This window comes from Prinia subflava, chromosome Z (genome assembly GCF_021018805.1).
Source record: "Prinia subflava isolate CZ2003 ecotype Zambia chromosome Z, Cam_Psub_1.2, whole genome shotgun sequence".
Classification (NCBI taxonomy): Eukaryota; Metazoa; Chordata; class Aves; order Passeriformes; family Cisticolidae; genus Prinia; species Prinia subflava.
This window is the reverse complement of record NC_086283.1, coordinates 27,741,832-27,886,010: the sequence shown is the minus strand read 5'-3', so window position 1 is coordinate 27,886,010 and position 144,179 is coordinate 27,741,832. Positions and strand designations below refer to the sequence as shown.

Below are 144,179 nucleotides of genomic sequence, written 5' to 3'. Positions count from 1 at the left end.
GTGTACTCCCCTGGAGGATTCCAGCAGACAGAAAACATTTTAAGAGGCAACATTATTGAGCTATTTCATAGCAGGAGCACCTTGCCAAGGATATAACTTCTCCACAGTTCTCTTGCCTGCCAAAGTGCTCAGTTGTCTGAAAATCTCTAGCTTCTCATCTGAAATATGCCACAATTGTATTATTTATGTGTTACTTACACATACTTCTTCACCATCTCACTGTCATAGCTTGAAGCTCTATGTGAAGTGGTCTGAATTTAGTCTGAAAATTAATTTGTAAAATTAGTTAACAGCAAAAAGTATCTACAAAACAACTTCCTGTCATATGTGACACAGTAATCTCATAGCTGTGAGAAAAAGGTGATTTATTTTCCAACTGAAACTGATATTATTTCCAAATACTTTTCATGTCTAAGTCTTGGTGCATTCCTTGTGATCTAAATAATGACCTCTGGACCATTTTTAAGTTCAGGCAGCCACAATTACCCCTCAGACTCAGACCATGTAATTGTGCAGTGGCATCTATTGCACACAATATTTCACCACACCAATTTCAAGTGGTTAACACACATTTTCTCCTATTGTTTTACCTCTTCCTCTTCTCTCTTTATACTCTTTCCACACACACACACCCACCTGCCCTCATGTTCTTCCTTTTTTTTTGCACAAAAATGGAAAGCATGGAGGGCAGAGGGCATAGAAGGTGAGACTGTTTCTTTTAATCACCGGTTAGTCAGGGGAAAAGAAGCAACGTCTTTTTCCCATTAAAAAAATACAGTTATTTGATTACTGACTGAAATCTCATAACTTTTGTGCTGTGAGGCATGAAACTCATCCTGTCAAAAGAACAGCACCTTTAGTGCAGAGTTACTAAATATTTATTTCAGTGGCAATGTTCTGTAAAGCTTCGACAGCTTAGATTGAGTCCAACTCCCAGGCTCTTTCCCTTTTTATTGATCACATTAACACTTTTAACGCTCTGCCTTCATAAATGGTCACCAGAGAGCATTCACTCACCCTTTTTGCAAGGAGCAGCATTATGTTTGCAGGTGTATAAATCAGATTAATTGCCTTTATCCACCTGGGGTCACAGAGTGTTCAGCTCACATGCTTGGTACCAGTCAGACCCTTGAATGAACTCTCAGGCTTTTTCTGCCTTTCCTAGATATATTTTGAAAGCTTCCCAAGACCTGCTGGATCCCTTATCCTAGGCCCACCAAAAAATTAAAAGCAAGGATGTACATTCCACCTCTAGAGGGAAAAGGTTGCAGCTCCATGCCAGGAAATAAATCCTTTCTGAAAGACAAAATAATTTTGTCAGAAGCAGATGAAATTTTTTCAACACAAGGAAGTTTTCAACTCAACAAAGTTATTTCACAAACATATGAGTAAGCAAGAAAAAGTTAGTGAGATGGAAAACCTCCTGAATCTGCCTTAGGATGTGACTTTCTTCATTTAGCATGAATTGTGAGGAAAAATTCCTCATGAATCGCAGCCAAGCCTAGAGCCTCGGCTCTCCCACATGTGTGACCTTTGTCCTGAGTGGGCATGCACCCACTCATAGCAATTTTGAATAAATGTCACCAACAGTGTAGTTGTCCATAAAAAACAGGCTTTTGAACCTGGTATTTTGGGGTGGGGTTTTTTTGGGGTTTTTTTGATGGGGTTTTTTGGGGTGTTTTTGGTTTGTTTTTTGTTTTGTTGTTGTTGTTTTTGTTGTGTTTTTGTTTGTTTGTTTGTTTTTTAACAAAAGCTTTGGCAAGAGGTTGCACTGTTACATCCCTGTGGCTGCCCTGGATCACCTGGGGGTCCACAGGATGACACTGTGCCACAGGGGATGCAGCCATCCTGAAGATGCTAAAATGAATATTGGGTGGCACAGTATAGACTCACCACAGCATTACAGCTCCTCTTTGTAAAGAAGAAAACTCCCAGAGAAGAGAATTTTCTTGAGTGATAATGCTTTTCTCTTACTTTTGGGGTTAATACATATTGAGTGCAATAATTTTTGGTACCTTGTGTGATAAAAAATGTTGTTGAATATCACAGCCCACTTTTTATCCATTTTTCTTGGCAAGCAATATTTAAACCAATACAAGAAGAACTTAAGGGGATGAGAGAAATACATACACAAAATTTCTTTAAAAGTCACAAAACAAAGTTTTTTTGCAACCTGTTCAGATAAATCAGGCCTGGTGATAGGAGTGAGCTTAGAACCCTCCTTGAGAAAATCCTCATGAGTCAAATATGTCCATATAATAATCTCTCACAAATGTACTACTGCTTCCATGAAGACAACACACTCCAGGAAATGCTAGTGATGCTACTGTTCCGTATGTGTTTTCATGCCTGGCCTACATCAAGGCTGTTCCCCTTGAAACTTATGGAGCAGGTTCTTCTTTGTTTTGCAGACCATTCATAAGGGTCATTTGAAACAAAATTCAAGTCACTTCTAGTCAAAAATAAGGTCAATTTAGTTGAGCCTGTAGAGAGGATTTCTAGGAGGATAACAGTAGAGTGTAACTATCCTTGTGGGGATAACAGAAGTGCATTTGAAGCCTAGAAAGAGAGTTAAAGAGAATATTATTAATCCCTGACTACTTCCAGAAAATAGATATAAACTGAGAACAAATATTGTAACCAAAACCTTGTTGCTTTGAGCTTTTTCTATTGACCTGTCTTTATGTCAGCCCTAAATTTTTCTCACTTTTGCTTTCCCAGATCTCTTCCCAGCAAGTGTCTTTGAGGAGCTGAGTCGCCTTTCAGGATTAAGCCACAACAAACAGAAAAGAAATGCAAAAAATTGAATAGAGATCTTAAAAAGGAGATTTGAGACCAGGAAACCTACACTTTGGCAAAATGGTTTAATATATTCATTTACTGAAGTGACAGCAGTAAAGACATTCTATGCATTTAAACATAGTCATAATATTACTCATAAGGTATTCACCATTAAATGTTCTGGTTTTCAAGCTTCTGACACCTGACTTTAGGATTATGGAACAATTTCCCCTTTCCACCCACAAATTCTAGTTATTTTTCACTGCCAATACCCCAGGCTTTGGGTATATCTTTTGCTGGGCTGTTTCAAATTTCCAGCTTGGAAAACTATTCTTGCCCCTCACAGCTGTGCACTCAGGATCATTTCCTGATATTAGAATAAACCATTTTGATGTTTGTTGGTCCTTCTCTTTGCTTCCTCTCTGTCTCCCTCCTTGCACTGCCTTAAAATTTTTGAGACCATCGGGCTTCTTAAATTGTTGAGTTTATACAGCATGGTGGTTTGAGGATATTTGTGGCAGAAAGGATGTTCTTTAAAAATAATGAAATTTTATTTTTTTACTTTATTACCAATGAGTTATATCCTGGACTAGTGAAGGCCAGTGACTTGGTGCCTTTTCATTAAATTCCTCTTGAGAAAAGACCATAATTGAATACAACTTTTCCATGGCACCAATATCCCCTTCCAGTTGCCACCTTCATTTCCTAGAACACCACTTCCCACCACACATAATCAAGATGCTACTAAACAAGCCCCAAATAAAAAATGCAGCCTGTAAAATGTTTTATCATTAACTACTGTTCATCTGTGAATATCTGCAAAAATGTGAATACAGTTACAGTTTACTTGATATCTTCCAGCCATAAATGTGTAGGAGAACATTTCTCTTCCACTCAACAAATTCACCTTCAAAACACACCTGCATTCCACTTTGGCATGCAGAGCTTTCAAAGAAATACCCCAAAATGAAATTTCCACAGATAGAAATGCAAAAGTCCAGATCATGTCTGTGTGGAGGGTTATCAGGTCATTTCCAGACACCTCATGTCTTTGGTAAAGAGAATTCTTTATGCAGAAGAACAATAATCTCTCTCCCATTAACCTGAATCCAAAGTTGATGTTGCTTACTGAGGCCTTAATTAATTAATTTAGTGAATATTTATGGACAAAGAGGTTAAATGAATTACAAATGAAAAGCAAACTACAACAACAACAAAAAAAAAAAAAACCCAAACAACTGAATTTCATAATTTTTTTAACTTTTGGGGATCTTTTCAACTTCATCCATCTCTGGATGAAGATCCATCTCTGTGTGTTTTCCTTTCTTCACCACCTCAAAGAGATCTCCTCTTTTTCCCCCCTTTCCTTTATTCTATTAAGCAAAAATTGCAAGTCTTTACACTTAATAAGACCCCATGAAATAGAATACAGTCACATTTCCTTTATGGTTGGTTGGTTGGCTGAGTTTTTTCTAAAGTGCTTTCAGGGTGGGTTCCTCATAATTTTCCACAGTTTTCCAGTCTTCAGTCCCCACCTTGTTTGTTCTCAGCTTTTCCTTCCATTGAGCTTTTTGTCCCAAATTTTAAAGCTGTGAGCATCAGATTATACTTTAACGTCTTTGTCATGGGATAACCCACGAAAAATGGGTTTCTGTTGACTCTTTGACTTCTTTTCCAAAATCAAATTGCATCTGCAGGGCCTTGCCTTTGTCACAGCATGAACCACACCCCTGTTAACACTGTCTCATAATTCTTCACCCCCTATCTCCCATCCACAGAGACCAGGCTTGAAGGGAAATTATCCTTCTTTGTGCTGCTGATTAAATGGGAGGGGTAAGAAAACAAAGAATGTAGTACATCATCTCTTTATATGAGTAAAATTGAGGTGATAAATACTGAACAGTACCATTTAGGTTATTCCCAGAATACCCATGTTTCCTGTTATTTTCTCACGGCAATCTCAGTGCTCCTCCTTCCCTCTGCAGTGGGATAACAGCCTTGGTTGTTACAGCTCTGTAAAACAAGAAACAGGAAAGCAAGAGAAATAGACCTCCACAAAGCATAAATTAACTATTTTCATTCTATTTCCACTGATGTTTCAATTATCATAAAATAAGTGATAACTATAAATGCATAGAAATCTAAAGTCCATCACATGAGGCAGGATTTACTTACACTCCCTGTGAAAATAGCCCAATTGTTACATAAGAATCTAATCAAGATTATATCCCTGATTACAGAGCTAGCTGAGTCACACTCAGAATTTTGTCATGGCCACGAACAGGAATTCAGTTATATGGAAAATCAAGAATTTAGTATCAGGATAACTAAAACCATAACAGCCTAATCAAAGAGCTCTTATTTGAAGGAAAAGAACAAAAAGTGTTGCCAAAAACAAACAAACAAAACAAACAAACAAACAAAACAAAAACAAAAACTAAAACTAAAAACTAACCAAAAACCTCCAAAAATAAACAAGTAAACAAACAGGAATAAAAATAGACAAATACCCAGAAACACCAAATCCAAATTCCTCAATAATCACAGTATTATTAATACTGTAAACACACTTCTAGATTCTAACAACTTCCCCAGCTGTTTGCTTGTATTTTCACCACAGCAGGTTGTCAGTATCCCAAGTTTTTCACTTGGAGCAGCTTGATGAGGATGGGAGTTTCTCCTTCTTTACTCCAGGATCTGCTTGTGGGTTATTTTATGTTTATTAATGTTCTTTACACTTTGATCTTTCTTATCTCTCTGTAAGTCAAATTCCATCCAAAGTCACCATATACACAGGGACCCTCTCATACAATATACTTGTTCTTCATTCTCTTTTTTACCCAAAAAAGCTGACTTTACCCAGTTTTCACTTATTTAACTGATTAATGATGAATTGTCTATAGGCATAAGGTCTCCTGTGTTGCCTCTGTTTTATCACCCCATGGCTGCTCCTCTTCTTCACATCCCACACCTCCATTTCTCAAGGACTCCATTCCTCTACGTCATGCCACCATCTCACTCAAAAATATTTACTTTACAGAAGAATAATGCCTTGTAACACTTATCTACACAAAAACCCCTGGTTGTATCCCTCAAAGACAAGAAAAAGTAAAATAAATTAGATATAGCCATCTGGTCTTTAGAAAAATTACTGATGTGGTTACACCATGAAAAAACAGAGCTCCAGGCAGTCCAGGAGAGGTTGAGGAAAAATTAGCCTGAGAAAACTCAGTCTTGAGGCTTTGCAGGGGTTGAAACTCTTCATTTTTCAGGGCTGACAGCCTTGCATTGCCTCCAGCACTGCATCAGCTCCTCTGCAAAATCAGCACACCATTGTGAAATTTGTGAATGCTAAATAAGGACAGTTTATCTTGTGAATTTTTGCTATTTGTAGGGAAAATATATACTGAAAGAAGCAACGTTTACTTGGGAAAAGTACTTCGTTTATTATACTGCAGAGAAACACATTTTGACTGGGGGTGTAAACAGGGGGCAAGGCACAGTCACAATCAAGAATTAATGAATTACACCTTCCAGAGCCCAAAAAGCATTTGGACACACTCAGGCACATGGAGGGATTCTGGGGACTGTCCTGTGCAGGGCCAGGAGTTGAACTCAATAATTTTTTTAGGTCCCTTCCAGCTCAGGATATTTTCTGATTCCACGAGACATAAATGTGCTGCAAGCAGGAGTCTTGGTATATTTGAGGTTCCTTATCAAAGTAAGAATCTTTCAGTAAACCTGGTCCTAGCTCTTTTGTATGAAAACTCCACATATCACCAGGCACTGAGACAAAAGTAAAGGCAAAAGAAAACTCCCACTTATTCCAAGTCTGAAATGCAGTAATGAGAGATTCCCTGTTGCCCTGGGCAAGATTGACACAAATGACACCAAAACAAAATTAGTTCAGAATTTGAGCTCTAAATCCTGAAAACAGAGCTAATCTCTCTCCTGGAAAAACTTAATTTTGGTCACACTGGACATCATTAAGATGCAGCAGACAATTAGCCTTAATTAGGTTGCAGATGCTGAGCACCTTTTTCAGTCTTACCTGTCACTCAGAGCAATGTGTCCTCCCAGGTCTGATGCAAGATAAAACCCTTCCAATGAAAAGGACTTTCCCAATGCAATCAAGATGAATTTTAACATCAAAGTCACCTGGAAGAGGTCAGCATAACAATGAAATAAAACAATGTGCATTGGCCAGGAAACTCAAATTGGCAAACCAAAACTCCTACACTTAATGATTTTGAACTTCCCGAAACTTTGCAATCAACATTTTTTATAAAATTCACCATTCATGGTTTTTCATTTTGAAACTACTGTTTTTACTGAAAATTGACAAAAACGTGGGCTGAATTAAAAGGTTATATAACCCAAAAAGAAAACTACATGCATTTTTCTGTTCAAGAAAGAATTTCAGCTGACTTTTTGTTGCATTTTTTTTGGTACTTATTCCACAAAAAACTGAAAAATGTCTGCTTCACTTTTCCAATATGAAGGATGTCTAATGTGTTTAATCAATTCACAAAATCTGAACAACTTATCATTTGCTTTTTGATATTTTCTCAGTAAAAAAAAAAAACAAAAAACATATTATTCTTTCTGTTTCCCTTTGTTCTCCAGTATTTTGCCTATAATTTCAGTTGTCCCTGAAGATACATGGTTATAAATAAATATGATGTGATAGCAGAGCTAATTCCTTAAATCCCTACAACCTCAGTTGATTCCACGTACATTCACCAACCATGCATTGAGAGCAGCATTTATGTGGAATTTATATGGTATTAATGCATCATCTGCTGATGAAGAGAGTGACAACACTGTCGGCGCAACCCAGTATGGAATTTTATTTTGGAAACATGTCTGTGTATCAGCTGATACTGCATCATACAGATTTACTTCAGAAAACAGCTCATAGATTCGAACAATAATCAAATTAACCATCAAGATCAGAGGTTATTGACAATTCCCTTGTGGTGTGTTTACACTTAGCAGAAGCCTTGGTGAGCAAAGTAGTTCATTAAAAACAGACTCTGTCCTAAGCAGGAGGCTCCAATGAGGGACAGATGAAACCAGTGGATGTGGTTCATTATGAGAGCTTGGTCCTAGCCCTAACAAGCTTGAATCCATCCCGTCAGCCCTCGAACAAACAAGCAGAGTGGAGGCAGGAACCGCAGCCAAGTGCAGCTGGCTAATAAGGCATTGTAATTGCCTTCTTTCTTTGCGTTCTCTATCCAAATCTAGCAACGACGTTGTTGACTTTGCCCTTTAGTAGCTTAACATTAATTTTGTTTCACATCAAATATCTCATGTTTAGTTTCAGGGTGACAGAACTGATGGCAAAACACAGTCCCAAGGCTGTGTGCTTTCAGCAGGCTCTGGCACCTGGGGTCAGGGCATCTCTCTACCAGCTCCGAGCACCTGATACAAGGTATTGCCCACAAGTCTTCCACAGCACAGAGGAAACCCTCTGTGTGAAATATGTGGCCTGCAGCACTGCAGCAGCAGTGAATGATGAGTTTTCATGTCCAAAATCAGACTACAGCACTCACCCAGTGTCCTGTGTTCTGAGAGTCACCCATTCCACAGACCAACAGAAGGGTTTGGATTGGAAGTAACCTTCAAGATCACCTTGGTAGTGCTGTGTTTGGGCTGGGATAGAGTTAATTTTTGTTATGAAAGCTGTTTGGGGACTGTTTTGGATTTATGGTGGAAATGGTATTGATAGCACAGGGATGTTTTTGGTTTTGTTGGGCAGTGCCTACACTGAGTCAGGGGCTGCTCTGCTCCTCACCCACCCCAGCAGCAAGTGGGTTGTGGGTGCACAGTGAGGGACACAGCCAGGACAGCTGACCCCAGCTAACCACAGGGATATTGCATGTAGTGTCCCACTCAGCCTGTAGAGCTGGGCAAGTTGTAGGAATGGGAGAGGGCTGTTTGGACTGATGGTGTTTGTCTTCCCAAGTCACTGCTACATGTGACAGAATCTGGATTTCCTGGGGGGGGCGTTGAACACCTGCCTGCCCATGGGAAGTGGAGAATGGATTCCTTCTTTTGCTTGCCTGTTAGCACAGCTTTTGATTTGCCTGTTAAACTCAGTTAACCTCTATCTTAGCCCATGAGTTTTATCAGTTTTACCCTTCCAAATCTCTCCAACACCTGACAGAGTGAGCAAGCAGCAGTGACATGCTTGCTTGCCTTCTGGGTTAAAAAACTACATAGTCCCAACCTCACTGCCATGGGCAGGGATGTTTCTTCTCAAGCACATCTGGTTAAGGAGAGGATGTGGTGGTGCATTTACCTCCTCCTTTAGGCTCTTGAGCTGCACTATGATCTCAGAACTTCTCATTAGACTTCACCTTTGATGAGCAGCACCTGGGCTGAACCCCTCTTGAGCTCATTAGAAACACCTTCTGCTCCCAGGAACTTTTGCTGTCTAACAAGCTCCTGCTTTTTAACCAACAGCCTTGGAAATTTATTTTTCTTGCCTGAATCCAAGTGAAATAATGTTTTTGTTATCAAACTTTCAAAGAAAGTTACTGACCTTAATTATGGCCCGCGTGAAAAATTATTATGATTAAACCATCTTCTTGCTACCCTATAAACAGCAGTCAAAAGACTTTTGACCTCTCTTGGACAGCAGCAGGCTGGCTACAAGTAGCATTTTAATGGGAGTAGGGCACTTCTTAGAGCCAGTGGACTCTCCAGTTTGATCTACCTGGAGCTCTGGCAAACAGCGACAGTGGATCCTGAGCTGATTCCCACACTCCTCAACCTTAGTTCAGTACGAAGATACAAAGGTTTCTGCGTGAGTCTGTCACTGAATTCAAGGGCACTTTTTCACATATATAGACCTTGTATGGACTCTTTAGGTCTGTGGGGGGGGTATAAAAAAGCCACAGCAAACACACCAGGAACGTCCCTCTCCTAGATCTGTAAGTAACTTAGATTTGTAAGTTGGGCCCGAAAATGAATTACTGTTGCACTGTAGTGTATAATCTTTTAACTTCAGCTTAACATAGTTTAATTAATCAATTAAGTACTGTTAAGTTTAAATTACATTAAACCATTAGGCCTAAAGTGTTGTTCGAGTCCTGAGCTCAGTTCAACCTGAGGGTCCACTCTGAACCTTGTGACTCAGTAGAAGGAGTTTCCTTTTTTTATTTTGATCCTTGCTCTTTCTTACCTGTTGGAGTCCATGTTTCCATGGATCCTCCGCAGAGAGTGAAATGTGAAGGGATTGAATTAAAACCTTTAGAAAAATTAGAATACATAAAGCGATATATGCCTAAAGTAGAAATCTAAGCCTCAGTTTTAAGTTTTCACATGCCCTAAGTGCTTAGTTGTTAGTGTAGAAGTACAGAGCTTCAGGCCTAGTGATAGAATTTAGACACAACAAAAATAGAGTACTGTTTATAATTTTTGGTATGAATTTTGTGCAAATAAGATAAAGTTTTTTACGCACAATAAGATAGAACTTTTACGCTAGCAAGATAGAGTTTTTATGCACAATAAGATAGAACTTTTACACTAGCAAGATAGAGTTTTTGCACCAATAGATATGCTATATGCGTAGGTTTTTGATGCTGCTTTTCGTAGTTTTTCCTAGTTTTACGAACTTAGAAAATTGCACCTAGATTGGTGTAGATAAAGATATGAATATGCATTTGTAACTTACGGATAAAAAGCCTCTGGGTTGGAAATGAAGGTGTTGATTGATCAGCCCGATCTATCAATCCAACCTCCACCTTCTGCAGCCTGAGGAAGGAGCCCTGCTAGGGAGCCAAATGGGATTCTAAAGGTACCATCTATTGTAGTTTTTGTTGCTGGGATCTGGGCCCTGGGGTCCTGTCCCTTCCCTTCCCTTTGCCCCTGCAGTGCTTGCCCCAGAACTCTGTTTGGGGCTGCTGGGGACTCTGTGAGGGTTCGGGACCCTGGGACCCCTTCTTGCCTCTGCGACCCTGGGACCCCCTTCCTGTTCCTGTGATCCCTGTGGCTAAGAACTCTGCGTGAGCTCGGGACCTTGGGACCCCCTTCCTGTCACTGTGGCCCTGTGTCTGGGAACTCTGACGGGTTTGGGATCCCTCACTGCCATGGCGACCCTGCAGCTGGGGACTCTGTGTGGGTACTGAATCTCAGGGCCTTTTCTGTCACTGCGATCCCCGCGATCGGGACCCCTGTCTGGGATTTGTGATTTCGTGATCCCTCTCTGTTATTGTGACTCCACGGCTGGAAACCCTGCTTGGGGTCAGGAGATTGGAGGTTGATTTACCTGGAGGCTGTGATGTCAAATTCTATGCTTTGATTATTGCTTTACTAGAATTTTGCTTGTTAAGAATTCTATGCTTTGCTTTGCTTATTGTTTTACTGGGATTTTGCTTGCTAAGACTTATGTTTATAACCGATTATGAGATTGTAAGACTGCTCATTTAGAACTCTTTTACCTTCAGACTTATGTTTTCATACAATAAACCACTCTGTTTAGACCTTAAAATGTTCTTAGACTTTTAAGACCATAACCCGTAAAACGGCCTTGGCACTTACCCTTTTGTCCTCCTTGCCTACCACCCAGCTATAGCAGTCCAGCTCACTGCAACTCCAGGTCCAGACCAGCCAGGCAAGCATGGCGAAATAGAGGGGCAGGATCGATGGAGTTGCCCAAAAAAGGAAGAACTTTAATAGCGAAAATAACAAACTGCAGAAACCCCGCAATCCAAGGGACAACTTCAAAGGATACGGGACTGGGGCTAACTTAACAATATATAAGGTTACCTGAGGGCAGGTGTCTAATCCCAAAAGCAGGATAGGGACATGACCTTATATGTCAAAAGTCCCAAACCAATGGGGAATCAGAACCAGAGACATAGCCTATTTTGAAATGAAGCCATTAGCATCTTAATTTCCATCCTTTGAGTATCCCACCTCCCACAGTCTCAGATTTATGGTTTCTGCATAAGCTACCTGGGCTAAGCCCCTGCTCATCCCAGCCAGTTGGGCTGCCACACCCAGCCTCCACACAGATATTTTTTAGGATGATTTTGGGACTAGATTGATTAATTTTAGAGTTTTGTTTGCTTTTTCTCTGTGTGCTTTAACCGTCTAGTCAGTAGCAGAGTGAACCTTGCCAGCGAATTTTGCCATGCTTTCACTTTTGTATTAAACCTGCTTTTGCACTAAACCTGCTTTTGCCGACACTTTTCTTTCAGCCACCTTAAAACTCTCACTGGCAGCAACCTTTCTGCTCAGCACTGAAGGAGAGGACCTGATGAAGACGGGCTGTGCCGAACTCTACCTGATGATCTCACTCTGAATAGTGCCAAAATCCGAGGAAGGGCAAGGTTTCAGGTCTGACCTGGCTCCATGCTGCCTTGGTTATCTCCACCCAGCTCCTGGCTCAGCAGCCTAACTAGCTTGAATTCTCTCCTGACATGCTCCCATGAAGTGCCTCAATCACTGGGATTTCCCTCTGAGCAGAATTGTAGAATCCTAGCATAGTTTGTATTGGAAGAAACCCCAAAGATCACCTAATTCCCACTCCTCGGCTGTGGGAAGAAGCCACCTAAAATTACACATGGCAACACCCAACAACTGAATAATTTCTTTGCAATATTTTTTATAAAATTTAATGTGTGATATCTCCCTTTCTCAGAAACAGAGAAGTGAAGGTAGGCACTGCTAGGAATTAAATTTTCATTGTGTTTTGGAAGCAAAGGGACACCAAACATTATTGCCTTGGCAGAACAGGAGGGGTAGAAGAACACACGTGCACATCCAACCTGGCTTGATCTTTTCCTCAAAGAACAATATTCTTCTTTAGTTCCAGTTGCACATCAGACTAAAAAGGAAAAGCTAAGAGAAATTCTTCTCCCTTCAAGTTTTACTCTCAAACTACAGCAGTTGTTCCTCTTTGCACTTTTCATAGTCCCAGCTAGACTTTCCTAAGCACACTGAAGAAAAATCTTTCCTTCACTCTTCATCCAGTCACTCCACCAAAATTAAGCCTTGTTAACTGAGCATAGCAGGTTCAAGCTGGTGTTGAATTATTGCAATTTAAATTTTATATTGCACTGAAAAAACTATTTAATGCAGAAACTGTTTCAGACACAGTCAAGTTAAAAATAATTATGGGAAGATCTGAGAGAAAAACTAATTCCTAGAAACAGAGTATATATTATTGTAACCTTTGCACTGATAAACATGAATCTGATAATCTTATAATTAAAATGTACTGAGACAGACCCTGGTAAAATAAGCTGAAATAGATTTAAAGAAAATGTAGATGTAGAAAAATGTAAAAGAGGTTTTTCTCAAATAAGTGCCCCATTAGAACACAAAAATGAACGCACTGTCACCCGCAGTTTACAGGAAATAACTTTGGCCGCTGTGTCCTGATTTATATAACTGCTGTGATTCTCCATTTTTTTCTTCTACTTTCTTTATATCTATTTTTTTTTATTCCTCTGAAAGTAGGAAGAGAAACACTCACACAGCTTCAACTAAGCTATTTCAGAGTAACATTAAAGCTCTGACTTAGGCTGACAAATGACCTCCCCATAGGGATCTCTTTCTCTGCACTAAACTGGCCATTGAAAAATATTGTAATCAGACATGGTGGTGATTTTATTGGAATAAGCTTATTCATTCCTGTTGGCTGTCAAGCAAGTTTCTGCATGAACCATTTATCAAAAAATCAATGGGAGGCTTTTGAACATCATTTTTCTTGAAAACGCACAGAAATACCTAAGCTTCATAAATGTATTGATGTGTATCCCTCTGTGTGTGGGTGAGTGAAATGAAACTGTGTCTGGACAATGAAAAACGATAAGGAGCTCTAAAGGTCTCTTAGATGAGGTCCCAGAGCAATGAAGAAATTCCAGAAAAAACTTTCTGTCAAGGAGGGTCACTGTGTAGATTTCCCAGAGCAATGATAACAAATAAATGAGCAAAATGACTTCATGAAATGTGAAATGCAAGATAACTGTAGTGATGAAAAATGAATAAAAAATGGTCCAGGAGAGTTTCTAAAATTCAAATTACATCCAGCAAAAAAGGGGAATATTCATACTCTCCTATTCCTTCTCCTATTGGATTCTCTGACTTGAAAAGATGCTACAGACCAGTGTCAAGAAAAGGAGTATGTGATAGGCAAACCATTGTTCCAATGGTTATTATCATGTTTTATGCATGAAAGTAAAGGAGAAATTTGATAATTTAAATATATGTTAACAAAGTCTAATTTTGCAGACAGAAATAAGCAAAAAATGACATTCCCAGTACATGCATGTAGATAAATTTGCCCAGTAGACACTTAGATTTTCAAAACCGCATTTGAACCAAGAGTTCCCATCATTATATGTAAGTACCCTCACCCTTAGGCAGCACGGAGCTGCCATTTCAGAGATCACAGGAATCTGTGCTGATTCCTATAGCTCAGTCCGGCAATCATGACAGGTTTTAAATCCCAGGCCATTGAAGGATTTCAGCCACTAGATTTTTTTTGAAAACACTTATTTTTTATTATTATCCAGGCTTACCAAAACATGGTTTTGGTAAAAACATGTGGAAGTACGCTCAAAAAATACACTTAGATGGGCAGTGGTGCCACTTTCAAACCGCAAAAAAAATCATTATTTTTAATCAAATATGCAAAATAGATAGCATAGGAGTGGAAAGGAGGAGAAGACAAGGGAGACAGGGAGACAAGGACAGCAGGACGGCAGGAAGGCAGGAAGAAAGGCAGGAAAGAAGGCAAGAAGGCAGGCAGGCAGGAAGGAAGGCAGGAAGGCGGGAAGGCAGAAAGGCAGAAAGGCAGGAAAGAAGGTGCGGAAGGCATGGAAGGAAAGCGCAGAACGAAGAAGCGGAAGAAAGGTGTGGAATGTGAAGGAGGTGCAGAGGAAAGGAAGGTGCAGAAGGAAGGTGCGGAAGGTGCGGAAGGAATGAAGGAAGGTGTGGAAGGAAGGTGCAGAAGGAATGAAGGAAGCTGCGGAAGGAAGGTGCAGAAGGAATGAAGGAAGCTGCGGAAGGAAGGTGCAGAAGGAATGAAGGAAGCTGCGGAAGGTGCGGAAGGAAGGAAGGTGTGGAAGGAAGGAAAGAAGGAAGGAAGGTGCGGAAGGAAGGTGTGGAAGGTGCGGAAGGAAGGAAGGAAGGAAGGTGCGGAAGGTGCGGAAGGAAGGTGCGGAAGGAAGGTGCGGAAGGAAGGAAGGTGCGGAAGGAAGGAAGGAAGGAAGGAAGGAAGGAAGGAAGGAAGGAAGGAAGGTGCGGAAGGAAGGAAGGAAGGAAGGAAGGAAGGAAGGAAGGAAGGAAGGAAGGAAGGAAGGAAGGAAGGTGTGGAAGGAAGGAAAGAAGGAAGGAAGGTGCGGAAGGAAGGTGTGGAAGGTGCGGAAGGAAGGAAGGAAGGTGCGGAAGGTGCGGAAGGAAGGTGCGGAAGGAAGGTGCGGAAGGAAGGAAGGTGCGGAAGGAAGGTGAGGAAGGAAGGGCGGAAGGAAGGGCGGAAGGAAGGGCGGAAGGAAGGGCGGAAGGAAGGAAGGAAGGAAGGAAGGAAGGAAGGAAGGAAGGAAGGAAGGAAGGAAGGAAGGAAGGAAGGAAGGAAGGAAGGAAGGAAGGAAGGAAGGAAGGAAGGAAGGAAGGAAGGAAGGAAGGAAGGGCGGAAGGAAGGAAGGAACGAAGGAAGGGCGGAAGGAAGGAAGGAAGGGCGGAAGGAAGGAAGGAAGGGCGGAAGGAAGGGCGGAAGGAAGGGCGGAAGGAAGGAAGGAAGGGCGGAAGGAAGGAAGGAAGGAAGGGCGGAAGGAAGGAAGGAAGGAAGGAAGGAAGGAAGGAAGGAAGGAAGGAAGGAAGGAAGGAAGGAAGGAAGGAAGGAAGGAAGGAAGGAAGGAAGGAAGGAAGGAAGGAAGGAAGGAAGGAAGGAAGGAAGGAAGGAAGGAAGGAAGGAAGGAAGGAAGGAAGGAAGGAAGGAAGGAAGGAAGGAAGGAAGGAAGGAAGGAAGAGAAAACAGAGCATGTGGGAGGACAGAAAGAGAGAGATACAGAGATAGGTCAGAACGAAAACTTCATCCCTCTGTGCATGTCAATGCTGTCCTGTTGACACTCTCCATCAGGTCTCCTTGGTGCTGAGGGTGCCTCGAGAACACCAAGGTCACTGCATTGACAGACACTTGGGCCAGGGGGAACACCCAGGTACCTGCCCTGGCTGGGAGAAGGTTGATGCAGTCTCGTGCAGCAGATTCTGCTGCTGTTGCATGGCTTTGCATCCCGTGCAGTGCTGTGCTGCAAGACCTCAGCAATGAGCCAGTGGAGCGCTTTGGGGCTTTCAGAGGGATTATGACTTGTCCTCACTGCCTCTGCTTCTCATTCTTGGTCTTCTTGTTACACTTCTTCTTCTCCTTCTTCCTCTTCTTCTTCTTCTTCTTCTTCTTCTTCTTCTTCTTCTTCTTCTTCTTCTTCTTCTTCTTCTTCTTCTTCTTCTACTTCTTGTACCTCTTCCTCTTCTACTTGTTCTTGTTTTCCTGCTTGTTCTTGTTCTTGTTCTTATCCTTTTTCTTCTTCTTTCCTCCTTCTTTCTGTTCTTATTCTTACTCTTATTCTTAATCCCTTTCTTACTAATATTCTTACACTTACTCTTGTTCCTGTTCTTATTCTTCTTATTTTTTTTTAGTACTACTGCTTCTCCATCTGCTTCATATTATTATTATTATTGTTACCTCTATTGTTTTCCTTTTTGTATGGGGGGGGCGGGTTGTGTGTGTGTGTTTTTGTTTTGGTTTGGTTTTTGTTGTTGTTGTTTTGGTTTTGGTTTCTGTTTTTTGTTGCAGGAGCAGGGGTTGTGCTTTTTTGAGTGTGGATTTTTTGTTGTTGTTTTGTTTTGTTTTACTACTACTATTTCTCTCTTTGTTAAACCCAGCTTTCGTTTGTTTTGTAAGAGTCATGTGTCACAGTCCAGCAATGTGCAGTCGTTCTGGGAGCAACACCTCCTGTCTGTGGCTATTCCTCATAGACAAGATGCCAAAGGATCATTATGATGAGTACGATGACAGGATGAGAAGAAACGGCCTTAGATTCCAGCAGGAGAGGTGTCGATTCAATATAGGAAGCAACAGAAATATAGAAAGCACAGGGCAGGGTGGTCAGACCTTGAAGAAGTTCCAGCAGGGAGGTGCTGGAGTCAGTGTTGCTGGAAGTGGGCAAGAGTGGTGTGGATGTGGCCCCTGGGGACACGGTTCGGGGTGATGATGGTGGTGCCAGGCTGACAGTGGGACTGGATGACTTTCAAGGTCCCTCCCCAGCTGGGATGCAGCGCTGAGCCCCTGGCACCAAGTGTCCCCCACGACTGCCGCTTTGGGGCTGGCCACATGGCTGCCGCTTGCTCTTGGGGAGAGCACTGGGGGTGCTCCAAAGCAGCCGGACAGGGCTCAGCCCACAGGGCCACCTGCAGGCCCAGGCAGCCCGTGCGGCTCCCTCAGGGCGCGGGGCAGGCCGCGGGCCGGCCGCCATCTCCAGGCCTGCTGCTGCGGGCAGCGGGCGCTAATCCTGCGGCTGTGCTGCCAGGCAGCAGCACAGCCTCTGCATCATCCGCATGAAGAATGAGGGATGTTCATCGCAGGGAACTAGCTGCCCTTCCAGGGCCTGGCCTCCCTGCAGGCTGCCTGAGAACTGAGTGGAGTCCAGCTGCTGGCCAGAGCCCTGTGCCTTGAGCACGGACTTGTTCACGGGCTCACAGCTGCTGCGGCTCCATGAGCCCAGCAGGGCCTGGCTGCCACCTGGGGGTCTCTGTGGCGCAGAGACAAAGCTCTGGAGCTCTGCCCATGCCACCTCCTGGACAAGGACAGGAGAACCCGGTGCCTTTTCCCCCTCAGCAGCCAGAGGCTCGCAGGGCTCCCTACTCACATCTGTTTCCCACTGGGGCAGCTCTTGGATTCTGGTGCCTTTTCCTTGAGGTAGATCCTGGTAGCTCTCGACTCCCACCTGACCCAACTCGATGTCTCTCTTGACCTCTTCCCATTGGTCTTGCAAATCTTCATCCAAAGGAGACAGTTCCTGATATCCCTGCCCTTCCCATGGGCCTGTCATCTCCTTTTCCCACAGGGACAACTGTTGGCTTCTGTCATTCTCATTGTCATCCCATTGGTACAGCTCCTGTGGTACCTGCACTGTCACATTTTCTGGCCATGGGGACCGCTCTTGACCTACCACTTCTTCCCACAGGGACAACTCTTGGCATCTGTCATCCTCATCTTTGTTCCATCGGTCTGGCCCCTGCACTGTCACACACTCTCCCCACTGGGACAGCTCTTGCTGTCTCTCATCTGCCCTCTGCATGTTCAGACCTACCTGCCAGCGCTGCAGCTCCTGGTGTTGCACAGCTCTGCAGGGGGAGACTTCCTGGAATGTCACTTCTTCCAACTGGTGAAACTCTCGTGCTGTCACTTCTTCCCACAGACAAAGCTCTCAACCGGTGACTTCTGCCTGTGAGGAAAGCTTTTTTTCCACAGTGCATTCCCACTCCTGCTCCATGGTGACAAAGGCCCCCTCCTCCTCTTCCTCAGTCTCTGACAGGGGCAGGACTGACCCGCCCACTGCCAACTAAGCTCCTGTCCTTTCGGTCAGTTGGGCAAAGGTCTGGGGGTGTGGGAGTTGGAGTTTTCTCTTTCCTTCTCCCTGTGGGATTTCCTCTGGCACAGACAGGTCAGGGGTCACTGCCACTCTCCTGGAACTGGCCAGCGCAGGCCCTGCTGTGTCCCTTGTATACCCTCAGCGGGGCGGGGCTCTGGGATGTCACAAGGGGCTTTGGGCCCCGCAGTGTCCCACGTCACAGAGGGCGCTGCCACAAGGGGCCTGTGTCACCAAGGGCCCCCCGGCGGCCCTTGCACGGCCGATGGCGCTGGCAGGGGCCTGCAGCAGCCGCCGGCCTCGGGAGCTGGCAGCCCCTTGTGCTGAGCCGCTTCTTGAAATGATCAGGAACGGCTGTGGCCCAGCAAAGGTGCAAGAGAGAGCACACGGCAAAGAAAATTGTGTGGGGGTTATTGAAGTGTGTCAGAGACAATGGGAGTGAGAAAGAGGGAGAGAGAAAATAAAGTGAGAATAAGAGAAAGTGAGAGAGAAAGAGACAAAGAAAGAAAAGAAAGAAGGGAAGAAAGAAAGGAAAGGAAATTCTGGGAAGGGAAGTTCCGGGAAGGGAAGTTCTGGGAAGGGAAGTTCCAGGAAAGGGAAGGGAAGTTCCAGGAAAGGGAAGGGAAGTTCCAGAGAAGGGAAGGGAAGTTCCGGGAATGGAAGTTCCGGGAAGGGTGCGGGAAGGGAAGGGTGCGGGAAGGGTGCGGGAAGGGAAGGGTGCGGGAAGGGTGCGGGAAGGGTGCGGGAAGGGAAGGGTGCGGGAAGAGTGCGGGAAGGGTGTGGGAAGGGAAGGGTGCGGGAAGGGTGCGGGAAGGGAAGGGTGCGGGAAGGGAAGGGTGCGGGAAGGGTGCGGGAAGGGTGCGGGAAGGGTGCGGGAAGGGAAGGGTGCGGGAAGGGTGCGGGAAGGGAAGGGTGCGGGAAGGGAAGGGTGCGGGAAGGGAAGGGAAGGGAAGGGAAGGGAAGGGAAGGGAAGGGAAGGGAAGGGAAGGGAAGGGAAGGGAAGGGAAGGGAAGGGAAGGGAAGGGAAGGGAAGGGAAGGGAAGGGAAGGGAAGGGAAGGGAAGGGAAGGGAAGGGAAGGGAAGGGAAGGGAAGGGAAGGGAAGGGAAGGGAAGGGAAGGGAAGGGAAGGGAAGGGAAGGGAAGGGCGCGGGAAGGGAAGGGAAGGGAAGGGAAGGGAAGGGTGCGGGAAGGGAAGGGTGCGGGAAGGGAAGGGAAGGGAAGGGAAGGGAAGGGAAGGGAAGGGAAGGGAAGGGAAGGGAAGGGAAGGGAAGGGAAGGGAAGGGAAGGGAAGGGAAGGGAAGGGAAGGGAAGGGAAGGGAAGGGAAGGGAAGGGAAGGGAAGGGAAGGGAAGGGAAGGGAAGGGAAGGGAAGGGAAGGGAAGGGAAGGGAAGGGAAGGGAAGGGAAGGGAAGTGTTACATCCCCCTGGGGAAATGGTTTCTTCTCCCTCAGGGACCCCTGGAACTCTTGTCATGTAGTTTGACCCTTCCTTCCCCTTCTGACCCCATTGGCTGTCTGCCAACTCGCCCCTCCCTCAGAAACCCTGAGAAAAGACCCCTGTCCCCCGGGATCCCTCTCTCTCTCTCCTGGGACACCATCCTGGAATAAAGGACTGCAGCTAAAAGGGTGAGAGCCTCTTTTGAATCCTTATCCTGTCTTTCTTGATATAATCCTCCTAGGCCTGAGAAGGGCTGAGCTAGCTGAGACCCTTGAGGGGAATAAGGAGGGAGGAAATATCAATTGGCCCCCAACCTGGGTTTAAATATAGAAACCCATGCGGAGCTGGAGACCTTTCAGGGTCTCATAAGCTTTTTGGGAAGTTCAATTACCCTAGCCACTTTGGCCACATGTTGTTGCTATAGGTGGGTAGGGATAAGCTCGTAGCTTGTGGTTGCCCAGCCACGAGTGAGCTAAAAGACAGGACCTTCAGTTGCTTCTTACTCAGCATATGATACCACGGACCAGGTAAAGACCTCCGTTTGATCAGTACCGCAAACTGGGAGGGCGTAATTTTACCTCTGCAATTATAGCAAGTGGGTGGGATTTAGGACCCAGTGGCTGGGATTTTTTTTCTTTTTTTTCTTTCATTTCTGATTGCCGCAGCCCGCGGGCCCGTGGAGCGGCTCCGCATAGGAAGCCCTGCTTTTCGGGGAAACCCCGGCCCGGGCACGTATCCCATCGGCCAAGCAAGGCTGCGGGGACCCCCCGGTGCCACCGGGGCTGGAGAAACGGCGCGAATACGCGACCGCAGCCCCCGAGTTTTCCCCGCCTTTTCTCTCTGGTTATAGGAGACACAGGAGTTACATACAGCTGACTGTAGCAGCTGGAGGCTGGATTTTGAGCAAATAGCTTTCAATAATATCGAATCATGGGCATACAGCTATCGGCTCCTCAAAAGAGTGTATTAAAACAACTCCAGGACCTTTTAATTAACGTTAAAATTTCCAAAAGGCTGCAAAAACGTTTTGTTCGCTGGTTAGAACGTGAATTTACTGAAGCTGAATTGTTACAGATAGATACTGTTCCCTTTTGGGACCACATGGGTACTGTGATCACAGATAAAGTCCAAAATAATGATCACGCCGCTTCTGTATTTATCCCAATATTTTTGCAAGCTCGTAAACATCTTTTAGAGTTAAGCAAACCCAGACAGGAGCAAAAACTTACCCCATGTAATCCTCCCTCTGATCCACCTTTATATCCGGGTTTACCTTTGTCCCGGGATCCTTTTAACAAAGCCAGTTTCTCTCCGCATGATCTCGGTGGGGGGGGCAGCGGCGGCCCGGGGCCCCTGCCAGGCTGCAGAGCCCCTGGGGGAATCCCTCCATGTGGCAGATAACAATGGCGGCTGCCATGTGCCCCGACCTCCCCCCCACGACCCCTTCCCCCCCCCTACCCCCTCCCCCTGCCCCCGCCCCCACCCCATACCCCTGTGCCAACCCCTGCTGGCCTCCGGCAGCCCCACCCCACCCCTCCTCCCCCTGCCTCCTTCCCGGCTGTTGCGGCGGCTCAGAGGGGGCCGGCCCCTCCTCCCCCTGCCTCCCTCCCGGCTCCCCCGACAGCAGGGAGAGGGCCGGGCCACCCCCCCCGCACAGCTACGGCGGGGGGTATGATTGCCACACGGCGGGGGGAGGGGGACAGCCTGGGCTGCCCAGCCAGCACGGAGAGAGCACTCCCTCCCTTCCCAACACACAAGGGACTGCCAACGCAGTAACTTCAGTGTCCCCGGGTACAGGGATATCAGCAGCAGTTTCCAGACCCTTGGCAAATGCAGATGAACACATTTTCTCTGTTGCTCCTGTTACATATGTAGGTAGAAGGCAAGGTTCTAGGCAATACCAGCCACTCTCCTAACAAGACAAGAAAGAACTATGCAAAGTACAACGTGAGTTTGGGAGGGACACTCCCATCTTTAAAGGGATGTTTAGAGCCACATTTGATTCTAATGAAATGGTTCCTAATGATATTAAAGACTTATTCAGATGTCTGTTATCTCCCTCAGAGTATGATCTGTGGGACAATATGTGGAAAAGAGCTTTAAGAACACTTTTACAGGAGATTCAGCAAAACCCTAATATGGCTAAGGACACTGAAAATAATGATATTACATTTGAACATCTGTGTGGTGAAGGTGCCTGGGCTTGCCCCGAAAAACAAACCCGAGTATTATCCAAACCAATTTTACTTAGGATTAGCAATGTTGTAGAGAAAATGTTTTATCAGCTACCATCAAGGGAAGGGAAAGGAAGTTATGTCAATGTTAAACAATTTGCTACGGAGAATTTCTTACAGTTTGTTGATCGTCTGAGGACACAGGTGGAACACCAAATACCAGATCCCGTGGTGCAGGCAGAGCTGATCAAAGAGATGGCTCAAAGAAATGCTAATGAGACCTGTCGTAGAATTATCCTCACTCTCCCCTTGGACCCTCCACCTACTCTGTCCCAGATGATAGAAGCTTGTTCCAGACGGGTAGAAATGTTCTGCACATCTGAAAGACATCCTGGAACAACATACCCACAGCATACAGCCCCTGCTGGACCACACTCCAGCAGGCAACAGATGCCACCAGACCAGCTGCAGCGCATCATCTGCCTCCGCTGCAGGAAACCAGGACACTTCGCCAGATCCTGCCCCCAGACGCAGAAGCAGAAGAAATCCCACAAACAAAAAAACTGAATTTACAGCGCGTGCCCCCTGTTGATACTACAACGCGCAAAGATATAAATGTAGCAGGACTCACATTGGCAAAAGCTTCTCTCTTAAAGAAAAAGGGGGGGGAGGGCAGGTCACGGGGTGGGGAGGTGCAGAAAAATGTAAATGTTAAATGCTCAACTAACAAGGTTTGGCAGCCACTTGGCCGTTTTAGACTTGTAACTACCAAAGGTTTCCATTTCAGATCTACTGAGTGGATGGTTATAACAGTTGACCTGTCTAACATCTCACAGGACCTGACGGTTTACCACATGGGATTGGACAGTGAGTATTTTGTTATTGGGGACACGGCACACACACCCTTGGAAATTGAGATAGCTCTCATGACCATAAAGGGAAAAATAATAGGCCTCATGTTGTTGGCTCGTTGTATGCACCCACCCTTTTATCTGGTAGCGGGGCAAATTCTTGCCCAAGCCATACCGGTTCCAGCAGAGATCACAGCAGACGGTAAATCACCAGAGGTCTACTGGACAGAGGTGGTGGGGGAACCTAAACCCTCTATGATGTGCAACATTATTTGTGGAAAAGAGCGCCTCCTAGTGGCAGGAGTGCTCGACACAGGCGCTGACATTACCGTACTGCCACAAAGCATGTGGCCTTCGAACTGGGAATTACAGCCGGTGGCAGGCAAACTTCAGGGCATAGGAGGAATCACAATGGCAAGGATTTCGAAAAACGTGGTGCAAATTGAGGGACCTGATGGAAAGGTGGCGAATGTCCGTCCTTTCGTAGCAGATTATAAGGCCCCACTGTGGGGGAGGGACACCATGTCTCAGTGGGGAGTCCAATTGGTCATTCCTAAAACACCCCAGGATTTTTGCAAGTAGCCACTGTGGAGCGCCCTACCCAGAAGTTAAAGTGGTTGGAAAACACCCCCAGATGGGTAGCACAGTGGCCTTTGAGTAAAGAAAAGCTCAAGGCGCTGGAAAAACTCGTGGAAGAGCAATTGGCTCAGGGACATATTGTGGAGACAACAAGCCCCTGGAATTTCCCGATCTTTGTGATAAAGAAACCGGGAAAGGACAAGTGGAGGTTGCTCCATGATCTAAGAGAAATTAATAAAATAGTAGAAGACATGGGACCCCTCCAACCAGGGATGCCCACTCCAACAATGCTCCCCCGAGATTGGAAATTGGCTGTCTTAGACATCAAGGACTGTTTTTTCCAAATTCCATTGCACCCTGAAGATGCCCCTAGGTTTGCCTCTCAGTTCCCACTGTCAATAGACAGGCCCCAATGAAGCGTTATCACTGGAGGGTCCTTCCCCAGGATCTCAAATCGAGTCCTTTCATATGCCAATAATATGTAGCCTCATTACTGTCTCCAATACGCGCACAGAGAAAAGAAGCCATCATCCTTCACTACATGGATGATGTGCTAGTGTGTGGCCCCAATGACTCTATACTCCAACACACGCTTGACCTAGTGGTTAAAGTTTTAACCTCTGCTGGATTTCAATTACAGGAGGACAAGGTTCAAAGGATGCCACCTTGGAAATACCTGGGCTTGCAAATCAGTGCAAGGACTGTTGTTCCACAGAGCTTAGAAATTGGTTGCAATCCAAAAACTCTAGCAGATCTCCACTCCCTGTGTGGGTCTTTGAATTGGGTAAGACCCTGGCTAGGCCTCACAAATCAAAATCTAGAACCCCTCTTCAATTTATTGAAGGGGGAGAAGGAGCTGACGTCTCCCAGGGAGCTGACCCCAGAGGCGAAGACAGCAATCGAAAAGGTACAAAAAGCCTTGTCAGAGAGACAGGCTCACCGGTGTGAGCCAAAGGTGCCTTTCCAGTTCATTGTTCTAGGAAAACTGCCACACCTGCATGGTTTGATCTTTCAATGGATCGAGGAAGAGAAAGATTCACTGTTGATAATAGAGTGGGTTTTCCTCTCCCACCAAAGATCCAAGACCATCACAGAGCCACAGGAGCTGATAGCGCAGCTGATTCGGAAGGCCAGGGTAAGACTGTGTGAATTGGCAGGTTGTGACTTTGCATGCATTCACCTCCCGGTCAGACTTTCAGAGGAGGGAAAGAACTCTCCTGAGAGATTGACCAAAGAGATGTTTGAGCATTTGCTGCAGAGTAATGCCAGTCTCCAATTATCTCTGGACAGCTACAGGGGACAAATATCAGTCCATGCCCCGTCCCACAAGTTGTTCAATGAGGAATTCCACCTCATTCCTCATGAGCAAAGGAGTCGGAGACCACTCAAAGCTCTCACAGTCTTCACAGATGCATCGGGGGCTTCAAACAAGTCGGTGATGACTTGGAGGAACCCACAGACTCAGCATTGGGAAGCTGATGTCGAGTTTGTGGAGGGATCCCCCCAAGTGGCTGAACTGGCCGCAGTGGTAAGAGCTTTTGAGAAGTTCTCAGAACCAATCAATTTGGTAACTGACTCTGCCTATGTGGCGGGAGTAGTGTCCAGAGCGGAGCAGGCTGTGCTCAAAGAAATAGAGAATGAACATCTCTTCAGGTTGCTTTCAAAGCTAATCTATTTGGTTTCTCATCGACAGCACCCGTTTTACGTGATGCATGTGAGGTCACACACTGATTTGCCAGGTGAGATCGCAGAGGGGAATAGCCAGGCAGACTCCCTTGCTGCACCAGTTGAAAAGGCACATCTCCCTGATGTCTTCCAGCAGGCAAAACTGAGTCACCAACATTACCATCAAAATGTGCCAGCCCTGATCCGACAATTCCAGCTAACACGGAGCCAGGCTCGAGCCATTGTAGGTACCTGTCCGAACTGCCAGCTCCAGGTCATGCCATCGATGGGCATGGGGGTTAACCCCAGAGGCCTGGGCAGCTGTGAGGTATGGCAAACAGACATCACACACATTCCTAGTTTTGGTCGCCTCAAATATGTTCATGTGAGCATTGACACATATTCAGGTGCAATGTATGCCTCTGCCCACGCAGGAGAAAAATCCATACATGCCAAGCAGCACCTAGTGCAAGCCTTTGCAGTGTTGGGAATTCCAAAAACAATCAAAACTGATAACGGCCCAGGGTATGTGTCCAAGGAGTTCCTAGAATTTGTCCAGCAGTGGGGAGTGGAGCATAAAACTGGCATCCCTCACTCCCCCACAGGTCAAGCTGTGATTGAGCGTGCACACCAGACGCTCAAACAGGTTCTGGCTAGGCAGAACGCCTCAGTTTCGTGGATGACACCACAACAGAAGCTCTGCAAAGCCATGTTCACCATCAATTTTCTGAACTGTTCATTTGAAAACATGAGTCCACCTGTGGTACGTCATTTTAACAGTGGTAATCAGTTTAAATTGTCTCAGCGTCCACCGGTTTTGATTAGGGATCCTGAAACTTGGGAAACCAGAGGTCCCTATGAGCTGGTGACCTGGGGTCGTGGCTATGCATGTGTGGCTACTCCCTCAGGCCCTCGGTGGATTCCCCAGAAGTGGGTGAAACCTTTTGTCCCCAAAAATCCAGCTCCAGCAGAAGGGGACGAGAAGCAAGTGACTGATGCTTCGAAGAGAAGACGCCGCCGGATGGAAGAGAAAGAACCTCCTTAGAGGTGGATTCCTTCTGGCAGAAACAGGAACCTTTTTAACATGTTTTAAAAAATGTTTATTTTTCCCTTCCAGAGAAAACCTACCTCCCACTCAACCCTATGATGAACCCCATCCAAGTTGTCATCCTGCTAATGCTGAACAGTCTGGCAGCTGCATGGATCATCCCTCAACCATGTCAGAACGTCTGGGTAACCCTGGCACAGACACTTCAGCAAGAAAACATATGTTTGTCCACTGCAGCAGCTAAGAATCCTATGTCTACCTGTCTGGTAGGAATTCCTTTGCAGGCTGGAGAATTTCCAGCAGGCTTGGACAAATACAAGTCCAACGGAATTCCAGAGGCACACACCCCACAACCACACAAAGATCATCAAAAGCAAGGTGTGTTCGCCATGAACCCCTTAGCGGAATGGGTGCAGGGTTTGCCCAGGGTAGCTCATGAACCCCAGGAGTTAGAACTATTGGGTTCCTCCCCTGCCACATACTGCATCCAGTTCTCTATCATCCCAATACCCCGTAACACTGACGAGTACCACCTTATAAGGCAGTTCCGGGGAGAATTTACTGCAAAGAGGTGGTGTCATAATATAAGCCACATTGCACCAGACAACCCATCTGACTCCAAACCCAGAAGCCTCCCTAGAGGATTGTTCTTGGTTTGTGGGGATCGGGCATGGGCAGGAATTCCATCCCGGCTTTTTGGAGGGCCATGTACCATAGGGCGATTGTCCGTGTTGACACCCAACCAAACTTTAATTCGTGAATGGACACACAAAAACAAATCGGCTGACAAAATTCAAAAAAGGAGTGCTGACAATTTGGACCCAAATTGTAATTCAGACATTTTTCATTGGGCAAAGTCAAAAAGAGTTGCTGTATCCCTGTTTCTTCCGTGGGTAGCAGCAGCCAAAGCTCCAGGTGAATTGGGCCACCTAGAGTGCTGGGTGGTCAAGCAAGCTAATTTAACATCCATCGCCATCAGCTCCCTCCTAGAAGACGAGGAGATTACCAGACAGGCCACGATCCAGAACCGTGCCGCGATCGATTATCTTTTGCTATTGCATGGACATGAATGCCAGGAATTTGAAGGACTCTGTTGCATGAATTTGTCCTCAAAGGCTCCAAACATCCATGCTGCCCTCCGAAGCATGAACAACATGATCGGACAAGTGAAGCAAGAATCAGAAGATTGGATCAAGGAACTGTTCAAGGGCTGGGGATTCACTGGGTGGTGGACTTCTGTAGTCAAAACAATTTTGTTACTTTTTGTTATCCTTTTCCTTGTAACCATAGCATTCGGGATCCTACGCTGTTTGATTTTCAAGGCTATTAATGGCCTCATATCTTCTACCTCAGAAGTCAACCATATAGAGCTGGCAAACCTAAAGCGATCTGGGCTCCCTACCAACCATAAGTGGTGGGAAAACCCACACTCCGTGTCAAACAGAATTTGAGAGTTTCTCTCTGTATCTTTTTAAACAAAAAAAGGAGGAGATGTTACATCCCCCTGGGGAAATGGTTTCTTCTCCCTCAGGGACCCCTGGAACTCCTGTCATGTAGTTTGACCCTTCCTTCCCCTTCTGACCCCATTGGCTGTCTGCCAACTCGCCCCTCCCTCAGAAACCCTGAGAAAAGACCCCTGTCCCCCGGGATCCCTCTCTCTCTCTCCTGGGACACCATCCTGGAATAAAGGACTGCAGCTAAAAGGGTGAGAGCCTCTTTTGAATCCTTATCCTGTCTTTCTTGATATAATCCTCCTAGGCCTGAGAAGGGCTGAGCTAGCTGAGACCCTTGAGGGGAATAAGGAGGGAGGAAATATCAGGGCAGGGCAGGGCAGGGCAGGGCAGGGCAGGGCAGGGCAGGGCAGGGCAGGGCAGGGCAGGGCAGGGAAGGGTGCGGGAAGGGAAGGGAAGGGAAGGGAAGGGAAGGGAAGGGAAGGGAAGGGAAGGGAAGGGAAGGGAAGGGAAGGGAAGGGAAGGGAAGGGAAGGGAAGGGAAGGGAAGGGAAGGGAAGGGAAGGGAAGGGAAGGGAAGGGAAGGGAAGGGAAGGGAAGGGAAGGGAAGGGAAGGGAAGGGAAGGGAAGGGAAGGGAAGGGAAGGGTGCGGGAAGGGAAGGGTGCGGGAAGGGAAGGGAAGGGTGCGGGAAGGGAAGGGAAGGGAAGGGTGCGGGAAGGGAAGGGTGCGGGAAGGGAAGGGTGCGGGAAGGGAAGGGAAGGGAAGGGAAGGGAAGGGAAGGGAAGGGAAGGGAAGGGAAGGGAAGGGAAGGGAAGGGAAGGGAAGGGAAGGGAAGGGAAGGGAAGGGAAGGGAAGGGAAGGGAAGGGAAGGGAAGGGAAGGGAAGGGAAGGGAAGGGAAGGGAAGGGAAGGGAAGGGAAGGGAAGGGAAGGGAAGGGAAGGGAAGGGAAGGGAAGGGAAGGGAAGGGAAGGGAAGGGAAGGGAAGGGAAGGGAAGGGAAGGGAAGGGAAGGGAAGGGAAGGGAAGGGAAGGGTGCGGGAAGGGAAGGGAAGGGAAGGGTGCGGGAAGGGAAGGGTGCGGGAAGGGAAGGGTGCGGGAAGGGAAGGGTGCGGGAAGGGAAGGGAAGGGAAGGGAAGGGAAGGGAAGGGAAGGGAAGGGAAGGGAAGGGAAGGGAAGGGAAGGGAAGGGAAGGGAAGGGAAGGGAAGGGAAGGGAAGGGAAGGGAAGGGAAGGGAAGGGAAGGGAAGGGAAGGGAAGGGAAGGGAAGGGAAGGGAAGGGAAGGGAAGGGAAGGGAAGGGAAGGGAAGGGAAGGGAAGGGAAGGGAAGGGAAGGGAAGGGAAGGGAAGGGAAGGGAAGGGAAGGGAAGGGAAGGGAAGGGAAGGGAAACTCATCAAAATGCCTTCTAATGATTCAAGGGAGGAAGGGAATTTCTGCCCATTTCCATGCACCTGGAAATGTGTTCAGCTCACCAAACCTTCACAGGAGACATTACCTTAGAAATGTGCATTTTGCCTCAGTTTGAAGCCCTGTCATCTTCTTAAAGTGTGCAAAGTGTTCTCACCATGCATGCTGCTTTCTTTCCCATCCGTGGATGATAAATGACCACCAAAATTTCATTTGGTTTTCTGGCCAAGGACCATGAAACGTGGAGTGTCAATAAGTGAGAGATGATTTTTGAAATGAAACAGATTTACATCTGCTTAAATCACAGTAACTTTTTTATTTTTCAAGTTCTGACTACAATATATGAATGTGGTTGGGATGGAAAGATGGAGAAAAGGACTACTGTGCTCCCTAAGTAAAATTATCAAAGATAAAAGTAGGTTAAAACAGCATAAATTTATGATGTTTGGAAGAAAGAGGGGTGAAAAAAACAGTACTATGATGTAACTGTGGTAGAGAATGTCAGAATAAAGGCATTTGCTTCAGTGTGACTGATAAAAAACAAGGGAACACACATGCAAATTAAGAACAAAGTTCATAGAGGCTTAAGGAAATACTTTTCATGAAGGGAATCCTAATCATCCACGTCTGCATGCACAAGCAAATTGTAACACAAAAGCTGTGTGATAATTCAAGAAGGAGATATGTAAAATCTCATGCTGTTATTCTGATTGCTGGCTAGACTTACAATATGAACTTCACAAATTACAGTATACAGAGTGGAGAGCCAGATTAAATATTTTTTCTAAATCTTAATCAATTTCTACGTGGAAAATCTATAAGGTGATTATTCAGAAACCAAAAGAGTAAACCACAAAAGCATTAATGTCTTGTTTTCTACTTTTGGAGAGGAGTATGGGGGGAAGTATAAGCATAATAAGAGGAAATTGCCGTATGCAAATCCACCCGAGACCACGAAGCATAGTATTAGCAGAGCAAATTACACTCATACTCAAGGTGCCAAAAGCAATTTAAGCTGTATACGGAAACAAAATCACAAGATTAAATGTATGTGTTTCCCCCAAGTTTGTGGGGAAGGGATAATTGATTAGAATAGCAGGTCACACCCGTACTAATGCACCATTCAGTAGCTGACATCATCTCTGCATCTTTGAAATGAACACCAGCTCATAACATTCACTTAGTTACCTTTTAATTACTCTGCTCTGCAGCCAGAAAATGGAAGGCTAACTCATTAACCTTCTTTGCCTTTCTGGAAGGTGGGGGTTTTTTTTCTCTTAATGTTTATGCTTGTTTGGACCTGCAGTTATTCCCATAGGTTGCAGAAGTATCCATTAGCAAACCTGGTCCAGCTAGAAGTTCTCTTTCACTGCTTAATATATTCAGCAATCTGTCCTTCATGATTCAAACCCACATTCCAGCCTTATCAGTAAATAGAAACTCCATAGATTATTTTTCCTATTTGTGGGCATGAAGCAGTTTTTGCAAGTGCTAAAACTGTTCTTTGTTGATGGCAGGGGATTAAGGAAGGAACTTACAAACAATGATATAAAACACTGATTTAAAACTGAGGCAATCCAATTGTAACAACTATTTCTCTTACTTATGAGTAATGACTTCTTTTTCATGCATTGTTAATGCCTTCCTAAAGCACAAGGATCAACATGTCAGGAAGAAAAGAGAAATAGATTTCCTGGATCATTGTACGATTTTTCAAAGTCTGGACTACCGAACTAGATAAAGACAAAGAAACCCAAATTAGAGAGGAATCAACAGAAAGCAATAATTCTGTTATGCTGAGTTAGTTTACTTTCCTTTAAAATGACATAGAAAAAGAAGACAACCATACAAATTTCTCCAGAAAACTAAGATAACTTTACGCTTATTCACAGAACGAAGATGCAGTAAGAGTAGTTGCACCATCAGTGTGAAAAATATAGAGATAATCAGAATTTGTGTCATACTGTCCCATTCACGAAAAGAAAACTGCATAGTCATTTAAAGGCGGCCACAGAGGAGCGCGACTGCATCCAGTTTTGGCAAGAAGCCAGGATAAGCACAAGGGAACAATTCTGCACTTCAAAGGAAGCTTTAAGTGATAATAAGTTAAACTTTCCTTTGTCTAATCAGTTATTTAAATACTACTAATTACCTGGGCTATTGCCTAGCTCAACACCTATAATTTGAGGGTCTTAAATCTTATAAAGTACAAAGGGTCATTTCATACTCAGATCAGCAATTTTTATGTGCTTGCAAGTCACATAAATGGACCCCAAGGAAAGCTCACAAGTTTACAACTTTTACAATTTAAGAAGGGGCTGCACACTGAATATATAAACTGTATGTTTATAAAGTTACAATTTTATACTTTAAGGAAGCTGCAAGCCAGGGGAAAACAGCCTGAAGACAGGAATGCAGCAATTAAGGTGTGCAGCAGTAATGTTAATTGAAAGCTCTTTCAATGCAGGAGGGCAGAAGGAAGGGCCCTAATACTGTTGTCGTTTCATTCCAGTGTGGAGGAAACAGCTGGAGGCTGACTGCACCAGCACCAGTAACCACCTTTAATAAAGGCAGCAGGAAGATTTGCGTTGGGAACTGAGATTATTTGAGAGCCCTGGGGCTGTTTGCAGGAGCAGCCGCTCTTACAAGACAGGTGAGGCTGTGGAGCCACGGAGAAAAAACTTAAGGCTAGTAATTGTCTCTGTTGTTTTGGAATCAGGAACACACTTCTATTTTTGTCAGAGCCTCTTTACAGGAAATTCAGAAAGGCAAAGACTGGCAATTCCTACAGCTGAGACTTCCATGGAAGCCACAGTGTTTTAGGGGATAATCCACCAGTGATGACAAAGGCCTGAGAATAAAGAGGTAACAAAAGCTGCCAGGATAAGATTCAAAGACAAATTCCCAAACATCTGGCAATCTTACTGTTCCCACGTGATTCTGTTATCATCACAAAGGCTTATGGTGATGTAACCCCAAAGACCCTTACAAGGATGCAGGAGTGAATCAATCTTCTATCCTGAGCTCATAAAAATGGATGTGCCCAATTCCCTGCAGTTTAGAGTTGATATTCTGTTCTTGCTAAGAGAAAGTTTCCCATTGTTCCTCATTCTGGCACCATATGCAATCAAATATTCCTGACTAAAATACACTGCTGTTTGCAGCAGGTAGCAATACCTATAACAATGCCAGTGGCAGTAAAAATGAACCATGATATTTTCAGGGCAAAAATACAATTCAGATCATATAAAATAGAAGAAAGCCCAGGGAAATATACTCCTTTGTATCCATACAGTATGTGAAAATCAGATAGCTTTGTGATGTAACCTTTGGTTGATGAGCTTTGGTTCAATTAGTTGTCTGCAGCTTGTACCTAAGGACCTTCCTATAGCAGCCTGTAATGAATTTCCAGTCACTGCAATCACCGCTATAGCTTTACTCCTACTCACAAAAGAAATTCACACACTGTAATGCCTCTTTGAAACAGAGTTACAATTTTAAGGTTTTGACTCCTACAGGGAGGGTTAAAAAGGTAGCACTGCCTAATGAATCCCACTAGCACTTATTTATAAAGGATGTACCATGTGTCACCCCCTTGATTATTTCTAGATTTAAATTTGCTCAAAACCTTTGACAAGGGTTTTTTTCATGGGGATATTATATTGGCTTCTCTGCTTGTGTTCTAAAAGGGTTTTTTTCCTTCTATATGCATGTGGGAGTGTCATCTCTCCTCTCATAGGTGCATGTGCCTACGCCTGTGTTCTGGCTCTGCTTTCTACTTTGACAATCACCAAGGAACAATATAATCAATTACCCAGCTGACCTGCTCAAAATTTTTCCTCTTGATTGTGATTGTGCACCTGATTATCATGGGGAATTTTTCCCTCTCCCCTGTGATTTGTTTATTTGTTTTTTTATTTGTTTATTTTTAAGATATATATAAAGCTAGACCATACTGTAGTTAATAGGTGAAAGTGCTTTCAAGGACCAGGTCAGAATTCAAAATTACATTTTGAAGGACTTCAGCTTTGCAGAGGACCTCAAATTCACAAATACCAAATGAGGGCAAAGCAACTATTTAAGTCAAGTGGCAGAAAAGGTCCCAGGGGTTATAGGCAGACCATAAATTTAAAGCTATGCTTTAAAATTATGTTTTATGTTAACACTACATTCTTTTGCATAAAATGTAAAACCAAATTACTATGCTCAAGAGTGATTAGTAAACTCTCAGATGGGATGGTAGCTGTTGTATCCTACATTAAAGGAGAGTTAGACAGATCACAGAGAGGGAACCATTGCACTGTGGCAGGGAAATTCCTGTCTTGGGAGGTTTAAATAACTTCAGCTAATCTCAGTGCATGGAAACAGACTGTATCTCTCCTTGAGCTCCTTTTTCAGACCTTTATAGACTTAAAACTACACATTCTAAATCTAGAAGAAATAAAAGTAGAGCAAAATGTCCAGTATTTTAGCCATGGCTCCACTGTTTGAGGGTAAGCCCTGGCAGATGCATCCTGTGGTGTTGAGTTTTAACCTCTAAAACATGGTTTCAGATGTGGCAAGCTAAGGGACTGCCTCTTGTCTCACACTCCACAGTTATAATTCATAGCAGTGGAGATGGTTCAAAATAAATTAAAAATACCTACATGCTGTCTCCTACTACAGTCAGAGAGCTCTGATGCCTTAATCCTTTAGGTAAGAAGCTAGCTTCCTCTATTTTGCCTCTCACTAGGGTGGGATAGGTGCAAGCCTGGAGTGAATTTACTTTTCGTGCCTTCAGTGGGGACTGTGTGAGTTTTCTGACTGCTATGAAGAGGCCCTTTATAATTATGATGACTGAAGCATGCATTTATTTGGTGTTGGGGGAATTTTGTTGACTAGGAATGTATAGCTGAGTTCCTGAGGAGCACAGTTTATTATATAAAATCTGAATAAACACATATTAAAAGCAGGGCGGTGTGCAGCTTTAATTTAATTTCACTGCATATTCTTTAAGACCTCTGAACCTGAAGGACATTTGGTCAGCCTTGGAGTACAGTGTGAGATTTAATTAATCATTCTTCAAGTGCTTTGATAATGAAGGTAATATACTTCAAAAAAAGAGAAACAGCTCAAACCATGGAGGGAAAAGTAACCTCACCTTATAAAAACCAAACCAAACAAAACCAACAAACAAACAAACGAAACAAAAAAAAGACCCACAACTGACTCAAAAAGTTAATCCAGAAATGTGATTGTTATCAATTAATTTCCTTATGACTTTAACTGAAATAAGAGACTGGCTGTTCAAGTATCAACAAGAATGACTGTTATTCTAGGCCATTATTCTCATCTTCATGCAGAAGATTCAATCACAATGACAAATGCCCATTAACTGCTGCAAAAATCACATCACACTCTATCTGGAAAAGTAGATGACCTCTATATGCCGTTTAAATGAATTTATTCTCATCAGCTTTAATCAACTATCAGATTAATTCGTAATGTTTGGGATAGTGTTACTGAACTCCTAGAAGCTAAGTTCACTGAACGGTGTCACATAATCATTACCTTCTGGAGCATAATGAAACCTGAGGTGCTGGGAAACAACCCACAGTTACAAGGTGATAGAGGTCGACACTTTCTGCACTAAAGAAAATATCACAAACACACAAATCTCTCCTTTTTCATCTGGAGCAAGATTTTGACTTGTAAAGGAATGCCAGAGGCTGGCTGTTTTCTGCCTTAGGTTCCTTCCAGCCTGCAGGGTGGACCAGGGGAGCAACTTTGCACTTACCTTCCCAGAACATGCACGCACCTGAGCTGTCAAGAGCGAACACTCAAATTTGACAGCTGAGTTTTGTGAAGAAGGATGCTTTTTCTTCACACAATTCAGCACAAGAAGGGTACAACCCAGGGCAGCAAAGGCACAAGGAGCCCCCTTACACAAGAGGTGAGATGAGACTTTCTTTTATGTAACTTGGTCTGAATTATAGGGTTTAAATTCCGATTTAAATCTACTGTCTTAAGTGTTCTGTGTAGGAAGAGGAACAAGTGGTGACACACTTGGGAACCTTCCAGAAATTATGTGTCAAAAGATGTCCCTGGGGCTGTGCTACCTTCTTATGTTTTCTAAATTTTATTATTCAGAAAAAAAATACTTAAAGAGCTTGCTGATTTGTTCCAGCAAGCCAAAAATTAGTAGTATTTCACTGGGTGTAAGAGGACGGTATCAGACTAATTTTCAGAGTATAGCCAGAAAAAAAATATATAATAATAATAATAATAATAATAATAATAATTTACACTGACTGCAGCACAGTATTTTAGCCCTAACCAAGCCAATTGGAGCTGATTTTCCTGGGGCTGCCTTTCAGGACACTCAGTGGCTGAGCGGTTCCTTGAAGCAGGCAGGGCTGAATCACAGGGTAGGAAGTTTCCTCCACAGCACACCATGGCCCTTTCCCCATGGACTGGAAATTCAGGAACACTGTCAAGACATGATAATTTTGGCCATGTTTCCTCTTAAAACACCAGTTCACACTCAGATTTGAACTGAGGCGAAAGGATGAGAGTTTGCTGGGCTTTTCCGTTGTTCTTCCTCTCCTTGACATTTTAACACACCCAGTCACACACGGTTTGGAGGTGAAATATTTTTCATCCACACAGAAAGAAGGAAATGTTGGAAGAGTGTCACAGTTTTCCCAAGCTGTCAATGGAGTGCACAGTACATCTGACACAAGCCCTCGCCTTGTACGTTTGTCACGACACAAACGGCACCAGATACCTCAGGGGACCAGCTTGGTATGTTCTAGTCCCCTTTGCCCAGAGATGAATTAGGGCATTTAAAGGAGAGCACAGAGGCTGCTTTCTGAGGCTTGGGCCTTGACTTTATTCTCGGTCAAGGCTCAACTCACAGAAAGCATCATTCACACGCACAGACACTCGCAGGCCCAGGTTTATGATTAATCCCACCACAGTGTGCTCATGCTCCTGTAACAAAAATGGCCCCTTTGTGGAACCTGATGGACTGAAACAAGGCAACAGTATATTCAGGCAGTTTTTTTGACTACTAGGTAAAAAGTTCAAATTCAGCCCAAAACTGAAGGATGACTCAAGTTTCGTGTTTGGACTTTCTGAAAATTTTCTCTGAAAACATTGTGTGTGAGGGAGTACACATGTACAGGAAAAAGTGATTACTGGAGATGAGGAGGTAAAGAAGGAGCACATCCAAGAATTCCTAATGCACTTGCACTTCTGTTCATAACAGCACTGAAATGTCACTTGAATGCAGCATGTAATTATTCTTTGCCTCCCTGATATCTCATGGCAACATTCCCTTCGGCATCTCAATTTTGTTTTCTCTAAGTTTGAAGGTATATTGGCACTAGTCTTTCCCTAATTTGGTGCAGACAGGTTAAAGTACAGTGCAAATTTACTGTGCTGCAACAACAAATGGCGAATAAAAGCTGCTGGGCAGCACTGAATCAAGGCTCCAGTATTTCTCATCTGACTGCCAGGCAGAGACTCTGGTGCAGCAACCAGAATGTGGCTTCTGAGCTACAGGAGGCTGCTTTTCCCATCCCTGGTCTAGGGTTGGGCACAGTGAATTTAAGCTACTGGTAAATTTGTGGGCCCCACCCCACTCCTCTCTCCTCTCCCTGCCTCTGGGTCGGTGTTGTCCTACCCTGGATGGCACAAGGTTTGTTACACAGGTTGCTTCTCACCCTGAGAGCCTGGACATACAGCTGCTCAAAGGTGCCAGAGATTCAGAGGCAGCACAGTGGAACTCCTGTTACTGATGGAGGGAACAAGAGCAAGACAACTGTGATAGTTTCACTGAATGAAGCTCATTCTGGATGAGTCCCGCATTCAAACTCTGTAGAGTCTGGAAATTTGAGTGTTTGGTCTTGACAGATGAAAGTAATTATTGCAGTGTGGGTGCCATTCCTTGCATTCCTCCTACAAAAAAACCCATGGATTTATATGCCATTATAGGCCTTTAAGAAATGGACAATACCCATATTTTGGTGTACGTACACATCTTTGCCAATCATTTCTCATATTGTGAATGCTGGTAAGGTAATTATTGTTGTGATTAATGAGAGGCTAAAAACTGAGATCATAAGTGTCAGCTCTTGAAACAGAGAACAAAACAATGAGGGTGACAATTCACACTTTTCATACTTTTATCAATATATTAAGTGACACTGAGGAAGAGTTAATAAGAAGGGGAGAACCAGAAAGAAGGCGAAACAACTGCATTGAAGACTGCATGGAAAGCACTCATGAAACATTCTTTAGCGTTGCAAAGGAACAATTAAATGCAATTAAATAGTTCTTTTAGTATCAGTAGAAAGTCTGTAATTTCATCAAAGCTGCAGCAGATACTGAAAATATATTTGAACTAGTAAATAAGTTGCTTCGTTCAGAGAAAAATTGATTGTTAACATGAACAATATAGACTTGTCCTGAGCCTCAATTTGTACGTTCTCTAAAAATACAGGTTGAATTTTGTTAAGTTCCAACAGAGCTCCTATAAATCTGGAGAAATGCCATAGAATGACATCAGTTTTATTATCTGAGCACAAAGCAATTCTGTCAGTTGAGTTTGTGCTTTCTGAGACAATCAGACACTAACTTGTAATGGGCTGGCAACAGACTCAGATTCACTTCTTAGTGATCCTATTTAGTACCTGATTATGACAGCTTCAGTTTAGGCAGAAGACTGTGAGGATCACGGCCACATCTTGCTCTTCCTATGCACAGACAAGTCCTATTGAATTCAAAGGAAGGCTTGTACCTGGGAAAGACTACAGAGCTCAATTCTCTTTGATTAGTGTCTCATAGACACAAGCAGCCAAACTGATCTCTCTTATAACAAGTGTATCCTTGCTGCTGTGTGGCTATCCCACTTGTTTTCTTTTTCAAGATGCCTGTGCGTGAAAAGCTGGTATGACTTAGCCTAGAATAATCATAACCACCCTTATTTATTACACTTTTTGTTCTGAGGCTGTCTGAAAGGAGAGCTGCATGTGGTTGTCTCGGGTAGTAATTCTGCAGCGCTGGTGGTGCAATTGGATCCCATGGGCTTCAGTGTCACTTCCTTCCAGGCTGAGCTGAGCTGAAATGACAACAAAGAGCTGTGATGCTGTTGTGTCTATGGACCCTATGATGCTGAACTGATGCTATCCACAGCTGGCAGGATGAAACAGTGGCCTTGTGGCCATCAAGGACATTGTGTCACGTGAATCAGAGCTGACAGCTGACTGTTCAAGAATTAGACCAAAAGAGGAAAGGGAGAAAAAACACCACATAAGGATGCTTTTCAAAATACTTGCTAAATACAGATTATCTTTCTGTCTGGCATAAAATCTGTATAGTTCTATCAACACAATAAAGCTTTGATTAAAAGCCTTCAGGATCTTCCTCTGACTTTGGCAATTTCTGGAGGACCATTATCCATAATTACTGGGATCCCTAAAAACATAAATAGCAGCACATAAGAGTGTCTACAAGAGCTGCATGCTGTTCAGCTGCTTTTAAAGGGTTTCCATAGGGCACTGAGATAAAACTTCAGAAGCCTGGAGACCTTTTACACAGAGGTCACAGCCTTAAAGTGATGCTGAGGCTAAATCTCCCCAGGAGAGGCAGGTTGTCATGGGTTAGCACTGGCCAGATGTTAGTGCACCCATGAATATATGTTTTTTCTCTAACAACTCCTGTGGGATGTGATCAGGAACAGAGCAGAGCAGGCTTAAATCTTGAAAACAAAAAAACCCACCAAAACTTTATTAATTACATAAGAACAGGGACAGAAATACTCTTAAACACACACAGAGACAGAAATAAAAACTTCTTAGAACATTTCTTCTCCCAGTTTCTACCTCCCCACCCATCACTCTTCACAGACCAACCCCTGGGTTTTAGATCAAACAATCACCACTCAAAAACAAACTAATCTTCAATTCAGCAAGGGAGAGAGGAGTCTCTCTCGCACCACAGACTGTTCTTCAGAAAACACGGGTCCACCCCTTATGTGTTTCCATGTCACCCATAGCACCGCCCGGAGAAGTCTGCTAAGGTGACACTCTCTTTTTCCTATGTCCAGCGCTCTCACCGCTGTCTCATAGGCCACAACTACATACAGGGCTTTTTAAGGATGCTGCATGCCGAGCTCTCCCTTTTTTCACCCAGGGGCCAGGGTTCCAGGAGCAGGTCTGCCCTGAGGGCAGAGGGCGCCACCTCACCCTCCCCCTCTTTTCTCTGCTCGCTCCAACTCTTCAAGTGCCAGTCACTGTAGCAAAAGCAAGGGGCAGCTGCATCCACCCAAAAATGCAGTTTATGTTCAAAAGAGACTCAAGTTCAGTTCATGGCTGACATTATGCAAGAGAATTCCAGCTCAGAAGGCTACTCCTCTCATTCTTCCATCGAATTCCTTCCAATCATGCTTTATCATCTCGGTCCCAGGCCGCTTCTCTCTCTCCGAAAACCACCAGTCATGAGAATCAATGTCTAAGAAAAGTTTCTTTCTGCCAAGCAAGGGTTAACAGTTCTTCTCGGCAGGGTGCAGGCTCAGGCACTCCCAGGCTCCGCAAACCCCCACGTGGCTGAGCACCTTCTCCCGGAGTTTGGGGGGGGAAGAGGGGGGTGAGCACACACAGAAGGCACTTCCACAGTTTTCCACCCCTCCATCCTGGACGGGGCAGCTCAGTTCCAGTCCTGTCCCTTCTCTTCTCCCCCCCCCGGGGGCTCCGGCTTACCTGAGCCGACCACGTGTTTCCCCTCCCCCACCCAGCCTCGTGGCCAGGCAGGGGAAGGAGGCCTGAGACGTCCCTCTGCTGGAACCAGGATCCGAAAAAAGGAGGCCGAGCCCCTCAGACTCCTGCTTTTAACTCTTTGTGTCCTCAGAGGCGTGTCCAAACCTCCGAGTGACCAACCCAGGTGCCAGCAGAAAAGCTGATCACTGATTGGACTGCCCACATCTCCCTGGAAGAATTCACCTCCCCCCCCCAACCACGACACAGGTGAAGATCACAGGAGATCAAAGGTTGTAAGTAAGTGACCAGCCATCTTATCTACCTGAATTGTTTGTGGTTGCTCCTTGACTCTAACTCTGCAAAGAGACTTCTGTTTTTCATCTATCAAAGTCCTGGGTACTAAGGTTTTGTCTCCATTAAATATCTATTCTCATAAGTTTTACTCATTTATGATTTTCAGGGATTTTTTTTTTCTTTCAACTAGCAGAGGTTGAAAATATTATTTTACTATTACATACGCTGATGTGGATGACAATTTTTTACTCCCAACCTATCAAAATGCATTAAGAAAACATAAAAGAAAAATTCACCTTCTCTTTATCTCTGTGCATCTGCAGAAAGTTGAAAGAAAGTGATGAATGGCAAAACATAAGAGCAAGGGCTTCTAAAATGAAGGAAGTGGCATGATTAGATTCTGTATTTTAAATTAGAAATAACTGCTGTGAATACATAAGTAATCAGACATCCATTTATATCCTGGTAGGAATCTGAAGCTTTATTAATTGCACTGGAATCACATACAAAATTAAGACTTCCTCCAAGAAAACCAGCCCCATTAAAAGAAAAACTTAATGTTTTATGATAGTATTTTCCACATTAGAGTTCTGGCCATGGCCAAATCATCATGGATAAACATACGTATATTTAAACAGAGAAAGGATACGCTCCTTTAGTCTAAAAACTGAGCCACAGAAAAACAACTAGACTGAATACTGATTATTCATATGAATCATTAGTCAAACAGAGGTGAGAACCCAAAAATATGAGTTACTATTTCTATTTATAATGTTCAAGTTTACGTGGCATTTCTAAAGGCCTTTTTTGTCACACCCAGTTGCTCCATGTTGTTAGAAATAGAGATGAGAACTAGATCAAAGAACAGTCTGTGCAGCTAATACTCACCTAGTAAACATCCAGCTCCCTTTTCCTTTCAGTCATATCCTTTTTTACACTAAATAAATCTGGGGTGACTCCTGTGTTTTTACCATTTAGTTCATCACATGAATTCCACTGGAGGACACAGTAAAATGAAGACAAATATGAGCTGAATATTCAGAAAATCTTGAGACAGTACTGAATATCTAATATTTTCACCAGAAAAAAGAAGTCTACATTTTATCACATTGCAAGAATACCCATAATTATATGTTCTGTCATCTACACTTGATGACACCATTCTGTATTCAAGAGAAACATGTACTTTTTATGACAAATTATACAGTGTGATCATTGCAGTAGTTAATCTGTAGAAAAAATGAGCTAAAAATAACAGGCATGCTTGCTGAGCCATGTTAGCAATAAATGTGGGTTTTAACTTGAATCTTAAAGAAGTGCAGTATTTCTTTTTCATAATCCTGCCTGAAGTTTTGCAGAGCATGATTTGTTCTCTACTTACCACTTTTCCCATAGTCACGATTTTTCCCATTACAAATCCCTTATATTTTATCCAGGAATTTGAGGGAACCTTGACAACAAATCTGCACCATGAGAAAAGGCAGAAATAATAGAAAAGTTGAGCTCACAACAACAACAAACCAGTCATTAAGTGACAAACCAGACCTCCACTTCATTCACCCCTCTGCTGGTGTGGATGTCTTTCTAAATAAAAAATGTGCATCACTGATGTTCTCAGCTGCATAAAATATTTTCCTACATAAGAAAACTCCTTTCAGTTCAAGCTCAGGATATGCCCCTAACAAAAGCAATCTTAAAATGAACCTTCTGTGTCTCTCACGTTGATAATTTTATTATTTGCTACCCTCTGCTGGCTTTTTTCCTTTGTCCTTTCCTTTGAATTTAAGTTTCTGATTTTCACTGTCAAAGCCTTCCATAAGGGTTGCTTACAATGTTCACTGAATTCTTCCATCTCCACTGGCTTGGACAGTCATCTTTCATACAGATCACCAATTTGGGTTGAAATTCTAAAACCCAAAGACTACCAGAAAAGCAGCAATTACACTTCCTCAGCTCTCCCATACGCAGTGGCAATTCTTTGAGGCTGATGCTTAGATATAGCAACTATGCCCATTTTTCTGACTTCTTGAGTAGAAATACAAAAAGCTCTCCATATATTTTCACACTATTTGGGTGAGAGCTCCATGTGCCCTTGATCTCCGCATTCCTCTGAAACATTTTTCTCATTCATGATGTGTATGGATCTGAGGGAGGAAAAAAAGTGGACATCTTACAGAAAATTAGGTAATCTTGACAGCAAGCAGACCTTTCAATACAAAACTGCAGGGGGAAGATATAGTTTGCAGCTGCAAATACATCACACTTGAAATCACAGGTAGAATCATTTCCCTGCAGTGTATGGCTGTTCCCAGAAAATTGTGTTTAGCCCTGAGACTCTCATTATTGAGAAGAGTTGTAAATTTGAGAGAGGTCACTGCAAAGCCACCAATATGATTAAAGTGGTCTGGAGGCACTGACTTATGAAGGAAGATGAAAAGATCTAAACAAATATGGTCTGGCTATGGAATGCTTTAAAGGCATCAAGATAACCATTAACAAATAGCTGAAGGATATGAAAACTAAGCAGAGAAAAGATACAACTCAGGTACCACAAAGGAGAATAACCAAAATTAATGAGATGAAAATTAAGCAAGGAATACTCTGAGCCAAGTGTCTGGATAAGCTCCTAGAAGTGGAATGCATCATGCCATGGAGCACTCCCACAGGTATGATGAAAAACCTATGGGCTGAGACAAATAGAGCTGGAGAGTCAAAACTGCAGTGGTTGAACAAAGGGTTTAACCCTGCCTTTATGGAGAAGGAGGACAAAAAATGTACAAGTAGGTATTTTTCAACTCTAATATCTCTGAATTGCTGGAGAGATACCTCAGCCATTAATAAGATTTTAATGTGAATAAATCTGCTCATACCTGGCAGGGGAAGCATCATGGAGTCTGTGATTGGCTTAGCTTCAGATTCACAGAAGTTCTGTGTCCATTGCAGCTGGGAAAAATGAGTCATCCCAAATTTTTCATTCACCAGTGTCCACAGTGGCTCTTCTTTGTAGGACTGTTCTCAAATTGTTCTTTTCCCAGTCTGAACCAGTACCAGCAGTTGCCCTGATGCAGCATTTCCCACTCAGAGGTTAGAGGTGAAGGAAAATGAAGACTTTTGTTTTAATTAAGGATCTGAGAGCAAATTCTTCACCCACACCCTTTCCTGGGCTCTCAGCTGCCTGTGTTCAAGCAACTTTGATATGGCACAGCTGTATAACCTGCCATCAGCCAGCTGTGCTGCCAGAAATCCCTCTGGGACACCCCACCTGGGGCTACCACCCTCAGAGGGAGCTGTGTTTCAGCTCAGATCTCTGCACATGATCCCTGCTGGATCTGAGATGCTGGCAGCCTGGTGCCCCAGCCTTTCTGCTTCACACCCTTGGGACTTCCCAAGGTGGTCACAGACCAGTGGAGCCAGTGTGGGTGTGGATAAGGTGTGTCCTTGGCAGGTGACACAATGCCCGCCCGGCCTTACTGTCCTCTGCCTTGCTGACCAGGCTTAAGCTCCTAAGGATGGATGGAGACATTTCTCGAGCGGAGAATTTCTCAAGATATTAATTCAATCCCTGTTCTACTGGTCACTTCAATGAAAACAATGGACAGAGCACTTGTGATTTTGGGGTCTTTGCACCCAAATCCTCGGAGTTATACTGCAGCTCAACTGCCAGTGTTTTTAGTTGATTTGTGGCCTTAGAAAATCCTGACCAAACTGAACTGCCCAAGCTCAGGTGTGCAGCCTGTTTTAGAGAGAGGACTTGAAATTAACCTCCCAGATCTGAACCCCCCAATGGAGCCAGTGGACTTTCCCGTCTTTAGAATGAAAGATTGTCTTGATGTGAGCCTCCAAACATTCCTCTCCATTTCCTCATTATGTACTGCAACTGTCAAATTAAATTTTTACAAACAATCGTGCAAGATGAATCTCAGTCTCCTCATTACAGACAGTGGCACTTTGTGCTGTGATCAGCAAGATGCCCACTTAGTTTTTGATAGAGTATCTGTTCAGAAAGCAACATGCTTCCAGTGCAGAATCACAGAGGCAAAGGGGAAAGGGTAAGATGGCAATCTGCCAACTTACAACAAAAATTGAAAACAACAACCCCCCGCTAACAACAAACAAACAAAACCACTAAAACCAACCAAACAACAAAAAAACCCCCAACAATAAACCCAATCGTTATCTGTTATATACTGAAGTCGTTATCTGTTTTACAGCTATTAAAAAGTACATTAAAATGTCCCAGCAAGCTCATAGCCGAGTCATGAATTGTTGGTGCCTGAGAGGCCAGCTCAATCCAGTCTGACAGGTGTTTAGGTCAGGGTGAAATACATCATCCGTGCTCCCACTCAGGAGGTGGTACCAGCTCTGGATGATTTGCCAAATGAGGATCAATTTGCAAGGTTTTGGGTTTGACAGATGAATAGCTCATCCAAGATTTTTCAGTGTTAGGGCATCCAGGAGTTTGCCCCATTTATGGTGCTTTCTGCAGCCTTCAGAAATTTTAATCAGCTTTTACTGTCATTTTAACAAACTGAGTTTGCCTTCAATACCTCAGATGCCGAGATCTGCACAGATCTTCAATGCAGAAAGAAGAGGAAAGAAAAGAGAAAAAGCAGAGTCCCAGAAATTTCCTAGAGATGAAGTTATGCACAATGAAACTATTCCAGAGTAAAAGGCACAATAATGTACAAGAATTGTACAAACATACCCACTATAACCATTAAATGGAGAAGACACAGATCTGAATAAATGCTGAACAATGACATCCTGTGAACACCAGTAAATTTATCAAAATTTTACATCTTCTGTATAGATTAAGATTTAACCGTTTGGTCCTAGTGCACCTAAATCGACAAAGTCTATTCCTCTCAGAGTGATCAGACTCCAGATTATGCCTCTTAATTGTCACTTCTTAATTGTGACACCCTGAATGCAAGGCAGAAGTCTTTGGAAAACAGAAAGCACCATTTAAATCAGAAAATACAATTCAACACTCTGTGGAAGACCACAACAAAGTATTTGAAAGTGCACATGGGTAGTGCAACATATGCATGAAATGAAGATTTCCCTCTATTCTTATAGGAATTGACTTGCTAATAAGAAAAAGGTGATATTTCTAATGACACGGGGTCATTTACCATCATGGTGGAGCACTGAGGTCTTGCTGAAAGAACAATTATCAGCTGCAAAAGACAGCTTTGTTTTGATTTTTTTAAATTAAGAATTTCAAAGTACAAATAAGGATTAAGGTTCCTCCTAAGCTTTCTCTGAAGAACAAACCAGAGAAGGCTTTTTTTCATCTCTGCTTTCATTTGGAATTATTGGTAGATGACCTGTAAATAAATTGAAGTATCTTCTTGTGGGAAAAATCACTTCAAGTCCACTGTATTGAGTATCCCAGTTATACCAGCAGAGTTAGAAAAAAAGGGACAAAAGACTTCGTGGTTGCAAACTTGGCTTTTATTTTAGGGAATCTGTATCACTTCATCACAAATGGTCAGTTTTAGCACTTTAACTCTTCTGTCTCTTCCCCATCCCACTGTGGGGAGTGACTGAGTAGGTGGGCTGGGCTGATCAGCTGGCCAGGGTTAGACTAGGGCAGACGCTCCGCCAGAGAGGTCTCAGACACAGCCTAGTGATGGCCCTCTTGCTACCAGGCCAATATGAATGACCAAAGCCCTCTGAGTCCCATCTTACAACCAGGATTTGTATCTGTCTCTCAGTCCATCCCCTGAGACATCACTGTCCAGCATGGATGTGGGAACAGTGACAGTGCCCAGTGCTCACGCCCAGGCACAGAATACCCTCTGCTCTCCCCCAGACACCTCCAGTCATCTCTCCCCAGCACATCAGGTGGGTCAGGTGTGATTTAAACCCATGCTGACAGCCCCAAGACACCTTCTCCATCCCATACCCAAGAAGGTGCTCCATGGTTTCCCCAGGCACTAAGCAAGGCTGACCAGCATGGAGCTCCCCATTCCAAAGCCGTCTTTTTGGACTCCTTGGAATAGGGGTGCAACATTCACCTTTGTTTGTTCTCGAGGGTCATCCCTGGATGTCCCAGAGGTGACAGATGTCTTGCCCTGCACAGGAACTGTCCAGGTCCCAGCACCCTTGGATGAAATCCATCATGTCCATCCTGTCCCACTGACCCAGGGGGAGGTTGTCTACAGCCTGATGTTGTCTCCAGCCACACCAGCTTGATGCTCACCCAGACTCTGAGCAGCCTGGTCTAGTGGGAGGCAGCCCTGCCAATGGCAGAGGGAATTGAGACTGGATGTCCCTTAAGGTCTCTTCTAACCCCTTAATGTTACATGGCTCTGTGACTCTATGATTGGGTACTTCTGCCTTCTGTGCCTGCTGTCACACCATATCAATTAACTTCTTAATCATAGCATCAATAACTTAGCTACAGAACAAATGAGACTGCAGCATGTTTATTTCTCCTTCAAAAACTAAGATTAATAATAATTAAAATATTTCTTAATTAAGGGAACAGTGATCTGGGGAAGGAAGGGTGTTACTCTTCTTACTAGAAATAAATGTACAGGAACTGTACAAACATACCCACTAAAAACCATTAAATGGAGAAGACACAGATCTGAATAAATGCTGAACAATTTTTATCCTTAATTTACTGTTTTATGCATTATTTTGGGAGTTGTTCTTCAACTATTGCTAAGCAAACATGCCTGAATACTGTTCCAGATACTCCTGGAATAATTGTATTAATGTCTGCCTTTAGAACAGCTGGACCAGGGCTACTACCAACAACATTCATGAATTGTTACTTAGGTTTCCTCAACATTTTTTTTTCCTGTGAAAGTCCACACTTTACAATCTTTTATCTTTTTTCATAATTCATGGATCAAGAGTAAGCTTTAACTTTCACCTCAGCTGAGGTGATATTAATATCATACTTCTTCTAGTGCATGGTAGTTTGGCACAGCTCATCTTCATGGATGGCTTTTCTCATTCATTCAATTTAAAAATACATTTTTTCACCTATTTGTCTCTTTTCTCAATAGGTTTCCTCCACTCCTACACTTAAACCCTACTAATTTGTAATGTCTCTGTTATAAACTGGAAAAAACTCGACTTTTTTTCTTTTTTTTTTTTTTTACTTTTTACAGGTTTTTTTAAATCACAAAATATCAACCTTCATATGTATATGAACTACAGTTATTTCATTTTAGGTCACTTGACTGACTTTTTTGAACACAAATTTTTTGATGCTGTAAAACTGTTCAGACTTAAGGTCTGGCAGTATTTTTGACATCATCCTGACAAGACAAATTCAAGATAATTGAATGTGTAACAAAAAATAGCCACAGTTACTGTGATACCAAACTATCAGCACTACCATATCTGCTTAAGAGAGCTTCTGATCTCCGGATTACAGCAGTCCCTTCTCACTTTTGATACAATTGCCTACCATGTACAATCATTTATAAATACTAAACTCCACCCTTCCTTTGTTGAGGGTGCAAAATTGCTTGCTTAAAACACAAAAAGGCAATAACAAACTTGTCACAAGGTTGAGGGCTGAGCGCTGATTTCTTCGGTCATTTCAAAACATCAAAGGGATGTTTTTGCCTCCAGCCTTTGCCATTTGTTTCTATAAAAGTGGCGTGTTCTTGTCCCTTGCTGACCTCCTCTCTGCCCCCAGGTCTTTATCTGTTATCTTCGTTGGGATCTCTTTGGTTTCTGACAGCATTGCCACTGCTCTGTGAGGGCTTTCCAGAGTACCAAGTACATTGCCATGGCACAAACTGGAGACCCTCCAGTCAGCTTCTAATTCATTTTCACTGGGGAAACTGAGGCCATGGAGGAATTCCAGCTGAGCAGTAGTCAGAACTCTTCCAGAAAGAAAGTACACCAACTTCACAACAAGTTCCCAAAACCACCAGATCAGGGCAGGCAGCAGAGAGAAACCTGCTTTTCACCTCCACTCCACCAAATGGGTGTAAATAGAGGAATTGTTTAAGATGAAGTGTCCCAGAAATGTAAACAGCACTGGATGTCTGGCCTTTTGATTTCAGTGATGCCTTTCCCAGGGCTACCTAAAATCAGAGGCTAGACAAAATTAAGAGAATAAAAAGCAGATATATTAATGAAGGGCCTTCATGTACATTTTGGGCAGACAGAGCCCTCACCCAGGGGCTACACCCAAAATAGACCACGGGTCACAGGTTTTCACACTTTTATAAGTTTGGTCCATTTGCATATTGGGGGGTTAATGTTCCAATTACAGCTTCAGGTATTGAAGTCATTTACCACAAGTTTGCTCTGCCTCAACTCACTTTTGTTTACACTTCTGGGGCCTGGAACACTTCTGGTGTTCTTGATTCCTAGGCCTAGAAAGGAATTGTTCTGTCTGACCAAAATGGGAGAACAGTAACTAACACTATACATGGAGCTGAGAGTTTGACACTAAAGAATTGCAGGATTACAAGTACGCGAAAAATATAAAAGCCAAAATCCTAAAGTATCACCTCCTGCAATGAAACAACTCCAAAGCCACAACCAGCTGAGGATGAAGACTCAGTCCTTTAGGGTGTGCACCTTCCATCTCTCATCCTTGACAATATCTCCTGTGAGAGCAAAGATGCACAGATTTCAGGGGAAGAACAAAGTTCTCCCTTACCAGGTGAAAAATTCATGTGGTTTTAGGCAGCCAACCCCACCATAATGGGATGCTTCTGAATTATACAGAGGGGAACAGTTCAAACTCTCTCTCTCTGTACTGAATAACAATGATTTACAAATTTAGCTTTTGTCCTCAATGTGTAAGGAAACAATTCTGCCACAACTGTTCTCTGCAAAATTATTCTCCCCACCTTGCTGACACAGGCCCAGACTGAAATATTTATTGCCTTTCAATGACCAGTTCTTAATAACATGGGTGGGACTGGATGAGCTTAAAGGCCTAAAAGATTGTATGATTTTATCCTATGCATTTTCCAAAGAATTAACTGTGTGTAGAAATATATCTTTAAGTGCAATGTGAAAGGTTTGAGCAGCAGAAGGGTCTTTTTGCTCAAACCTTTCACATCAGCTCAAATCAGTCCTTTCAGTACCTTGCCAATATTCCAGGTAACATGCTAAAAATAAAAAAAAAAATTAGTTGTGAACTTAAGCATATACTAAGAAATATCTTCAAAACAAAGGCTTATGAATGGAAAACATCATGCACCACACCCCAATGCATTATAAGACTCAGCTTTGTGATGGCTGAGGGTGGGTAATCCTCACAAATAGTCTGAAGAGAAGTATAAATTCCTCATTGTCTCTAGATCTGACATAATTTTTTAATAGTGGCAAGAGCCTTGTTAAGCTGAATGTCCCCTAGTTTTTCTGAGACACCACTGTTAAAAAAAGCAGTAGGAGAGGAACTGTATTTCGTGAACATCTAAACAGGATGTGAAGACTTAACAGGAAATGGGAGACAGCAGAGAGCTTTGGCCCATAATGTCATCAGTCTAAACGTCAGATCATCCTGATTTCCCTGCTCCAGAGAAAATTAAGATGTTTACCAAGACATTTACCTTTTACCAAAAGCTCTACTTCAATTTTAGGCAAATACCAGCTGTTTTGCTTTGCATTAATGTACTTTTCTGGGTGTTTATATTTTTTCTTATTATAAATTAAATATATATTTATATGTATATATATATATATATATATATATATATATACAAAAGAAAGTGACTCATGAGCAGATGCCATTTTGGACATTGCGTTCTTCTCAGAACACCAGAAATTCAGGGAGGAATTGTAGAATTGTAGGAATTGTACCCTGACCAGGGTAGTGGCACTAACACCTTCAGTCTTTCTGAAAACTCTTTGACATCTTTTCATTTCACTGAACATCCCTCAGTTCTCCTATGCGGGAAGAAAAGGATCTCAGCTCCCTCTATTGCTCCATCTCCTATTTTTTATCCACTATGGCCACAATTCCTTTACACAGTCAATAATTCAAAGCTTTTCCATTGTTTCAAGCTCTCTTCATGTGAAAAATCCTCTGACATCTCAAATTATGTGCTTTGTACTTGAATCTTTATTTAAGACAGGATGACCTTAATATAAAGATTTTCTCTCACTTTTATTTATGATAGGGCTAGGAGAGTTAATACTTGTTCAAGCTTTAAGCACTATTTTTATGTAATGAAAACAAGGCTATAAATAAAAATAAAATAAGCTGTCATTTCTCACCTTAAAACCAAACAAAGGGTAGTCAGACACCAAGCTTGCATGCTTGTAGCATTTTCCCTGACATTCCTGAAGCTTTAAGCACAGAAATAAATAAAATGCATCTATATGTGTAAGAGCAATACTGAAATTTCAGGTTTTTTCTACATAATTTGCCTGATATAACCCACTGAGTTCTTTGCTTCTTTGACCACAGCACAGCTGAGCAGATGTTCTCACTCAGTTTTTCTCCTGTGAGGCACAGGTCTTTCTCCAAAGTGATCACAGCTATTTTATAATCCATCAAGGTATATGAAAAATTCAGGTGGTTTTAACCAGTGTTAAGTGAGCTTCCAAGAAGAAATGCCTTTGGAATTCATCTGAGAACAGAACTGGCATTATCTGATATTTCAGTGCCACGCTGACAGCAGCTGTTTAATATTTGCATATATGCCATTTGCCCTCACTAGAGCATCAGGCTTCCACTTTTCTGGTCTAATTACACAGTTTTTATATTTTCATTTTTTACTGTTTCAAGGTCAGTCATTCTCCCATAAGATCTTTTCAGTCTATTACTAAACTGATGTCACTTCAGTGCCTACTTACAGAGAAGAACTAAAACTGAGCCATTTAAAGTGCTGTGGCTGGCTTTCAGGTTATTTCAAGGAAAGAAATCAAAGTATTTCATTTCTGTTAAATCACAGCTATACTGAAGTCCAGTTTTTCAGTATTGGAAATTGTAGCATGGGCCATGTGTTGTCATGTAGGATTCTTCAAACCATCTTCCTCCTCTGACTGTGGGGACAAACCACTTTGCCCAAACTGGAGCCCTTCCTCTCATAAAGATCCCATGCTGAACAAATAATTAAACACTAACTAGGACAAACACCAGCATACAGATGTTTCACCAGACATCTAAGAGTCAGGAAAATGTTGTCCCTTCAGTAAATACCAATAAAACTGGAAAATGGAGGCAGATCCACATCTGTGGATGGAGGGTGCAGGGGTGTAACTGTTTTTATCAATGTGCTGTGATGGTTCTGACACTGTAATGCTTCTCTTTCCCAAAAAAATACTTGAACAGTTGGTGAGAACAGACATGGGATTGTGTCAGCTGTGGTGAGAACCCTTGTCTGAAAGGTGTGAAAGCTTATTTATTCAAAGCAGTAGGGCTTCAATGGGAGACCTGAGCGGGCTCTCCTCCTGCCTCTTCCCTCGACCTGTCGAGCAAGATGCAGACATTCATCAGGGAAATGCAGGTTCACATCCTTCAGGAAATCAGAGAACTCCATCTGAGCAGTTGCTCTACCACAGTAGCACTTGACATCTCCACCTGTTGACTTTAAGGCACATTTCTTTTTATTTTTGTAAGTAATGCTTGCACTGGATAAAGTCATTTTGGGAGAGTGGAGCCTTTTCCTCCAGGGAAAATGTAACAAATCATGGCTTCATTCACCATGACTTATTTTTTGCTCAAATACTCACCTCAGAAGTCAAATTTAACTGTGCCACTACTCATTCTTTTTCCACCCCCTCCCATTAAACTAAGAAAACAGGCTGCAGATTTATTAATCAAAATTAAGATCTGCTGACATATCTGCTATGGAATTTACAATCAAAAATCATTTTTAACTGATACATGGTAGCCAAAAAGGACCCTTTTTAAACTTCATGTTATCTCAATGAAGCACATGAACAACACAGGGCAATCAGTAGATGTTTTATGTTCAGCTGTGAAAGTACAGGGGAAAAACTGGACCTGGTGTGAAAAATACTATGAACAATTATAAAGCACAATCTCAGGAATGGCAGAAAAGGTTGTGAATGATGCCTGTGAAAAGCCTCAATGCATGCAAACATTAAATGCCATTTTTAAACTGCAATATACAAGAAGTCCTCCTTCTGTTCAATTGGACACAAAACATTGAAGTGCCTGGGGGAAGAGGAAGATAGGGAGGAGAAGGGATAACTTCAAGACTTGATATTTTCAAGGGAAGTCAGCACAGAAGAGAAATGAGCCAGGAGAGTGACTGGGAAAGATTAAGATTGGTGATCCAGAAAAACCTACATATATTTGAAGTGAACATCTGACCTGATAGGGAGTAACTGCTCAGGAGAACAAAGCAGAGGGAAGCAAAGTCAGATCCTCTGACTGATACTGAGATGCGTCATGTTGCTCATTATTAGCCAGTATGCCCTCCTGGGTGAATGTGAGCCAGCACCCAAATTTGGAAAAGCTTCAAACGTCACTGTCTGAAGTTTGCTGTTTGACATAAAGCAGGATCTTTAAGTGCAGCTTGGAATTTTCAGCAGTGTTACAGGGCAAAGATGTCCACCCAGCTAGACACAGAGATGAGATGCTCCAGGTGCTGACAGAAGTTTACAGAGTTCTCTCCAGGCTAAAATTGTCTCCACAATGGCATACACAGCTTATTTTTGCTGGTTAACATGCCCAGCTTAGCAAAAGGTGAGTCCTTGGAGGGACTTGGCCACATTGCACCACTGCACCACACTGCAGGGTGGCTGCACCTTCACACCCTTCCACACTTACAAATTCTGGCTCACTGCAAACACAGGCTTCCAGCCAGAGATGCACATTTTCTTCTTACATCCCCTGGAATTTTTGGCAGTGCACTGTTCTGTGAGAGTTCACTCTGCTGGCAACCCTCAGAAGAGAGCCATGGAGTTGAAATGGAACAGGCAATTCTGCTCAGCAACAAGTATCTGTCACCATTCTAAGAAAAATCACCTTCTGACTGTTTATCCATTGAGAAAATAACACTCCTGTGTTGGTTTTCAGCTGCAGAATCCAGACCTCTTTCACCTTTCCTTTTTTGAATCAAGCTGCTCTCAATTTCTCACCTTAATTTCTCACCTGTAGACCATAAATTTCACACTTGTAGACCATGAATTTTTCACATATAGACCATAAATTTCTCGCAGCACATACTCAAGACCAGCTGATTCTGGTAGGATAAATATTTTTGCATACCCAAAGATACTAGATACTGTGTTTAACTAAGCTAGTTTTTTAACTAAGGTGTGAATTTGTTAGATTTTTCTAAAAGTGCATTTAAGATCATAATTTGGAAATTTTATTCAGACTGAATTTGTCTTGTTCTGTGACAGCACTACGTTCATTTTCTTGTGAATAAGTTCAACTGACATCAATACCCTTTACAGAAAATAAACCTATGCAGCCATCAAAAAAGGCAGGTATAACAACAAACATGTGAAAACCAATCTAATCCTAGCCAGCCCATACCAACTTCTCTTTTTTGCCTTGAAACTGTGACACCAAGATTACAGCATTTTATTTTATTGCATACTTAAAGATGACAACAGCAATTTGCTCATCACCTTGGAAAAAAAAACAACTATATGAGCAGGGGATACTTGATATAAGATTATGTGATAAAGCAAGTTCCAAGTTAATGCTGTAGGTCCAAAAATAAGGCGCAGGTTAAATGTAGGTCACTAAATTCAAAATCATATGCCTTTTAGAAGGCAAAATCAACCTTCTCTACCTGCTCAAGCCAGCACCCTCATTCTGATTTTCTGTTGCCTAATTCAAGTATTTGAATTATCCCTGTCTGGATCACATCACAGAACTTACCACTAAATCTATTCAGGGTGTATTTTATTGGTTGTGCACTCTCATTTTTCCACCTGGCAGCAGAAACAGCTACCTCTCACATTACTGTGAATCAACATCAAATTGTGCACAGTTAAGTGAACTTTCCTTTATATTTGATGTTATAACTCTTTCAGGGCACTGTACAAGGTGTTAAGTGGCTTCAGAAGTAAAAATCTGGGTTTTAATGAAGAAATAATTAGATAAACCTACAGAAAACATAGAAATTTTAGATTATGTTTAGAAAAACACTGAATTCTTTTGCCATTCTGGATTGGATCTACCTATAAAATTCAATAATCCTGCACCCAATACCTCATAAACACTTCTTTTTAGAACAACATCATTTTATGGTTCCCTAAAATGGAAATTAATAAAGAACTTCCATAGTAACCTAGGATTTTTTTTTTTAAATTAAGGCTCTTCCTTTGTAGTTCCTAATATTGGAAAGGTACAACCAAGATAAGCAAGTATTCTGACTAAAAGAGGCAGAAGAATTTTGATTTGTTGTTATATTAAAGGAATGTGAAGAATATAAAATTCAATATCCAGAAACCTACTTCTTTCAGACTGGGTTTCTGTCCAGTGTATTGCACAGCTCCATTAATGTGCAGGGCTGAAAAATCTCCTGGTGTGAAGAAAATAATGTAATAATTAAATTATTCACGAAATACTTTAAAATACAACAATGTTGCCTTCATTGTTCATACTTATTCTAAGAGTTTGCTGTGACCATAAATATTTTTCACTGCTGAAAAGAAGGATAATTCTTTTCACCAAAAGCTCTGGTGGTGCTCTCTTTTCACAAAGGCCCCCTCAGAAAATGAAGACTGAAAAAGAATTTGTTTAACCTCTCTTGGTATTATCCAATAATGTACAAAGAACTGGACAAAAAGGTAATATTAGAACCATCTGAAAATTACTACATGGTGCAGCAAAGAACTAAATACAGGGGGTTTTATTGACTATGGCATTTTTCTACAAAATACTTCTTTGACAGGGACAGAAATACTGTCAGGTTCAAAAATAAGACATGCACACACATATACATAGAAATTATTTTAAAAGCATGAACAAAACAAAAATTTTAAAAATGTCTTTTTAGGTATTTTAGGAAGGCATTTAGGTATTTATTTGTGATGTTATGGAAACATCATTTTGATTATTCATTGACACAAAATAGCATAAGAGCAACCTTTTTTGTTTGTTTGTTGGGCTTGGGTGGGTTTTTTTTTTAAATCCAAGAAGTTTTTTTACAGTTCATCCCCAGCTCAGCCAGTTATTAGCCTATGGCTTGTGGTGAATCGTTCATGGTGCAGCTTGAAAGGAGCAGAGGCTCTGAAGAAAACTCTTTTTTAATACTCCAATCCTCTTTATAGATCAGAATGAGGGTCCCTGTGGCTGGAGCTCTGCAGGGTTATGTCCTGAACGGCTATTTTAGTTTGTATCCTCTACAAATGACAGAACTCCCTCTATTCATTCTGTGCTTTGGCCAGCAAGGCTTCATCATCTTTTTTTAAATTTTATTTTACCATTTTTGATGTGTTTAACTCTACTTCCTTTCTTCTAGAGTCTCTGCAGAGCAGTAATGTTTCTTTTAAAACAGATAAAATCTCACGTTTCTAAGGATATACTTTTTGCATTTATTGCAAAAGTATGAGGAAAGCTGGTTTAAACTGAAAGACTTTTACTATGTAGGACTTGATTTTTAGTAATGTGGCATAGCTCACAACTGTGAAACTTCAGCATTCCAACAGCATTTGGTTCTCCTCATATGAATGGTTTCATAGATTATAACTCAGAATTTATGCAGGTGAAGTTAATTTCTGCACTAGTGAATAGGATTTTTCTCCCATTTAAATTGTTTTTCTTAAATAACCATCCTCATTTTAAAAGGAAAAATTCTCTGAATCTGTTCTCTTTAAGACTCTTTTTCTAGCTGTTCTCAGAAGACATATTTCCATATGAAAAGGTAAATCATCATTTTCTTATTATATTGATTTTCCACTTACTGTGACGGCAAAGATTTTCAGTCTTCCTAAAAAAGAAAATAAAGAAGGATCAAAGTCAACACATTTTTATAACCTGATGAATATTTTCCACACTGAATCATTCAAGAAATTAAAACCAACAGTCTACAGCATTTAAAGTCATGGTGGAAACACACCCCGGTGTACAAATGCTGCACTCCTAAACATTTAAATTCATTAAGTTCTTGGCAGCCCTATCTTATGTGTGCATATGCTTAATATATTTGTACTGACAGAGTCTCCACTTCAAAATACTCTACCAGATAGGGATCACGAGATGGTATCAAAAGTGATACACTGGATCTTGTCACAAGTTAGACAAAGGTTTTCATCCCTTTTGACAATTTTTTCCAAGAACAAGTAAACAGGAAATGAGAATAACTACATCCAGCTTTCACTCAGCTACACTTAAGGAAATCCTGTACAGAGGACTAGAAAAAATATTTGTGTTGACACATATATATATATATATGTAAATGTATATATACATATATATATATATACACACTCAAATAATGAGTATTAATTCAAGCAAATCCCAAAAAATACCATGAAAACAACACCTACAGGTAGAAATACTGCTGTAAAAAAGGAGCATTTTATTACCACAGAAACGTCCCTGCAGAAAATGTGTTAATAGGCTCAAAAGACAAAGTGACTGCTTGCTTTGCAGGGAACCATGTTATCTGTCACTTCCAAGCACCAGCACAATAAATTCCATCAGTAGGTATGGAATTGCCAGGACAGCTCATGACAACCCATTAAACTTCTTGGAGAAAATATTCCTGGATATCCAGGACACAAAAACCTTAGTAGAATTCAAGACAACTATCAGAAGAGCCTTTTAAGCTATGTAAATGGCAAAAACCCTAAGATATCTTTCACAAGGTACCTCTCATAAGATATTTTTCAAGTATTAACACCTCTCATTTGAAACATGTCCCATAAGAAACCACAAAGCAGTACTCAAATAAGGAACTCATATCAGAGCTTCTCATGATTATTAAAAAATATCCTAGCTATAATTGAAGCCAGGGAGCTACAATAAAGATGATCCTTATTAAAATTAACTAATGAGATTTGACAGAATATGAATTTAAGCCTAAATACCAACAATGTCATGCTGTCAGCAAATGAAATATATTAACTGAAAACTGTTGCATTTGATTTAAGGCTCTATCATGCAAAACCAGAAAAGAGGTCACCCTAGACCTTCAGGGAATCTGTTCTTACAGAAATTTTAATTTTGCTCACAACCTCTGGGAGGCAAAAATAATGAAGTGCCTTGCTCAGAGATGTAAGAGGTGTACTAGTCACACACTGACAGCATTACGGTTCATGTTACCTCGTCTACCTACACGAAATATTCAGCTGAAAGAGCAGATAATTGAGACTAGATGGTGTGCTCCTCTACTCACACTGGAAATCCTGCCTCAGTGGGCCCGAGCAAGTGTTAATTTCCCCAGAATGAGTGGAACACCAAGTCTGTCTCTTGTTTCAGTCAGATGCAAGCAGAATGGGGTTTGTACATTGCTAAGTGTAATACAAGAGCTCCTTACAGAGCATGGAATCTGTAAAGTAAGGTAGGGTGAGCCAGTAATTCTATAAAGAAGTCTGGATGGGCTTCTGACAGTAACTTGTAAATGAAGACATCTGAGCCTTTTGGATGCAGTGGGAATGCCAAAAATATTCACCCATCCAAACCTTGGACTGCATCTGCAAACCCAGGCGACCCCACCCACTAACAAAAAGTGACCCTAAAATATGAGACACAATGTCAGTCCCACACATTCCTGGGCCAGCTGGCCTCAGAGTGTGAGCCTTGAGGGCTCTGCCTCTGGATACCAGCTGGTTTTGTGCCCTGGTATCCTCTGCCTTCCTGACAGCCAAGTGTCTATTGGCTCCTGCGTGAGATCTGTGATCCAAACTCCTCCAAAGCTGAAATCCTTAGAGGCACTACAATTTGAGTATATGACTCACCACATGTCCACATGCCTCACAAAACTCCACACAGCACACAAGAAAAGCCAGGCAATGCTGCAAGCCCTGCAGCACCATCCCAGGAGGCACAGAGCAGGCCCCAGCACAAGCCAGGGCCAGACACCAGTTATCCAAGGCTACTGGCATGGTCTCTGCCTGCAAAGCAGACACTTGTGAATGTGCCACTGGAAAGCTAAGATGCCTCTTTTTGTATTAGGACAAACAGCTGGTTACAAGCTGCACTCAGATTGCTCAGTGGAGGTTTTGATGATTGGCCAAAATCTTCCGTTTCAGTGCTGCCTGGGAGGATATGCAGCAGCAAGCAAAGAAACCTGTTTCTAATGGCTTGGGTTGCCCAGTAGTTCAGTCATAAAAAGTGTCTTTTTCTGTCTAAATGGCTTGAAAGATGGTAGCACAGTCAGTTTAGCAGAATTTGTTGATGATGGCCCAACACTGAGTACAAACTGGCTTAGTTTTTCATGTGAAAATGTCACTCATTGGACTCACTTCTAGTTTTGAGAGTGTCACAATTGCGAAAAATCACATGGTTCATGGTATTAAATACCAAAAATTAGTCATGGTCATATAGATTGAAAATGTCACCTAATTTGTGTGGGAGAGTACCTGTGATCTTTGTGGGATGATACAGGCCCCACGGAGAAATCACTGATTTTCCAACAGTCACAGCAGATATTCACTGACAGTTGCTGAGATTCAGCTGGCATTGCAGTCGTGTGTGTAACTTTTAAAAATGAGAGCAATAAAAGCAAATCAAGTCATTTACAGGAACTGATGATTGTCTTTCAATTTACCTGAAAAATCAGTGTTTAAGAAAACAGAAGTTGATAGTTTGCCTTTAAGAGTATCTTATCCACTACTGAACCTGTTCAGTTCAAAGACTGCCTTCAATATTTTCCTTTTATGGCTTCCTAAACCAGATTTCTGCTATCTAATGGAATAAAACTTGCTCATTCCTGAGGTGTGCAGAGCACAAACACTCACAACACCTGTAAGAGCTGCAGAACGTATGATGAAAATGAAAAGTATTTTGCTAAATTTGCTGGTGGCAGAAACTTTCCTGCTTCTTCTTATACACTATTCATTACAAAGTCTTGCTCCTCATCTTCCTTCTTCTCTTCCTTCCTGGCCTCTTGATCACACTCCACTTCTGCCCCACCAATTTACCCCCAGGTCTGTCAGGAAAACAGAAACATAATTAAGAGCAAAACATTTTGAGCTTACAGAAGCTAAGAAAACACTCCTAGCCTGGCATGTGGAAGAGGCCCAACTACTTGTGAGATGCAGCATTAACAGCAAAAGAATTCTCAGAAAAGCCTGGACACGGCCCAGCTTGCTAATAAGTCAAATCAGATTCCAAGGCAAGGCAGAGATAACACAGATCAGAAGACAAAAATTCATGAATATTCTGGAGAGGGCTGTGTAAAGATTGCAAGATGAAGTGCTAAGTCAAAAGTGTGTTTATATGAAAATCATTCTCCTGATACAATCAGGCAAGATGGAGACCATGCAAATTCCTTTTACAGAGCCCATCCATCTATCTCCAGAGAAAGTGATGTTAGAAGAGAGATAATCTGCATTTTTTCCTCGACTTTTTTTATTTGGTGTTACATTTCTTAAGCAGTAGAAATAAGAATACTGTGAAAAAGGAAAAGATTATGTAGACAGGAGTATTAAAGAGCTACAAATATCCCACTAAAACCTGACAACTAGTCTGAAGAAAACAACCAAAATAGTGTAAAAAGCTTGACTTGTAAAAAAGAAAGAGAAAACTGTGTAGACTGGGAATTTATAAATAATCTGAAATGGAAACTGACTGTTCAGCTGGCATAAAATAATTTCCCTTATTTTCAGTCAGTTTGGCAAACCAGGGTTTTAATATATTTTCTCTTGATTAAATATGTATTTTTTAATGGGTGTTGCTTTATTCGTCATCATATTTGTATTTCTCTTCTGTATTTCTCAATCTTTTTCAGTAAGAAATTTGCATGAATGTGTAGGGTTGTTCCCAGGAAAAAAAAAAAAAACAAAAAGAAGTAAAAAGAGTATGTTCTGCTACCTTTTTTTCCTGCAGATTTCAGTAGCTTTATACCAGTGACTCATAGCATCCACCCTGCTGAATTTTCCAAGCAGAGGAAGTGCATAACTCACATTTTTCATCCTATTATTAGTTTTTACCTTACATCTTCCTCAGTGGGATCAAGTGTACTTCATCTCTGCTGCCCAGATCTTTCCCTTTTCCTTGATTCAGAGTGAGCACCTCCCTGAAAATGAAATTCAGGGTGAGTGGCCACAGGCAGAGTGAGGGAGGAGATGTTTTGGAGTGCCTTGGGGACCAGAGTCATGCAGCAGATCCACTACTGATCTGCAAAATATGTGCAGAAAGAATAATGGTGAAATTTGAAGACAACTGGCAATAAAAGAGGTTCTAAGAACCTAAAAGAAATTGTATAGAGAAAATAAACTATACATGTCTCATAGGACAATAATCTTCCTGCAGGAAGGTGTGCCTGCTAACACCCCATTTTCCTGACAAATCCTAAATGTACCTCACTGTGGCACTAAAGCCGCCTAAATTTTTATCAGTTGTGTATGTTTATGGTTTTGTCTCCTTTTTGTCTCCTCCCTCAAAAAACCCTAATGGGGACCAACTACTGTGATTTGAATTTCAGGATGGCATGACTTTTACAAGCTTTAGAAGCAAGTCCCTCAAGAGGCAAGCAACACAAAATCAAACAAGTAATAAACCTGTTAAAAACAAACCCCTGAAACTTCCCCTTCCTTGCTCTTTAGGTTTATTTGGAAGACTTTAAGTGCTTTAGGTGCTGTTTTCCCAATGTCCTTCTCCTCAAAGCCTGAAAAATAGACAATTTTAAGTGGCACCAGTGGGAGTTTCCAAAATGTTTCTTCATTGTATTCCAATGCAACACGAATGACAATACTCACTTTCACAGATAATGCTATCTTTACATCCATATTAAAAGGGAAAATTCAAAAATCCTTCATAAAATGATATTGAATGTTCATTTTTTTGGGTTGTTGCTGTGGTCTGAGGTGCCAGGAATAATAATCAGCAGGCCTGTGAAGTTGCCCATCATGACAGCGCTCCTAGGTAAAAGCAAACCTAATATCCGTTCATCTTATCTGAGCTGGGTTTAGCAATCAGCTTTCAGTCTGCACCCTTTCATGGTCAGATACTGGGAGAGGGGGAAAAATCTAAACTATGCTTGGAAGAAAGGCAATAAACATCCCTGATCACTGTTATAGATACAGTTACCTAATGTTTCTCAAAGATGATGGATGTGCACAGAGCAGTGCTCTGCATGTGGAGCAGCTCTTCAGCTGGAGTTAACTCCACATCTCTTGAAAAACCCTCCACGGGATTGATACAGAAACATCACTATCAAGATATGCAGATTAGGCCTCCAGAAGTGTCAGAACTATATGAAATCAGGGGAGTTTTTTAACCTCTGTTGAGTGCTAATCAGGCAAGCTCATTTGAAACAGAGCACTAGCTCATGTCATGCTGAGTAGAGCTTTTGGGTTTAACCCAAAACTCATGCGGAATTGCATTTCTCTCGTCAAACAAGGCATATAATTAACATTCTGCTTATTTTGAACCTATGTCTTTGCTCAACAAAATGATAACATCTCTTATACTTAATACATGGAAACACACATTACCCCAAAACAGCGTTCCTGTACCCAGCATCTGGCTCAGCAATATTCAGTTGTGGGGCCCTGAAGGATGACTATGGAAAAGCTAGGAAAAAATGAACTTTCTGCAGATATATCCTCTTGATGTCCAGCAGCTCTGTTAGCTGATCTTAAAACCATCATAAGGTGCAGAATTAATTTTAAGATTTACAAAAAGGCTTTATTTTAAGACTCTGTGATATTTCATCCTCTTAGTTACCTGAACCTGACTTATGACTGAGAAAAAATACAATGAAAAAATCACACAGGTTCACTATGCTGTTTCTTTTGTTTTACTCTGTCTAATAACCCAAATATAGGGCTCCTAGAAGCCTCGCTGACCCTAACCCCACAGCACTGGGTGTAGACGAGCTGGAGTCTCTCAGCCCAAACCCGCTGCAAATAAAACAAGTAAACAACCTGAAGAAGAGTGCTGGGGAAATAAACATCATGAAACATGACAGCGGTGAAAAAACTCGGCGAAATGCCCACTTTTGGTCACTTTCATAGCTCTCCGGGGGGCTACAGCTCTCCCCGCAGCATCTCGCCACGGTGGGGAGGGACAGCGTGGGGGCAGCGAGGCGAGAACAGCCCCGATGATGGGAATGGGAGCTGATAGCCGTCCCAGCCCCACTGGTGTCCCCAGTGTCTCCGGAACTACGTGCAGAGGCACATCTATTTGCATCTCTCATCCCGCCCTACATTCACACCCCACAAACCCCTCCCTGCATCCCACATCCTACCTCGCATCCCGCATCCGACATCCCCCATCCCAGCCCGCATCCCTCATCCAGGTCCGCATGCACATCCCGCCCAGCATTCTGCATCCCGCATCCCACATGCCGCATCCCGTTCAGCATCCTGCTCCGCACACCGCCCTGCATCCTGCCCCTCATCTCACATCCTGCCTCGGATCCCGCATTTCGCATCCTGCCTGCATCCCGCAACACATATCGCCCCACATCCCACCCCCCATCCCGCATCCCGCCCGCCCGCGGGGCCCCGCTGCTCCTCCCGCCTCCCCGGGCTCTGGCCCCTCCGCCGGGGTGTGTTTTCTCGCCGTGCCCCATCAAAGCCCCCTCTGTTATTGAAATATGAGGCTGCTTCCTGCGCGGCGGAGGCGGCGGGCGGGAGGCGGGGATGGACGGGCGGGCCGCGCTCCCGCCGCCCCGAAGAAACGTCCCTTTGTTCGGCCGGGAGGGGCCGGTGCAGCCCCGCCCGGGGCTCTCGGCACCCCCTCAGCCCCCGAGCGGGGTGGGCAGCTCAAAGCCTGAAAAATAGCCAAAATAGTTCACGGAGTGAGCGCGGGGCCAGGTCGGTACCCCGGGGATGGAGACCCAGCCCCCGACCGCGTCCGAGCATCCTTGGTCCCTAAGCACCTCCCCTGAGGACACCTGCACCTCGTTATTTTACACCACAGAAGTGCACTGCACGCCCTTCCCAACCCCCCCACACCCCCATTTTATTAATAACCTCAAACTGATACCCTGATACTTCTTCCTCTGAGGCACAGAGTGGGATTGTCGGGGTGTCCTGTGAAGTTGGACTTTGATGACCCTTGTGGGTCCCTTCCATCTCAGGATATTCCATGATTCCAGACAGAGCCGTGTTTATTTGCCTGGGGTTTGTTTTATTTTTGCTCTATTTTTCCTTCCAGAGGTCTGTGCTGTGAAGTCGCCGATGAGGCACAGCAGCGGTGACCCCGGCTTGGTGACACTGGTGAAACTCATGTCCCCTCAGATGTGCCTCTGCACCAGGATATGTCAGGCTCTGGCATTTCCTGATCAGGCAGGATGGATGTGCTGCAGCCTCTTTTGATGGTGCGGGCTGAGCGTTTGACACCCACAATGATAAAAGCTTAGCGGGGTCCAGGCTGGAAAATGATGTTGGAGATTTGCAGTGGGTGTGACACAGCCACATTCTTCTGTTCAGCATCGGAGAAGGAGTGGGTGGGTGATAGGGGGAAGGGGAAATGGTAAAATTAATCCATAGGACCAAGTTGGCTGGACCACCTGTGCTTTTTAATCTAACGAATTTTAGAGGTTAAGAACTCCACATATATTTCCCACTGCTGTTGGGAGATTTAGACACCAAGAACCTAATTTTTCTCAAGTGGAGGAAAGTAACACCTGCTTTACAAAAATAGCATTATTTGAGCCCAAATTTGCTAACATGTAGTACATCAACAAGTCTTGGTCTTTTTTCCCCCTGTCCCTTTCATCTGTTTTTGTTGGAGTTGGGGTTTTGGTTTTGGTTGGTTGCTTTTTTAAATTAGACACATTCAGAGATACAACAACACCTTTTGCCTCTGGTTGTAAGGTGTGAGATTTGACATGTGTGCTATTCATGCTGTGGCATTTAGGGAGTTAAAGGCACACACTGCATGGGTTTCAGCAGACTCCTTTGGGGCTGTAGATCTCATGAAGTGAAGTGGACAAAAATATAGACATTTTTGATGCTGGAGGAATACTTTGGCCTGGGGCATTTAGAAATTACACAAAGTCTAGAGATCAACAGTTGCTGGCATTGATACCAGTGCCCTGAGCAAGGTGAGTTCTGGTTTGGGGGTGCAATAAGAGAAGGTGGGTTCGTTTTCTGGATTTAAAATCCTACTGGAAGTTAGGGGTAAAAGAAAAACATAAGGGCATCCCATTAGGTCCAGCTGCTTCCACCCCACTACCACTCCCCCCCCCCCCCCCCCCCCCCGCCCAGCTTTCCTGCATCACTTTCTCGATGCCTGAAACCCGGGTTCTACTCTCGGAGCTAATGGGAGTGTGGGGAGTAAAAAGGGAGCAGGGGCTGGGAGCCGGCAGAGGCAAGTGGTCAGAGAAGTGTCGTGTTTCTCAGGGTGTCACACACCCTAAATACCCAAATTCAATGGTCTCTTCATGAGGAACACTACAGGCTTCTTTCTTTACTTTTTTTTTTTTTTTTTTTCCCCAAGTCCCGTATAGTTCCGGGTTTTTGGTTGATTTTTTGTTGTTGTTCCTGTTGTTGGTTTATTTGTTTGTTTGTTTTCTCGGGACTTGTGTCGAGTTGAGAGAGGCTTTTTTAGGTGCGGATCTGGACGGGATGGACCCGAGGGGCGAGGACAGGGACCTGGAGGGAGAGGGCAGCCTGCTGGGACGGGGTGGGTGTGTGTGGGTGTGTGAGCGACAGGGAAAACCGCGCGTGTGTGGGTTTATTTTTTCCTCTCATTCCTGGGGTCTGAATGGAAGCACGTTGGGCTGTAATTAAGACATCTTGGAGGCGTACTTAACTCATGACGTGTTGCTTTTCTTTTCCTCTCGGTGAGAAAGTGGCTCTCTCTTCCCGGGATCAGGTCCTCTGCCACCCAGAGCCACAAAAGACACTCGGGACATAGACACAGACACAGACACACACACACGCTGACTTAAGGTGAGCACCAAAAACTTCCTCCTGCACCTCGCTGCCCTCCGTTTCAAACTGCTGGAGAGTCCTGAGAGCATCTCAACTCGCAGGGAGCTCTACACAAGGTAAAGAAAAAAAAAAAAAAAGAAAAGAAAAAAGAAAAAAAAATCAAACTTTTGGGAAAGTTTTTTTATACCGCTTTGCTGCTCTGACTCGGATGGGGACGCCGCAAGCAGCGCCTGTGGCATCGGCTGCGGGGCTGCCTGTGCTGGAGGGATTTTTGAGAGTTCTAATTTGGCAGCTGAGGCGGGGGGCGACGGTGAAAGACGGATTAAAACTGGCTAGTTTCAGTGTCTTTGACTTTTAAGCGTTCTGTGTTACCAAAGGGGGGGATCATGTTGCAACTGCAGAAAGACAAAAAGTTGTATACTTCTGCTCTGTGGCTTCCTCCTATGGGATTATTCTCTTCACAGAGATTTCAGAGATTTGCCTTTCTTCTTCCTTTTCTTTTCTTTTCTTTTCTTTTCTTTTCTTTTCTTTTTTTTTTTTTTTTTTTTTTTTTTTTTTTTTTTTTTTTTTTTTTTTTAAGTATTTCTTCATCCATTCAGATGCTTTCAGAAGTTTTTAAGATGTAGGGAAAAAGAGCATGGTAGACTGAACAAACATTTCAAGAACTGGAAGCAGAATCTGCACAAAGTACTGCCCATCCAGTTAGAAGCAAGAAGATTCTGATAAGATGTGATATGTTACATACTGATGTAATATTTGGCTATTTATTGTCAGGGGAAGACTGAGCAGTGTTTGGCACAGGTTCCTGTACCATCTCCACTCACGGAGAAAGCTGGGCTGCCTCAGCATTTTACAAATTTAGCTGCACATGAGCTGGTCCAGGGCTGTGATCACTGCATCATTTTACTGCCTCTTTATTTGGGGTTTGGGGTCAAACCCATTGAAAGGTGCTATTCAAAATATTTCTCATGGCAAAACTCCTTGTGTGGTAGGATAGACAGATAGATAGATCTCAAGATAGCAAGGGATGGAAAGCTTTTGTGTGTTTGAATTAAGGAGGTTTACTGCTGTTTGTGTATAATTAGTGAAGGTTTAATTGCTCCTGAGGTCTTTCAGGGCAAAAAGTGCTGCCATATATGTTGGTGCTTGACTATGTCAAGTAAGTGATACAACACCTTCAGGAGGATCTGTGAGCCTTGTGCTCAAGGGAACTGTGTGAGTGATTAATAAACAAATTTGTATTTATGTCTATCAAGGCTGTTTCAATGCCTAAATGTGGGAAGAAGGAACCTGGAAAGAGCCCTGTTGTTCTGTCAGGAATATGTATGATGCTGTAGTTGAAAGCACAGATGAAGTGAGGCCATGTAACTATGGATACAGACCCTCTCAATAAACACAGTTTCTCGAGACAGGTTATTTTCAGCACCTGGGGAAATACAGATCACAGTCAGCAAAATCATCACCAGCTCCTGTGAGGAAGGGACTGGGATCTACAGTCCTGTGCCAAGGTGTGGCATGCAGGAGGAAAAGTCCTCATGCCACACACATGCAGCTCTAGTTTTCTTGGGGTTTTGGGTCTGGTGAGGCCAAAACAGCACAGCCCTGTAAAGCACTGCTGAGCAAAGTTGCTCTGAGTGCATCACCTGAGACCCCAACCCTTACACACCTGCCTGTATTAGTGCCAAGGGGAAAGGGAAGAAGGAAGAACGCAGGAGGGAACAAAAAAAAAGAAGACCAACAAAAAAAACCCCAAACCAATTACAACAACAAAAAAAATCCCAAAAAACAAAACAAATCCCAAAACACCAGTTTGTGATGTTTTTCAGCACTACAGTTAAAGTGAAGTAGAGCAGGAAACAGGTAGAGAGCAGGTTTTTCAAGATAAATCCCCCCAAAAAGTAATGGCAATAATGGAGGCACTGCCAGTCTTCACTGAAATTTTGCCAAAAGGCAAGTCTTCCTAATAAGACTCCTGAATTTGTAAGCAGATTCCAATAAGAAAGAGGAAAAAAGCTCATCAGGAAGAAAGATGTTGTCCACAGCCTTGTCCGTGTCAGAGGCTCACAGCACAATCCATAGCAAAGCATCTTCTCATCACAAATCCAGAGGGTTCAGTTTCCTCCCAGTGCCACTGAGCCTGATTAAAAGAACCTAAGACACAAAAAAAAAAAAAAAAAAAAAAAAAAAAAAAAACAAAAAAAAAAAAAAAAAACAAACCCACCACACCACAAACAAAAAAAAAACCCATAGAGAAGTATAAACACTTGGGACAGGGGGAGAAAAACTTTCAGGAAAGGATGGAGGGTTTCTGTTGCATTACAGTTTGTTCAATTGCCAAGAAGAGTGTTTTCTACATTTATGATTTTTATGCTGATATGTGACTACAAGGAATATTGTTGCCCGCTATTGGTCACAGCCTGGAGCCAAAAGGACTGTTATCAAGACTTAATGAAGTCACTTAAGCTCCTTGCCCCTCAGTAAAAATCTGGAAGCAATATGGACCACCCTTTAAGAGGTGTTTTGAGATCCTTTAGTGGAGAGAGACTTTGTAATTGCTTACATTTAAATATATTAAAAGTTTTCCAATTCATTGCAAGGATTAAGGTGTGAAAACTGGAATTAATGTTTTCTGCTTTTCATTTGCCTTTTCACTGAAGCAGTGCTTAAACTATTCCTGGAAGTTGAAATATTTAGCATTTCTGTCTCATTGTAATCTTGACAGTGTATTTCATTACTTAAACTCTATGGAAATGAATAATTTTGTGGGGTGAAAAAAAAAGTTATTTTCATATGACAAGCTGCCTCTGTTGCTGGTTAGGAAGTATTAGACATTCTGTCTCCGCTGGTAGGAACTGTAGCACACAGTGCTGCACTTGAAAAGGCAGCTTGTAACTTGTAGGTAACAAAATGTTCCTTTGGGTTAAAAAATTAAAAAAAAAAAAAAAAAAAAAAAAAAAAAAAAAAAAAAAAAAAAAACAAACCTCTGAATATTCTTAGGATTTCAGTCAATGGTGTTTAAGGAGGATTAGAGGAAGCATCTGGCTAAACAAATATTGGGTGTAGAGTGGATGCCGTGGTATAAATTAATAATGCAGTTCTTTATCTGCTGTATGAATGAGAGGTTTTGTGGAGATAAGGCAGCCCAAACACGGTCACTGGATGCCACCTAGTGGATATTGCCGAGTACTTTGGCAGAATTTTCTTATATTCACAACATCTGTAATTAATTCAGGTGCAAATTAACTGTAAGTGGTTAGTTTTATTCACGTTTACCATTAAAAACAAAATCAGTTGCTTGTTTGGAGTTATTTTAAGTTATATTTTTAGGGGAGGTTATCTCTCTGAGTGCCCATTAGATATGATAAAAATCAGTATGGTTTTTATTTATTATTTGCTACTAACATTTATTTGCAGAGACTTTTTAAGCTACTCAGCCACAAACAGCCACAACTTAACACTCAGTTTGATGGGCTGACCTGGTAGTGTACAAGTGAGGAAATTTTTGTACAAATATTGTGTCAGGGGAAGCTGTGTCCAGCAGCAAGGCTTTCAAAGCTCCTTCCAAAACTCTTTTATCACATAGGGGTTCTTAATCCCCTTTGTGTGTTGTCCTGAACATTGTATCAATGGTAAACATAGATTATTCTAAATATTATTTGTAATAGCTGATAAAAGGTCATAAACCCGTTTTTTTCCTTTTTTTCACCTGCCATTTATCTCCACCTCCCTCAGATGTCAGACATACTCATAGCTTAAATTGTCTTTTTTAATGGGGAAAAGGAAAATTGTTTATTTAACCATTATAAGGATTGCTTATTCAGTGGTAGGTATTCAGGTGCTGTCAGTTTTCATAGCTCTAAAAATGATTCCAGCCCTGACAAAATTTTAAGCGGGCAAACATGCATCTGGATGTACTTTGTGATGGGATTTATTGTACATAGCCAGCTCGCAGGCTTCTGCTTCCTAAGTTGTTTTTTTTTTAATGTCACCATCAATACAGCTTCCACTGCAGCCACCCACTAGACATCCAAATGAGGTGATGAAAGCATGGTTCTGATCCTACCTTTTCAAAATAAGTGCCACAGTGGCTATCGGAACTAATAATTATTAAAATACATTGCAAAGTCAAGCCTCCTGTGCTTAACTTTGTCCTGGTTTTCATCACTGAGCAGGAAATCAAATGGCAACATCACACTCAGCAGAACAGACAATTCTTGTGTCCTCATCGTTTCGTCAGCTTTGAAAACACTTTTTTTGTTGTTCTCTTTAGTTTAGAACAACGGGATGGATGTCTCAAACATGATAATAGCTCTGAAAAAAAACCATTTAAAGCACTCATGAAGAAGTCACACAACAGTAGCCTGCACTGGCTTACTCTGGATCCTTTTACCAAGACTCACATGAAATATTGTCACAGGATGTTGTTAACAAAATCATGAGTTATATGGCTAAAGTCTGCTTTTCCTTTAATCAGTAAAAGTTTATGAATTAAAGACTAAGAAGGCAAAATATCACAGCAGCAAAAGAGCTAATTGACTCAGTCTTGTGCTTCATAGGTGGCTTACCTTTCCCTTCAGCTCCACCCAGCCTGGTACTGTGAATCACAAGAGAAAGAAACACAAACCTTATTAATGAGAGTCTTTGCAAGGCCACAGAGCCTCTCCTGGGAGCAAGTTTTCCACACAGAGTCACTGCCATTTCCTGGAGGAGGGCACATCAGGGCAAAATCTGCATCATTAATGGCTTGGCATACCAGAAAAAAAGTCATGAGACAGAAGAATGTCCCTGGATATATGTGTCTTGCTCCAAAAAATGTCATCTTGGCATTTGCCTTACTGCAGGAGGTCATTATCTTGAGACATCTTTCCATTAATAATATCTTCTAATTACCTTAAACACACACAGCCTACAAGGAAAATATGGGCCATGGAGACAGTTTAGAATGGAAATGGGTTTGACAGAAATCTTAAGTGGGAGGAAACAAAAAGTTTCAAACCACTCCGGTGTAAAAAGAAGGAAAAGTTAAAAACATAGAATGATTTGGGTTGGAAAGGGAACTTAAAGTTCATCTAGTTCCAACTCCTCTGCCATGGAGTCACTTAGAGATAGCTCAAATTTGGGCTGGATCAATTTTTCTCTGGGTATATTAATAGGTTTTTGCATGTCATATGTTAATTTGCACTGCTTGTGTCATGGTAGCTGATAATTCAGCTTGTACCTAAACTGTGTCAACAAGTGCTAGTGAACTGTGCCATGAGGAATACCTAAATCTACTGTGATTAACACTTTTTTATGTTCAGAATTCCTTTCCTGCAGTGCTGCCTACACACAGGGAGAAGTGACAGCCTGTATGCATCTGCTGCTCTGTGAGATTCTGGTCCAGGAAAACCACAGATAGTCAACACTACTCACGTCAGTCACACAGTGAAATCAACTGAAGCTCAAACAGACCTGAGTGAATAAATAAAACTATTCATCTTTTTGCATGTAGAGCATCATGCATTGCTGATCAGGAAGAAGCTCATAAAGCTCCAAGCTGCAAATCTATTCAGTTTTAAGACATAAGTACCTGTAAGGTGATGTCAATAACATATTAAGCAAAACTCTGCACATTTGCAAAGGGTAGAGGAACCAAGGCCTGCAACTATGGAAGAAGTACATGATTAATGTAGGAAAAAGAACTTCCATTGCTAAAATAACTTTCAGACCCTCCAATTGAAACTAACTACCCATCTATTCATTAACATGCTAGACTCCAACGTATTTATGTGATTACTGGTTGGGGTTTTTTACTTAAACATACTTTCAGGCAAAAAAAGGAAACCACCCCTGAGCCACATAAAAATAACACTAGAAATAGGGAAAGCACACTGAAAAATGTGAAAACACTGGAGTGTTGGGCCCAAACAAAAGATTTATAAGAACCATATCAGAGAAAAATAATGTTACAGTGTGTGTTGTAGTTCTCCTACTGAAATTTCAGTGATGCACACATGGGGCAACTGCAATAGACTATGTGGTGTCACCATTTTCTGATCATGCTGCTTTATGGCCTGAGGTGATTTGCTCAGCTTTTTAACACCGAGGGGGCTGTACACACAGGAGGGAACGTCTGGGATTTTAATTTCATGCTTAACCTGAAGAATTTATGCACACACTGTTATTTTCAAAGAACTATGTTTCTGGATTTTCAAATATCTGAAGCAAAATGTCAGGTTTTGCTGGGTCTTTTGACTTGTTTTTCTAATAGCTCTGATTATATAGATCTAAAATATGTGCACAAAACATGATTCAGCTTTTATCAGCAAGTCAAGCAGATCTTTTGGTTTGCATTGGATTGGGTTGGGCTTTTTTGGTTGTTTGCTGTATTTATTCTTTGATTGGTTTCATTAGAACTCGTTTACACCAGTGCACCATAAATAAACTTAATGACTTGAAGTTCTTCTCCAAGCTAAATCATTCTAAGAGCTGTGTAAAAGCAGTGACTGTGTGTCTGGTGGAGCCTGTGCTGGTGTGCCTGGTCACATTTATCATTCCATGGTCATCTCTGTGAGCCAAGAACCAGGGAAAAACAGCAAAGATGTTGATCTCCCAAGCGTTTTCTGGACTTTGCCCAGCTGAAAAAGCCAACTGAGAGAACAGTAATTCAGGTGTTGTTCATGCAGCAAATGTAGCCAATGAATCGGTTGTTGCTCCCAGTTTCCAGGCATTTCATCTGTTTTCCCCTGTGATCAGGCTAAAAGAAGCATGCAGATATTTATTTCCCCCCCACCAATCAACCTCCATAGCTGGTTCCATCTGCCGTTTAATGTAAGTTCTGCTCTGATCAAACCAAACAATAAGAAAACCTTTCAAACCTAGCAGGATGGCAGAATAACAGGGGTAAGTTTAACATCTTCATGAACAAGCTGGGGAGATGTTTTCTTGACAAAACTAGCGTGACATGTTATCAGAACTGGTTAGGAAACAAATAGCTCACTGTGACAATAGAAGCACGTTTCAGGTGGGGTTTTGCCAGGGCTAGTCAACATTGGTACTCCTCAATTAATACATTTTCATTCGTGACTTGGATAAGGGAGTAGAAAATATGAGAAGATTTTTAGAAGTTGTAAAGTAAGAAGAATCTGAATTATTTTTCCTTTGAATTAAAAGAAATAAAATTAAAACAACGGTTTCACAAAACAGAATGCGGTAAACTGAGACACCAATAGAACAACCTACAAAGGCACTTTGGCATCTAAAAAAGCAGAAAAATATTTTAAAATATCTAAAGAGACAAATGACAGTTCACACTTTGTGGCCCAAGTCGTTTCTTGAACAAAGTAATTCAAACATAAGGTTTTGCAGGAACAGTTCACCGCAGTCTTCAAAATTCATTTGGTCAAAGCTTGAAAATTATTTCTTTTCAATCACATTCTGCAAATCTGGGACAGAAGAGGCATTCTCACTTGTGGATGTTACTGTGCTGAGTGATCTGTTTTGCATACCAAGTTGATAGAAAGTTCAGATTTAGTGTTTTTCAAGACCTATCAAGCAGCAAGTTATGGAGAGAATTATGAGATAATGTCCCTTAAACAAGACTTTTCCGTGGAATAATGGTTACCTATAAAAAGTTAAACTGCCACACTAGGGAAAACTCTGCAAATGTCAATAGAAAGCACAGACATTTTTTTCCAGGCCAGGAGACAGATCCTGTCAAGCCATATTTTAAGAGTGACTTGTTTTTGCTGCATCTGATGATTGATATTCTTTTATTTTACCTGAGGAATATTAGTTGATTTCTGTATCATTACTGAATTATTGCAATTTGTTTGTCTGGACTTCAGCCTTTTCCTGACATTGTGCTGGGGAAATGTGGCTTTATTTCCAGCTGATTACAGCTTTCAGCAAATCTGGATTTATTCCTGTGACTTGCAGTGTGCAAAGTAATCATCTCAGACAAAAACCTGCCTTCCACAGACAATGATATTCATCAACTATTCATTATTATAACTTCAGAAACTGCTATGGAATGATGATTGACAAGTTTTATGATTACATACATATATATATATTATTAACAACTTTTAAGTTTATATTGAGTTTATTATGTAAAATAGAACAATACTTTATGGTTGTAAGTGTAAAAATGGTTACTACATGGTGGAAGGCAAGAGCTCATCCTGAAAACATCTAAAGAGAGGAAGGTGGAGGACTCTAATGGGGAACTATACCATCTTTGAATTTTTTTGACACCAAACCGCCAATTTGACTTTTTATTTTTTTGTATCAGGCTTGAATATTCCCCAAACTGCTACCCCAAGGTCATTAGAAATGCAGGATCTTGATTCAATATATTTTGGCTTTCTGCTTGTGCCAGCTATGAAGAATGGATCTTCTGTCCATGGAGTTACAATCCTATTATCAGAGAAATTTAGAGATGAAAATTTGTTATCTGGTGGAAACCAGAAGAAGAACACTCCCCTTCTTTTGCAACTAAATGTTTGCAATTTCAGTTAAAAAGTGCAAATAAAAATGAGCAAAAAGACAAATTAAACACTCTTTTAGCCAAAAGTCATAACTTTTCATTTTCATGTTTTTAGGGTACATATGGACAGGAAAAAGGCAATTTTGATTTTCTGCAGGTATATAAACTCTTCCTAGACTTTTGTAAGGACAACAGAACACACAGGAAACATGGGTGGGTTTTCCTCAAGGAAAATCTGGCTCATATTTCTCTGTCATGGAAGTTTAAATATGGCAGATGGCCTAGAAAGCATTAAAACAAAACAAAAAAAACCCTCATAACATTTTGTGGGTTTGTTTTATTAGGTCATCAGTTTTGAAGCCATAATATCAGATAAGAGCCTTGACTTCCAGTGGGAAAAGTCTTTGGCCTTTGTTCTTACAATGGAAAGCTCAAACACATGAACTGCAGAAGTGAACTATGGAGAATAAATATTAAAAAAGGAGAAGATATTACAAAACAATGCCAAAGCCCCAGTTTAACAGCATTTTCTAAAGCCTTTCAAGGAAAAAAGAAGAGTAAAAATAGTGGAGAAAAAGCAAAGTGTATCAAAATTGTGGTATTGCTTTTTCCTCCAACAAGAACAGAGGGGTATGAGGAGGAAGTTCAGTTCTGTGCATGGTAGGCACTGATGAAAAATAGTTAAAAGTCTTCTTAAACCTGTGTTTAACTGAATATAGAGAAGGAAGAAAAGCAGGACATAGTACAGAAAATACAAGACTCATTTGCATTTTCTTGAGCGAGTCTTCCATTTCCTATCATCCAGCCCTTAATTGCTCCTGGCTTTGACCTTTAAAGCAATTCTGCAGCACTAAACTGAGCAGATTGACTCTGGAAGCTGTGGGTGCTTCATTCAGTGCTCGGAGAGCCTTTTGGAGTGCTGTATTTCATCCCAAAATGACCTCAGATATATTTCAGAGAGTGCTCTGCTCAGACAGTGAGGGATGAGCCAACAGACTTGCCTGTGATGCTGACCTTTGCCTTCCTTCTTCTGAAATAAAATCACAGCAGAGGATAGCCAGAGGTCCACAGGCACAGAACAGGCCATTATGAATAAGTTCTTGCTGCATCCCTCTAATACAGTTTATCATTCCAGTGCTGCAGGAATTCTGAAGTGATTGCAAGTCAGGCAACTTTATTGAAAAACTGAATCCCAGCACTCTGCTGCTTATATCTCACTGTCACTCAGGACAATAACATTTCAATGCATAATTCAGAGCCCACACAGGACTTCTAGGGAGTCATTGTTGCCATCCTAAGCCCTCCCTGTTCCAAGGAGAGAACTTGCTGTGCCAGCAGAGAACGTAGCACAGTACCAATTTGAGATTCAGGCACCTGAAAACTAATGTTAATTGTTACCTTTTAATTATGTATTGTTTTTAATAGGAGAGAGAGAATTGCTGAATAGTAAGGACATTCTCCTGTAAGGATATTTTACTGTTGCTGGTGAAGCATTGTTTCAGTCCCCTGCTCAGACTTAAATCCCTCTGTGACTTTGAATAAGCTGCAGGCTCTTAGTCCTTCAGTCCTCCACCTACCAAAATGAGATGATAAAACTTCCTCTGTTGATGGGGATGGTGTAAACACTCAGATATTCATGTAGGCAACCTCAGCAGTTTATCTGCTGGTGGCACAGAGTCACCTATAAAATGTGTCTGTGCAGCCAGCTTGGTCAAGCAAGGCCAATTATGTCTTTCATCTCAGGGCCTTATTTATTTCTCCTTGTGACATTGTCCCAGGAAGGCCTTCATGCAAGACAGTCTGATCCAGGCCATCTTCAATAGCTTTGGGAGGGATTATAATGAAGGAATCCAGAGGAACTGCATGGAAATTACATCTCTATAACCAATCTCTGCTCAGCTGGCACCATATCACTTTATTTTTATACACTCACATGTTTTTTACACAAACTCATGGTTCCAGCAGGGTTTGTGAGCATTGGTGAAACGTTGAATCACAGCCACTGAGCCGAAAGCAATAATTCCTTTAGAAGCTGGAGTAGTTCTCAGCACTCATACTGATTTGGGCTACCATCTTCTGTACCGCTATAGATAGCCATTATTCCAAATACGGGAGAGATGTCTGAGTGTTACAGACTACAGTGAAAGTGAATGGGAGTGAAATAAAAGGATCCACACTGCCTGAGAGTACTGGGAATCATCTAAGGAAAAAAAAATATTTATCCGTCCCAGAAACTTTCCAACTTGCTTCCAGGAAAAAATAGAAGACATGGTGCAAAATTACACAGGGAAGATGTGGAAACAATGAGAAAATCTACATAAATTTCATACAGTTTGTCACTTATAAATGATACATTTAATGATCCAAATTAAAACTAAAAAAATGCTAAGATTTTTCTGTATTTACTAATATAGAAATTATATATGGAAATTAGTGCATCTTTTTGAATGCAAGAAAACCCCCCTTACTCACTTTGCTTAAGACATACTGTATGTGAATGCTGTGCACTTATTTTACCAAGATGTAAATGTCTACATGGGTAAAAGGAAACTAAAAATCTGGTAAAAATGCATTGAGCAATGAGGTTATTCTTTCTGTAGAAGGCAAAAAAGGCAGTTCTGGCTCAAGCTTTGTTGAAAATGGTCGTGTAGCTTTCCACTATTTACTTTTCTAAAGGTTAATACAGCAGCCTGAAAAACCTTGAGTAATTACAGTGGGGGTAGTGTATGCTAATATCTTCTGACTCATTGACTCGGAGGCCAATAATATTTCTTTTCATTTTCTGACTTCATTTTCCTGTTAAAGTATGGATAGCCTCTGAAATTACTGATTTATAGATTCTTAGACATCATTGGAAGGATTTTTATGTACTTTTATTCAAAACAGGTAAAATTATTTTGTGTGCTGGCCCCTTGCTCTGCTGATTTTTCTGTGGGTATGTGCTTGATAAAAGATATCACAAAGTAAAGTTCATCTTTATTTATTGCATGGGGAGATGCCACAGATTTTAGATAATTTGGGGTTTTCCAGATTTTAGCACATGGGAGAGGACATTTCTTACCTTGGGATTTCGGGAAAACCAACATGAACTTGGACATACAGCTTGCAAAAGGTATTCCCCATGAAGGCATTAATTATGTTGTATTGAAACAGCAACCGCTACACTTCTGACATTTTCAGGTTTTGAAACAAACAGGAGCTATACGACTCTCTGAGAGATAGCAGAATACTGCAATTTTCTCCAGCAACCTTGCCATAGCTCATCTTTGGAAGGATTTCTACAGAACCATTAACATAATAAGTAGTTCTTGCAAATTGTTTTTCATCCCTACATCTTAAATTCCAAAAGAGAGATGACAACTAGAATCAAGTCATTTAAGTGGACGCAAAGTTAAAATTTTATATATATGTATGTATGTATGTATAGTTTTAAGTAAAACCGATGTTCTGGAACACCTTTAGCAGTTTCAAATTGAAGAGAAATCTTGTGAATTTTTCCTGTTTGTACCCATGATGCAGAGAAACCTAAATATACATATACAGGCTAAATTTGCTGTGCCATTGTTGTCCTGTGCACTGCTCTGAGATGTTGCACAGAGCCACCATGAGACTCAAGGAACAGACCAGCATGGAACACTTGGCCAGGAGACATTTTCAGGTCAGGATATACCCCCAGCTACCTTGCAGCTGCTGAAAATCTTTCTTGAATCTGCAGTTGTGGATGTCTCTTTTGAAATTCATATCTTTGCTCCAGTGACCAAGAACCATAGACAGTGTTGCTTAACCTTTCCTTTTGACTGCTGAAAACCAGACAAGAGTTATCTTTGACAGCACCCACTGGACTGTTTTGCCAGTGCTATGAAATTAAGTCACTTTTCCTTTTGTTCTGATGGACAGCAAAAGGAAAATTTGGCCTTCACTTACAAAGAACTTTGTCTTTGTGAAATATCAAAGCCCAGAAGTCTCAAATTTCTTTGCATGCTTCAGAAATATTTTCATTGGTTTAGGGTTTTGGGGATTTTTTTTTGTTTTGGTTTTGTAGTTGTTTTGTTTGTTTGTTTAGGGGGATTGTGTGGTTTTTTGGCAGATTTGTTTTTCATGGGGGGTTTTATGAGTATTTTTTCAGGTTTTCACGGGTTTTTTCAGGTTTCAGCATTGTCCCAGGTGTTATAGAGCATCTAGAGGAACCATTTCTAGATGTCCTAGTGGATGCTAGGTGTAGGTGGGAGTATGCAGGTGGGAGGACAGTGCAAAATATTTGCAACTTCTCATGAAGGGAAGGAAACCTGAGGAAAGGTAAAACAATATGATTTTGGTTAAAATTAACTGAGAATCTATAGGTGCTTATCAGCTGCAAAAATTTAAAATGAGCACAGAGAGGTTGGATCCTGGGCCATAGTCCTGGATGTTTTTTCTTCCTGGGATTTGCTGCTTGCTCTGCCACGGAGCAGCAGGGAACTGCTCTGTGTCCCTCTCTGAGCTGCAAATACATCTCTTATCCCCAGAAGGGCAAGACAGAAAACAGTGTCTTACAAAATTTTATTTAGAAAAAAAAAAAAAATTAATGCTAGAATTGAATTATACAGAATTATAAGAAAGGAATCAGTTGAATTTGAAACATTATTTCTGAAATCAGAGTGTGTAAGGAAAATCTGAGTTGTAGTGGAGGTGCTATTTATAGCTTTTATGCTCAGAGTTTATAGTAGAAATGAGTTTATAATGGAAAATATGTCAGGTTATGAGTGTGCCAGTACCCTTTTTCCAACAAAATCTAATTTGAGATCTTTAAACAGAGGTGTTTGTAGTAGAAGACTAGCATCGACAGCCTTTTTTTTCTTTGTCTTTCCTTATAACCAATGTTAGATCCTTCATAAAATATGTGTGCTAGTCCTTTTATAGTAATAATGAAGGGAATTTCTGAGCTTTTAAATAGCATCTGATTTTAGAACCTTTGAAATTGAGGTCATCCAATACCTCAGACTGTAACTGTGAGGGAAGGAGCGCAGCCACAGCACATCCTCTGTTCCTCATTTGGTTTGGGCTTCCCCCTTTTGCTCTCACTCCATAATGAGAACTGAGGTCCCAGTCAGATGCTCAAAAATTGTTCTTCTCCTCCCACCCTCCCGCCCCCCCCCCCAGCTTCTTACCCACATTCTTGGAGTAAAAACAAAAAACAACCTTTGTTTTGTTGCCAAAGTTGCTGTCCCTGTCCCATGGCAGAGAAGATATCACATTTCTTTAATTGATTTTCTCTGCAGCACATCTGAGACACTGTGATTCACTGAGACTGAAATGCTTCTGGTATCTAAAGGCAGGGATTGTTCCATCCTGACACTAGCAAAGATCAAAGCCAAATGCCTCAAGTTAGTCTGGGAGCACAAGGAAAATGGTCCTTACTCCACAATTACACAAAACAGACCCATGGCTGCATCTCAAAAGATATGTAGTATAAATTTGAAATTAAAACAGCAAGGTTCAAAGGCATTAATTCTGTGTGGTGAAATATTTTAGTAGCACATTTGAGGTGAGAAATTTATCTTCACTGAATGCAGGTATTATATGCACATTCTCATGTCTGTGTCAGATCTAATTAGAGCAATGACCTGATTTTTTGGGGAATAGATTTCTACTGTCTTTCTAGTGAGACTAGATTAAAAATCTCATCAATTATATTTATGCTTCTCAGATTATTTTGTTTTAATGCTAGGAAACTGCTTTTTAAATAGTATCCATTCCTCAAATTGACCAAAAGACAAGAATATTTTCTATGATTGCCTTCTTATATCAGCTAATGGAATCATATTTTCTAATCTTCTGTTGTCAGTGACATTTTCTTTACTACTTTTTGCTGTATTAATAGCTATGGCCCCTAAAATGAGAAGATATTCTCCCCTTGGATATGCAGTTCCAGAGAGAAGGTTGAAATATCTGTTCTACATGAATAACCCACTTTAGGAACAGATTAGCCATCACACAAGTTTGAAGGAGGGATGGGCATGGAGGTTGCTTCGGGTCTGCTCAAGCCTGTCCTGTGAGATTACAGTCCCAGAGAACAGAAGGTTAATAATTTATAACGAAGAATTCACATTCTGCCTGGGACCTACAGCAGCTGCATGAGTAGTCATTCTTTCTTCAGAGCAGATAACAACATATATTGATGCTTCAAGACTGAAAAACAGAGGGAAATTATGTTATTGCAGGTTTTGTGTTAGGTAATTTCCCTCCTTGTCCCCAGTAGACATATCTAGAGAGAGGAAGAACAAATTCCTGAGCACTGGTTATACTAACCAGCTTTTACCAGTGCAGTCATGTCAGTCAAAACGTATCTTGCTTTATCAGGTGTTATCAACAACCAAAGCTAGGATGGCCTTCCATACATGTGTAATACGCAGGTAAACACGTTTTCTACAATGAGCATTCATTTTGCTCACCAACTGGTACCAATTATGCTCTTGGAGGCTTTCTTCCCCCCTCTTGCAGCTCTGGCTATACCAGGACTAACCTGTCAGCATCTCCCTACCCATCTAGCTAAATCAACAAGCCCTCTGTAGTGTAGATTAAATTTAATTAGGGATTAGCACAGCTCCCAGTTCTGTTAGGCAGCCCTCAGGCTGAGAGGTGGAGCTGTGTTAGGGATGGTTTATGGAGGTCTGCACAGGGATAGGTTTGGGCATTTGGGGCTCTTTTTTTCAACCCCTGCTATTTGGCTCTTTAAAAACCCTGGCAAAACAGCCTGGAGAGCAGCATTTAGAGTGCAAAACCTGACATTTGGATGTAAGGGAGTCTGTGCCTTTGACCTCTGAAGAAGAAATGAAACTGAGCTGACCCCACAAGATTTAAGGTCCTGGTAAGTGAGAAATCCTAGAACAGGGTCCCATGCCCCTTTTTGTAGCTTGGGAAATTTATACGTGTCACAAGATGAAAGCTGACCTAGGCAGGAGTCAGTATCTCAGTTAATTTATTTGATAATTTATGGTCCTAGTAGAAAATCACAACCCTAACTTCTAAAAGCAGTAAGGGTATGATAAGCCTTGATGATGCACAGATCCCTCGTGGTCTGTCAAATACCTGAAGTGGGTGATGCTGTGTGGGGTGTGGAGGAAAATGACAAGTTTTCCACAGTACTGACTGTGGAGCATCTGGGAAGGAATGAGCAGAAATACCGACTTTTCAGGAAAATCCTCAACAGATCCTCCTGTTCTCCTCTCTTTTCTTTGGTGCAATGGAGGCTAGTGGCTACAAACCCTGCCATTAGCACATCAAAGGGGAAACCAGTCCTTTTTTCCAAAAGCAACCCTTTGGGGCGGGGATTCTCCTTTCAGGCAGTTTTAGAGATTCATTGCTTCTGCTGCTTTTCGGTCCTTTCCCCCAGGCCACAGTTTTAACAGATCTGTTTGCAGTGAGTGGAGCTTATTATGGAAATTTTCCCATTATGTCTGGGGCAGGTATTTGGTGTAAAAGCTCAGCAAAGCTTTGGTAACTGAAAAAAAAATAAAAATAGACAATGGCTATAATGCGTCAAAGCAAAAGTCATCCTTTCCCTGTGTCCAGTGATCACCTGTAATTCCTTAAGGATAGAGTATCTATTCAAAAAAAATAAGCAGGAGGAGTGCAGGTCTTCTGTCTTGTGTATCTTTTGTGAGAGATCCCTGTCTGTTTTAGGGATGTCACCCTCCACAGAGTGACAATCCCTGCCTCAGGAGCACAGCTTCCTCTCAGGGGTGAGGACGTGGGTTGGAGGGTGTTTAAAACCCTAGCAGGTGTTTTTGAAGAATCAGGAATAATGTCTGTGAAGCTGAAAAGCAGCCTGCATAGTCCTGAAGACAAAAAAGTCTGTCATTTATTTTGGGTGACTGTAGAACTCCTGATCCCTGTAATTAACTGTTTGGAGCAACTTGCAAAAAAAAGTGAATCCTATCCATTTACCATTAATTTAATTTTTGAAACACAATTCATTTTCAGCCTACTAACACGGTATTCTTGTTGACTAAGCAAGCATATGGCTTTGCCTGGCTTAAACCAAATCAATGCAATTTCCTTGTTAATTGAGTTTCCCAGTTCAGAGATGATCAAGAAAACCTGCTGTTGGGTTAATATTTTGGTTTGCTTTGTTTTGTTGTTTTGGTGGGGTTTTTTTCTGAAATCTGCACAGGTTTACTTTGTCTTCAGGACTGACCACAAGCCAGCAGATATTGCTGGCAGGCAAAAAAAAGTCTCAAGCCTGTTTATTTACTAATTACACCAATGTTTTTGTAAAATGTCTTCTGTTTCATATCACAGCTGTTCACATTAAACCCCACCCTTGGACTTTGGTTCTTTCAAATTCTGTCTATGCTAAACTCAATTCTCTCCTGTTTTTGATTTCCACACATTATTTTTCCAAATATATGGAAACCCACTTTTCTGGGTTTCCTAGGCGTAGACTCCTTAGTCATGCCTCCATCTGAACCTAATGTAATGCACTTTTGTAATTTTACAAGGTGCACTAAACTGCCTGCTCTGCAAGCCTTTATGCTTACACAGCTTAGAACATTTTTATTTGCCATGATATATTCTGCACCATGATTTTATCTACCAGTTGCAAATTGTCCAGTTAATCCTCTGCTTTGCATTTTATCAGATTTGCTCAGACCATTGTAGTTTTCCATTATTAGGATGTCAAACCAGGGTGGTTTGTTCAGGAGATTTCCTGCATTTTTTTTTCATGTTACACATTTGATTTACAAGCATGTGATGAAATTGTCTTTATTTCCATAACTTAATACCCTGAGCCACTCTTTGGGCTCCAGAGTGGAAACAGAACTGCCATTTTCATTTCTTTTTGCCACACCTCTGGAATGTAAGGGCTGTATTCACATTTTGCACATAACCACTGCAGCAGGCAGGCAGAAACCTCCTGCATGATCAAGCACTTCAGCAGTCAAGCATTTAAGCCAGCCACAAGTGCCTCCATTTCATTTGCAGATATTTAATGATCCTTATCTGGAGGAACAGAGTTGCTGCTTAAAGCAAAGAGTCCACTTAGGAAATTACTGGAGTCAGATACCATGAGAGAAACCCAGTGATGGGGAAGGTGCTTTGCTGGCAGTGCTGAGAGTTACTGGGAACAGGTTTGTAGCTCTGTGTGGATCAAGAGGAAGCTCCATCTGAATGAGTTGGATTGTGTCACTAAGAGGATCAGCCAGCAGAGCCTGGACCTGCCATGAGGGAGAATGAAAAAATTCTGCTTGAAACAGGAATCGATTGATTTACTTATATTGAGGGTTTTGTACCTCAAAAAATGAGGTACACAAGAACAAACAAGAGGGATCTCCTGTGCCATAATCTAGTCCTCTCCTATCCACATTCCCCTTCATCTGAGACAGTTTCTCATAAAGCAAGCAAGATCTGATTTAAAACTAACTGTTCCTTTCCTCCACCCTAAAATGTCTTATGAAGGCTGTGAAGTTTTTCTACAGCTTAAAATTATATCATTTCCAGCTTAAACTTATTTATGGCCTGACTAGTTCTGTTCCCAAGTCTTAGCTGAAATATTCTTTAGCTTCTCTGGCATTTGCTCTCCGATATATTTATAGAGAGCAATTATATCCTTACTGAGGTGTGTTTTGCCAGACTAACCAAGACAAGCTCTTTTGGCCTCCTTTTATAAACGGGTTTTCCTTTCCTCTGATTGCAGCAATAAACCTTTGCCTTGTCCCATTCTAAGCTATGTCCTCCCCATCCCAGGGACCAGGAACACAGGCAATCTGCCTGAAGGTGCTGCCAGTGGCTGGGAGAGGGAGGAGAGATTGCTGAGGTGATGGTGAAGGCAGTGGGTGCTCGTGCTCCAACTCTTTGATGTTCCAGGCCAGCCCTGTTGCCAAAAATGCCGTCTTCTGTTTCAGCACTTCTAGAGGCCAGGCAGCCAACCACCCACTAATTCTGATGTCACATTGTTGATTCCCTTTCCTAGACTCCTCTGGTGAAGCTCTGAGGCAAAGTTCTGAGGTCTAGCACAGCTAAATTACCTATTTTTTTTTAATTCTTTGCTTCCTTAAACCCAGTCTCTCCCTTCTCCATCCTAAGTGAAAATTCTCCATGCTGAGTCACAGCCAGTGTTCTTATGCTTTCCTTTTCAAGTCCTTGTCTAGACAGTTTTCTAGACACTTTTCATCTTATCAGAACTTTTCTGGTGTGATCTATCTCTAGTGAAGCTTTTCTCCACTGCTGGCACATTTACTGTTCACGTGCCATGAACAACCATTCCCTCACAGAAGTATTTCTGCAGCATTGTCAGTTTGCAGTGTCAGTTTCCAAATTATTGTCCTTTCCTCTTGAGCCCAGTAAATCCTTTTCATATTTCTTTCTAGTGTTGCTGTTCACTTATTCAGTTCAAAGTACAGAACTGCAGACTTTCCATGTCAGTATCTGCAACTGCAGATATAGACAGTCTGGACCTTTGAAGAAATACTAATTTCTGTCATCTTTCTCACATCTGACTAACCAAGGATAACTGTGTAACTCTCTGTTCTCATTGCTGTAAACCAGCAAAGAATTTTCTTTTTTCCATTTAAATGAGTCATGCATTTTGGACCCAAAACAAAAAGTGGTTTTCAGACCATAGTCTGAATTTGGAGTATTCTTGCTATTGTTGATTCTCTGCAATTCAAGCCAAAAAAAAAAAAAAAAAAAAAATATATGCATATATATATACACACACACATACATATAGATGTAAAAGGTGCATGCATAATACTGATGTGACACTGTTTACTTTAAAAGTTTGAGAGAGTTGTCTTTATCTGGAAATCTTTTCTTGCAAACATACACAATCTTACAAGTGTTTATTATTTGTTTTCAGTTGAATGTAGCTAACAAGATTTTAACTAAACCATAATATGACTCATGTGTTTTTCCAGTGTTCTCAGGCCTAAGACACTGCAATGAAAAGATACTTAAGATAAGAAGGGAAGGGGGCGAATAGTATCTGAATGTTCTCCTGTGTGTAAACATATGGACAGCTATCACACGGGGCCTCAGCATGTGGAAATTCGTGATGTTCTACAGCAGTGGGCTCATGAAGAAGTCCAAATCTGTTCTAGGTGCTGATAAATTCTTATTGCAGCGATGTTGCAGCTCCTTTTAACTCTGCAAATATTCATTTCCACAATACCTTTTGAGCAACAAAAAACATCATCATGGTGTCACCAAAAGGGAGCTTAGAAACAGAAAACTAATCCTCCCCACCAGGTCCACCTTCCCCCCAAGGTCCCACGTGAAGGGCTGAACTCATGTCCCCCCAAAGCCCAAACCCATTGCTTGACCCCAAGACCTCCCCACTCTGTAGAACAACTGATCTCAGTAGAAAGTGTGTTTTGCCATTGACTGCAGATTAATTCAATTAAAAGAGTTGTGCTTTCACAAGTGATCCCCATATGGCTTTGATCTGGCTGTACCCGCAGCCAATTCTTCACCACCAAATATCCAAGGAAAACTCACGTATATTTGCAGTAAGGAACAGATGTTTGATGAAAACAGTGTTGTTGTAAAATTAAAGTGTTTAGCTTCTCAGAAACAATCATTCAACTAGGGCTTACATTGGCAATGAGGAACTTCAAATTGAAAATATGCAGGGCTTGGTATCATTTGTGTAATTTCTTTATGAAAGAGAGTGGCTTCTTCAAGTCATTCTCAATGTCATTGAGAGTGCAGACAGTGCAATTCTCAGACCACAAGACAAAAAAAAAAAAAAAGAAAAAAAAAGGGGGAGGACAGGAGGACAGGACTGAGTTTCTCATGGTTGGCTGGACAAAGAGTCCTGTTTTATGTTTTGCACCAGGACCCATGACAAAAATGTTATACTGCTAGTAATTCCTTACAGCAGGCTGGCACCAGCTCTTGCTCAGGAGGTCTGGCAGTGCATCTGTTCTCTCACAGAGTGGTATCCTTGAAGGATGTGAAAATGCTGTCAATGTTTTTAATTTTAATTTTTTATGTTGTTGTGTACTGGTTTGAAAACAAGACCAGTGAGACTCCAAGTCAGAAATACAATTTAATATAGAGCGAAGGACAAACAACAAGAAAGGTAAAATATAAAATAAAATATAAAATAAAATAAAAAATAAAATAAAAAATAAAATATAAAATAAGATAATAAAATAAATGCAATTGTACAAAGGACCACTGTCAGAATCAGAATGCAAACCTGACACCCTTTGGTCAGGGTGTTGGAAGCAGCCCGAAGTAAGTCCTCCTGGAGTGACAGATGTGGCTCCATTGGAGTAGAGATGATCCTCCAGAAAGGGTCCAGTTGTCCTCTGGGAATCCAGTGCAAACAGACTGCTCTGGGGTCCCTGTGTCCCCATTTTTATCTGGGTAGGGAGTGGTTGGCTCCTCCCTACTGGGTGGTGCATCCCACCATGGGATGATGTAATGTGTCATGTCACTGGTGAGCCTTGATGGCCCATTTGCAGAAGATATCCCCCAGAGGAGGAGACAAAGTTGATGAAAGAGCTAAGAAGGCACTGCCTTATCTGGTGTTATCAGGTGTCCCATTAACAGAAGGCATTTGCCCTCTTTCCCCCCTAGAGTTACAAGAAATAAAGACAGTATCTCCCTACCAGTGTCAACAGATGAAAATAATGAAAATAGAATATACATTTTGGTTACATTTTTCAACCCAAGATGTGCCGGTACAGTCAACTTGGCTGAGGAAAAGGAATGGGGATTCCATTAAATGTGGGACAGTCAGAAAGTAGATGCTGCACCTCCCCTGGAGGAAGCAGAAGTATCTGTCCCATTTCTAGATCTCAGAGTATTATCATTACATGGACAAGTTTGCTAACATTCCTATGACTTTTACAATATTTTCTAAGCAAAAAGTCTAAGACTAAATTTGAAGTGATGATCAGGTAACTTGGTTTGAGTGGTCAAAAAGTTTGAATGAGTTTGGAAACCAGCTGCCTGCAGTGACACGGAATTTGTACAAAGAGTGTCAGTGGGTGGTTTACATGTCTGCTTTTGAACTGATAATTTTTTTCCCATACTTCCAGAAAAGAAACTTTTTTTCGTCCTTTTAGGGAGGGCTGAGGTTTGTTGGTGTTTGAGGCTCATTTTCTTCTCCATGTGCAGTAACAGTTTTTCCACCAAGGATATGCACTTAGTGGGAGCTAGAGAAGGTTTAGATTTTGTAGATTCATGTTCTAGGTCTGCTTCAGAGCCCCATCATAATTTCAGTTGAGGCTGGGAGGGTATGGGAGGTCTCTGGGGGGAGACATGGCATGGGCTGTGGGAGGGATGAGCAATCACTCACCACAGAAAACTCTGAAATGGGACTACAAATTAGAAAAACCCATTTTCTTGTCATCCTGAGAGCTGTGCCTGGCAGAATTGAGAGAGTGGTCCTGCTTTGTGCTTGGTTACCTGAAAACTGATAGTGGGAACAATCAATCCTAGAGCCTCCCTACTCAAATATCCCAGTCTCATCCTAACTAATTAAATTTCAAAATGTCCACTAGCCTGAATGGGCTTTGAATAAATTGTTTGCCTTTTCACTGCACACAAAAACCTCAAAAATTCTGTCTGACCAATTAGAAAAGGTGGGTGGAGTGGATTAATCATTCAATTTAAAGCATGAAATCAGGCACAACTAGTTTAGGTACAGAAAGGCAGTTCAAGCCCCCACAGACAGCAATTATAATGAAATAGTTGATAATATAATCATATTGTGAAGAAGTTAAAAGAATAGTTTGAAAGAAATTACCTAATGTCATTTGATGAGATGATTTTTTTAATTATCTGAAGACAGGACCCCAGCTGTTATTCACTTTTTTCAGGGGCATAGAATACTAGAAATTTAAGATACTTATGGCTCTGTAGAAATCCAAGCATGCAGGAAAGAAAAGGCAGAACCAGAAATACCAAAACCCTGGCAGAAATTCCCAAGGAGAGTGGCCTTGCAGAAGTTCTGCAGGGCAGTGGGAAATATTCCTGCCACCAAGAAATTACCTTGAAGAAAAGTTGTAGGTAATTGTATGGGACCTGGGAAGCAGAAAAGCCTTGAGGAAAAGCCAGTTTTGTAAATATGACCAACAGACAGAAAAAATGAGTAGGAGAGATCAAGATTTCTACTGACTTCTACTGACCTCCATGCTTGCATGCTCAAGAAAAGCTTTTTGCTGAAGAAGATGTCAGAATACAAACACAATCTGTCTGGAAAGACAACTCTCAATTTTTTTGAAGACCACTGATAAGTGGAGGTTGAAGTAAAAGTTTTCTTTAAAGGAAGGGACTGCCAAAAAATATGTCCAATATATAATATGAAAAGCAAATTTGCCTTTCTGTGTTATCAAAGAACATCCCACTGCCACGCATCAAGCAAAAACATCCAAATTCCTGAAGTAAAAACATGTTTATTCAGAGCATTATTAAAATAAAATTTAAAAAAACCAAACCAAACAACAACAAAAAACCACAACAACAACGACAACAAAGGAAAACTCCAAGAAAACTCAAGAAATAAAACTAATGGAGTCACTGAGTGCACAGCATTCCTTCCAGGTTAGATCTTAAAGCACATTTGTTTTATCCCTGATAGTATTTAAAACCTAGAGTATCAGATTTTCCAGACCACATGACCTTGACTCTACCCTACAAATAATGGCAGAATTGCTGTTATGCCATGTTTCTGGAATACATTCTAGAATATATTCCAAATCTGGTGCAAGGTAGGGACTTCAAAGACAGTAAAAACATTTTCTTTCTCTCTGCAAGCAATTTATCAGCATTCCTCCTCAGAAATTATTGGGCTTGAGGGGATTCCAGATGTGTTTGGGGCATCATGCTGCTTTTGCACTGAGCTGTTCTGCCCACGGCTAGAGAGCCACAATGACAACCTGTTCTCCAGACAGCGACAGTCTGCCACCTTAGATGCCCCAAATCTCACACAGCCTCACAAATTGCCTTAAATACTCAAGTACCAAGGAAAAAGGAGGCCTTGGAATGTGACCTTTAAGTCATCCTAACAGAGAATGTAAATATTATCATTCCTACGCCATCAATTGTTCTTTCTTTTCATCCCAGCATGAGCAAATTTTATTTTGCAAGAACAATTAACTTGGGGACCAGTCTGCTGAATCTGTCCTGCCTTAATTCTATCATCCTGGGGGACTTTTTCAAAGAGAAAGTGTTGTCTTAACAAAATAAGTGAAAAGCAGAATCCAGAAGGAAGCATTGTAAGGGTAGCCATGGCAAGAACTGGATTTTCATCAGATTTGGTGAACTGAGGTCCCAAGTCTGTAGCTGAAAATGAATGTTTTGCTTTTGTCTTCGGAGAATTAAAGATTTCTGGAGAAGGAGGTTATTAAACAATAAAAATGAAGGGACAAAAGGCCAGTCAAGCACTCCCTTCCACTGACCACGTGTATCAGGCACAAACCAACTGTGACGGTAGCCTGGGCTTCTGAGTGGGACATAAACATTTTGCATACAGACGAAATAGCTCAGGTGCCCACAACCTGGAAGTGAATTCTGTTCTGGGGGTTTGACTCAGCTGCCAAAACCCTGGGGTTTATACATACATATAAGATTTGATCTTTAGCAGCCCTGGGGCAGAGCAGGAATCTCTTTAATTATCTGGATTGAAGTAATCTGCTCCAAGTTATCAGTTTTAAGAAAAGCTGCTGAAGGGAATGTATGAGTACTGGTCTTCTACTATTACCCAATAGAAGTGTCTAAAGATGAGAGACCCTTCATTACTGCTGCTAACACCTTCTCCCTGAAAATACAGGCATTTTGTTCCATTAATAGATATTTCTCTCTGTTTAACACCAGCTCCCAGATGGATCTGAGCTCCACAGAGAGAAGACTGTAAAGGCCTATATTATACAGGAGGTTTGTGTATGGGTGTGAATAGTACACAGATTTGGGGGTGATTTCAACCCCAAACTATCAAGACTGATTTTATTGATTTTGTTGCATGTTTTAGGTGCCACTGATTCCTTTACTTGCTGAGCCTTAGAGTACTAGATTTAGATTACTCCTCAGAAAGGTAGAAAGTTTTATTAGGAAGCCCCCCTGTTTCTGCCCAAGGACTTTGGGTTTCTCTTGTGCCATTTTCAGTTCAGGCTTCCACAGGTCTTCCAACTCAGGGAAACAAACATTTGATATAAGACACCATCACCTCTTCAGATAATCCAAAGACTAACTCCTGTGAACAAAAAGCTTTGCACTTTAAAGGCTTTTAACTACTGCCAGAGAGAGAATATTGAGGTAGGTGGCCTCTGTCCTCACACAATAGATGTTTGGATGTTCTGCAGCTAGATAGTAGTTGCAAAAGTAAATAAGAAATATATTATTCTATTCAAAACAGACATTGGTAGGTAATGCTGTTTTTCAGTGCTCTGCCCTTCAGAGAGTTGCTTGTCACTTATGCAGCCAAATTGCTTTAAAGCATTCTGTAAATTCTCAGAATATTATGTTAAAATACAGAAACTGGTGTTTTGCAGCCTTTTAGATATGCCAGTAGTAGATTAATTAATGCTATGTGCATATTAAGAAATGGTGATTAATGTCAGAACTTCAAAATGTATCTGAGAATGAGCAGTTCCTGAGAATTTGAACACTGAATGTACAATGACCTTGAACACTTCCCCGAGCCTTGAGGTTTTCCCTTCAAAACTGCTTCCCAGCTTTTTGTGTGCCTGTCCAGGGAGATAGCCGATTCATAAACCGCAGTAATTGAAACCAGTGTGAATTTCTTGAGTATGACTAATCTTTACCATTTCTTAAAAAAAAAAAAAAAAAAAAAAAAAAATCAATCATCTAGTCCCAGCCAAGATTTTGTTAATTTTAATATGAGAACATCCACACCTATCATGTCTCCCCTGAGGTCCTCCCAGGCTGCTGCAGAAATGGAACCTGACTTCTGTTGTTTTGGCTAGAGGCTGAGGATGTGAATTCCTCTGGCTAATTGCTTTTTGGATAACCTACAAAGCACCAGGGGTCAGATTCTTGGTCTGGTGACGTTGCCTTGGCTCGATGCCCCCGATCCTTGGTGGGGAATCCAAAGAGGAGAGTGACACCAGGTCATTCCTCACTTGAGGCACACACATTTCCTCAGCTGCTACACGTGACACAATCTCTGCCTTTCAACAAATCTAAAATGCCACCATCTTGGGTAAATCTCCACCTCCCCCCAAAAAACCTGTGATGATCTGTAGCCACAAGGTTGCCATGTCTGTGACATGTGAGATCGTTCAGCTGGACACTGAGGAAAAGGCAAAACATGCTTCCAAGTCAGCACTGGCCTGCCTCTCACCCTCCTTGTGTGATGCTATCACATAAACACTGTACAGTAAGATCATATCTGCCTGGAGGTACAGGTGAATATCCCTAAATGGTGTATGGGTAATGTTTCCCTTCATCGTGAAATTATTTGTTCTGGAAATCATCACCAGATGGTGCTGCATGGAGGAGTTTTCCTCATTAGTTTAGGAAGACAGGCAAGGAGAAGGAGGCACGTGTGGAGCTCTCAATTCATGTCACCAAAAAGGTGAATCTTCCTCACTCCTCAGCAGAGCCTCACTCCCTGAGCACACAGTGCTTAGTCTAGGTAGGGTTGTTGTCCCTAAGAAAGGCCCTGTGACTGTGTCTTGTCACTAATGGCACAGAAAAGGGCAGATTTGTGGCAAGAAGTAAAGTCAAAGTGTCAGTGAGCAGTTAAGGTTGATCTGCAGAGCCCCTGTGGGCTTTTCCTCACTCACAGAGACCAGAGTTTTTGCCTCCAAGCTGCATATGGAGGTGGAAATATTCCCACAGACCTTGCGTTCCAAACCAAAGTTCCTTTGTTAAACACTCTATGTGTGTCTAAATCAATAAAATCATTAATAAAAAAGAATTGTCAGATGTTAGCCAATAGCCAAAGAGAAAGAACCCACCCCAGACCCCAAAGCTACAGCATTTTGCACTCTGAGAGGAAACACACGGTGTGGGGTTTGTGAGGGACAGGACAGGGTGGTGTCACACAAGTGTGCCCTGCTGTCCCAGGCAGGCAGGCCAGCGGTGTCCCCATGCAAGAGCAATGCCCTGGAGTGGCTACCTGGAACAGAGGCTAGACAAGACTGAGAGAATAAAAGTGAGTATTTGTTAAAGGATTTCAATAGATCCACCTTGGGCAGTCAGAAGCCTCCAAGGGGCTGCACCCAAGATGGAAGGCCTCAGTAGTTTTTCAGAAAATTGTAGGTTTGGTCCATTTACATATCAGGGGTTAATCCTCCAATTACAGCTTCAGCTAATGAGATCGTTTACCCCCCAGTTAATTTCCCCTCAAGTCTTGTTCATACTTTTTGGGGCCTGAGGCTGTAGGTGTCCTTGGATCTCAAGCCCAGAGGGATTGTTTTGTCTTGACCAAAATGTGAAGACAGTAACTAACACTTCACAGAGAGTTTAGAGTTATGCACTAATGCAGTTACAAGTTTTGAAAAATGTAAAGGCTTAAATCTTAAGGCATCATAAGCAGCACCCAGCTGACCCCCTCCCTGAGCCCAGACTCAGGCTGATGTGCTCTAGAGGGAGCCACATCTGTCCTTGCTGTCCCAGATGGAGGTCATCAGCCTCCCAAGCTTTCCAGGAAAGAGGGAGTGGCCGCAGAGGCTTGAGTTACTGAGCGTGGACCACCTGGGAAAAAGAGTGCAGTCAGCACTTGTCCTACCTCTAGGCACTCCACGGGAAGGATTAAGAGATGCTGAGTTGGTTTTGAGCTCCCACCCAAGCCGTCTGTGAGGAAATGGAAGGGCAGGCAAGTAAACATGCATGTTCTGATATGGAAAATTGGCAATAACATTTCTGCATTTCAGTTTGTAACAGAGGTTGGTTCAGGTTACAGAATTTAGATTTGGACTTGAAGCACTTCAGGAAATGTGTCTGTTTGGGGGTAGGGGACTGCTTTCAAAATTCACACCTACACCCTTGTCTTGACTGAGTACTCTGTAAATTTTATGTGTTTGTAGCTCTGCTAGGGAAAAAAGGACAAAATAATTATCTCTCTGTATTCAAGAAAAAATCATATTAATAATGCCACCTCTATTTGATGCTGGGGGTTAGGAAATCCTACTCTCTTGAAAAGCAGAGTTGGGAAATAGCTGACTTTTATTTCAAGGAATCAGATTCATAAGAATCACAGCCATAAAACACAACAGCAACACAAACCCTCCACACAAAGCCTCTTGTATTTTATGCCTCCTTTTCTATTTCAGGTCCTCATTTGCCTAATTACTTCTCAGAGGCTGGCAGAGATTTTCCTGCAGCGCTGAGCTCTGCTGACTGCAGAGACCCTACCTGGCACACTCAGTTAGTGCGTCAGCATTCTAGGTGGAAATGAATGAAAAATCAATCAGGGCAACTGCAGTGGTAGCATATTCAACTCTAACCTACTTTGTGCATGGTTTCAAACATTTCATTGTGTGTTTAGGCATCTTTTAAAATGGTAAGTGGATCTGAAGTAAAATTGATCTTCCTAGTCAGCCTAATAAATGTTTTGTCATCTTTACTGCTTCGCTCCAGCAAATTTGCCACCCTGACTGCTAAGTTAAGCTGCAGACTTGACTGAAATGCCAAAACCTACAAGAAGATTGTTTTAATCTTGAAAACCTATCACCAGCAGATTGCATCATGCAGTGGATATGGATACAGCAATAGAACTTTGATTGTTTTAATTGTATTTGCAGACCAGATCTAGAGTAGGTCTGGAAAATCAAAAGTGCACCAGAATCTCTTCTGAAACACGGGTACTACTTATGTGTGGTCTTGCAAGGAGTTTGGCTTAGGAATATTTGTCTGCGAACTTTTAAAATTTTTTTCTTGTTGCATTTCTGCATAGACAGAGTTAAATATGGATTGCCAGTTTCACTTAGTTAAAGCCCACAATAAAATGGTCCAATATTCATGCTTAAAAAATTAGAAGCTGTTATAACTTCTATCAGCTGAGTGAGTTCAATACAGTAAAAACACACTCATAAGAGGATTGCTCTAACAAGTTGTGCAGTGCAACACTGTAAAAGGTTTCCAAAAATTCACAATCCTCTTTGTATGTGATGCCCTTACAGTGAAGAAGATTCTTTTGGCTATAAAGATGAAGAGTCTACTTTTTCTGGTGCTGATCTCTGCCTGCTGGGCTGAACCTCACCCTGGCAATTCAAGTCTGGAGCATGAAAGAATTGTTCACATTCAAGGTAAGGAAATAAGTGAGAAAATACCAATCTCTTCATATTGCTGAGGGAAACAAAATATTGTGCTTAATGATCCTTTTTTCTTTTTTTCTTTTTTCTTTTTTAATGCTGTTACATTGTTTTTTAAGTACTTGTGTTACTGGTGACCAAATTTTTTCTTTTCTGGTTCTGTTGCATTATTAGTTCTCCTAAGAAAAGTAAAAAAAAAAAAAAAAAAAAAAAAAAAAGTTGTACTGTTTAATAGCATTTAGTCACAACCTTGCAATGGTTAGTGAAGTAAAGTACAACATGATTTAAGACAAAGAGAAAAAGCATGCATCTTAAAGCAATAAGCAACTGCAGTGGGTTAAAATGCTTCAGTTTATTGTAGAATAGATCTGATTTTAAGAGGTCTGTCATACATAGTTCTCCACAGCACAGAAATTATTGCTGTAGTTTATTTAAAAAGGCTCGGCACATGAGAGATCATAATTGGACAATGTATACCAGAAAAAAAAAAATTAACTTACCCTGAAAGAAATGTACTTTTCCTTGTACTTTTAATTCACACTAAATATTATCCCGGCCTTTGCATAATCCTGTTTGGTTCATGTTTGAGTCCCAGAGATTATAGCTGTGGCAGGATTTGAGCCTGCAGCACAATGCAGCTGTTTTTTCAGTCCCAGCTTCAGTCATGGAGAGTTATCCTGCATAAGAAGAATCTGGGGGTTTATGCAGTAAGGACTGGCAGAATGAACAGGGATTTTCCTGCCTTCACTCCTACCTGCCTTGAGCCTGGCTAAAATTAATTTTGCAAAATTAAGAAATGCAGAATTACTATCCCTTCTATCTCTCTCTCACTCTCTCTCTCTCTTTAAAGTTTGATTTCTTTCTCTCAACAGCAAGAAAATTGTGCTATTTGAATGTTTGTATAAATATGAATTACCAAGCTAGAGCAGGGTACCAGGAAGGGCTGAATGTTCAGGAGTTCACAGGAAAGTCACAGAAGTTAAAGGAGCCCTGCACCTATTAAAACAGGGATTGTCAAGGTCAGACAAGGAGTAGCAGATAGCTGCTCTCCCTCTGAGGAGACTCACAGGATGAAGGTCATACGAATGTGTTATGTCAAAATGAAGACCTATCACTGCTCTGAGAGGATGACCACCTTTTTCCCAGGGCAACTTTCAAATCAGACATCGATGTCTAATAAACATATATTTTGCCTTTCCTTGAATAATGCAGCTTTTTATCTGTGGGCTTTACCTTTTTGGAAAATTAAATTAGTGCAATAGTCAGCACTTTAGTGTAATTCATGGGTCATACATGTCAATTGCAAACAGTTCAAAGCTAATAGAAGTTTCAAGGTGAGCCCTTCTACCTTCCCATGAAAACTCACCTGTACCTCAAGAGTCTATTCCTTGAAAGACAGCTGGATAAAGATTCAAATTTGAGCTCTACCACAAGCCCTGCGCAACAGCTGGTTCAGCCTCTGAAATGCACAAGCAGACCACAAATCAAAGAGACTGAAACTGCTTGAGATGTGGCATTTTTACTTCTGATTTTTGCCATTCATCTCTGTATTCTAAAACCCCACCAAGGCTAGGATACCTCTCTGCCCAGTGCTGAAAAAAAAAGAGAAAAGATTAAAAATATATACCTGGAGATGGGATGGAGGTCAGGGAGCACTGTAGAAGATGTTCAAGTGGGTTTTTTATCACATTAACAAACACAGCATCCCTCTCCACAGCTGAAATCCAGATGTGTAGCTAGAGTTGCATGAGTGGGAATGCCTTGGAATTACAAAAGGTGTGTGAACGTTGTGTACTTAAGTACTTACACAGAGGTGAAAGGGATTTCCTGAGGCAGAGAAGGAAACTGTGTTATATTCCTCATTCTTTGCATCATGTAATCTCCTATAGGCTGAGTTTAGTGTGTTAAAAAGATGGATTTCAGGTCTTCTTACTGCAAAAGAGTTTTGCATCCTACTTTTCTAATATGGAAAACACTCTCCTAATTCTCCGTGTTTATTTTATGGTCTTATTTTTCTGCTGTTGCTCTTTGGCTTCCAATAATATCTTTTCTTCTTTGAGGTTCACTTTAAAACATCAGTGAGATAGTACCATATCCCCACAGCTATCCAGTGTACCTTTTCAAATTCTTCTCCAAGTATATCACCTCCTGGTTACTGTACTGATTGGATACTTTAACCTGTTGATATCAGGAATTCATCTTTACACTGCTTCTCATCTGAATTCTTACTCCTTGAGTGCACCCAGCCAGGACTTTATGCCAGATAAAATCCTTGTTTGGCCTTAGTATTTCTGTTTTCTGGTTAACAATGCTTTATTCTTCAGACCTTGGATCAAATTTGCTGCTCCCAGCTGTGCTGCAGTGCTGATCAGTAGTCTGTGGTGATGACAGTATTTAGCAATCTCCCTCACTGCCACTTAAAATTAATAACTACTAGCTTTATATCACTAATTCTTAACATTAGACCTCAAAAAGCTGGGTTTTGCATTCAGTGTTAAATGTTATCCTACTTTTTCCACCTGCCTTTCTTCAAATATTTTAAATACCTACTCCCCTCCCTTCAGTGCTGCTTAATAAGCCATGTGAAAATTTTATTTATCTAAAAGGCACAATTACCTTATAAGGCACAATTAGTGGAAATGTTAGAGAAATTGTACTGAAGGCAGTTCACTGGTCTTTTTCATATATTTTTTTCCATATCACTCAATTCTCTAAGCTCCAGTCAAATGATACATCATATTCTTCAGCCTTATACATTTGTTTTTATTATATAAAAACCTGATATCAGATTACTCTGACTTTCTTTGGGAAATATCTGCTTCATCTCTTCCCTCTTTCTGGTACTGACTCTATTTCTGTTGATCAACAACTTTCCTTCAAAATTTATTCTAAGTCCTGCTTGCTGCTGAGATTAGACTAATTAGCTGGTTAATGGTTGAATTACTTTATTTACATGTATTTTTTTATTTCGTTATTGTCCAGAAACACCTGGTACTGTCCTAAAGTGACAGGTGAAGTCACACCTTCATCATCAAGTTTGCCACACCCAGTGCAGTAGGTCTGGGTAACCAATTTTCTACCCCTCCATCTGTGTAAAATCTCCTGACACTTCTCTAAAACCCAATATTTGTCAACCAGAAAAAACTGTTTCATAAATTGTTATTGTTCTATAATAACACTTTGCTTTCATGGACAAAGAGCTCTGCCTTTCAAATGTCCACTGTCTGGAAAAGAGAGTTTTCTTTATTTTTACTAAACACTTCCCCAATCTCTAACACTGCTGTAGTTATAGTTCTATGTCTATATTCTCTTTTAAACATTTCAGTTTTTTTCTAGGAATGATTTGCTGGTTTCATCAACAGCTCTGTTCCTCCTGTTCCTCCTCCTCTGTTCTAGCTCCTGGTTCTCTCCTGGTTGGTTCCTGCAGTCAGTTTGGATTTGAGCAAAACTTCTCATCTACAAGACAGTTTTTACCCCCCTACTTTTAACAGTGTTTTCAGCTTATTTCCTCTGTCTCAATTGCTTTTATATATTTTTTTTCTTCTTTGGTTTTATTCCACTGTCAATGCACAAAATTCATAAAATATGTAAAGCTGCATTTTAAGTCTTCTGTGGCTTTATTTTCTTTGCTGAAGCCTGTTGTGGATTTCATGGTTTTGGTCAGGCTGCTCTATTATCCCAGGCTATTTGACCTTATACCCTTCCTCTCACAATTTGTCATTCCAGTCTCACTTATTGGGATTTAAAAAAAAAAAAAAAAAAAAAGAGAGAGAGAGAACCACATTTAAACAAGATGTGTTGTCCCCCTTACCCCACACCCCAGAAAAACCCCATGTGCCTCAGGGAAACACCAGTTTCACTCTTCAGAAAAAGCCACAGTTCAAAACAAAATGATCTGGTGAGTGTAAAAACGGGACTGAATTGTCCCCATGCCACATCGATGCCCACAAGAAAACAACACTGCTCCCAGCCTACCAAGGTAATTAGAGACTCAGATTTTTACTTTTCCTGAAGATCTGCAAAGTCGCTCTGACCCATGAGAGAGGATGACTCCTTTCAATACTCACTTTGTCCATCTCTCTGATCTGCTCATGCTGCTGCTCACTGACCAATTATCAAAAAAAAAAAAAAAAAGGCAGAGCACCCCTCACAGATAAGGGCACTCCTCTAAGTTTACCTGCTCTGAAAAATAAGCAGAGCTGACTAAGCCACCACAGTGATTCTTGAGTTAATCAGCTAAGTGGAGCCACAACCTTTAACACTATTCCAGTTTCTTCTGTCTGTAGAAACACAAGAAAAGGCAGTCATAGGAACACAAAGTTTGGTTCATGGAGGATCAAATTTAACACTTTGGCTTTCCTCTGAATATAAGAAATTCATATTGTGCAGCATTTTGCTATGTTTGAGGTGCAAGTATGCATCCCTTTGCCTATCAACATCTCTGCACAGATTTATTCAGGCATACCAAAAAATATTTCAGCATGGAGTGAACAGAAAGCTTTTTAATGCTGCCTAATTGAAACAAACAAACAACAACAACAACTAACCTTAAGCAAACAAATAATTTAAATCATTTAATCAATAACAAAAACAGAGGAAATCTTTGAATCTTCAGTATAATGAGTTTTATTTATAGTCCACATCTTTTCCTTCAAATCAAATCAGCACCAACAGAGAGCAAGAATCTGAACAGAGTTTCTGGACCAGCTAAAATCATGATAAGAGATTAAATGCCCTGCTCATCTGACCTCTTACACTAATTCCTATCTTGATTATCTTCATGCTTTTCCACTTTACTTTTGACTTCTTTCCTTCTTCCCACCTTAAGGGTTTTTTTTCCATTTTCCATGACATTGACAGTTGTTTCCATTTTATTTCTTTGTGTTTTCTGCTTTATGTCTGGGAGATTTTTTCCTTGGCTTTTTGTTTTGCCATTCAGGACAATTTTGCTGCCTGTTGTTGCAATTGAGCTATTTTTTCAATTTCCATACAACCTGCTTTCCTCTTCAGATCATGGTCTGTTGCAGCAGCAGAGGATAGAAAAGTCAGCAGAGAGCAGAAATTCCACCTCCTGTCGGAGTGTGCTCTCTTTGAAGGCATCCCAGACTGCATGTTCTGGAGCAGACCTTAAGTGATAGGTGCCAGGATATTTGGGTGATTAAAAAATATTATTACAGAAACAGAAGGATTCACAGGGAACAAAAATTTGAATTATTAATTTGCCTTTGCTGATTACATCAGTGGAATTCCATATTTATAAATAGCATTTAGGAGTGATTAAGGACTGGAAGGGCTCCTTGCGGTTTCTGTATAGTATTTTGGTCTTGTCAAATACTCCTTATGTGAAGATTTACTTCTGTGAGGAAGGAGTGCAGAGACATTGCCTTGATTTCTGTTCTGTTCTGCTCTGTGACACCTGATCTCCATGAAATTTATCTACACCCAAGCAAAACACACTTAGAAGTTATTTAAGGCAATAATTTAGAAGAGATGAAGTTTGTTATTTCCCTGATGGTTTTATGTGCTCTTAGGTCTCCTAGAAACCTAAACCTGAGTTAATATGTCCTCTTTAACAATTCCCCCTCAATGTGTTACTCAAGTTGAGGAGATAAAATCAGCTAAAAAATGTTTTACCTCAGCCTTGTAATGTCTTTGTTTCTTCTCTGCCATGTATAAACCAGGTACTTTTAGCTGTACTATTATTTGAAAACTGAAGCTTTTAACTAAGATTTATCTAGCATTTCTCTCACTGATTTTATATCAAAACTTAAGAAAAATGTGTTGGGGGTGTTCCATCCTGTCTGTTCAGAGGCAGGAACACAGGAATTGGATCCTTGCCTTTTCTTCCTCATGACACAGCAAAACTGCATTAGTGCTTGAGCCAAAAAATAACATCTTTTACCATTCTTACAGATGATATAGAAATTATTTTTTTTTCCAAAAGCAGAAGAAGGTAATTAATTAAAATACATATAGGGAAAAAGTGCACTTTGTGTAATTCTCCCTCATGTTTTTTCCTCAGTATCCTTTGAGTAATACACCCATATATTAGTACATCACTAATGCACTTCTCTACATATTACAGCAAATGGGAACCATTGTTGTCTCAGAAATTATTTACGAATTTTAAGTAAACATTTTAGAAAAAAAAGAATTGAGGATAACAAAATCTGCCACTGCTGTGGGATGAGTGAGGACATTTTAGCATGAGCTCAAGTCCCTGATAAAACTATGGGAAAGACAGAAACAAATCTGTGTTTATTTAAAGCAGAATGGCACAGGATATTATTAAGCTAGGGACTTGCTAACACTGTGGAACATTTAGGGAATGCACGAATTTATGTGACAAAACACTTCTGTGATGTCTTCCCTGGCTTATGATTTTGTTTTTTGTGTCTGTAAAAATGCATGTCTTTTCCTCTCCTGTCACTTTGTATGGCACTCCATAGAAATGTTGGAATAATCAATTTTTGTGGCCAGCTCAGCATAAGATTGTGGATAGCCCTGGTGGATAAAACAGACAAAGCTGTTTGCCAAGGGTAATGGTGTGACTCATTCTCTCTGCCCCACACTGTGTTCTTGGCCTTCCAAACCTGGCTTGCCATCATTCTGGTGCGCAGAATCCAGTTAAGAGAGAAAAATTAAAAAAAAAAAAAAAAAGGAAACCAGAAGAAAATCCCACAGTAAAACTATAATTAAAACACACACACACAACAACAACAAAAAAAATCAGCCCACAACTAGAAAAAGAAACAAATGTTAAAACATGTCCAGCAGTAAAATTTGGAGCTAAGCCAATAAGGCAGCAGATGAGACTGAAGTGAGAGCTCCAATTGTGCGAGTCCACCTCACTGTCCTTGAAATGGGCATCACACTGGCCAAATCCAAGGCTGGAAATGGACAAAGCAAGGACCACCAGAGCAGGAGTGCTCATTGTGGAGCTTTCAGGCTGGAGAGACAGAGAGGAGGAGGACAGAACAGCTGTCCAGCCTTTGCCTTATTTAAGGTAGCAAAATACTCTTTCCCTTGCAGGGAAAGAGTATTCATACCACATTTTTCACCACTGAGATACAGTTTAGCCAACCCAAAAATCAACTTTTAAGGTGAGTTTTCATTTACTTCAGGCAGCCTTTCTCTATGGCTTGGGGAAAGCAGCTCCCAGAGTCCTGTCCTGTCCTGCACAGCAGGACATCTTCTGCATCCTGGACAAACTCTGTTTCAGCTAGCTTGGCTGCTTCTGCACTGTGCTGCCTTTGTCATCCATCAGCTGCACCAAGGGGATTAACAAAAGGCCACAATCTGTCAGAATTGATAGTAGGGAGGCAGGAGTGTAAAAAATACTGCACATTAGTCACCAGTGGGACCTGGTGCTGTGCCAATGGATTGGCTGCTGCCTGAGTGACCATGCAAAACGTGCCTGGAAGGGTGAAAAGCCACACCTGGGAAATCTTTCTTATCCCAGTTCTGCTCTTGGAGCTGAGACCAGAGACAGTCACCAGGATGTTGCCACCTCTGTCTCCAACAAAAGGAACAACTGGAAGCTGTCCAGCACTTCTTATCCACCATCTGAGGCTCAGGAGTGACACATGACTTACCTTGTCCCTAGAAAAGATCCAAACTGTCCTGTTTGTAAGGACAACTCCTTAAGAGCATTAAACCCTCTTTAATCCAGGGGTTTCAGAATTTACAGTTGTTTGGTTGTTCATCTCACAAATTCTCCGATGATATTTCTGAAGGAAGCAGTTCTGGGGAAGAAGTGTTATCCTCCTCAAGTGACACCCTGGGCTCCATGACCACAGTTGGGTGTCCCATCCTTTTCCTTCTTGCAGTTTCCTTTCAGATATCCCTGCCATTTAGAGACAAAAATAATTTTATTTAAAAGGATTAGACTTATAAGAATGCCCATGAGGGGAGCAGCCAGGGAGCTACCACCCTTCAAATCAGTGTTTCCTCCATCTTACATCACTGTTTCACAACAGATCAGTCTTTGCATCACTAAGATAACCCAGGAAGCTGAATGCTTTGTTCATCTGAGCTGAGTTTCACAACAGTAAAACCAGAGACAATTACATATTTTAAATGAAGGGATTGTGGTTTGCTCTGTGTTTGTTTCTTGGGGGTTCAGGGTTTTACTAATTTGTCTGTTCCAGGAAAAGCAAGAGCATTCATTTTGCCACACTCACCAAAATGTGCAGTTTAGGTAAATTTGGTCCCAGCTCTCAGTGGTTGCTGGATAATAAAGCCCTCTAGGCCTCTTGCCAAACTCCTGTCATCTCATTTTTAATCCTGAGTCCATGCTGCCTTCATGTCTTCTAGCCCAAATTGTGCTTCATTCCCCAATCGGACATCTCTTTTCCTAAAAAGCTGGAGGTCCTTCCGCCTCTCCCAGATCCGGGAGAAGCAGCAGCAGCAGTGTAGTTTTCTGCCTCACTGTCTTTCCAGTGAGAAGGGCACATCATCCCATTTTCTGTAAAAAATGAACTGGCTTTTTACATAACTTGTGGGTGGAGGCACATTTCAAGTGTGACATCTCCCTTGGAACCTTCAGGGGCAAAGGAGATATTCCATGATGAGAAAAGCCATAGTTTCCTTTCCTTTCCCAGGTTGCCATCCTCTCTGCTCTTTTACAACTTTTGAGACTCAGGTAATGGTTGCTGCAGAGGGCCAGAGGAGGTGGGAGGCAGCCAGCAATTTGGGGAGGAACATCCCCAAATTAGGATGCTGATGCTGGAGTCAGAGGTGACAGTGCTCTGGGCAAGCCTCCAGGCCTTGCTGGCACAGGCACAATTGTTAGAAAGAGTGAGCATTAACAGCCTGAGTCAGAGTCTCCCTGCTGCCCCAGTCCTTTTTTGCTAATATTTACTAACTTGACTATTTCAGTATTAAAGACCCAACAGAGCTGAGCTCTGAATCAGTTTTCTTGGTAATAACCACCCCAAACCATAACATTTCTCCTCCCAAGGTGGACAGAGGACTGTGGAACATCTTTGTCCCTGAAGGAAACAGGAAAATTTGTAGACAAGCTGTGCTGGCTGTCTTCACTTTCTTCCTTCTCCTCCTCCTCCTACTCCTCCTCCTGTGGAAACTATTGGCAATGCTTTCCATGGTACCTTGCCTCAAATCACCTCTCTCCTTGGATGCTCTCCTCGGAAAGGGGGAAGATGGATTATTGGAGCATCCCTGAGCCTCTGGAAAGGAGGGCAGTGAAAAAGATAATTTAAAAGGGGTTGTAGGTGACCTGCTCTGTAGCTTTGGTTTTTCACCAGGCAGGAAGGTCTGTCACCCGGTCAAAACACCTTGCAGCACTAAAATTTGCTCATTCTTGAGGAAGCTGGAGCCCTGACCTGTGCAGGGAACAGCAATGCTCTGTACACAACACCTAGCAGCAAAGAGCTGTACCTCTGGGGTACCTGTTTTCCTCAAGCAGATGCACATTTGCACTCAGCAAGCTTGTATTTGCAATCACCACCCTCAGACGTGTTTGCATAAACACAAAATGCTGCATTCCCTGGGGTGCAGCTTAGTGCAGTAGTGGACAGAGAAGAAAATCCAGCTGGGGCTTCAGTTTAGGCAGATATTTCACTTAACCATAGACCTGTCACCAGGATCCAGAAGCCTGGGACTGTCTGGAGACACTTAAGATCCAAAAGTCTCCCTGCATACCCTTTGTGCTGTGGATACACCAAAGATTCCTGCAGTGCTGTGGACAGATGGCTGGAGGGGTGGGATAGACACTCCCTGGAGAGCTCATCACCTAAACCCTGTCAGCCCACATCCGTCCCAGTCCTTCCTTCCTTCAGCCACTCACATCTCCCTGGCTGATGCCATTTTTTCATCAGTTTTGTATGAACTGATGAAACCCAGATTCATCCCCAGCAGAAAATTGCTTCTAGCCTTCACAGGGCCATCATCTCATCTTAGTAGCCCCTGTTTTTTGGGAGCTTACCCACAGCTTTTGCTGGATTTAGAGAGAGCCGGGCTGAGCCTCAGAGTGGGGAATCACATTTCTAGGCAGCCACAATGACTTGCTGAACATGCACAGGGGACTACAAAGTCTTTTTTCACAGCCTATGAATACAGAGTGAGGTTGGTGGTGCTTTCCCAGTGAGCTGCTGATTTATTGGGGATTTTGGTCACTGTCTCAGTGGTCAAGGACAGCAAACCCAACAGGAGTGCTGATCTTGCTCAATCAGTTTTGCAAACTTTGCATGAGGAGTGAGGCAAGAGATTCTGAAAGGGGGGAAAATCTCACTTTTGGGTACATCTGCTGACTAGCACATGAAATCTGCATTTCCAGATTTTTCCCAAGGCAGCATAGCCTGCAAAAGCCCCAGAGACTCAGGGCTGGAAACAAGCACCTGTCCCAGTTGACTGTCCTAAGCAAAATTATTTCACAGGGCAACATCTGCTGTGCAGACCTACTACAGAGAAGGAAAAGCAGGAAACCTGGGGTGAGGAGGAGAGGAGACAGACAGTCACATATAGGTTTGCATGAAAAGTGAGATCGAAATATAAAAGATAGAATAGTGACAAGTTTCAAGGGGATCAGAAAAAAAGATGAGGAAAAACCACATTGGGATGATGAAGAGAGTGGGCAGCAGAGGATCAGATGTTACATTTGAGGATCAACTGGACTTCCTTACTCTGGTCAGAAGAGGAACTTATACTCAAAAGTTAGAATAAAATACAAATACCAAGACTTAAAATGTCTGTTTTAGAATTTTGCTGACACTTTTCATGTCAATATAAACAATGCTGTTTGATATGGTTTTTGTTTGAAATGGTTTTTCTGCTTTGTGAGTGGGATTCTCTGCCTGCCAGACTGTAAGGACCTTTGTGTGCTGCTGCCTAAATAAGCCAAATCCCTCCAGAAAAAAATTGAATTATGAAAAAAAAAAAAAAAAAAAATTGATAGACAACTCTTGAACAAGGAAAATATGGGATGTGTTTTGGAGCCTTTTATGGGAGATGGCTTTCATTCATCAGCAATACAACTCTGTAAGTCTATTTACAACTCCCTCTTCATGAATACAGTCTCTGGATAGGATAGGATGGTCCCTGCCTGTGTGAGGGGCACTGAGATGCTTTCAGCTGAGCAAATAATTACTTATAACTGGTTTATGAACCTTATTACTGCACAGGTACAAAATGATTGCAGGGCAGTGATCCTGCAGATGTAGCTTGTTGTTGCGGCATTGACCACATCCATTTTGTAAAATGAAGACTGCAAATGAATTCTGAGGGAGGGATGGTTTTTTACATTCTTCTCCTTAAATCCCACAGAAAATGGGCCCCGTCTCCTCGTGGTAGCAGAGCAAGCCAAACTCTTCTCTCGCCGCGGCGGCAACGTGACACTGCCATGCAAATTCTACCACGAGCACACGTCTGCAGCCGGCTCAGGACCCCACAGAATCCGCGTCAAGTGGACCAAACTCACTTATGATTACCTCAAGGAAGTGGACGTGTTCGTGGCCATGGGGCACCACAGGAAGAGCTATGGGAGCTACCAGGGCAGAGTGTCCCTGCGGGAGAGCAGTGAGAACGATGCCTCGCTCGTCATCACCAACATTATGCTGGAGGACTACGGCAGGTACAAGTGCGAGGTGATCGAGGGTCTGGAGGATGACACGGCAGTGGTGACTCTCAATTTGGAAGGTAGGTGACATGAGTCACACCTTGAGTCAGATTGGCGTGGTGTTGGGGAATTCCTGGCTTTTTTTCCTCCTGGTACTGCTGATATTGTGTTATCAGATATTGCATTATCACTGGGGTTGTGTTATCAGTGATACTGTGTTATCACTGATCTTGTGTTTTCAGTGATAACAGCAAGCTGAAGAAGCAGAATTCATTGTGCTCTGGGGAATCTTGGCCTGGCAGCCCATGGCAATGATCATAAATTAGAAGAACATTAGGGCTACTATAATTTAAGCTAGCCTATGGCGTATCCAAATTCCAGCCAGACCTGGTATGAGAGAAGCCAAGAAAGGATGAGTAAGCACAGCATCAAGAATTCCAAATGTTTTTAATTTGCTCCTGTCATTTTGCAGAAGCCACTGCACCTTTTTACTTAAATGAAATTATATCAAATTCCCCCCAACAGTAATTTTATGGAACTTTGGGATATTTTAGATTATCAAGCAAGTGCAAATCTTCTTTTTAAAGATGAAAAAAGTTACAGTAGTTATCCAGAGACACTGGATTTGCCTTGTCATTAAATGGATTAAATCCTTATATTGCCTTCCAGGACAACTCCTACATGTAGTGTCCAGTAATTTTCTTCAGCATTATTCATGAAAACAGTAGAGTGAAAAAGTAATGAAACAGGTTTAAAGAGGACAAAATTTCAGCTTTCTTTACTTCATATGCAATTCAGATACATTTCACGAGTTTCAATGCACATAAAAGAGTGTTTGGTCCTTTCTCTTTTTTTTTTCCCAAAGCACTGCACTGAACACAAAGGTAAACTAAAAGTTTCATGACGACATATCACATACTCTTACACTTCCCAGGAAGTGTATGCCAGAGGGATCCTGAGAGAGGGAGAGGAAAAAAAAAAAAGAGGAAAAATAGGAAAACAGGAAAAGGGGAAAGTGGGGAAAGAGGGAGAAGGAGAAGGAGAAGGAGAAGGAGAAGGAGAAGGAGAAGGAGAAGGAGAAGGAGAAGGAGAAGGAGAAGGAGAAGGAGAAGGAGAAGGAGAAGGAGAAGGAGAAGGAGAAGGAGAAGGAGAAGGAGAAGGAGAAGGAGAAGGAGAAGGAGAAGGAGAAGGAGAAGGAGAAGGAGAAGGAGAAGGAGAAGGAGAAGGAGAAGGAGAAGGAGAAGGAGAAGGAGGAAAGGAAAAGGCAAAAAGACAAGGGAAAGGGAAAATGAGGAAAGGAGGAAAGGAAAGAGGAGAAAGGGGAAAGAAGGAAAAGAGGAATGGAAATTTGGGAAAGAAAGGGGAAGAGGAAGAGGAAGAGGAAGAGGAAGAGGAAGAGGAAGAGGAAGAGGAAGAGGAAGAGGAAGAGGAAGAGGATGAGGAAGAGGAAGAGGAAGAGGAAGAGGAAGAGGAAAAGGAAAAGGAAAAGGAAAAGGAAAAGGAAAAGGAAAAGGAAAAGGAAAAGGAAAAGGAAAAGGAAAAGGAAAAGGAAAGAAAGGGTACAGCTACCCTGCACCATAAGAATGTCTGAGTGGCTCTTGGAACCAAATAGAGATAATGGGCTTAACTTATTTCTTTACATCTATTCTTCCATTCCTGGCTGGAGGCCACAGAAACTTCCCATTTTGGATTGCAGAAAAACCCTGCCCAGTTTCCATGCCAGCAGCGTAGTGCATTTAGGTTGTTCCACCCCACCTAACTAATCTTTAACAAGAATGTACCCTTTCTTTTCAAACTTATGAGATAAAGAAAACTGGATATTTACATGTTTAGCTTAAGTTCTCTAGAGCAGTTATGAGTGAAGACAGAAATGAGCTGGAGGAGAAAACCCTTTATTCTTCTCTGCTGGCCAAAAGCTCTCATGAGTTGAGCCTCCCCTCAAACTGGGATAGGCTTTGCAGGGGCTGCTCAGCCCCTGAAGGGAGGACAATTCCTCTTGGCAGGCTCAGCTTTACCTGAGTGAAACAAGACTCTCCTCACCTGCCCAGGCTCTTGCTTCCCCTGCAGCAGAAGTTCATTATTTTTCTGCTGTTAAAAGCAAGGGAATTGTGCTGTGAATGCTTCCTGCTATGCCTGGGAAGGGGAGATGCTGATGGACTTGGAAGTAGAGCAAGTTTGCCTGAAACTTGGTACAAATGCTTGTGTACATGCCGAAATCCATACCTGAAATGCATTACTGTATTGAAATGTATGCAGTGAGAAAGCAATGAGAAATCATTTCTTTACTGCATGCAATAACACTAGGGAGATTTGTTTTTAAAAAGGGAGATTTTTTACCTTTTTTACTGTTACTGTTTTGTAATAGGGCACCAACCTTGGGTACAAGGTCAGGGTCCCTCCTCCAAAATAAGGAAATTCATAAGTAGAGGAAGAACCATATCTCTTCAGCCAAGTATGTTCCAATCTATGCTCAAAGGAAAATTTTTATATTTTAACCAGTGTCTGGCTAACATAAGGAACAATATTTTTTCAGTGATTTTTTTACACATGGGACAGGTGTAAGGTTGTTCATTTCTGACATTGTGGAGTGGTGTTTCCTAAACTGGCAGGAGCATTTTCTTTGCAAAACCTCACGGCAAAATGTAACCTTTCAAGTAAGATAAGAGTAGTGAGAGTGTTGGTGTCAGCCCTGCTTGTGTTGACTAAATCTAGTAATTCTGGGTCACTGAAGTTTCCTAATAAAAAGGTAAGTATTAAAATACAGTAAAATCACAATGAAGATATATAGCTGAGAGAATATATTCCTCTGTTTACATAGCCCTGTGCTTATTTTTCAATACTCCTGCAGCTTTATGTAGTTCTGGCATTAATTGCCATTTCATGTATATGAGCAAGGCAGAACAGATGAGGGGAGAAAAAACCAACACAATATTTGGACAAAAATTAAAATATATCAGCCCATTCTAACATTCTACAGTCTGGTGTAAATGATGAGGTTAATCTCACTGTGGGAAAGATTTGCATCAGTAGCCTGATGTCCTGAGGTGGTGGCCTTAAGGATGTTAATTGACAGCAGGACAAAGCCATTTACACGCAGGAATGCCCAAGAGCAGTGCGAAGCAGCTGATGACTCCCTTGTGAGCTCTCTGTACAAAACCCATGGCCATGTATCAATATCAAAATTGTTGACCTTGACCTCAATGGACCTTTTTTCTTCTCCCACTGTGATAGCATTTTATTCTTACTAGCCTTAAAGACCTCCTGGGATTGTCATTAAATAAACCATCCATAATAACTGGGCACTTTCAGCTTTGAAAAAACCACTGAGGTTAGATTCAGCCTGAATTTGTTACATACCTTACATTTTTGTGATATGTTTTCCTCATTTCATTTAATTCGGAACCACAACATTTTTTTCCTAGACCAGAGAGATTGTGCTGAGCACCGCCTAAAGCTCAGAAGTGGAACTCCCTGCAGTTTTCCACAACCACCAGCTTTAGGATCTGTTCAGCTATGTCATGATTTTCATCCTGTTTGTAGTCTGAAGTACCAGAACTGGTCTAAGGGCTCATGAGGGTTGGTTTGGGTACAGTAGCTGCAAGAAGTGTCAAGTACTGAGGAAAGCAGTACATTCTCTATGGAGAATCAACCTCATCACCAAAGCCATTTTCGCTCTGAATTGGCCTTACTCTCCTCCTGCACATAAAATATGGATCATGAGTTTTACACTCTTTGTTCAGTCTCCTGAAAGTCAAAAGCCTGACATATTAAAAGGTCTCTGACAGCAGGCAGATACTGTTGTCCGAGTCGTAAGCAAAAAAAGGGTACTCAGCTTACATTAAATTTTATTTACAGCAGCTTTTTATTGTCCTACACTAAATTTTCTTTATGTTTGTGCTTTACTAGTTTATTTCCTCATGAATACCTGGCACTGTAGTGAATCTTCCTGTGCCAGGTTTGTGAGTTTGGGCTCCCAGACTGGTGAAGGCTCCAGCCCTCAGATGCTGCTCAGGCACAGTTTTTGTGTGCCCTCCCTTCAGGAGAACCATGGAGGGCGTGACAAAGAAAGTGGGACAGTGCTTAACAGGCAAAAGCAGGTTTTTACTCTATTAGAATTATTTTTAATGGTTTCTGTCTTCAAAGGGAAGTGAAATTTGAACACAATAAGTTTGTGATACAGGTCACAAAATAATCACCTTTTACATGCAATGCTACTGGGAATTTGAAGATCTGGGTACAATCATTAAAAGCGTCCCTAGAAAGCAGCTTCTAGATAGAAGCTAACTCTTTGTGTGGCTCCCCAAAAACCAAAAATCACCAATACTCATGTTCTTGCTTTGAGGTATATTGGCTTTTAGGTCCAAGAAAGAAAACAAACAAACAAACAAACAAACAACAAAACAGACATCCCTTTCAAAACCAGACTCTTTAATTCAAAATAGCTCAAACGTATCCATAAGCTTCATGTAAACAAATTTTTCCAAATTGTGAAAACAATCTTTTTTTAATCTGTTCATTTGGTCTTCAGCTGGATGCAAGTAATGGGGAATTCAGAGTTGAAACCAACAGGAAATCAACTCCATGCTCTCAAGACCAGGAGAAATCAGATTTAACCTAATAATGTCATTTTCCTCTGTGTGTTGTTGTTACATCCATACATAAACCAAGAAAAAACCTATTTTCGATATCCTTTCGATATCCTCTACTCTCTGATGAAAAACTGATTTTATAGGACATAGTTTTTGTGGGTCCATAAAACAAAAAACCAAAGAGGGGTTTGTCAGGAGTAAGTCATAGCCCCAGTGTAATTCTATCTGTAATTCTGTAATTCCTTCTGTAATTCTGACAGGGATTTGTAGACAGAGCTGTGTTTACATGGGCTCCAAGAAATGGTCCTTGAAGATGCAGGTGAAACAAAAAATTAAAAGAATTGTCTGAAATTGATGACCCAAAAGGAAAGTTTTAAAAAATTTAGGAGTAATTAGGCTAAGAAGAGCAGAGAAAGGCAACAGTCCCCAAATTTTTGATAAAGGCTGCAGAAATACAAGGGAATCATCTGCCCTGGGTCAGATCAGTGTAGTTTGTATGTTTTTATTGATTAGAAGTAAGCAACTCTACTGGCAGTTATGGGATGCTGGAGGGACACTATTTGAAGGTTCAGTTTCGTTTTTAGGGAGATTGATACCTGCTGAGAGCCAGTGGCTGGATGATCAGACATCTGACAGTTCTGACAGGCAGGAAAATGGAGATGAAGATGCTGTGAAAATAAGGGGGGTCATCAGTTTTTATGGAATTTTGGGAATCCAGCATGGAAAATTTTGCCATTGAGTGTATGAATCTGCCACCACAAAACTGCACCCTACAGTATAGTAAATAGCAAACCCTACTGTTGCCCCATGTTCACACTGGCTGCAAGAAAACTTACTTCTCAGTTTTGGCTAAAACTCAAGAAAGCAAATTTCTTTATCCTCATCTTGTTGTTTTGGGTAAACACTACAGCTCCTTGCACTGATAGTGTGTGTGAAGTGACTACTTACACTGAATTTTAGGGGTTACCTACATATAAGACTCTGAACTACAAATAAAACAAATGCATTCCCCAAAAAACACAGCAAGTGGAGAAGAGTTGTACATTTGCTCACTTAAATGAGAAATCCATAGAAATACTGGTTTTCCTGAGGGAGGATATATAATACATTCAGTTGTCATGTTCTGATTTGGTAGAAATCCCAATTTCTATGACAGGATTCATTTTCTAAACTGTAGCTGCTCGGTCACAGGTGTATGCATCCCCTCATCTCTCACTAACAGATTCATTCTCTGCTGAGCTGATGTGTCTCAGGTTCTTCCTGTCTCTTTTGGGGGTGAGGAGGTCCTTCCCTGGGGGCAGAACTTATTCCAGAAGATGGTGAGTTTGGGAGAGCCGCCACACCATGATTCCTTAGAATGGAAATTAATATCCCCACTCAGGCTCCACATGGAGCTTCCTCCAGGTAGGGAATGGAATCACCAAGGTCAATCTAAGGCTCCTCAGCTCTGCCTTCCCACAAAATAACCAGATTTTTTTAACCTTCTGGGGCTGGAGGTTTTTGTATCCCTCTGTGTTTTAAGCTGAATTTGTTAATGTCTGGGAGCGGGTGTTTTGTCTATGGCAGAGCACTGGGCTGGAGTCAGAAACTGAGGCTCAGTCTGTGCTTTGGGAACAGCAAGGAGCCTCAGGACAGCTTTTGTCCATTCAGGAACAGATGGGATGGATTATACTTTGATGGGTTTGTAAGGTCCAGGACTGAGGAAGACGCCCTGTGATTAACTAAAGCTCAGCTGCTAAACTGTAAAAGAAAGGGGAGATGAATGTCGAGCCTCTCACTATGAATTTCAACAATGTTTGATACTGAAAGGAAAAAAAAATTAACAAAATTGCAAGGTAATGCAAACCTGCACAAAGCACATACCGGGTCCATTTTCCTCAGCAAAATGACCCCTAGCCACCCCCAGCTGCAGGGTGAAATTAATGTTAATTGGTTACAGGCTTGTACTGCTGATGAACTCCAACAAAAAATCAGCTTCTATGCAGCCTGCTCGAATATAGCCCAAAGCTAATATTACAGTTTAGTGCCTATTTATGTTATAAAAACATTATGTCCCAAACTGTCAAACTCGGATTTGTAACACATTTGTATACAAAGTTAGCCCCTTTTGAAAACTGGATTTTGGAAACCTTAAGTAATCAAATCTGTTTCAGTAGTTATCAATTAGTTGTTGCTCAGTTTTTAGAAGTGTGTAAGTTTATGCCTTGATCTTTCCTAATTGTTGGGTGGCTTTTTTAATGTATATGCAAAGCAAACACATGTACTGTTGTCTGGGGAAATGTAGTTCTGAAAAAATAATAAGTACTAGATTTCTAATAAGGTAAAAAGGTTTGGATTCTATTACATTTGCAAAATTTTCATTATGCCCAGTGATACTTCTATCCATTAGCACTGACAAGGAATGGATATTTTTCTTACAAAGATATGGTGAAGAAAAAAATGAAGATCCAGAAAAATAGGAAACATCTTCAGTGTCTTGTTTATGAAATTAAATTTAACACACATTGTGTTACATTGTATTCATACACTGCAGTTCAGAACATCACCTAACAGAAAAGCCCTTTAACAAAGGATTTACAAAAGGAAAGAACTGAAGCAGACTCTTTAGCTAATTGGTGAAAGAGAGCAAAATACTGTTTATTATTACCCTGCCAAGTTTACACTTGCATGTTTTATTTTCTTGGACCAAGTCACTGAGATTTAGAAATAGCAAAGATTTTGTGTAATGAAAATTACACTTGGATGACAGAAGGGTGAGGGAAAGAAGAGGAAGCATGGGGACTTTAGGGAACTAGTGGAATAGATATAGAAATGGGTTAGAATGTTCTGAAAGAAGAGTGGCTTCATCACATGGTGACTGCCTTGCTTGACCACAGGGTAAATTCTCTATCCTATGCTGCACTGCCCTGAGGACAATGAAATTGTTATAGGCAAGAGGATCCAAGAGTAAGAAAAAAAAGTTTTAAAAAAAAGTGGATATTTATACCAGTGCAAAACTTTTGGCTCATAAGTTATCATGTCTTCAGTTCCCCTGAGTCCTACAGCATTTAGCTCTACAGAAATGTCTGAGGATAAACATTCTGAACTGTATCTTCTCTAATACCATTTTATGTCAGTTTATTGTGAGACTGGGTTAAAGCCAACTGTAAAATTTAGGTCTGGGTTAAGTTTCTAAACCCTGCCAAAGATTAGGGTGGTCTGATCCAAACTTTTGTTTGAAGTATCTTTTCTCTATTATGAAACCCACATGGGGAAGTGGTTCTTCAGTGCTTTCTGAAGTGTCTTTCATGCTCCAAGGAACAATGTTTTACTTCTGATTTTTTTCATAAAAAAAGCAGAAGAAAAAAAATATATCTGTTGGGTAAGGACAGTAACTGTGATTAGATGTTGCTTTTGAAGCCACTCTGGAGGTGTCCCCACGTTTCCCAGCCCCTCTTAGATGTTCTCTGCTGTGAGGTCTCTCTGCTGTAGCTGTCTGGGCAGTGATGAGCACCAGACAGGGCTTGGGGACAGGCTGTGTCCTTGTCCCCTGGGGGGGAAGGGAGCATTTGGCAGGGCCATGCTCTTGCACAGCGATTCTCTTGCAGGCTGAGCCATCAGTGCTGCAGGAACAGAGAGGGAAGGTAGTGTCACACATGGTTTCCTACCAGGGCTGTGCCATCTGCTCTGGGGGAAACCTGTCCTCTCTGATGAGCTCTCCCTCCCTGAGTGGTGGCAAATGGCCCAAAACCAGGTGGAAAGCAGCAGAAAAGTCTCCCACACAACTCCACTGATTTTGTTTCCCCATAGTTGTTCCTCAGGATGCTAAAAATTGTGCCTCCTACCAGATTAGCCTTGAAATGCTGTTGTTAGGGCAGGCATTCCCATTCCTGGAATAATGTGAAATATTACAAAAAAAAATCCAACTATCTTGAACTCTCAGGAAATCTTGGCAAGGGCTCGTACAAAGAGCACAATGCTCTTTGATGTCGATCAAAACATTTCATCTCAATGTTTATGAGTAAAAAGAAATATCTTATAGAAATTCAATGATTCATTCAACAACTTTCTTCTAAACAGCTGCCAGGGGCTCCCCTACTCCCATTCAACAAAAAAACCCACACCAAACCGCCCAATCAACAAACAAAAACACACACACAGGCACAGAAAAAATCATGCAAATAAACAAAATTTAAATAAGCAAACAAAAATAACCACAAACAAAAAAATTCAAAAAGTAGAGCTATGCTAGGGTTTAACTGACTCTTTTTAAAATGAGAAATTGATCTTAAAATAGAAACATGGAATTTTTTTCTGAAAAATGTGTAGCTGTAAAATTCCAGCTAGCTCTGCTCCTCTTTAAGCACTGTGAGAACAAGGGGAGTGAGACCACCATGGTGACAGCAAGGTTAAGCTGGGAGCAGCATGCAGACCTGGCAGAATTCCCAGTGGGAAGAGGATGAGGCCACAGGGAGATGAGCCAGCTAGGTAAGGCAACACAGAATCACAGAATGAGCCAGGTTGGAAAAGACCTTTTGAGATGATCAAGTCCAAGCTATGACCCAACAGCTCCTCATCGACCAGACCATAGCACTGAGTGGCACATCCAGGGGCGGTGACTCCATCGCCTCCCTGGACAGATGATTATGGTGCACAACCGTTCTTTCAGTGAACAGCATCTTTCTAACATGTAACCTAAACTTTCCTTGGCGCAGCTGAAGAGATAAAGTAGCAGCCCTAACCTCTTCCCAAAACCAGTGCTGCTATGCTGCTGAGAGGGTGGTTTTTCTCAGAATTAAACCGAAAGTCTGCCACATGTCATGGAGCCAAGCTCTGCTTCCCCTTTATTCCTCCTCCTGGTGGTTGTCAAAGCTGTTTCCCTCCTCTCTGCTCTTTCAGTGCCTGATAACCTTCCTCTTTCCCTGCTCCAGGTGTGGTGTTCCCCTACTCGCCACGTCTGGGGCGGTACAACCTGAACTTCCACGAGGCGCAGCGGGCGTGTGCGGAGCAGGACTCGGTGATGGCCTCCTTTGACCAGCTCTACGATGCCTGGAGGTCGGGGCTGGACTGGTGCAATGCCGGCTGGCTCAGCGATGGCTCCGTGCAGTACCCCATCACCAAGCCCAGGGAGCCCTGTGGCGGCAGGAACACCGTGCCCGGCGTCAGGAATTACGGGTTCTGGGACAAGGACAAGAGCCACTATGACGTCTTCTGCTTCACGTCCAACTTCAACGGTAAGAGCCTTTTCTTCGCCCTTCCCTTGTAGATAGCTGGGCTTAGGCAAGGAACTCCAAGGGCAGAAAGGGGTGTTTGGTTTGTCAAAGCTCATGTTAAACCTGGAAAATGCTAGGAATGAAATAATCAAAGTATTAAAATCATTGTGGAGTTTGCAAGGGCACACGTGCAGAGTGAAGTCATCTTTACCACATGGTCATGTAGGTAGTTTTTACAACTCAGGACTTGTACTGGCAGGATTTTCCAATATCTCCCCTTTCACCCCCATTAAAATTTATACTTACCCTCTTAATGCTGGTGTGTAACCAGTTTAATTTGGTTAAAGTGATGAAGGAACCTGCAGTTCACTAATTGAGGTTTCCTCTTTAAGTCAGTAATAATTCTGTTCCTATTATTTAACTATGTCACCAAAACAAAATTCTGATCATCACATTACCTAATCTGCAGTGCCAAGCACTTCCTGCTCATGTGCCAGGTCTAATATGACTAATAGCTCCTTATCAGCAGACCTATTTCCAGCTTTATTTCTTAATAATTCTAAACTTAGTACACTGCCAAGGCTCCGATCACTTTTGCTCTGAGGTTGAACTACTGTAAACCTTACTTTAGCGACTTGAAGCTTTTTTTTGCAATTAGTTGACTTTTTAGGTATGAAATGAAATTAAATTACCCAATCCCAGCTTGCTATCATTTCAGGATTTTTCTTAGTGTCAGGAAAAGATTTAGAAAGCATTGCTGTGAATGTCCAATCCTCCACAGCATCCTGCTTGTGGACAATTCCTACACAACTTCACACATGTTTGGCTTGCAGCCCACTCAGAACATGGACCATGGTCTTTTTTTATTTATGCACAGATTGCTTACCCACAGTGAAGCAGATTCATCCTGCAGCACAGCAAAAAATAAACATAAGCCTTAGTTTCAGAAGACATGCTCCAGTGTTAAGTGAACACCACCCTCCACAGAAAAAGATCCATCCGAACAAAAAAATAAACCAAACCAAACCAAACAAACCCCAATACTCCCAAAACCCCAAGAAAAACCTAAAAAAAAAAAAAAAAAAAAAAACCAAACAAAAAAAACCAAACAAACAAAAGAACCCGGCACAAAACAAAAACAAAACAAAAACAAAACAAAACAAAACAAAACAAAAAAAGCGCAAGAATAAGCCCCTCCCCCAGGAAAAAAAAATCAACAGAGTAACCCAAACAAATCCTCAAGCCAACAGTATTACATTAGGTTTGAAGTGATCTGAAACAAAAGTTTGGCTGATTTTTTTATCATACTGTTTCATCCCACTAAATGGTGGCTCAGTTTTTTCTTGCTGCATTTATCCAAGGTGGAATCCTGTATGAACTCTTCTATATAGATTTAACCCTGTACTATAGAAATATCACCAAGGTATTAAATAATCAAACAAAAATAATTAAAATGTGATATTTGCACTTTTTCTAATGCTTGCAGAGTAAAACCTTGTGAGTACTGCTCACTGATTACCACCCTTTTACACACCAGAAGGTGCTGAACAGCACCTCTAAAGAAACAAGAAACATAATTTCCGGGAAAAAGAATAATAAGTACTGATGAAGATAAATATTTTCTATGCACTGATACAAGGAGAAAGACAGAGGGAGAAGGAGAAAGATAGGGTGAAGATAAGGTAGGAGAGCTGTCAAGGTAGGAGAGCTGTCAAGGTAGGAGAGCTGTCAAAGAGAAGACACTGACATGAATCTCAGCCTTGTGTCTTGAAACTGGAGACAGAACATTACACAGCAATGAGGGGGAAGAGAGAGAGAAAGAAAGAAAGAAGTGTATATATATATATATGTATTTATAGATATAGGTATATAGATACATAGATATCAATTCTATAGATATCAGTTATATAGATATAGATGATATAGATATTCATATCCACAATTAACCCAGCCACCCTGACAGCTCCGTGTTTTCAGCACAGCATTTTGGATAAGTGTGTTTAATAGCATATGTTAGCTCTCTCACTGCAGAGGGAAGAAGTTATAATGACCTGTTTTGCCACTAGGCTGGGATCACCAGTTGCCAAAGATGGTGACTGCAGGTGAAAAAAAAGAAAGAAAAAGAAAAAGAAAAAGAAAAAGAAAAAGAAAAAGAAAAAGAAAAAGAAAAAGAAAAAGAAAAAGAAAAAGAAAAAGAAAAAGAAAAAGAAAAAGAAAAAGAAAAAGAAAAAGAAAAAGAAAAAGAAAAAGAAAAAGAAATAGAAATAGAAATAGAAAAAGAAAAAGAAAAAGAAAAAGAAATAGAAAAAGAAAAAGAAAAAGAAAAAGAAAAAGAAAAAGAAAAAGAGAAAAAAAAAAAGAAAAAGAAAAAGGGAAAGGGGAAAAAAAAAAGCTATTTCTGCAAGGCCCAATATTGGTTCTCTCAGCTCAGGAACAGCCAAGGAATATGAGAGTTGGTTAGGACCCAGTGCATTCCCAATGGCTGCTGCAGTCATAGGAAACACAAGAGCCTTCAATTTTATGTAATGGAGATGGGAAAGTGCCAAGGGGCACAGGAGAAGGGAGAGATAGGGAGAGTTTAAAAAAGAAAAAGTCAGTTATGGGAGCTTCTATTTAAAAAGAGGTTGAGTGAGGTTTAGATACTTTCTAAATGGTTTCTCTACAGGGAAAAAATTCCCCAAATACATTATGATCTCAGAGATCATTTTAAAAATGTTCAGTTTAAAATAATTCAGCTGTGAAAGCAAAAAATCTTGGCCTGAAATACACTCAAAGCTTGTTTTTCACGTGAAGGAGAAAGGTAAAAGCCATGCTATTTAGCCATTAGGGTGAAAAAATGAAACTGTAATTATCAATGCAGTGAATTAAAATCTGGGCTCAGAGTTTTCCCTATGGAATTATTGGATCCCAACCGTGATGACCTGGATAAACAAAAAATAATGGTTAAAAATGAAGAAATGCCATTAGTAAAAAATTTTACGTGCTTTTCTGTTACTTGCACAGGGAAATATTTTGTGAAAATCACAATATTAAATAATCGTGTTACTTTATGAAATTACTTTCTATGATGCCTTTCCAAAGACTAAGGGAAATACAATACTTACACACTCTGTTCTGCCTGTTTTATAGTTAAATCTTTATACTCAAAATTATTTATACTCTAATCTTTCTGTTGGTTTGTATGAATTTTGTTCATGTTTTGTATCCAAGAACATGAAATCATTTCATATCCTTTAAATCTAATAGTATTAGCAAGCTACCAGTTTATAAGAACATATAGTGATGTTTTCATAAAACAAAAAAGAAGAGTAACACTAGCCTGATGCTATCTGTGAAATCCATCAAAATATTGTGAAATAACAAAATATTTTCTGCCTGCAGTGGATGACAATATGTTTCCCAATCTGTTTTTAAATCCCTTGTGCTGATAAAGGCTATAGAAAATGAATGCACACGAGTGGGAAGTGTCTAACTTAAATTTGGAAATTCCACATTGGAATTTCCTGGTGACTGAGGGCTCAGCTTTGCTCTTTCACAGCCAGTTTCTCCTTCATTTGTCCTGCCCAGAGGAAATAATTTTGGTCCATGTCATCTTTAGAAAAGCTGAGGATTCCTGTGTCGTGGCACAACCTGACATGATCCAAAGCTTTTCCAGGGCTGCAGATCCCCCCAATTTCTCTCCTTGTCATGTGCCAAGGAATGGGGATGCTCTTCTCCCATGCAGTCTCTCCATATGATCAGTTTTGTTACAATCTTCCCCACTGGGCCTAATAGCCATAAACCAAAGAATGTATAATGGAAGAGCTGAGTGGTTATTCTTTATTTCTTTTGAAAGGTCTTGTGAAGGACAACAAGGTTTGTTGTTTGTTTTTTTTTTTTTAAGAAAACCCATTGGAGTCTTTCCCCTTGAAAAATGCTAAAAGAGCTAATTGTAAATATACTTATCAGGTTCTCTCTAATTAAGCATTTTCAAAGAAAATAAAACAAGGTACATGTACAGCTTGCATTACACTTTCTCCTCATTAACATTCATTTTGTTATATACTTTGTCCACAGAACTGTAGTGCATAATTGATCTTTCATCAGCTCTAGGAGAATCAAGTAAAAATCTTGTTTTAACAAAGTTAAGAACACAAAGAAAAAATTTTACAGAGCATGTTAAAAGCACAGCTGTGAGTGACCTATTTATTACAGCAGTGCAAGCCGACCACCTCTGCCATTTAAATGGGAGAAAGCTGTGGAAAGTCCTGTCTGAATAATGCTGACTGTTCATCTGACCATTTCTGAGTATTTTGTCATGGGAAACATGTAGCAATTGTCCCAAAAAGAGAAATTAACCCAAAATAAAATTATGCACCCTTTATTAGGAGTGGTTGCTCAGTGACTTGCCAGAGTCACTGCTGGTATTAGTGTGTTTAAAAAATGTTTTTCTCATGTATTTGATTCAAAATCAGCTACTTGAGAGGATCACTGGATGTCAAAATATTTACCAGGTCTTAAATATCTCTCTCCTTTTTTCCTTTTTTATTTTTTTTTTATTTTAATAAGAGAAACTTACTAATAAACCTCTCAATTTAGCACTGAGCTTGAAGAAATCTCCAAGTGTGACTCATCCCTCAAACTTCCACAGTCACAAGGGTGTGGGGTATTTAGGTCAGTGGCTGGAGTTTTCCTCTTTAAGCTGTTCTGTCACACACAAAGTCTTAAAATAGCTGTTACAGAATGGGTTTGAGCAGGTTTACACAAACAATCTGCCCCATGGTTTGGGTGTGAGGAGTCAAATCAGGCAGGATCCTCTGTAGAAGTGACCCAGCCACCAGATAGTAATGAGAGAGAGGGACAGTAAATTCCTCCCTCTCCACAACAATTAATAAATTCTAAGACTGAACAGTTAAGAACCCTTCCCAGATATTACCAGGGGAAAAAAACCTGCAAATTTGTGTGGAGTTTATTAATGGAATTTTATGTAATCAGACATCCTGGGTACACATTGCACCCCTGTGGGGTTTACTATTAAGTTTATCTTGTTTGAGGAAGGAGCAGAGTATAGGAGTTTTCATTTTGGATGTCACATGTCAAAAGCCTGACCTTACTGCAAATTCCTAGGAAATTACATTCCACTGACATATGGTTTGAAGAGGAACTCATAAACCAGGTTAAGTTTACATATTATTAGTCCAAACCCTTGTTCCCCTAAATCAGAAATCCTGTTTGCTTTGGGGAGACCTCTTAATAGTGCGTCAGTAACAAGATTCCATTTAGTAAACATTCTCTTTAACAGCATGTTGTAAATGCTCTCAACTTGCTGAAATGAAGTTAAAAAATTGTTTTACAAAAGAATGATTATCTGTTCTCAATAGTTTGCTGTGGAAATTCTGTAGATACTGTCTCTGACAGTAGTGAAATTTTTGAAAAGTTTCTTCTCTACTACAGCCGCAATGTAAATGCCTTTTTTAAAACTGTTCTTGTCTTGATATACAATTTCCAACCTTTAGACAGGGTTAAATCAATTACCTTTATATTGTCATCTGATCTGACTTTCCTTCATTTAGAAACAAAATACTGTTTGATTTTTGCATAACTCTTAACTTGCTCACCTCTTCTTCACCAACAAAGTAATCTCGTACTAAGCAGAGTTCTGTGTATTTACCTGACCTTTGTGAGTCAGAAAATGGGTATTTTCCTGGAGTACATTCTTAGTCAAACAGTAAAGAGTGTGATCTGGAATAGGAAGGTGCCCACAAGAATAAATTCGTTCCTTTTTTTCAGCTAACTCTCTTCTTCAAGAACAGGCAGATTGAAAAGTTGTGAATTTATTTGGAAATTATTGAATGCCTTCAAAAAAATATGATTCCTCTGCATCCTACTTGGCTGTCAAATCAGTGATGATAAATAACGCCAAGTATAATGAATGAAATGCTCACCATGAATGTTTATTGCCTTGATAAATGGAATCAATATTAATATAATTGCTGTGTATGGATTAGTAGGGGAGACTTTGCTTTTTGGGCTTTATTTTCTGGCATATATTTCCATTACTTTGAGACAGAAAATATTTTTCTTAGCAGCACTATCTGTTCAGACTCATGTTGTGATGATGATATATCCTTTGATGCCTAAGGAGAAACACAGCTGCAGAACTGCTGCTGAAGACTTGCAACAGACATAATTCTGCTCTACCACAGACTCAAACTCTCCTCCTCTTTGATACTTCGGCTTTCTCACAAAAAAAAAAAAGGAAAGGGAAAAAAAAAAAAAAAAAAAAAAAAAAAAAAAAAAAAAAAAAAAAAAAAAGCATTTTTGCTTGTATTTAATCAGGACCAAGGTCAACTAAAACTTTGTTGTTGTTGTTGTTGTTTGGGTTGGGTTGGGTTGCATTTTTTTTGTTGTTCAATTGATCTGTTCTCTGTATCTATGTTGTTCTTTGGGTAAGTTCTTTTTTTCCACCTCATACCTATCAACTCACCATACAAAGAAAACCTCCACAATATTTTTAACAACACAACCTCGAACTGGCACAGACCTAAATTAACTACTGACATGATCCATCAATGGAATGTCTTCATTTCTCCTCAAAAGTCAGTGTTATAGTACTGCTTCCTGAAATCAAAACAGAAAAAAAACCCCTTGCCGCGGCATTAAAATGGTAACATAAAAAAGCAGTTCTTCATTGGAAGCTTCCAGGTATATCCATAGTCATGGGCTATGGGCACACTGGTTTTGAATTTTTACCATTTTTATAGCATTAATTAGTTAGGATGTCTAAGAGATAGATCCAAGAGGAGATTCAGTTACTTCTTGGGTTGGTGTAAGGGCTTCTATGCCCCAATTCCTGTTACGTTTTCTTACAGGGCCTCTACTTGAAAATAAGACCTAACAGTATTTTAGAGATGTGTTAGAAGGTCATCTTATTACTCCAAAATCTAAGAGAAAGGGTAGGAAAGATACCAGAAGCTACATAACTGGTAGACAGAGCTGTGGATGTACAGAAAATACATAAAAAGTAGAAGTCTTTAGGCAACAGCACTGAAGTCACAGAATCATCTGAAAGGTGGCTGTAGTCAGGTGAGGGTCGGTCTCTTTCTCCAGGCAGCAACTGACAGAATGAGAGGACAGAGTCTTAAGCCGCCCCTGGGGAAATACAAGTTGGATATTAGGAAAAAGTTTTTTACTGAAAGGGTGATAAAGCACTAGAATGGTGTGCCCAGAGAGGTGGTGGAGTCACCTTCCCTGAATGTGTTTAAAAAAAGACTGAATGTGGCACTCAGTGCCATGATTTAGTTGAGGTGGTGTTCGGGCATGAGTTGGACTTGATGATCTTGAAGGTCTCCTCCGACCTGATGGTTCTGTGATCCTGTAATCACCGAATTTGATGCTGGAAAAGACCTCCAGGATCGCTGACATCCAACCTTCATGCCACTAACGGCTCCACCTTCCTCCTGTCTTTTCAGGTCGCTTCTACTACCTGATCCACCCCACCAAGCTGACCTACGACGAGGCCGTGCAGGCGTGCCTGAAGGACGGCTCCCAGATTGCCAAGGTGGGGCAGATCTTCGCGGCCTGGAAGCTGCTGGGCTACGACCGCTGCGATGCGGGCTGGCTGGCAGATGGCAGCGTGCGCTACCCCATCTCCCGGCCACGGAAGCGCTGCAGCCCCAGCGAGGCCGCCGTGCGCTTCGTCGGCTTCCCCGACAAGAAGCACAAGCTGTACGGGGTCTACTGCTTCAGGGCCTACAACTGAGAGAGTACATCTAGAGTGTGACAGCTGTTTGGGGGTTTCTTTTTAAATGTGTGAAAGAATTTTTTTTTGTCCTCAGTATGAACTCATGCAAGCTACCAAAACTGTGATAAACCTCTTTTACTTACTGTAAAGAGTCATTTTCATAGGCACTCCCTCCCCCAAACCCATTGGTTTGTTTTTGGATTTGTTTTTAGTGTTTTGGTTTTGTTTTGTTTTGGGTTTTTTTGTGAAAATATCATTCCATAGATATTTTAAATTAATATAATTTAATGGGAGCTCTATGTAAGGAACTTTTAGATTCAAATTCTTTAAGCTATGTCATCCCAAAAAAATTATAATTTTAATGAATGAGGCATGCAATAGAGCTTGACAATTGCTAGGGCACAATTATGGAGTGTAAGGCTACTCAAAGCAGAAGCTTTTAAAAGCACAGATTTTACATATTTTTACCAGTTTGAGAAACACTGCAAATTGATTATGACAGGAATTTTAAAATAAAACTATCTTTTTGTTAAAGGGGATCAGTGAGGTTTCGCTAAGAAATCTCACAACAATATATGTTAGTAAATAACTATTTTCAGTGGTTCACATGGGAACAACAGAGAGTTTAATAAAAGCAGCCAAAACGGTCCACAAAAATAGGACTAGTTTTACAACTTCAGAACTTGCCTTTCTGAAAAATAAGCTCACAGTCCCATGCATAGGAAGAAGCACAATTAGTTCTCCTGAACATTTCAATTGTGTTTTTGTTGTGTATAAATCATTGAATGAATAATTAACTTACGAGAAAACTCTTGGTTTTTTTCTTATCTCCAATTAAAGTTGCCTGAGAAGGGTTGTATTACCTTTGAGTAGCTTTACTGAGCTATTTTTAAACTCTTAAAGGTATTTGCTAAGCAGCATAATAGCATCTACTCAGGGCAGTTGTATAAATGAAACTGCTGGACAGAGAAATTGTAAACATTAGCAGCTTGATTTTACATTAGCCTTTGAAATGTTATTGTCTTAATTAAAGAACATTACAATATTTAATATTTCTTAGCTATTTACACATCATAAAAAATAAAAATTAGAAAAAAATATTTAAAATTGTGAAGTCTTAAACAAAGACAATTAGACAAAATCTGAAACCAGCTATTATGTTTTAGAAGAGAAAAAGAAAAAAAAAAAACCACACTTCATTTCCTTACATCTTATTTGTATCTAAAAAGTACATCTGTTTTTTAAACTATCAATGAAATAACATAGTATCGCTAGCCCTGAATTACTTAGTTAGTCCTCCTTAGAGTCAACAGAAAATAAAGCTATTAGAATACTTCTTTTCACTAAATCTACAGTGGTCTAAGTGGAAGATGTTTACCTAAATCTGCCAGTGTCAGAGAAACACACACACTGTGCATGGTGCCTAGGATTTTCAGAGCTGCCTAAAGCACTCGGTACTCCCTAAGTACCGTTTTGAGGGAATTTGGGATTTCTAGTGCAAACTCACTTTGGATGCAGCAATTCTTGGTGCTCATCTTCAGATACCTTAATGCAACCAATTCTTCAGAGAGCAGGTGCTCGAGGCTTTCTGAAATTTACTCAACTTATGGTGTCTCAAGCTGGATATCCAAAAAGAAAAGGAAGAGAGGCCACTGATTAAAAATATCTTGGTCTCTGGTAATCTCTTCAGTGTGTTTTGATGTTCTCTATCCAGTATTGGTTCTACCACTTAAAAATGGAGAACTCTTTTTCCTACTTTACGCTTGCTGACTACAAAGAACTCAGAGGACCAACATTTGTATTTACGCAAAGTTTTATAGTTGCCCACTGTTTCCATAATTTAAGAGGTATAGTGGTATTTATCCAACTAGGACGCAACCTGTATGCTTTGATGAATGGTTGGGTGTAGCTATTTCCCCGTGGACATGAGTAAATACATCTCTTCCCCAGAGTGGTTGTGGTCCTGTTTTAAGACTCTGTGAGCAAACCAGAAACAAGATATGGAAAGGGGCCATAACGTAAGATATGTTTTACTGGAGTTCATTCTCATTGAACTCAGAAGCAAATTTCCATCCTTCTGGGAATATTTGTATTCTCTGTGGATGTCTATTCATACTTTATAGATGGAGAAATAGTGCCAAACCTGCCCCCCCTCCCCCTCCTCCCCCCTTTTTTTTTAATCCACTAGGAATTGGATTTTCTCAAAATGGTATTCCTTAGTTATAAATAGGGACTTACTACAGGTCAAGTCCCTAAAACCATGCAACCTTTTTTGAACAGCCATTTTTCAAATTGGTGTCCATTTCACACATTTTCTCAGCCTATTCAGAACCTTCACTGAAAGCTTTGGAGAAGAAAATGGAAATGGAAATGGAAATGGAAATGGAAATGGAAATGGAAATGGAAATGGAAATGGAAATGGAAATGGAAATACAACCAGAATGAGTGGGTTACGCAAGAAGAGACAATGATTGAGAGGAATACATGTCATTCCTCCATCCAAACTTCAGAAAATTTGGAAAAAAATGGAGACTATTCTACACTTTTTCCTTCTGAAGTTTGGACAGGGAGGATGTGGGATGAGAAAAGGTGTAGAGAATATCCAAGTAATTACCACAGCTAGATCCAGAGTTGCTGTAAAGTAGGTAGCCTTATGTAGCTGGCTCTACCCTCCCCAAAGGTCTGCTGCATCTGGAGGAGGCTGCACCATTTTCTTATTGCACAGAGGTGAAGAGACCCTCATGATTTTTTTTGGTTTTTTTTTTTTTTTTTTTTGTACCTCTCCAAAGAAACCTCCCACAGGGTTTCACCCAGACACATTTTTTGATTTTTTTTTTTTTTTTTTTTTAGCAGGAATGGGGATTATATTTTTGCCTGCATTAAAAAAAATGTACACATCCAACCCACTCATGGGGCTGGCTGAAGTGCCCTCACTGCTAGACCAAAGGCACTGCGGGAAAGGCCAAGTTCAGCCTTTCACCAATTTGGCAATGCTCTGGAGATGGCTGGTCAGGTCCTAAATCACAGCAATCTCAGGCTTGCTCTTGTTTTTGCCTTCTGTGTCCACATCTTCCCCAGGCTGGCCACTGCCACGGCCTGGGCATAGCATCCCCTGACCCTCCCCTGCTTCCAGCATCCCCCAAATCCCAGCACAACCCCAGGATGGTGGCTGAGCAGGCTCTGCACCACCCACCCAGGGGTGTCCCCCTGGCCTGGCAGCACGAGGAGGGTAACGAAGGGTCAGGGTGTCCAGAGGGACACTGAGCTGGTGTGTGACTCACAGGTGGCCAAATTTTACCGCTGGGTTTTGTCACCTATGGGTTTGCCTTGGAGGCATCGCTTTGCTAGGGGTCATGATCTGACGTGTGGAGTCACAGGGTGTGGGCTCACACCCACTGTGTTGCTCACCAGGAGCTCGGTAGTCTAATTTGGGATCAGGCTAGATTTAGGTCTGTGTGTTGATATTCGGCATTATGTGCTATTATAACAGCTAATTGGATAGTCTGGTGAAAATATGTTTGTATGGAAAAAAAAATAAGTGTGTAAAAAAATCATTACTTCTAATGTAAGCAGGTATAAAAACTATAAGAAACGTGCATGATTACCTGAGAAGTGGGCACAAATAGACAAAAAGACACAAATTATATTTATTTTTACAGCTAATGACTCCATTTCCTTTTGTAATGTCAAATGTCAGGATGTTCTCTTATTTTCAACTAAGCTAGCTAGGTGCTTGAATAAAAACTTCAAAAGCAGCTTAATAACTGGATTAAAGCCTGTGCTATTTTCTGTTGATGAGAGAGTATTGTTAGCATCGTGTTCTCTGTCGTTATCTTCTATTTCACAATGTATCAGAATTTTAATGCCCATGAATTAACAACAATTAAATCATGTTGTTCTTTCCAAAATGACAACTTCTCCTTATTGACTGGCCATTCTACTTCTGTCCCAGCAAATACAAACAGGGAAGGAATAGATCAAAATATGAAAATAATTACTTTGCCTTAGTGAACAGCACAATTATGAAACTAAGTGGTAGGAGGGAAAGGACTAATCTGTGAATATGATTCACAAAGAAAATAAAGATAACTGTATTCCAAGTCCTTTGGTTTATGCTTCTTTGAAGCATTTTTAAAGTAGAAGTGCAAGTATCAATTTCTTCTTTGTGTTTTCTGCCATCTTCTAAAATAAAACAAACCATGAATAAGGACGGTGCTTTTTAAATTATTTCTATAGTTATGATTGATATGACACTGCACATCCATCTCCAGAAATTGGATGTAGAACAATGCTTCATGTATGAGAAAATTTATTAAATTATTTATATAATCCTCCAGCCTTAGAAATTGAAATGCAACAAAAATCTCTTTGTAAAATGAAACAAGAAAAATTTCCAATGTCAAGCAAGAATTAATTATTCAAAGCACTTGGCCAGGTTTTCAGCTTTTGTAATCACATTATTTCTGCATTCTCTAATTGATCTGTGTCAGAAAGAAGCCTGAAACTTGCCTACACTGCACCACTTTGCTGAGAAATACTAATATTCCATAAGATTTCGGTACATTGGCCAAGTTTAGAAGCAGGATAAAAAGAACTTTTGAAAATTGGTCATTCAGAACAAGGGAAATCTGTGATATCATTAATATGTGGTTGAAACAAATATCCTTTATTTTCTAACAATTTAGTTTAGGAAAATTTAAACTTGCAATATTTTCACTGCACATCATTATTTAAACTGCCTTTTGTAGAAACAGCCATTAAGGATTTTAATTAATAGCAGCAGATTGCCTGCAATATCTTGATGTTCAAAATAGAGTCACTGTCGTCATGCTTGGAAGTGGCTGGATTTAAGACTTGGTGGAACTACCTCTAAACCAGAAATGTGGAGATTTCCACCCAAACTCTTAGAAAATTAAGAAGAAGACAGCCATGATGTTTAGGCCTTCTCTCATTTACTCAGGAATTATACCAGCAGTTTTCTATTCAACAACAGCCAGTAGTCCTTCTTGAAGGCTTCAGGAAGATGAATTTTACACATTTTTAGCCATTTTCTCCCTTTTTCAAAAACAGTTACAATGGATTAACAAATACATCATGGAGCAGAAGAATCTAGTGTCAGGTAATTTTTTTGTATAAAGTGACAAGATTTCTCTGGCTTTCAAATTAAAAAATATAATTAAAACCAAAGAGTATTGAAAAAAAAAAAAAACAACACACCCACAACTGCTGAAAATTATTTAATGATAACAATTGAAAAATAATTTCTCCTCTTCCCATGCCATGAACAGTGAGGGTCACTTTAAAATATGCAGGGTCCTGGAAGGCTCTTGAAGAAGAAAGAGGAATGACAACAGAAAGCAATAATTCAGTTCCTGATTTTTCACACAGAGTATGTCATATTTTGCCTAATTATTAGGGTACATGTTTAACCATATAATAAAAAAAAAACAATAACCAGGTCAATAGCAAATCAAGAGTTTGGAAGGGATTTCTTCTTTTTCTTTGTCAAGCCTCTAGCTGGAGGGTTTGTTTTTTTTTTTTGTGGGTTTTTTTGTTTTTGTTTTTGTTTTTGGTTTTGGTTTTTTTTCTTTTTTTGGTGGTTTTTTTGTGTGGGTTTTTTTGTGGGGTTTTTTTTTGTGGGTTTTTTTGTGGGTTTTTTGGGGGTTTTTTTGTGGTGGTTTGGGGGTTTTTTTGGTTTTTTGTTTTGGTTTTTGTTTGTTTGTTTGTTTGTTTGTTTTTTGTTTGGTTTTTTTTTTGTTTTTGTTTTTGCTTTTGTTTTTTTGAGAGTGTTGTAAGATTGTCTCAATCCATAAAGCTACAACAGTGTAAATTGTAAAGTCCATCTATTTCTTCAATATTTTGCCAGAGGCAAAAACTTGTCTGACAAATGACAACAGCCCTAAGAGAGGCCTCAGCTAATGAATTATTCACTGCTATATTTTCCAGTGCACCCAGTGGATGTTTAATGGATTAATTTTTTTTAAAATGCCAGCAAACAAACCCAAAATGGTGGGTTTTGGTACTGAATAAGGACAGTTTGGGGTTTGTACTTTGCTTAAAAGATAGATTGTAAGGCATTTCTGCGCCTTGCTTCCTGCACAGATGTTCACTGTACTTATATACATGATGCTGTTTGCTTGCTACTTAATTTCATCCTGATTTCTTTAATAGCTGGAAAAAAATAGATTTCCTTGTTTTCTTTTATGTAGAAAAAGGTCACATTTAATAATTTTGGCCTTTCAACTCAAACAAAAGAGAGACAAATTGAGAAACTTTCTTTGCAGCAGAACTGGGCCTTCTTCTAGCAATTAATTAGAAAAAAACATGGCAGGAAATGAATTTGCATTCTGTGTTAGCAAACATGAGCCATCAGTTACTCTACACTTCCCTCTCTTTCAAGGATGTTTTCATGAGGTTTTAGCTTTTTGTTAGCGCTCCTGGACTGGAATCTTTAATTTTCACTAAGAACAAGAAAACCAGGCCTCAAAAAAACACACCTTGAAAAAACCACACCTGAAAACACCACACCTCAAAAGCCAGAGGGAAGGATGACAGGAAGCAGCCAAGAGCATTTCTGTCGTGTTGATATTCACATTTATGTTATTAATGGTCTCTAGTGGAAGAAGCACTTAAACTGATCACTTGACCCTGCTTAGCTCTTCCTTGGACTTAAACAACTGGTAGCTAGCTGTTTTTCAATTTTTGATTGTAAAAAAATTAATAGTGATTTCTCTAGCCTGGATGACAATTTTAATGGTGTGTACACAAGTTAAAGTCAACTACATATACACATTTTAAAAAATCAGTGCAATTAATTGAGGGCAGCTATAAAGTTTTGAATTGTAGTTCCCAGTGACCTCCACCTTTTTGCCCTCAGCCTTTTTTTATGCAGTTTTTGTGCATGTGATTTAGGGTTTTTTTGGAGGAAACTAAATTTGAAGCTCAGGATGAGGTGGAACATCAAATGCATCCTATCCATAAGGGAATACAGGGGTCTGAACCAACCCTTGAGCCCTGAGACATCTTTAAAACACATCTATAGTGTGGATTTTCATTTCAGGGCCTGAACTAAAATGCAACCTGATGGAAAAAGCCCTAAAACTCAACACTGTGCAGATGCAGATGTGGCTGGCTATGGTCAACTGCTGAAGATGCAGTTGGTCCAGTTTGGAAGGGAATCCCGAGGCCATTCCCCAGAGCCTGCTCTCCCTTTCAAAGCCTGAGTGGTGTTGGGGCCAGCCTCAGACACTGAGTGCACCCCAAAGCATTTAGCCATTAACCAGGGCTCCCAAACAAAATTACATTTTAAAATGGGAGGGGCTTTTGCAGCCTGCTAAAACAATGATACAAAAAACCCCAAGTCTGAGAGTGGCTTTGGGGCTCATCCAACTGTGTCACAAGCTGGCAGCACTAAACTGCAATCATCCCACTTTCATCCAGCCCCCATATCCTAATCAGCTCCAAAAGATCCAGGTAATCTGTTTTCTGTCCATTCTTTATGGGAAACCAACAGAATATTTATTTGTTTAGAGATCAATGCAGCACAGTGTGATTAGCATGCACCCAGTGTTGCTTCTGTGCAAAGCCAGTTAAAATAAAATTTTATGCTGTTACTGACTGCAATCAAGTGTAGCTCAGCTTTACTGCATCAGCTTGTCTCAGGGGAATTTCTTGGGATATTTAGTTCTGGAAAATAGAGTGCTCAGCATAAAACTAACATTTGGGATATTTTAACCCCTTTTTTTCATTTCTCTGCATTTCAGTTCCACAGTAACACCTTCACCTTTATTACCCCAAGAGGTAGCACCCAAATGCACAGGAATATCCCCAAAACACAGAGCTATGAAAAAGGCCTTCCATTCTCACAGATTCTACAAATACTTCTCAAGTTATCTCACAGATAGTTATCATGAAAGGGCTGCGTCAAGGATGGCGCCAGGAAAAACTGCCTTTCTCATTTTTAAAACATGACCTTCAAGGCTGAATGCTTCCAGAAAAGTTGATACCTATGCTTACAAATTTCTAAAGACAGCATATGAGTGTCAGGCTACTCTGCAGAAAGGAAAATAAATTGTACATGAAAAACTAAAAAAAAAAAAACAAAAAACCCCCCAATGGAACAAAAAACCTCCCCGTGAAATAAGCACACTCATAGCACTTCTTTATAATAATTCTTAATCACAATTATCATTATTTATAGACATGTTCATGTTTCCAATGCATTTTTCAAGGCTAAAGTTTCTGCACTGATCCACAATACAGATGAATTTGACAATTTTCAGCCAATCCTGTAACAAATTCTTTAAAAAAGCTTTTCTTGGGTATGTATGTCTAAACTGCAGTAGCAATGCAGTAATCATTCAAGCAAGGTTAACTGTACACAGAATTAGGCAAGATTTCAAGGGGGAATTTTTTATTTCTCACAGACTAAAAGATATTTTATTTTCTTCATATTGTATTTCATTTAGAAATTTCAGCAACAAGGGGATCAATATAACTGCTAATGTGAATTTGCATTTTAATTGTCTTCACTTTTAAAACACAATTAGGGCTCAAAAAAACTAAGAGTTGAGAAACTTGTCATGGAGAGTCACACGGGAACTAGGGCACTTCTTCTGCCCCAGGTGGCGAAAAAAAAAAAAAGATAAAATAGCTGATATAGCTGATATAACCTTATATGTTAGCTTTGGATACAGATAGAGGATGGTTTTGCTTAAAATACAGCTCAGGCAGAAGGAGTTGCAATGAGCAGTGTGGATGAAACATTTCCCCACCCTGTAGTTTCTTCAATGTTTGATGGCCACTGGAGATCAAATTATAATAACCTTGTGTGTGAGAGAGTCATCAAGACAAGCAGCCCAGCCAACAGCTCTGTCACCTCATTTGGTGCTAAGAGGGAACTTAATTTTCTATCCTTTTTTCTAAAGATCCTCTGGAAAATGTGAGCAAAGAGTCAGGGGCAGTCACTCCATGCTAAGGGGATGAGGAAAGAGATGGCTGAACATAGTCCTGCATGCACGTATTGGCAGTGCTAAGGCTCTCTGACCAGGCATTGGACATGGCCAAAAGGCCTCATTTAAGACTCAATGGAACTACGTCGAAACCAGAGATGTGAAGATTTTCACCCAGACTCTCAGAAAATTAAGAACATTGCCATGGTGTTTAGCCCTTCTCTCATTTACTCAGGAATGATACCAGCGGCTTGCTGTTCAACAACAGCCAGTTGTCCTTCTTGAAGGTTTCAAGAAGATGAACTTTACCCATTTTTAGCAATTTTCTCCCTTCTTCAGAAGCAGTTTAAAAGTTACAACTTGTCCGAGGTCTTCAGTCAGGGCTTTGTGGTTTTGTCTGGACCCCTGGAAGTGTCAGAGGGCAGGTTGGACACTGGGGCTTGGAGCACCCTGGCATAGTGGAAGATGTCCCTGGCCATAGTAGGGTGGAATGGATAAATGTCCCTTTCAAGCCAAACTCTTGTCTGATTTCAAGAAAAATATAAAGAAGATTTTGGGGTCACAGCTGGACTTGTAAAGTTTCACCCACAGCATGCAAGAGCCATTCAGGATATTCCTCACTGCAGCTGCTGGTGGGGCAGCTCCTTTCTCCTGAGTGCAGCCACACAGGGCTCAGCCTCCTGTCTGCACATGGGCTGACAAGACCTCTGCTCAGAGGGCTATTTGAGCAAAAAATAGAGACCTTGCACCTCACAATCACCACAAAACCGTGATTTGTGTGCATGTAAGAATCTCCATTGCAACAAATTTTATGCATGTCAGTGGGAAGAGGAGGCTTTGACCAATCAGCAATTCATATCTACTCTTGTACAGCTTTTTAAACTTAATTTCCATTACAAATTTAGCAATCATCTCTGTCCAGCTTTCACACAGAAGTTCATCTAGAGACATATCCTAAAACATAAACACTTTTATTAAAGTCTTTGCCTAAATCTTATTTAACAGACTAAAAGTGATATCCAGGAAATGTGACTTAGATTTGAGAACTCGGAGATCAAGTATCCGTGGAATATTTCCACCATGGCAGACATTAAAAATCCACATTAATAAATCCATAATGTTTCCCAAATGCAAAGCAATGGTTTGTTAATCAGAACTCTTCAGCAAAAACTTGCTGCAAGGATTTGTCTTAAAGTTGTAATATTTGCTGTGCTGTTTGAGGATTCCCTGTCCATTTGGTGAATGCCTATTTATAAGCATTTAAAATGCCAAGCAGTGTATATATTTAATTTTTTTTTTCTCTGAAGCTGTGACCTAACTTGCTGAGTGAAAGGAAACAAAGTCGAGGACAAGGGCTCTGAGGTGTCTCTGCACCACCAGACTACTCCTGCACAAATTGCCCAACCTTTAGCACCAATGCAGCCAAGGCAGTGCCCACCCAAGCCAGGGAAAGCCATCAGGTGAACCTAAGAGACACCACAAGGGTCACATTTCAGAGCCTGTTTGTTCGTCAACGGCCCCAGAGCTACACTTTTGTCCCCAGTCACTCCCACTGGAGGCTACTTCAGGTCCTGGATGGATCATTGAAATTTCTAGCCAGAAAATAAAGTATTCAAGGTTGAAGTCCTCAAAAAGCAATTTTAATGAGCTACATTGGACAGAACTAGCCTCCTTACACCTCTTCCAGGCTAACATGGCATTTCATCCTATTTCCAGGAGTCCTGATGGGGGATTTTGCTTCACATCTATAGATAATGGCAGCACAGATTCACAATCTGCACAGAGCAGCTGAACACAAACCTACAAATAAAATAAAAGGTGTTGCTTGTTTTTGGGATAGCATTATGAACATCCGAGAATTATTGTGACTTGCAGAGACCCCAGATATGGAGAGACGCTTTTGGGCTCTCTGACAGCTGCTAATTGGCTAATTACACAGAGCAATTTAGGGCTGACTAAAGCAGAGAGGCTGAACTCTGGGTTTCTGAGAGGAAAAGATAACTGCAAAGTGGTGCTTCCCCATAAATGAGCACATGCAGGGAGTTCAGAGAGGGACTGGTGCTGCCCAATCGTCTCCGCTCACCCCAAACCAGCCCACTTTGAAGAAATGTTGCAGAATGCTGGAAACAAACACCTCTCATCTCATACAGCTGTGGGCTTTGTTAAAACATTTTCCTACAGAGTTGCTGTAATTATATAAGGCGTTAAAATCCTTGGCATTGCACTAAATATACAGAATTCAGTTTGTACACTGCCTAGAATAACAGATTTTTTTTGCCAAACTCTTCTGTGTCTTGTGTCCACCTTATAGGGCCAACTTCAAAATAGTGAGCTTGGCTATGATGACATCAGGATGAGAAGTAACGCATTCATTCCTTTATTCCTCACTTTCTCGGGTGCTTAAACAGGAGTGGAGGCCCACTGGTAAGTCAGTGTGCATGCATGATGAGAATACAGTGAAAAACATGAGTTCTCTCACAGAACAGAGCCAAAATTTACTGCTTTTAAAGGATATCTCTGTCCTCTTTCAGTTAAAGAGGCATTAGATTTGTGTCCTCAGTTATAAGTTAGGACAAAATCAATTTAAGGAGGTAGCCAAGCAGTCAGTTGCCATAGTTTAGAAATTAAACTGGAAGGGTTGTACAGGATATCTGGTTTTTTGCAAAAATCAGGGGTTTTTTTTGACTTTCTCTGTTTGTGGTAGTGGGGGCCACACCAAGGAGACTGGAGGAGAGCCTCAAGGGTTACCTGCAGCAGGAGGGCAGGTAAACCCTGGTCCAGTGATGTGCCTGACCCATCACATCACAGCCCAGAAAGGGGAAACATCACCAATGCTGGTCCACAGGTGTGAATGTGCCAGAAGGGTAAAGCCAGGGCAGGGAGGGCAGCAGGGATTGTCCTCCAGCCTCAGTTTTGTCCTTGCAAAACAGTGAAGCCTCCAGCGGAGGCATTGGCAAAGGGGGCCACATGATAATTATGAATCTTAACCCAAACCAGGGAAAGGTCTACCTCCAGTGCTCAGTTTATGAAATTTTTATTTATAATGCACTATAAATGCATTTATTCATTTATTTGCATTTCCCCAAACTGAAAGTTGCTTAAAATACATAACATGGAGAGTGAGATATGCATCTTTGGTGCTCATCCAGACATCAGGCTTCATCCCAGTGAGGGTGACATTTGTCACCACAGGTTAATAATTACAAAGTGCTTGGAGACCCCTCAACATAAAAACCATAAAGTAAAAAATACAGAAAATTATCATTGCTGATAAGGCGGTCTTCCTGAATACCTCCTCCACATCAGCAGTATTATATTGAAAAAAAGGCGTTCTAAAATTTGTCTGGATGTAAGAATTAATTAGCTTTAAACTCAGTTTCTGGATGAGACAAATACTTGGGGGCACATTCCTGTTTTTATCCCTTTGCTGGGTTAGGAGGAGACAGCACAGCAAGAACTGGACAGTCTGCAGCAAACCCAAACCTTCAATCCTCTTACAAAAGACCCTTTTATTTTTAAAACAAGTGCTTGTCCTATGATCCCTTATACATCCCCTTTGTGTCTATGATGCTGTGCAATTTTTTCCCCTTTGGATAGGGTATCCTTTCACTATTCTTCTGCTTTTCAGTGAGGAGGTAGACAAGGACAGCAGGCTTATTTAAAGTGCTCTCCCAAGGCAGTGCAGCATTTCCTCCTCTCCTTTTCCAGTGGCTGGTGAGTAACAGAGACAGTTTGTGAAGATGTAGTCAAAAAAACCTCAGGGTTTTCTGTAGGGCCGTTTGTTTGACTCAAACCCACAGTGTATGCCAAGCCCAGAACATCGTCTTCAGAGCCAGAAATTTAATGGAAATTGTTTTAAGTTTTTATTTCCTGCCACAGGCTTTCTGAAGCACTCTCAGAATTTTCCTTTCAGGTTGAGCTAGAGCTGTTTTGTATAAATATTTATGTTAGGGTGTGAAGGGGGAATCACCTTCCGTGCTCCACCCAACAAAAATGTTGGAAAAAATTATGCATTTTTGGTAGTCCGTTTCTAACATGTGGACAAGGGCAGTCTTTGACTGTATTTTACTTACTTTCTGGCTGGCATACACTGCAGTCTTTGCCAAAATCAAAAAAATACAGAAAATATTATATTTTTTAGAAGCTAAGGGAGAAAGTATTTTCCCTGACCCCCCCATGCCCCACCCCCCACCCCGGTTTTTTATTTTTTCTAAGTTTAAATGAGCAGTATTCTGTAAAAGTATGTCTTCTGCTCAGGAAGTCAGATCTAGACATGAGGAAAACACTATCCCAATCAAATGAAAGAAAAATGCCTTTCAATGATGTTTCCATACTGGAAAATAAAATAGGCTCATTCTGTAATGTGCTTTAGCAGTCTGAGATTCCTTTTTGCCTGTTTCTCTCTGATTTCTGGGAACACAGGGAGGAAGGGCTCATCCCTACGGGTCACAGGGCCAAGCAGATCTATTTTCTGGTAGGGAATAAGAAACCAGAGGCCAGTTTTGCACATTTATTTGAGCTTGAGGTCTGGGGAGTCCAGGATCCCTACATTTCTGTTTCCATACTTGACTCTTAACCTGTTTGACCTCTTACTTTCTTTGGGTTGAAAGGATCGACACGATCATTGTGTTGACTTCACCCGGCCCTTCGTCACCCAACCAGCCAAAAGGTTTGGGTCACGGGACCTCTCACTGGGTGAACACAAACCATGAAACCACAGAATGGTTTGGGTTAGAAGAGACAATAAACCTCATCTTGTTCCACTCTCTGCCATGGGCAGGGACACCTTCCACTGTCCCAGGCTGCTCCAAGCCCCAATGTCCAGCCTGGTCTTGGACACTGCCAGGGATCCAGGGGCAGCCACAGCTCCTCTGGGTAACCTTCAAAGCAAGGTCACTACTGACCCCAACACTGTGACGCCCTCCAAAGTGGCCTTGAAATTGCTTTCTTTTATTTATAGAAGTGGAATTTGGGAAGAAAACTCTGATAATTGTGATTGCCAGATGACACCACCCAGGTGGCTTTGAAGCTCTGTGTTTTTTGTTCCCACGTTTACCCTGCACAGGATGAGTTTGAGTTACTGCTGTTCAGAATCTGTCCCTGAGACACAAATTTGGTGAGACACAGGATCTGACACAGTCAGATTCTGACTGAACAGAGCCATAATTTAGTCCTGTGATCTTCCCGAAGGACAGCAGAGTCACAATTGCTGTTCTGATTTCTCCTATCAGACCTGTCCAACATTTTCCCTCACAGAAAGAGGAAAAAACACATGCACTGAGGCTAATGAGCAAAAGAATGAATGAAAACTGAGTCAAGATGTGCCATTTAATTACCACACTTCATTTATTGGCTTCATTTATTTTTGAACTTACACAGCTAAAACTCTATGCCAGTTCATGCTTTTAATGAGTTTAGATCAATATTTAAGAACTCACTTTGGACACATTTGAAACTCCTGTTAAGTTTATACTGAATTAGTGACCGACTTGCAACACAAAAAGTATTTATAATGAAAACCTGGCAGTACAACACCACAGTTTTGAGGAAAGACTTCACAAAAGAGGCCATTCATTCTTCCCTAACTTATCCATAGAAACAAATATTAGGCCAAAAAATGCTGAGGTATTGTTTCAATCAGGTTGAAACTGATGAGTTTGATGGAGTTTGTCATTTGTGGAAGTCCTCCATCAGTTCCAATTAATTTCCCAGCTTTTAAATAAAGACCAGATGACTTCCTAACAAACAGCACTTAACAAATAATTGGGATAAAACTAAAAGCCACTGGGTGAAATTTACAGTTTTGTGGAGTCCAAATTCTGCATGAAAGGTAAAGGAAATTGTCCATTCTGAATGGCAAAGAGCCCTGTAGCCCTAATTAAATTTATGAAGGCCCCAGACATTTCTCAGTTGATATTTTTCTGACCAGCTCTGGGGTTCTCCAGCCCTACCAGCTATTCACAGAGACTAAGTGAAAAATACGCTGAAAATCTGTCAGGATTGGGACAAAAGAAAGGGCCTCAATGACAAGTAAAGTCTGGAGGGAACGCTGACCTCATTGGAACAGACAATGTAGCTACTTTCCTGCCCTAAAAGTTACAAAATAAAAGTTTAATGCTTTCAATCTGAATCCATGCTGCCACACCTAGTACAAGAAATTGGGGAATAGGTATTTCTTTGCAATGACTTTTTTTTCAATCTGCTTTATGCATCCTGCGGCACAGAGAAAACCTGAGCTGGCACAGCCCAAAAGGAAGAAGAAAAAGAAGACCTAGTAGGGATGGGGATGAAGGTTCATGAGTCAGCTCATTTGTTTTTGTGGGGTTTATCTGTTTGTTTTTAAAGAAAAAGACACAAAGCTATTCTTGTTTCCAGGAGCAACTGAACTATTCAAACTCCAGCTTCTTCACTCCCTTCCTTCCCACTTAGGGAGCTCATTGTAAGGGGGAGAAAGTCTGCCCATAATTTTTTTTCAGTCCATTTAGAAGGGTACGTGTTTACTACAAACTCATCTGTGTGGTGGTGTCCCAGATTTGTTGTGCTGACTCTCGCACGGTCCCAGGACATGCGCACGCTGTTATCTGTCGTGGGCTGCAGATGATTCCCTTCACTGCGTGCTCCTGCAGAGGTTTGTGCTCCAGACAGCTCCAGGGGTTGAGCAATCTCCAGCCCTGTGCCAAGGAAAAGAGGGAGGAGGGAAGGGGCAGCATTTCACATCCCATTTCATAGGGGCCTTCTCTCACAGACTGGTTCTTACATCTCAATTCACCATTTCACCTGGAATTAGAAGCAAATGCAGACAAATATTTCCACCTGGTTATTGAGAAGTGGGTTTGCTGCACATTTCCTGTGAAGAAATAGCCTTGTGAAGCAGCACAAGTCTCCTGCTAATCAGGCTGGTCCTGGAGAGAGAAAAGGAGGGCTTGTCAGCTGTAAAGACGTGTTGCTAATTAGGCAGGTCCCAAAATGTGCTGCGTACCCCTGGTCCTAAGGGCCCACCACCCCACTCTCACTCAGATGCCTTGCACAAGAAAAAAAGCTCTGCAGGGTACAGCCAGGCTTTAGCATCTCTGCTGACGTGCATCAGCCAGTCTGGCCTCTCCTTTTTCCAGGCACAGTGAAAAAAACAAACACAAAATCTTAAACTAAACAGTCTGGGATAACTTGCCAGCAATCTGTAGAATGGTAACATCCTTAAAGGCAAATTCAGCAGAGTAAAGCAGTGTAAGCAGAGTTTTCCAATCCATCCACCCCACAAATTTAATTTTCCTTTTGAATGAATAGAAGCCCTTCCCAGTTTCTCTTCCTGGTTGGTTGGGATCTTTGCTGTGGTTTGGGGATGCACCTCCTGCACCCCACATCCCTTCCTGAGTGTCTGGACCCTCAAGAATAACCGCCTTAAACACTCCAGTTCCAGTGCCTGCATTGCTGTCTGCACCACCCTGCTCTGGTCCCCCAAAGCCTCACAGGCAGCACATGCTTGTATTTTAACCTGTCTGTATTTCCAGGGTACACTTGTGAGGGCTTTAACTACACACTGCAGACTCAGGCTACACAACCAGCATCAAAACCTGTGTTAGTTTGGGTTTACCTCCTACAGAACAGCGAGAGCCCTCTAAATATTTTTATTTGGACCTCGAGCGTGACATGCATCCCTGTCAGATATCCTGACACAGAGTGTGAGGAACCCTGAGTACAATCAACAGCAAAAACATGTCACTGTGTGGGAGAGTCACACGTGCGCCAAGGTCTCAGCTGAGCCCCAAATGATTCATTGCTCTGTGTGTGTGACTCAGTTTTGGTTGGCACCTGTGCCTGGCTCAATAATGTTTTGGCTCAGTAGATCATTTAATGAAAAAGAATAGTGGCAAGTCACCTCACAGGCTGATTGGGATGAAGAGAATGAGGAGGAAAGCCAAGGAGCGCAGCACTTTTCACATCTTTCTGTTAAAAGACACAGAGATCTTGATTCTTAAGGAACAACTGCTGAGATGCCACCCACAAAAATGTGGCAGCGTTCAGGAATGGGGCATCTATCCAAGGGAGATAGCAAAGGCCCCCCATGGGTGGAAGAAAACTTGGAAAGACAGTAAGTTCCTGTTACTCACACCATCAAATCTGGTGCCTGCTGTATCTTATCTTGTATCAAGTGACTGCAGAGAAAAAAGAAATCCATGTTCTCCTACTGAACACAGCTCCAAGGGTTTGGGAGATAAAGCAACCACCACCATGGGAAGGGTGAAATCTGTTTTTTAAATGTTACTGCTTTATACTGTGTTAGCACTGGATAAATTTACTTCAGCAAACTAAATTCAAGACCTCTGGGGTAGAATGAGGCATTTATTTAGAACAAGTCTCCAGCCAGCCACTCCCTCAGGTGTCACCTGCTCTTTTTCCATAGTAACTGTACCAAAATGGGCATGTTCAGCTGGTCCAGTCAGTGATGTGCAGCACAGAAGACAAGGGATACTAGGTTCCTGCCACATCCCTTAAATTTGTCCTGATGGACAAAAACAAGATGTTTTCTGCCTAAGTCCTTTAAAGTCTTTAGGAGTCACAACTCAGAGTTTCCAGCAAGGTTGCTTTGTTAATTACAAATATCCCCAAAATTCAATGGCATTTGGCCAAGGACTTTCTGAAAGCCACACAGTCCCAGGTTTGTTTGGTGTTTTATGGCCATGGATTTTAGAGGACTCCAGGTCCTGCCCTAGTCAGACACCCTCACCTGACCCATGGGGAAGACAGAGAGACCCAGAAAGGTTCATTGCAAACTCCTCCAGCATCACGTAGAATTTACTGAAAGAATATTTTCTGTGCTGAAACACTGCATTCAAAACTCAGGAAAAAGTCCTCTTTAGGAAGCTGAGGGATGTCTCAAGCACAGCATATACTCTAGCACTGCTAATGCATCCATTTCCCCCGTGCCAAAAACATCAGGCTCCATTGCTCAGCTGCTAAATATTTGCATGTTAGCTCACAGCATCGTGCTCCAATCTGCACAAAGATAGTGGAAGAAATAATAAGGAGCAATGTGTAACAAAAACACAGCAAATATCCCCAAAACAGACCACACTTCCTGCTGCCAAATTTCAAACACTGCCAATTTCCCTCAAGCTTTGAACATGCTGAAGAAACCTGTCAGGAAGATGACAAGCAATAAATTTCACTGGAAGCCACCAAATGAGCATTTCACTTTAGATTGATTTTTTTGTGATTGCCTCTCATTTGACCAGCAAATCTTCCTCCTGCTTGCAATGAGGTCTCTCCTAGGATGCAGAAAAGGGATTAGTGCCGGCTGGATTCTGTACAGGCTGGATTCAGGCATTTTGCTGATCACAAAACACTGTGTCATCTTACACAGCTCATTTCTGAGACTTTCATGTGTGTCATGTTAAATGGAGATAACTTTACCTTGCTCCATGTGTGCTGTTATCAAACATGGAATAACCTATAACCACTCTCCTCTGCTAACATGGATGGGCATAGGATGGAAGGGTAGTAATCACAAAAAATCCCCGAGGAATCTTGGAGTCTGATTTATTTTTTTTTTTTCACTTGAGTGTGAAGGAGAAATTTCTGGAAGGCCCTTTGGATCTCAGATTTCAGAGGGAGGATCAGGGGCCGTTTGGAAAACAGCAGGAACTCATAAATCAGTCAGGAGAGGACTTTGGGCCTGCAGAGGGGGGAAAAGAGAGATCACTAACCCCTTCATCTTAAATGTTGACTTACCCTCATTGACTGGACACCTCAAGATAAACTGCCACGCATCTTTTGAAGAGACAGTCCTGCTGCTTACTGCTTCTTGCCAAGAAATCTGCAAGTTTTGTCAGCATCTCAGCTGGAGTTCACAGCTGTGGTCACAGGAGTCATGGAAATGCCTTATCCAAATCCTTGCCTCATAATTTAGCACTTTGTGCAGTGCTTGATGATCCCCTTTGCTGCCAAGCCTCTGTAGCTACGGCTCCTCTGCCTCACACCATTGCCATGAAGTGTCCAGGGTTGTCTTCCAGCAAATCCCCTGCTTGTTCAACCCTTTGGCCCACCACTGCATTTCAAATTGTGCTTTACTGTCTGATGGTACTGGAAGCAGATGTGGTCCACTGCTGTGGTCACAGCAGAATGCTGAGATCTGCTCCTCAGTGTCTGAGGAAACACCACTGACCTTCAGGGGCAGCTGGATTTTTCCAGGGCAAACCCTAAGAGGTCTTGGAAATGTTCTGACAGCTTGTGTTGCAACCAAAGCTCTTCTAATTGATGATGAGAGCTGCAGTTTCCAACAGGGAACAAATGCCGGGTCTGAGAGGCTTGGGACTCTGCTCAGGGAGAGAAACCCACCCCTCGTCGCTGACCTCCCCCACTTTTTCATGAGAAATATCGTTCTTCATTACTTTGGTTTTCTTCTACGAGTGTCTGCACAATAATATTGATTTTGAACATTTGCAATAAATGCACCTCTTTGTTATTTGAACCCTGCTGAAGTTTGCCTGTTTCACCCACTAGTTTCACCCACTAAGAAATGGAGCTCATATTAATCAAATTACAAAAGAAAACACAAACAACCAGCTATGCACACACACACACAAACACACACACTTTAAAAAAAAAAAAGAAGACAAGAATCTAATGAAAATAGCTTCCAGGCATTTCACAGTAAACAAAGTTTAGATAAACAAATTTCACTCTGGAGGAGATTTTAGCAAAAGTAACCTTTGTCTCTGGGAGAGACTGATGCATTTGGCACACCCAGATGTTGGGTTTGTTCCTCAGCTCAATTCCAACCCTTCAGTCAATAAAAAGTAGATGCAAAGCTGACTTGGGTTGCACTAAAGTCATTCCTCTTGCAGGCAATGTGCAAATAATTGTACATTTCCCACTCTTTGTCTATTTGACAAGTTTTGAGTGGAGATTACGAGGATGCTGCACTGTGGAAATGCAGCACAGATTCACTATTTTTTTTCTCTTGGAAGTTAAAACACCAAAAAGCCAATTGCTTTTTAGCAATTGTTAGCCAATGGGGCTAACAGCCTCATTATTATGGAAAGAACATTGAAACACCTTCCATGGAAATCCTTTGTTCTACACAAGTGCAGCCTTTGGGATTTTTTTGGAAATATGTTTTTAGAAGAAATAAGAACCAACGTTGCAGAGGTCTGTGTCACTGACAGGAGAAACTGTACAGATGCCATTGTTGATAATTTTTGCTCTAAGCTGCCTGCATACCACTTTACTTGGGTAAAAAATTGCAGTATTTCTAAAATTAGGGTTTGTATCCAGCTTGGCTGATTTGGCGCCATATTAACAAAAAAGTCAATATCAAGATTTTAACAAAGTCTGGGGCAAAGATAGGGGGTGAATGGACAAAGATGAAGACATAAGGAGAAAAGATACATCTTTCAAACAAAAATTTGTTTAAATCAAAGTAAGGAAAAATAATTGAAAAATAATGGTGAAGAGGAAGAAGAAGAGAAAATAATGTGTTTTTTTCCAAATGTTAGGCATTTTTTTTTTTACTCATTAATAGTAGGTTGCATTCAAGCTGCAATGAGGTTTCAATCATGTGACCAGACAATTCACCAAACCAATGAGAGCATTCAGTTTTGGATTTTTTTGTAAATTCTAGGTACAAGGAAAGAGTTTTTGCAAAAATAAATAAATAAGAAGATTTATTTTATTTCTTCAGCTTAAAATGGAAAAAAACAAAGCCCAACCAAGCTGCTATTATCTGCTAACTTAGAGTTAGGTTTGCCGAGCGATGGATTTTCAAACTGATCCTGAGGTGGTCCCACACGAACTCCGCCACTCTTGCACAAACATAAACACCCAAAACTAATCAGACCTCTGGCCAGCTGTCAGCAGCCCCTGAAAAGGCTGTTTCTCTCCTCACTCAGCAATGGCCCCTCATTCCATGACTGTGCTTGGATTCTTGTTGGGACCACAAGAGAAAACAACCCTGCTCTGGCTGTTGTTTGCCCTTGGCCACCACGTCACGGTGCCACTGCCAAAGTCTCTGTGGGATGTTTTATTCCAGAAGGGAAGATGCTCATCCTCAGCTGCCCTCAGGACAAGCAAGTCAGGGCACCAACTAGATCTAGATCCAGTGTTTGGGTGAGCAATAAGTTTAAAATCCTGCAGAAAGTCATGAGTAGCCAAATGGACCGTTTGCCCCAAGGGTATTTTCCAACAATTGTTGAGCACAGGTTATATATGAGTTGTTTCATTGCTGAATATCTACCTGAATCAAATGCATTTAAAATGTCATTGAATTTACCAAAAATAATGAATTTGTCTTTTAACTACAATAAAGATGATGTTCAGGTTACTCAAAACACCTCAAATCTTGGCTGATCATGGAAGAAGACTGGACTACAACTCTGAAAAATTAGACCTTTCAAAAAAGATAATTTAGTTATAAACCAAATAGAAATGTTCTGCTGCTTCCATTGATCCATCCTGGGCTCCAACACTGCCCTTTCACATTGACAGCTTCATTTCACTCCACACAGTGCACAATTCCCA

At 41.4% G+C, this 144,179-nt stretch overlaps 1 protein-coding gene across 1 annotated transcript; it reads left to right on the top strand.

Moving 5' to 3' along the window:
• Positions 1 to 64,326: 64,326 nt before the first annotated feature.
• Positions 64,327 to 126,900, top strand: HAPLN1 (hyaluronan and proteoglycan link protein 1). Its single transcript, XM_063423042.1, has 5 exons — positions 64,327 to 65,069; positions 93,502 to 93,627; positions 104,917 to 105,288; positions 114,708 to 115,010; positions 122,441 to 126,900. The coding sequence occupies exons 2-5, from the start codon at positions 93,528 to 93,530 to the stop codon at positions 122,728 to 122,730; spliced, it is 1,065 nt and encodes a 354-aa protein (XP_063279112.1). The 5' UTR covers positions 64,327 to 65,069; positions 93,502 to 93,527; the 3' UTR covers positions 122,731 to 126,900.
• The last annotated feature ends 17,279 nt before the right edge of the window (positions 126,901 to 144,179 follow it).

Bases quoted from the DNA above. Each gene is read 5' to 3' on its own strand.
- HAPLN1 (XM_063423042.1), top strand. From the start codon at position 93,528: ATGAAGAGTCTACTTTTTCTGGTGCTGATCTCTGCCTGCTGGGCTGAA. The intron at 105,289-114,707 runs GTAGGTGACATG...TCCCTGCTCCAG, and splicing joins GGTGACTCTCAATTTGGAAG to GTGTGGTGTTCCCCTACTCG. The intron at 115,011-122,440 runs GTAAGAGCCTTT...CTGTCTTTTCAG, and splicing joins CTTCACGTCCAACTTCAACG to GTCGCTTCTACTACCTGATC.